This window comes from Myotis myotis, unplaced genomic scaffold, assembly GCF_014108235.1.
Source record: "Myotis myotis isolate mMyoMyo1 unplaced genomic scaffold, mMyoMyo1.p scaffold_m19_p_12, whole genome shotgun sequence".
Lineage (NCBI taxonomy): Eukaryota > Metazoa > Chordata > Mammalia > Chiroptera > Vespertilionidae > Myotis > Myotis myotis.
This window is the reverse complement of record NW_023416316.1, coordinates 40,436,706-40,580,884: the sequence shown is the minus strand read 5'-3', so window position 1 is coordinate 40,580,884 and position 144,179 is coordinate 40,436,706. Positions and strand designations below refer to the sequence as shown.

The 144,179-nt window shown below is 41.1% G+C and overlaps 1 protein-coding gene across 12 annotated transcripts; it reads right to left on the bottom strand.

Moving 5' to 3' along the window:
- Positions 1-61,870: 61,870 nt before the first annotated feature.
- On the bottom strand, positions 61,871-134,903 carry CEMIP2 (cell migration inducing hyaluronidase 2). Of its 12 annotated transcripts, none has more exons than XM_036330850.1 (26): positions 134,804-134,881; positions 129,712-129,761; positions 127,803-127,905; positions 117,525-117,867; positions 114,548-114,688; positions 113,406-113,967; positions 109,062-109,231; positions 105,290-105,478; positions 103,402-103,571; positions 102,127-102,339; positions 101,590-101,795; positions 101,381-101,450; positions 96,528-96,656; positions 94,015-94,103; positions 88,383-88,514; positions 87,079-87,114; positions 86,216-86,371; positions 83,867-84,044; positions 82,251-82,466; positions 78,482-78,690; positions 74,664-74,846; positions 72,184-72,403; positions 70,548-70,646; positions 67,382-67,536; positions 64,277-64,380; positions 61,871-63,944 (listed from the first exon to the last, which is right to left on the bottom strand). In XM_036330850.1, the coding sequence occupies exons 4-26, from the start codon at positions 117,853-117,855 to the stop codon at positions 63,748-63,750; spliced, it is 4,155 nt and encodes a 1,384-aa protein (XP_036186743.1). In that variant the 5' UTR covers positions 117,856-117,867; positions 127,803-127,905; positions 129,712-129,761; positions 134,804-134,881; the 3' UTR covers positions 61,871-63,747. The 12 variants fall into 12 exon arrangements, 11 of the variants coding, with proteins under 11 accessions (XP_036186743.1, XP_036186744.1, XP_036186741.1 ...); XM_036330851.1 differs by lacking the exon at positions 134,804-134,881 and adding an exon at positions 133,730-134,250 and having other exon boundaries at positions 127,803-127,961; XM_036330848.1 differs by lacking the exon at positions 134,804-134,881 and adding an exon at positions 133,730-134,250.
- Between the last annotated feature and the right edge of the window lie 9,276 nt (positions 134,904-144,179).

The window sequence follows — 144,179 nt, the reverse complement described above, 5'->3', positions numbered from 1 at the left end:
CATGTGGCCTTCTACATCCTCAAAGCCACCATAAGGAATCTCCCTTGCATTGAACCCCTCTCACACATCCAATCTCTTCAGGGAAAGCCCAGTCCCTTCAAGGACTCACCAAGTAGGTTGAGTTTTCCCAGGATAATTTCCCTTTCTTAAAGTTAACTGTGCCATCCTATCTAATAAAAGAGAAACATGGTAATTGGTGTACGACCGCTACCCTTCCCATTGGCTAATCAGGGCAATATGCAAATTAACTGCCAGCCAAGATGGCGGCCGGCAGCCAGGCAGCTGGAAGAGAACATGAGGCTCGCTTGCTTCAGTGACAGAGGACTCCAACGTTCCCCGCCTGCCACTGCAGGCCTCTGAGCTGCAACTCTAAGCAACTATGTAACAAATAGAGAAGCTAAACAAAACCCCAGAAACCTGCTTTAGTCCGCCAGTAGGATAGCAACATTGTAAGCAAAGGCCAGAAACCTACTTTCAGCAGTGGAGGCCTAAGAGCTGGAGCCAAGCCTCAGAGCTAAAGCTGGCCCAGAATTTAAAAAAAAGAAAAGAAGGAGCAGTTGGGAGCTTCAGTCACCCCCAGCCTGAAAACAGCCCTCAGCCCCTCACCCAGACTGGCCAGGCACCCCAGTGGGGACCCCCACCCTGAAGGGTGTGTGACCAGCTGCAAACAGCCATCATCCCCTCACCCAGGCTGGCCAGGCACCCCAGTGGGGGCCCCCACCCTGATCCAGGACACCCTTCAGGGCAAACCAGCTGGCACCCACCCGTGCACCAGGCCTCTACCCTATATAGTAAAAGGGTAATATGCCTCCCAGCACCAGGATCAGCAGAGCCGCGAGGCCTCCCGGCACTGGGATCAGCATGACAGGGGACAGTGCCCAAACCCCTGATCGCCCTGCAGCTCTGTGTGTGACAGGGGGCGAGGCCACAACCTCCCTATCCACCCTGCTCTGTTCGTGACAGGGGAAGGCGTCCCTACCCCCTGATCAGCCCTGCTCTGTGCCTGATAGGGGGGAGCTCCCCAACCCCCTGATCGGCCCTGAAGCTTTGTGTGTGACAGGGTGCGGCGCCCCAAGCCCCCCTCCCCCATGGGCCCTGCTCTGTGTGTGACGGGGTAGAGCCATAACCTCCCCATCGGCCCTGCCCTGAGTGTGACAGTGGCAGCGCCCCAACCCCCTGATCGGCCCTGTTCTGTGTATGATACAGGGTGGCAGGCCCCAACCCCCTGATTGGCCCTGCTCTGTGCGTGACAGGGTACAGAGCCCCAACCCCCTGATGGGCCCTGCTCTGTGAGTGACAGGGGGAAGTGCCCCAACCCCCTGATTGGCCCTGCTCTGTGCATGACACAGGGTGGCGCCGCAACCTCCCCATTGACCCTGCCTTGAGTGTGACAGGGGACAGTGCCCCAACCCCCCAATCGGCCCTACCCTGAGCGTGACTGAGGGTGGCATCACAACTTCCCGATCCGCCCTGCTCTGTGCATGACAGGGGGCGGTGCCCCAACTCCCCAATCGGCCCTGCTCTGAGCTCGACCAGGGGCTGCACCTAAGGATTGGGCCTGCCCTCTGCCACCCGGGAGCAGGCCTAAGCCAGCAGGTCGTTATCTCCCGAGGGGTCCCAGACTGTGAGAGGGCACAGGCCAGGCTGAGGGACCCCCCTCCCCCCCGAGTGCACAAATTTTTGTGCACCGGGCCTCTAGTATAACATAATTGTGGAGTAATATTTCACCATAGTTAAAGGTTTTGCCCACTCTCAAGAAGAGATTATACAAGAGTGAGTCACTAGGGGGTCAGCTTAGACTCCTGCTTACCCCACCTCCTTTCCCCAAAAGTTGCAAGGCCCAAACACCTCACCAGACTCATCCAGACAGTCTCATTGAGATTCCTCAGTATCAACCAATGTCTTTGATATATTTATGTGTATTCTTACTCATGGAACAATACTTATTAAAGGTCTATTGTGAGCCTGGTACTGTGTCAAGTGTTAGAGATCCATGATGAACAGGAGACATGACTCTTACTCTTGTCTACTGGGGAAAAATTAGTAAAATAATCATAAAATGTAAAGTTGTATTTTTGCCAAATGCAAAGAATGTGAGGCTTATGGTGCTTTGAGATCCTATAAAGGGAGGATTTAGCCCCCTCTGGATCAAAGAACAGGGGCAGAGATTGCTGGCTGCCTACCAAAATCCACTCTCAATTTCTGTTATGGAAGAGGGCACAGGGCTGCCCAATTGCATGGCATTTCCTAGCTTCTTTTGCCTTTAGGCATAGTCATGTGACAAAGTTCTCTAATAAGTAGAAGTCAATGGTGCCACTTTCAGGCTTGGTCCATTAAACTCATTGTCATACCTGAGAGTGACAACGGCACGGACCAGAGCAACCATGAGAATGGCAGAGCCACAGTCAGCCTAAGTCCTTGAAGGCCTGCATGAAAAGAATCCACTCCCACCACCTAACCACCACCACTGTCACCACCTGTATCAGCCTGGACTGCTATGTGAGAAGGAAAGAAACTTCTTTTTTAGCCACTACTTTTAGGTCTATTGTTTCAGTAGTTCAGTTTTCCCTGAGTGATACAGGACTACTTGCTGGCAGGCAAAACATAACACTTTCTTATCTTACGCTTATATAATGTGTCTCTGAAAGGCTTTCACATCTAGTAGATTTAATTCTCTGAATAAGGCTGTGAGACAAGTAATAGGACATCTATGACTATACCCACCTGCCAGATGAGGTTTAGAAGAATCCAGTGACTCAGAGATATTTCCATAGCTCATTAGGCATTTCTGGGATCTCTGTCACTGACTCACCATTTAGACTGAGACACATCACCCCTTCTTTTATTTATAGGATATAGTTACTCCTGTCTAGCCAAGAAGAAGAAGTTCTATGGGGCTGGTCTATGAAATCCTCTCCCAGAAAGACAACACAAATGTGATATCCAGTTATATATGGCAATTCCCTCTTAATTACTCACTCTTCAATATCTTGAAACAGATTGATATGATATGATATGATATGATATGATATGATATACTATTATTGGTCTTAGCACTCTTAATTTTTAACATGAGGTAGTCTCATCCTTGGTCTCATTTTCAGTGGGATCATTTTGACTTCATTTACTCATCTGTGTGCTATCAGAAAAGGCACCTTTTCAAACTCTCATTTATTAGTGTGTTCACCAAAATTTCAACCAGTGGAGGCATGGCTCCTGCCCTCAAAATTACGGTCTAACAGGAAAGAAGATAAGAAACCGGAGAATGTGCAATTTTATATAATTATAAGTAGTCACTGATGCAAAGGAGCCAAGCAATAAAGATGAGAACCGAAGCACTCTTTTCATCTCTTCTTACCTCTACCTGCATAAACAATGCAGTCTACTGGGCAAGCCAGGGTTAGGATCACTCACAAATGCATAATTTTCAAGTTGCTAAGATAGGCTATTTTTTGGCCTCTGGACAGCTTAAGTAGTTTTGCTTTGCCATTAGGAAGTGTGGAGCTACATTTGGTACTTATCTATAGTAAATGGCTGAAATAAATTTTCTAATTCAGGTATCTTCTTATTCCTTCTAAATTGTTTTTGCTTAATTTTCTTTTTTGGTAGGAGAAGACAGAAGGAAGAATGAAAAGGATGGGAGGGAAGGAGGGAGGGAGGGAGGGAAGGAGAGGGAACACTGTTATAAGTGAGAGCCTTGTTCTTTTGTATACATCATTCTGATTATCCCTCCTCAGGCCCTGACTATGTGACCAAATGTGATGTGGGCACTGAACCACCCTGGGAGATACTTCTGCTCGAGGTCAAGGACACCCTAAAAACACCATAATTTGAGAAGACAATGCCCTCCCCTGAAAGTCAAAGCAGAAACAGTGGTCCTGCTACCACAGTCCTGCTTCGCAAAGCATGTTCTGTGTCTCCAAACAAATTAGCAGAAGAGTTGGTAGGACCTGAGGTTGGGTTATTTAAATGCCAGGGTGAGAAGGGAAATGATTTTGCACAGAAAAAGAGAACATTTATTAAGTGCTTATTTTATATACTAAGTGCTTTAATGAGCATTCTCTCACTATATCCTCACAACTTAACTGTCCCATAGCCTTCTCAGAGCATCCCCCTGCTTGGCCTAGGCTAGGGTCTCATATCTCACTCTCCCATGAACCTCCAGGCATCTCTAAACCCAAAAGGCAGAGCTTAACCCCTCATACAGTTAGCCTGGTCATTTTACATGTACCAGCTCTTACCTTTAACTAATCAAAAGCTTATCAGAAATCAAACTGAAATTTTTGACAGATCATAGGCTCAGAACCATATGGCAATGAGAATAAAACCATAGGGTTACTTGGTCTCTGTTTCAATCCTCTGCTCATGCAATTTCCCTCCTTTTTAAGCCTAGAAGATATAGTTCTGAGATCCCTGTCTCCTTACACAACAGTGAGACACACTGCCACAGAGCTGAAACCCTGGGGGAACTCAGACCCAAAGCATACGAATAGAACATATGGCTTCCATGAAGCAGAGTGGCACAGTGACATCTGTCTTTGCAAACTTAAGAGGCCATAATCTGCTCTAGTTGCTGCAGAACGGCCCGTCTGTCTTGGCATTTGCCACCCTCTGCTCATAAAGGGGCCTTTCAGCTGGGTTTAGGTATGGAAACCAGACAGCTACTCAAGCAAAACTAAAAAGCACATTCAGCTACTGGGCTGAGTACCCATAACATTTAGCTATTTTGTTGATTAATACACAGTCATTTCTTTATTAGTCACAGAAACATAAGTGCCTCCAGACGGAATCATCACAATTTGTAGACAGTGATTGGAGGCAATGTTCCTTTCTTGCCTGGAAAGAAATCTTCAAGGATAGAGCTGGGGAAAGCATAGGTCTGCAGCAGAGTTATATGCTCAACTCCACCACCACCACCACCATCACTGACGCTACTACCATCTCCCTCACCCCCCACTAAGGCCTGTTTCAGATGCTTTCAGGTGCTCCCATAGCTATGGCCCATTGTAGCATCTTCACTCTGTTGCAACTCCGTTTTTACCTGCCTGTATCCCCACTGACATGAAAACCACGTTAATAATGTTGACCATCGTATTCCTAACACCGCGCGTAGAATCTGATATATAGCAGGCACACAGTGAGTATTTAAAGGACAAATAAATTGCTCCCTCAGATCAGATTTCTTCTTTCCCTTTGCATACTTTCCCCAGTCTTGGCATGTGCTTCCTGGCCTCAGACTTTACGATCCCCAGATGGTTCCTCACAACAGGAATTTTTCTCAAGATCCACATTTGGTTCATGCATATGAAAACTAATCCATGGATAATGTACACACCGTTGAATGGGTTGGTTCGTCACAGCCGAGGTGGAAGGACGATGCCTCTTTCCTGAGACCATAAATAGACAGTAGTATTTTAGAGTCCGCTAACATCTTTATTCCTCCAAGGGTTTCTTTGTTTTGTTTTGTTTTTGCTTAAATCCTGCTACTAAGCTCTTTCTCCTCTTATTTTCTCTAAGTGTCTTAAAATTATTATAAATGTAGCTACTGCTCATTGTTAAGATGGGGAGGGCGGGGTGTACAAAAGTAAAAATGAGAAATAACAAAACCTCTTGTGGTATCAGCGTGCACACGGACATTATCAACACATTTCCATCTGACTTCTCCCCCTGTTCTTCTTTCACAGCAGAGTTATAGGATGTAACACTTGCCCCTTGAACGTTCTATTTTTTTCCTAAAATTCTGTCATCTTCATCTCTCTTTTCTCGTTTTATATATGGTCCCTGGTTGATCTACTTACTTCCAAGGCTTCAGGTACCCTATACGTTATTTAAATGCTCTTGGAGTTGCATTAAATTGCCATTTTCTCCTTCTTCCCTTAAGGCAGGGGTGGGGAACCTTTTTTCTGCCAAAGGACATTTGGATATTTATAACATAACTAGAGGCCCAGTGCACAAATTCGTGCATGGGTGAGGTCCCTCGGAGTGGCCTGTGGGGATTGGGTGGAAACCGGCAGTCCAACGCCACATGCAGCTCCTGCCTGCTGCTCCCGCTCATCCTGGCCCCACTGTGCCAGCTGTGGACTCTCGCCCAGTCAGTCCTGACCTGGAGAGCCTCGTGCACGCCACAGCAGTGCTCACCAGTCATCCTGAGGGTGGTAGAGGGTGCGGGGGAGGAGGAGGGTTGGGATGCGACTGGCCTTCTGGGCAGGTGATGGGATACCTTGCCGGCCTGGGATCTGGATCTGTCCCACTGATGTTGGGACCAGTTGTCAGGAGCCACCTGGCGGCTGCTTTTATGTCGTTTCTTCCTCGCTGAGCATCTAGGGAGGAGAAGTGACCATGGTGCCCAAGGCCAACTTCCAGGAGGCCGGTGGCACTGTCGGGATCATTCTGGCAGCACCAGTTCATCAGTGCCTGGCCCAGTCTCTGGAGATCGTACCTGCAGGACTACTGAGGGAGCGAGTGTGGCAGCCACTGGGCTGGTGGGCCACCGGGAAGGGTGGGTCAGCTGAGCGGCACTCCCACTGTGGAAGCGCACTGCCCACCAGGGGGCAGCTCCTACATTGTGCGTCTGCCCCCAGTGGTCAGTGCACGCCATAGTGACAGGTCGACCGGTCATTCCGTTGTTTGGTGGTTCAGTTGCTTAGGCTTTTATATAGAGAGATTTGTGGGTCATACAAAATTATCAATTTAAAAATTAGCCTGCTATGTTTGGTCAAACATTTAATTAACTCACCCCTAATGCCTTGGCAGGGCCAGACCAAACGATTTTGCGGGCCCTATATAGCTGGATGTTCCCCACCCTGCCTTATGGCCTAGCGAGTGAAGCATGCACACAGAAGTCACAGGCCAAGTAAAACATGCTGTTTATTAATGGCATTAGTGGAGCAGAACGCTAGTAAAAGCTGGAATGGGAAACACAGCTCAGGCTCAAGGTCACAGGGAGACCTTCTACTTCCCAGCCTTGAGCCCTGGGACACAGCTATGCCTGGAATGAGTAATGGATGACCCCAAATTCATTTATACCAGTGGTCGGCAAACTCATTAGTCAACAGAGCCAAATATCAACAGTACAACGATTGAAATTTCTTTTGAGAGCCAAATTTTTTAAACTTAAACTATATAGGTACGTACATTGTTATTAACTTAATTAGAGTACTCTTAAACTGGCCTTTGCTAAAAACGTCCTCAATCTGATTGAGGTACATTCACTGAGGTCGACCCCTTCCAACTCTCCCATCCACACTCGTCTTGTATACTTGTTTCGTCTATCTCCTTTCGTTCATCCTCTCTATATGTCCAAACCATCTCAACATACCTTTCTCAATCCTCGACACTATATCTTCTTTCACTCCACAACATCCCCTAAAATTAACTTAATAAACTTTACTTAAAGTTTTAAGTCAACTTCGCACTGTATGTGTGCCCCCGCACGTGGTATTTTGTGGAAGAGCCACACTCAAGGGGCCAAAGAGTCTCATGTGGCTCGCGAGCCGCGGTTTCCCAACCACTGACTTAATACAACTACCCACATGGACAAAACCCAGAGGCCAGCTTCGCCAGCCCCAACACGGAGACAGAAACAGAGATAACACAGAAACAGACAACACAGAGAAACAGAAAGGCAAGCTACAGAAAGAGCAAGCTTAACTCCAAAGCTTCACTCTGAGCTGGCCTGGCTGTGTAGTCCCTACCTGAGCCCTGAGGAGGACAGAGCAAAGAAAGGAAGTACCTTCTCCTACTTCACACAAGGGGACAGTCCTTGACAGTTCCAGGGGTGGGCAAACTTTTTGACTCAAGGGTCACAATGGGTTCTTAAACTGGACCGGAGGGCAGGAACAAAAGCATGGATGGAGTGTTTGTGTGAACTAATATAAATTCAAAGTAAACATCATTACATAAAAGGGTACAGTCTTTTTTTGTTTTTAGTTTTATTCATTTCAAATGGGCGGATGCGGCCCGCGGGCCATAGTTTGCCCACGGCTGGTTAAACCCATTCAGAAAGTGGATGAAAGAAGAGGGCATGTCCGTAATACCACTCACCTTAATACAGTGGCTCTGCCCACAGTAGAATGCGACCCATTAATTTCAAGTTCTGAGCTATTGATGAACCTTTTCTCTTTAACATTAACAAGGAGTAAATGAGGGGATGTGAGAAATTAGTGTAGCGATCTACATTAAAGTTACAGGGAAGAGATAATATCACTCCCTAAGATGTACCTGGCACATAGTAGGTACTCCATAGATATCTGTTGACTAAATAAATAAATGACTCCTGGATCTGTTTCTCTAGTCCAGATACCTGTCATAAACTCCAAATCTCCATATGTCTTGTCCTTTTTCCCCTGCCTTCTTTTCTGTAGCCCATTTTAATAAATGGAGCCATTATCAACACCATATCACACTTTTTTTTAAATTTACCAACCAGTTCTCATCTTAGCAAGAGGCTGGATAATTCATCTATAGAACATCTTATAGTTCACTGGTTTGATTTTGTTAGAAGTGGCTCACACATATGTAACATGACAAAGAATTTAAAAAAAAAACAATTAGGTATGGCATTAAACAGTAATTGAATGGAAAGAGAACAGGTATGAAACCAAAGTTTGATAATAAAAATAAATTAACACATAAAATGTATAAGAAGGGTAGAAATAAATGCTGCCCCTCTAAGTGGCTGCTGTGAGGGGGGTCATAGCCTTCATGCATTTCTTCCTGGTAGTTAGAGAAGGACCTCAGAACGTTCATCTACTGGCTCATGGCAATACTCCCCTTCACTTTATTTTAACTAAAATATTTTATTTTATCTTAACCAAAATATTCCATCCATCTACATTCTGTAAATTAATAAATTTTACTCTATAAACTACCCCTGGCATTCTCCCTACTTTTTTTTATTATGTAGCCTGCATAAGGATATTAAAGTAAGTATTTTCAAGACTGGGGGTTTTTCTGAGGAAAGCATTTGTAATCGTTTCTTTTTATCTTATGCATTTATTCAAATTAAAATATCTACAGACAGCCGAAACCAGTTTGGCTCAATGGATAGAGCGTCGGCCTGCGGACTGAAGGGTCCCGGGTTCGATTCCGGTCAGGGGCATGTACCTTGGTTGCGGGCACATCCCCAGTGGGAGATGTGCAGGAGGCGGCTGATCGATGTTTCTCTCCCATCGATGTTTCTAACTCTCTATCTCTCTCTCCTTTCCTCTCTGTAAAAAATCAATAAAATATATTAAAAAAAATATCTACAGACAGAATCATCTCTGGAATATAAAATACTTGAAATTTTTATATTATGTGGAGCCAGAGATCTGACCTCGTCATGAATGTACCACTTCTCAACTGGGTGGCCATGAGTAAATAAATCATGTTTTCTGACCTGCAAGTTTTTCTTTTGTAAAATGGATGTAATGATAATACCCTACCCCATAAGATTTTGATAAAATTTTACTGAAATTATACATGTTATGAGACAAACACAGTTCCTAGCGCATTCAATAAATGTTATTTCTGAAGAACATATGAGTGAATAATTTTATAGCTTTCAATGAGGAAGCCCCTTCCATACATGCTGCAAAGCCAGAAACCATAAATAAAAATGTTAATATACTTACAAAGTTTTTAAATAACAAATAGATTTCAATCAAGGATAAAAGGCAACAATTGGAGGAAAATAGTTGCTATATATGTCCCAGGAAAAGGGAAAATATGCAGAGTGCATCAAGTTCTTATAAATCAGCACAAAGCAAAAAGAAAAATGGGTAAAGGATATGAATAAGCAATTCCAAAATATAGGACCAGTAAGTATATGAATAGATGTTCAGTCTGACTAGTAATCAAAGAAATGCAAAGAAAACAATAGATTGACTATAATGAAAAAGGTGGGTAAAATCCAACATTTCTAAGTGTGTAGGCTGCTCTCATCCATGTCTGCCAAGTATGTTCATTGACTGAATCTTTTTAAAGGGCTCTGTAGTGATATGTATCAAATTTTTAAATATATACCCCTGTTATCTATAATAATAAAAGCATAATATGCTAATTAGACTGGACATCCTTCCAGACATCCTTCCAGGTGACCTTCCAGATGAAGCCAGGACTGTGAGGGAAGCCCAGGTCCCGGGTGCCAGAGGGAAGCCGGTGCCGGCATCCAGGGGAAGGAAGGCCTACTCTTGTGCGAATTTTGTGCATCGGGCCTCTAGTTTGTTATATTTCTTTTTTTGGATATTCTATGTAAGTATTAGTTCCACAATCAGACAAAAAATAAATAAATAAAGCTATTTTCATTTTTTTAAATTAAAATAGCTTCTTCCCCTCTTCTCAGGGTTGAGATGAGAAAGAAATTACATTCTTTTTCAAATAAGGTCTCAGCTTCACAAGGAGTGGTCATAGCAGTAATGACTACTAACTAACATCTGTGGAACACCTCATGAATTGCAAAGTACTGTCACCTTAATTCTCACAACTGCTAGACGTGAACAGGGCTGGAACTATGAATGTTCCATTATGAATGACTAGGAGCCTCGAGACTCTTTTTACCCCCAACTGGCATCAGACATTGCCCCATAGATTGTGAAAGTGAAAAGGAGGCCAAAATTCAGGAACTTGGACTGCCTTCCCCTAGAGGGCACTCAACAGTCAGTAAATTAGTACTTGCATAGCAACTACTGGCTCTTTGGCCTATGGTTCTTTTGCCCACTGCAATATATTACATAAAAGGAACTGCTTGTCATCTGTTAAATGTTAAAGAGAATCTCTCCTCATTGCCAGTTTGTGAAATCAGTCTTTTTCTTCAAGCTTCTTATCAGATCAGACCATGGGACATGAGGATTGCCCCTTACCCCATAAGACCCAAAATTTACATTATCCATGACCCCATCAGAAATTGTCCTGGACAAAACTACAATTGGCTGAACTGCCCTGTAGTGATTTCAAAGCCCAAGTTCAGGAAACCTACCTCCTCACCCAACCCTCCCCCACCCCATCACTGTTGCCAGGCCACCTTCCTATATTAGGTTCCAAATAAGCTTCTCCTCTTTCCCTCTCACAATATTTTTTCAAGAAGGAATCTGAGAAAAAAACCTGCATGGCTTCTGAAACGCAGTTATATCATAGTATAAACCAGTGATGGCGAACCTATGACACCTCTGACACGTGAACTCATTTTTTTGGTTGATTTTTCTTTGTTAAATGGAATTTAAATATCCTATCTAATACAAGAGAAACATGGTAATTAGCATACGTCCGCTACCCTTCCCATTGGCTAATCAGGGCGATATGCAAATTAACTGCCAGCCAAGATGGCAGCCGGCAGCCAGGCAGCTTGAAACTAACATGAGGCTTGCTTGCTTCAGTGACAGAGGACTCCAAAGTTCCCCGCCTGCCTTGCCGGCCTCTGAGCTGGCAGTTTGAAACATAGTTACAAATATAGAAGCTAAACAAAACTCCAGAAACCTGCTTTCAGTGAGCCGGGATCTCAGAGCTGGAGTTGATACAATGTTTCGATTATAGAACACAAACAAACCAGATACCTGCTTTCAGCAGCAGAGGCCTCAGAGCTGGAGTCAGAGCTAAAGCTGGCCAGGAATAAAAAAAAAGAAAAAAGGGAGCAGTTGGGAGCTTCGGTCACCCGCCAGCCTGAAAACAGCCCTCAGCCCCTCACCCAGACTTGCCAGGCACCCCAGTGGGGACCCCCACCCTAAAGGGTGTGTGACCAGCTGCAAACAGCAATCATCCCCTCACCCAGGCTAGCCAGGCACCCAGTGGGAACTCCCACCCTGATCCAGAACACCCTTCAGGGCAAACCAGCCGGCCCCCACCCGTGCACCAGGCAGGCCTCTCTCCTATATAGTGAAAGGGTAATATGCCTCCCAGCACCAGGATCAGCGGAGCCGCGAGGCCTCCCAGCACCAGGATCAGCGGAGCCTCGAGGCCTCCTGGCACCGGGATCAGCGCGACAGGGGGCAGCACCCAAACCCCCTGATCGCTCTGCAGCTCTGTGCGTGACAGGGGCCAGGGCCACAACCTCCCTATCTGCCCTGCTCTGTTCATGACAGGGGAAGGCGCCCCAACCCCCTGATCATCCCTGCTCTGTGCCTGATAGGGGGGAGCTCCCCAACCCCCTGATTGCCCTGCAGCTCTGTGTATGACAGGGTGCGGCGCCCCAACCCCCTGATCGTCCCTGCTCTGTGTGTGACAGGGTGCGGCGCCCCAACCTCCCCCCGACCACCACGGGCCCTGCTCCGTGTGTGACGGGGTAGAGCCATAACCTCCCCATCGGCCCTGCCCTGAGTGTGACAGTGGCAGCGCCCCAACCCCCTGATCCGCCCTGCGCTGTGTGTGACAGGGGGCAGTGCCCCAACTCCCCTATCGGCCCTACTCTGTGAGTGACAGGGGGGAGCTCCCCAACCCCATGATCCGCCCTGCTCTGTGCATGACACAGGGTGGCGCCGCAACCTCCCCATCAACCCTGCCTTGAGTGTGACAGGGGGAGGTGCCCCAACCCCCTAATCGGCCCTACCCTGAGTGTGACTGAGGGTGGCATCACAACCTCCTGATCCGCCCTGCTCTGTGCATGACAAGGGGCAGCGCCCCAACTCCCCAATCGGCCCTGCTCTGAGCCCGACCAGGGGCTGCACCTAGGAATTAGGCCTGCCCTCTGCCACCCGGGAGCAGGCCTAAGCCAGCAGGTCGTTATCTCCTGGGGGTCCCAGACTGCGAGAGGGCACAGGCCGGGCTGAGGGACCCCCCTGCCCCCCGAGTGCACAAATTTTTGTGCACCGGGCCTCTAGTATAAAATAAATATCAAAAACATAAATCTTTGTTTTACTATGGTTGCAAATACAAAAAATTTCTATATGTGACACGGTACCATAGTTAAGTTAGGGTTTTTCAAAATGCGGACACACCGAGCTCAAAAGGTTCGCCATCACTGGATAAATGATGCAAACAGCAAAGACATTTCATAAACATAGGACCAAAAATATAAGGTAAAATAATGAGGTTATTATAAGTAGGATTTCAGAGTATTCAAATATTGGCAAAATATATGAGACAGGTGGCTGTTTCTGACATCACATTAATGATGGTGCCATGTAATATCTGTCCAGAACTGGGCCTATCTTTAGCCAGATATAGGGATCTAAATAAACTATTTGTCCTGAAAGTTAGGGAATTTTCCTGAAATACATTCTAATCTTCTTTGAGACCTTAAACCTCACTAGCAATTATTTGACTGTTAATAGCTGATATGAGCACTAAGTTTACTTAGGATGTTATGGAAATCCTTAAGAGACTTAGAATTTCTTTTCAAAGGCTTAGAAAATAATATACCAAAAGATAGAGGTAGCAGCTTTTTGGCCTGAAATAAATCATAGCAACTACTATGAACTCTATTACAAAAGAGTTCTATTAGTAAAATATTTTACTTCCTATATTAACAGAAGTAGATCAGGTAAACTATACTGGGATAGCATGGAGTCAATAAGAATGGCAACGCAGATTTTTATTTGAGAACACAGAAAGCTGTCCATAATACATTAGAAGATTACAAGAAAGTCTGAATACTACTTCAATGCCCCATATTTTTAGTGTATGTCACAGGATTTTATATTTGAGGTGGGGGGATTATACCAATGTCTTTTTATTCTTAGTAATCCATAGTTCCAAATCATCCTACGGCTTCAACATCAACATTTCTGTTAGATGACCTCGGAGAGGTTCTGCCTTAGCATAGAGACACCCCTCCCACATCCTGAGGCTGCCTCTTCCAGGATACAAGTATCCCCCCTTATCAACAGGGAAATTAGTGGGTGTCTGAAACCACCGATGGTACCAAACCCTATATACACTATGTACTTTCCTATACCTATGCTAAAGTTTAATTTATAAATTAAGAGAATAACAACAACTAACAATAAAATACAACAATCATAATGATATATACTGTAATAATAGTTATATGGATGTGGTCTCTCTCTAAATATCGTATTGCACTGTACTCACCCTTCCTGTGATTATATAAGATGATAAAACACCTACCTGATAATACGTGCTTGTAGTTTGAGGAGCAACAGCAAAACTGGCACAAATTTCTTTGTCCTACACAATTTCATGTATAAAATGCTCATTCTTACCATAGATATTAGCAACCTCAGCTTATGGTGTGTGTTTTTTTCTTATTAAGTTGAGAACTTTCACCTTTTCACTGACAGTCTCTCTGAATCGCCAGCATTACTACTTGCACTTTGGGCCATTATTAAATAAAATAAGGGTTACTTGAACACAAGCTCTGCCAGACCATGACATTTGATCTGATCATCAAGATGACAGCTACCACGTGACTAACAGGAAGGAAGTATATACGGCTTGAGAAACTGGAAAAAGGGATCATTAACATCCTGGGCATAATGGAAAAGAGTTCATCAAGCTACTCAAAATGGCAGGGAATTTAAAACATGAATGATTGCCCTAGCTGGGTAGCTCAGTTGGTTGGAGTGTCGTCCCATACACCAAAAGGTTACAGGTTCAATTCCCAGTCAAGGCACATACCTAGGTTGCAGGTTCAATTCCTGGTTGGGACATGCGTGGGAGGAAACCATTAATGTTTCTCTCTCACATTGGTGTTTCTCATTCTCTCTCTCTCTCTCTCTCTCTCTCTCTCTCTCTCTCTCTCATCAACAAAAGCATTTCCTTGGCTGAGGATATAAACAAAACTGATGAATTATTTATTTCTGGAATTTTTCATTTAAAATTTTCCAACCACAGTTGACTGTGGAAAACTAAAACCTCAGAGAGAGAAGTCATAGATAAGGGGGACTACTATAGTGGTTAAAGAAAGAATAAGGGAAATAAGGTAGAGGATGCAGATTGGGCAGTCACTCTCTCTTGGGGCTGACGACTCAGAAATGAGAAGGTGGGGAGTCCATTTGTTGCAGTGGTTAAAGAGAATATCTACAGCAGAGGGACTCTGCCCTACTTTCTTTAAGTAACTTTGAATTCCCACTCAGTTATTCTCTGTACTTAATAGGCATCACAAAGGAAGTAAACACACTGTTGGAAAATAAAAAAAAAGATATATGGGCCTCATTATATCTCCATACCACACGGGCAAAAATAAACATACAGTTGTCTGTGAGATGGGGGCGTGGTATCGCTTGCCCAGCAGAGATGAGAGAAGTAGGAGCTAGATAAATACTGTGGAATGTGGCTTAGAGCAGGTATTCTGGCAGCAAATCTTTCTCCCTTGAAGCAAGCACAGGTTCCATCTTAATTCAATGCCTGATCTCTTTTTGCCACCAGAAAGGGAATCATTTCTCCAAACTGAACAATAGACCATCTGCTGGTTTTAATTACTCAGTAAAATTGCTCTGTTAAGTAGAAAGAATATGTTCAGTGACCAACACAAAGAAGAATATTCCCTAAGGAGATTCTGATTAGGATTCTCTAAAAGCACAGAGCCAGAGAGAAGTTCTAGAAAAACAAAACGAAAAAAAATAATAAGAGACAAAAAAATAAAAAACAAAAATAGAAAAGAGAAGTTCTAGAAAAAGCAGGCTGTGATTAGCAAGTAAAAAGAAAATAAAAGGGGACAATCTCATGTTTTGAGTTTTAAAATCGTGTGCCATTTAACACAATATTATGTTGCCAAAATCCATGAGGCTATGAAAATCACGACCTGCAATCATTAAAAGTAGAGCGTATGTCTTCTCCATTCCCAACAAATTTAAGACAGATGACTTGACTAGCCTCATCCCAGCCAACTTAGAGAGGGGTTTTTCCCCCCTCGCATTATTCATAGAGTATGATTTTCTAAGAACTAAAACCTTTACAAATGTAATTGACTCTTCCAACCAGATGGAGTTGCCAATTGGTTCTGAGCCGAAGACCATGTTCAGGGAGTTTTGTAAACTTTGTGCGGTGCCAAATATGGAATTCTGGTCTCTAAACTTTCACAATGGAAAGACAAAGGGCCTATTGTTGTTTCAGTTAAAGCAATTGTTCAATGGAACCCAAGGATGATGACTAGATTGAAACACTTCGGTTCTGACTTGTTGTGTATGACACAGACCACGGTGCTACATGGGAAACAACAAACAGCTTCCAAGGCATTCTGCCTGCTGAGCAAATGGAACAAAGTTATTTAACCATAAGGATGGGAATCAATTCTGATTAAATTAAAGACCTAATATGATATCATATTTGATTCACTCCTGCTGAAGTTTGGCTAAATATTAGCATCCAATACCATTAAGTGTTTTGAAATCTTCTAATTAATGTGCTCTGTGACTGTATCCCCCCCACCTTTTTTTTTTAGAAAAGCCAAAAGGGCTTAGTCACCTGTTTTGGAGAGGAACAAAAGCTGGAACACTAAAATGGAAAATACTTCAAATAGCATTACAGGGCTGTTGAAGCCAAGCTTAGCCTTCTATGCTTTGTCCAAGTGAATATTAAAAGCAGTCTGAATGGGAGGCAATTTCAAACAGGAAGTATTAATTGAAAACCATGTAGCAATGTAGTACTAACTGGGAATTGAGATTTAGCCCCTGACCTTGGGAATCCACGATTCATTTATTCAAATACATGTATTAAGTGTATTTAGCATTTACCATATGACAAGAGAGCCAGGATCCCTGCCTTCACAGAATACACAGAATGGTGGAAGTGATGGGTAATTAAACAAGCAATTACAGCGCATTAGAGGAAGACTGGGATGGTCCAGCAGCACAACTGAGCACCTAACATGCTCTTGGAAAGTCAGGAAAGGCTTTCTAGAGGAGGCTGAAGCCTGACCGATGAGTAGACTTTTCAAAATAAAACAGAGGAATGTTCCAAGTTTTAGGAAGATTATGTTCGTGAGGGTAGGTGTTTGTTATTATTCATTTACCAATTCCACAAATATTTACTGAATGCACACTGTGTTTCAGGTATATAGCAAAAGGGAGTCCCTTAATTTTACTTGATTAGTAATAATAGCAGTAGTTGCAAAATAACATTATCTAATAAGTTATAAAGTGCGTGGTTATTAATTTCCTCTTTCACTCAACCAACACTGGACGGAATGCCTAAGAAGACAGATGACATTCTTTAAGTTGTTGACATGAAAGGAAGTCAAATTATATCAGTTCACCTGGATAGATCATTATTTATCAGTACTTCAACCTTTTGTGCTATGGAAAACATGCTGATTTGTAAAAAACATAGGAAGTTTTGCCAGGGATTCATGATTTCACTTACTCTATTCATATATGAATACTAATACTGCAAAATAATATTAATAATGTATTGTGGGATATACATAAATATATATTATTAAAATATATGGAAATAGTAACATAAATGGGAATAAAAACAGTAATGTGGTAGTAAATATTTAATAAGTTCTCCTCGGACTTCTAGTTTCTGTGGTATATATACCCCTAACATAGCCAATTTCAAACTACCAATGTTTCTACAATTGGCTTGCAAAATTCCTGAAAATTTATTAATTTATCAGGAGCTGGTATGAGCCAGCTTCAGCACACCACTTGGTGGAAGTTATGGAATGTAAACTACTAAGTTTCTCACATTGTTCTGGATATATTAAAAGTCATAACTTATATTGGGCTTTAATAAATGATGATGTGTATTGATATTTCTAGGTAACTATTAAAAGAAGTGTAGGGTAATATATTAATAACAAGTAAGTAGAGGAAAATGGAATAATAAGAAATATTTAATTAACCAAAGAGAATGCAGGAAAGTTAGGAAAAAATGTAGACTAGGTGGCACAAATAAAAAAAACTAATAAGAAGATTGTAGAACTAAATCAAGATATATCAGTAATTATATTAAGTATAAATGGACTATATGCCCCAATTAAATGTCAAACTTTTCAGACTGGTTATAATCCAAAACCTAAATATATGTTATTTACAACAAACACATTTCAAATATAAAGATATAGAATAAATAAAAGTAACAATATAGAATTAATTATTCAGTAGAAAAAAGTAAAATGATGGCATTTTGTATCTTATACATATATCAGATCATCATGTGGTACACTTTAAACTTACACAATGTTATATGTCAATTATATCTCAATAAAGCTGGGGGGAAGAACACATCTTAAAAAAAGTAAAATGATGGAAAAATATAAATCATACAAATATCAATCAATAAGAGTTCATAACTATACTAATATTACACAAAATAAACTTTAAGGCAGGAAGTTTCTAGAGATAAAGCTGAATATTTTGTAATAATAATGGGTCAATCAACAAGAAAATACAAAATTTTTAATTTTGTATTTAACAAAAGAAATTGATCAAATTAACGGGAGCAATAGACAAATCCATAAATATGTTATAGTTGGAAATTTCAACATTCATTTCTCAGTAATAAATCGAACAAGAAGATAGCCGATAAGGATTATAGAAGATTTTAGTACCACTGTTTACCAACTTGTTCTAATTAACACTTATAAAATCCTCAGCAGACAACTACAGAATACTTTCTCTTTTCAAGTGTATATGGAACACACACAAAAAGGACTATATGCTGAACCATACGACCAGTTTCAACAAAACATTAAATGACTGATGTCATACAGAGAACAATCTCTGGCCACAGTTGAATTAAACATTAAATCAACATCCAAAGTTAGCAAGAAAACTCTAAGTGTTTAGAAATTAAACAATATATTTCTAAATAACCTATGGGTCAGAGAGGAAATCACAATGGAAATTAGATACATTTTAACTGAATAATAAAAATATAACACACCAAAACTTGTGATTTGCTGCTAAAACAGTTCATATAGAGAATTATAACAACTTAAGTGCATATATTAGAAAAGAAGGCTAAAAATCAATGACCTAAAAATACATCTCTAGAAGTTAGAAAAAAGAAGAGCAAATTACACCAAAGAGAAAGGAATTAAGAAAATGACAAAGTTACAAAAAATAATGAAGAGGATAATAAATTATTCAGCAGAAAAAAAATTAACAAAGCTAAAATAAGCTTAAACTACAAATTTTTAAAAAGGTTTTTAGTTAAAGATTCAATTTTTAAAATAGACATAGGACTATAAGAAATCTGAATAGTCCTATGTCTATTTTAAAAATTGAACCTTTAACTAAAAACCTTTTAAAAAAATCTGTAGTTTAAGCTGGTTTCATTAGTGACCCTACACATATTTAAGGAATAAATAATATTGTTTAATATTCTTTATTTCCAGAGAATAAAAATAAAAGAATTCTTCTACCTCATTTGATAAAGCCAGTATAATTTCATCCCAAAATCTGACAAGTATGTTATAAGAAAGAAAATTATAGGCTAAAGTTTCTTATAAAGAGATCCACATCATTTTAAAATTTCAGAAAATCAAGTCCATAATACATAAAGCTTAATCAAATAGTGTTTATTTCAGGAATGCGGAGATGATTCAACATTCAAAAATCAGTGCAAGAAATTATATTAACAAGGGGAAAATCATTAAAATCTCAATACAAAATATCATTTAATAACATTAAAAAGTCATTTATGATTTAAAACAAAAAGCTGTTAGCAAAATGGAAGCTTCCTTAAGCTTATAAAAAGTATTGACAGCCTGGCCAGCGTGGCTCAGTGGTTGAGAGTCAACCTGTAAACCAGGAGATCACAGTTCCATTCCTGGTCAGTGCACATGCCTGGGTTGCAGACTCGATCCCCAGTGTAGGGCATGCAGGAGGCAGCCAATCAATGATTCTCTCTCATCATCGATGTTTCTATCTCTCTCTCCCTCTCCCTTCCTCTCTGAAATCAATAAAAAAATATTTTTAAAGGTATTGACATAAAAGCTACAGAGCAAACATTTAAAGGATCAGTCTAAAATGTCAATATCTGAATACTAGGAGTCCTAGGAGAAGAGTAGGATGTAAAAAGGAAGAAATTATCAAAGAAATAATAAATGTGCAGTCAACAAAGAGAAACTACTTTAAAAATTCCAAACAGATAGTTCTCTTCTGTCCACTGATTGGAAGAAAAATTGACCTTGAAGAAAAGACTATATGAAATCTCCTAGCTCATATCTGCAGGGAGCAGGGAGTCTAGAACAGAAACTTAAAAGAAATGTCATTTGCAATAAATAAAATTTCCATTTCACATTAATCCTTGATCTCCAAGGAAATGGAAGCAAACACCTCAGCTTTCAGATATTAAAGTGAGTTTTTGCAGCCATGCCCACCTACTTACCCCTTTTTATAAGAACCCCCATTAGGAACAGAACAAAGTCTTCAATCACTGACACAATAAAACCATAACCACACATTATCTCAGGAGGCACTCCTTAACCATAAATGACGAGGTTAGTAATATGAAGAAAAAAACACACTTTATGAAGCCGACAAAAATACAGAGAAATTATCACAAAAGTAAAATATATTAACTTCCCCTGCCTAACACACACACACACACACACACACACACACACACACACACCACTCATATTAAGAGATGGATGTGTTTGGCCTGAACAGTATTTTTATGAAATTTTATGATTTTCTCTTGATAGCATTGGGTTTTTCTTGAAACATTTGGAAATCTAGCAATATTTGCCTGCATTTTTACAAGGCAACAATTGTCTGGTGGTGAGAAGCAGCTGCCTCTTTAAAACATTCACTTCCTAATTTGCCACAGCTGCAACCCCTCCCTGCTGTCTGACACAGGCTCACAGTAGGACTTGGCTGGCACCTCTGGGCATATGCCTGTGACCTATGTCCTATATCAATGCTAACGAAAATGTAGGCCACAGACCAGCAGAATCTGTATGGAATAAATGCAAATTCTCAGGCCTCCTACAGACCACTGAATCAGAACCTCTGAGGGTAGGGCCCAGGAATATGGGTCATATGCACGTTTATGTCCCATATGAAAGCCTATGTTAACAATTCTTTGTGGAATTTACTATTAGGAAAAGCTGTTTCCCATGAAGAATTAGTATATTGTTTTTACCAAAATACTGGAGACCTTTCCTAGGGTAACTGTGTGGTCCATGCATCTGTGTTCTATTCCCCTTTACAACTGCCCCCTTGGTTTTTATCTCCTATTGAAATTAATATGAAACAAGTGCATCAATAGACAAACAATGGTTTTGAAGTCTGAGTGCCTTGGTTTAAATCTTTGCTCTTCCACGTGTTGGCTGTGTGACCATAGACAAGTCACTTAATGATTCTGAGCTTTCCTAATCTTTTATATAACCACTGGCTATAAAATTTGTACTTCATAAGATAGGAATGTTGTGAAGGTTAAATCAGAGAATTCGTGGAAAACAAAGAGCATGCTGCCAGCAAATAGAAAGGACCATCAGTTAGGGATTCATTTCAGCTGCATACAACAGAAACTCTACTTCAGGAATTACCAAATAAGAAGTTATTATTTCTCAAAACTCTTCATATCCAAGGCAGAACTGCACAGTGTCATTGGTTGGCCCAACTTACTTCCTTCTCTCTGCTCTGTCAGTCTCATGAGTGGCCTTCTTCTCATGGTCTCCTTGTGTCCTAAAAGGGGAACTCCATCCTCATCTCAACTTTCCAATCAAAAAGGACAAGGAAGAGACAAGAAGAAAGAGGAGGTAGCACTGTTAGGAATGGAATTTTTTCCAGAAATCATACACAGACTTCTGCTGTCTTTTCCTTTGTCAGAACAGCATCACATAACCCCTTGTAGCTGCAAGGATGCTAGTGTTTTGTTTTTATAATCGTGGCACATTAGAGCTTTCTTAGGAAAATGAGAAAAGAGATATTATACAACCAGCATAATCTGTCATATAAAGATTCAATATATGCTAATTATTTTATTTATAAACAAACAAAACTAAGAGATCAGTTAAAGATACCTGAAAAAAGTTTATATATTTTTACTATTTTACACATTTATATATAAATTTTTTGTCCTAAAGCTCGCTGGTTCAATGTTTCCTGCAATCTTACATTGTTCAGGATGCTTATAAAATCAGTAGCAATATTAATAACCACTGGCTATATCCAGGTACTAAAATATTTTTATATATTATTACATTTAATCCTCGCAATATTCCTATAGACAGCTATTAATAATTATACCCATTATACTGATGTGGAAAGTTATATTTCAAAGACATAATAACTTGCCCAAACTTACATACATAGTAAGTTGAATAGTTAGAATTTGGATTGAAGTATGACCCACTGCAAAAACCTGTTGTAAAATTCCTCTGAAAAACCATTGCTTTCTTTTTCAAAAAGAACACATTTACTATTTCTTAACAAAGTAAGCCGGACCATCTTTACTGCCTTAGCAGTTTTTTGCCTAAATATTTCTCTCTCAGGCAGAATACATTTCTCATTAAAGAACATTTCTCATTTCTCCTCAGTGTCTGAACAAGGTTCCTGAGTGGATGTTCTTTTCTCTACAAAAAAAAAAATTTAAAATAAATAAAGTCTGTCAGGCATCAAAACATCCAGTTTCCCCTTAGCTCTTGCTCCTATCCAAAGGCACACTGCTCTTATTAAAGAGTTCTCAGAGATGCACTTTAATAGTATTGTTGTAGAAATATTGTAGATCTGTTTTCAACACTCAGGCCTAAGAATGTGAGAAAATGCATGTGGGAGAGTGAGAGTCCCTGTAGTTTATTACTTGAGGAGACAAATTGCTTTTTCATAGATGAAAGATGACCAGAAAAAAGCATTCATTGCTAAACACAGTTCATTGTTTGGATGGTAAAAAGGAAGTGGCATGCCATTGGAAAAATAAAATCCAGGAGGACCACAGAGGGAGACAGTGGGCTATAATCTGTCAACCTCCTCCTGGTGAAAGCAACAACAGAGCCCTGAACTATGCAGCTAGATCTTGGAGGACTGAGGAATGTGCACAGGCTGAACTCAAATGGGAAGTAATGCCTGAACAAGAAAAAACAGCAGGGGTTTCAACCTAGTTTTTCTCCCCCATGACTAGTTTTCCCTAAAGCATCCTTACGAAGAATGGCTTATCCTTTCAGTCAGGAAATGAGGCATCCAGTTCCAATAACAGTTCTAATGGGCAGCTCATTAAAATAGAAGGATGATATTTGCTTGGTCTCCCATAGACTGGAGTTAGAATAATGGGTTGTTTCTCAACAGAGACCCAATTAATATCTATGGACTATATTCCTAAAACGGTGGGTCTATTTGAATATTAAAACTAGATAACAAGCCCTAACTGGTTTAGCTTGGTGGATAGAGCATTGACCTGTGGACTGAAGGGTCCCAGGTTCGATTCCGGTCAAGGGCATGTACCTTGGTTGCCAGCACCTCCCCAGTGGGAGATGTGTAGGAGGCAGTTGATCAATGATGTTTCTCTCCCATCGATGTTTCTAACTCTCTATCTTTCTCCCTTCCTCTCTGTAAAAAAAATCAATAAAATATATTTTTAAAACAAATTTTTTAAAAACTAGATAACAAAAGACCAGACTGCCAAACCTCTGTATTTATTAGTATGTCCTCAAAATTATATTTCTCATTAGACTCCATGGAAGTTACAATAAATACTACAGATTGGTTCAATCAACAAGTTCGGACTCTTTGTAGTATCTGCCTTCATATACTAAAAAGTCAGTGTCTACCTTACCCATATTCTCTTGTAGAAATATCCTTTAGAGCAGTGGTTCTCAACCTTCCTAATGCTGCGACCCTTTATTAGCACCACGCTCTAACCAACTGAGCTAACCGGCCGCCCTTCGCCGCGACCCTTTAATACAGTTCCTCATGTTGTGGTGACCCCCAACCATAAAATTATTTTCGTTGCTACTTCATAACTGTAATTTTGCTACTGTTATGAATCGTAATATAAATATCTGATATGCAGGATGTATTTTCATTGTTACAAATTGAACATAATTAAAGCATAGTGATTAATCACAAAAACAATATGTAATTATATCTGTGTTTTCCGATGGTCTTAGGCGAGCCCTGTGAAAGGGTCGTTCGACCCCCAAAGGGGTCACGACCCACAGGTTGAGAACCGCTGCTTTAGAGAGTTGTAATGCGTAACCAAACAATGGGCAGTGGCAGCCACAAAGATAGATCAGAGCTTCTGGCGAGGAGAAGAGTCGTTTGGATCTCCTGGGGCAAGTGTGACTGAGGTTCAACGCTCAGCCCACTGATATCACAGATGCCAGGTAGCATGCAGCAGCAACAGGAACGTTTCCATTAAAAAACATGTCTAAGTGGTTCAGAGTTTCTCTCCACTATGTTGTTCCTGATTGTATAATATCCAAACTCAGTTCCCTGGCCATCCCAGAATTATGGAATGCTACTTAATGCTCTGAAATTAATCACTTTTGTTTAGACTACCTAGAGTAGATTCTGTGGTCTGCAACTAAAAATACTGGCTCACATAGAAATTTGCACCAGAAACACTTGCCAAAAATGAGCCCTTTAAAAAATGGAAATTTAATGTTGGTTACTGGATTAGTCTGTTCAGACTGCCATAATAAAATAACAAAGGCTGGGTGTTTAAACAACAGAAATTTATTTTCTCATCATTATAGAAGGTTCAAAATCTAGGTGCCTGCCCATTTGGTTCCTTGAAGAGGGTCCTTTTCATGACTTACATATGGTTTCCTTCTCACTGTCCCCACATGGCATAAAAAAAAGAAACAGTGAGAGAGAGGGAGGGAGGAAGAAAGGGAGGGAGAGAAAGAGAGAGAGAGAGAGAGAGAGAGAGAGAGAGAGAGAGAGAGGAGAGAGAACTGGTCTCTCCTTCTTATAAGGACAGCTAATCCCATCATAGGGGCACCATGCTCATGACCTCATCTAAACCTAATTATGTCCCAAAAGACTCCACCTCCAAATACATTCATGTTGGGTTAGTGTTTCAACATACATTTAGTCCATAATACCTATCTCTTCTGATTAGGTGTGAAGTTGGTCAGTGCTGGTTAGTATTTTTTTTAAATATATTTTATTGATTCTTTACAGAGAGGAAGGGAGAGGGATAGAGAGTTAGAAACATCAGTGAGAGAGAAACATCGATCAGCTGCCTCCTGCACACCCCCAACTGAGGATGTTCCTGCAACCAAGGTACATGCCCTTGACTGGAATCGAACCTGGGACCTTTCAGTCCTCAGGCCAATGCTCTATCTACTGAGCCAAACCACAGTGCTGGTTAGTATTACAGGTTGGGGAACCAGTTGGCTAATGGGTTTCTATGGAATTCAATGTCAAATTGTCACTGTGATCACCTTGAATGAAAGAGCTACTAGAGGGCTTTGGTTGGACAAAGTTACCACTATGAAAAGCTATTTTGAAGAACATGAGGCATACAATGGTAATGGTGGAAGTGGGCTAGATATTTATAACTGTGCTGCAGAGTTTTAATAAAGAAATGACATTCTTCGGTTTTTTAATTATTGGGCAAAGGCACAGTCAGAGAACTGCAACTTATAGTGGACACTAGAGGTCAAGCGCACAAAATTCTGCATCAGGGGAATTCTGCATCAGTTCCTCAGCTGGCCTGTGCCCTCTTGCAATCCCGACCCCTCAGGTAGGGTCCCTAGGCCTGGCCAGCAATCAGGGCCTATCAGGGCTTTCCTTTCCCAGCTGCCGGCAGCTGGCCCCGTCCCCACCACTGCCACTGCTTGCCATCTGTGCAGTGCTGTCCCCCCTCCCCCACCACCGGTCACCTCCCTCTGTGGGCGACTGTCATGGGGTGCGATCACTTGGCTGACCTGGGCCGCCCTCTGTGGGACGATAGCTGGCATGCCCCACACTCCCATCACAGCATCACTGGCTGGTGAACTGGGCTTCCCTCTATGGGGCGATCATGGATTCCCTCTCCCTCCCCGCCTTCGATGGCCCTGCCAGCCCGTGGCCTGGGCCTCCCTCTGTGGAGTGATGGTGGGGCGATGGCAGGGCCCCCCCCCGACCAATCACATCGCACCCACCTTGGCTGTCATGGCGCCAGTGCGTGTCATAGCTTGGTCATCTGGAAGGTGGTCCAGATGGTTGTTCTGCTGTCCGATCTTTCAGTCGATTTGCATATTACACTTTTATTATTATAGATTATTATAATCAATAGTGATCCTAAAGGATAGCAGGAGGAAAATCTCTAGGGAAGAAATGACTGGAGACTCAAATCTACAATAATTCACAGAAGGCAGTAGCTAGTGCTTTCTCTGGATGGTCATTGACTTGGATTTATGACAAGGTATCAGGAAAGAAGTATATGTATAATCTTTCAGAATGAACCTACTATGAATACATTTGTAAACCAATAGTCATCTAAAGACCCCTCCTGATTGTGTTTAACAATAATCATGTAGACAAGAAGGGCATCTTACCCAGATAGTTCTCAATAGGTTCATCTATCAAGTAAAAACAGTGGCAGAAATGGAGGTGATGCACTCATATAATGGCAACAAGGTTCATTTGGCTAATAGCATTAATGATTGCACAAACTTCCAACCACAGAAACCAACTGCCAGCATCACACCTCTGAGAGATCAGCCAGCACCCGATGGAGTGGAGAAAGTAATTTGTCTTCTCTGGAACAGACATTTATCTTGGACATGAATGTGCCTTCCCTGCCAGCCATGATTATGCCAACATCACAAGCCTTGAACTCTCTATTAAAGTAGATCACAAAACATTGCTTCTGACTAATCAATTCAATCTTATAGCGAAAGAACTAAAGCAATGGGTACCATTCACAGGAGTCACTGATTTTATGATGTTCTCAACTACAGTTGACTTTATTGAAAGTGAAATTAACCAACTGAAGAATCATAACATTAGCTGGGAATTTGGGTTGCTCTTCTAAAGTTTGTTCTAAACAACTGAATAATATATGGCATTGTTTCTCTCATATCCAACATATATGGGCCCAGAACTGTGTTTGCTTGCTTGGGCTGCCATCATGAAGTACCACAGACTTCATGGCTTAAAAAAACAAAAAATTATTTTCTCACAGTTCTGGAGGCTAAAAGTCTGAGATCCTGGTGTCAGCAAGGTTGGTTCCTTCTGAGGGCCATGAGAAGAGGATCTGTTCTAGGCTTCTCTCATTGGCTTGTAGATGGACATCTTTCCCTCTGTCTTCATATTGGGTTTTTTTTCTATATGTGTCTGTGTCCAACTTTCCTCTTTTTAGGTCCCACCTTAATGGCTTCCTTTTAACTTGATTTCCTCTGTAAATATCCTATTTCCAAATATGGCCATGTTCTGAGGTACCAAGGGTTAAGACTTGAACATATACATTTTTGAGGGGGACACAAGTCAGCTTATAACAAGACCAATTTATAAGGCAGGAAGAACACCTTTAGCTGACAAAATAATAAATCCATTGATCTAAAACAATGATTTTCAACTGGTGAGCCACAAAAATTTTAAAACACACAATACTGACTATTTAGTCAGGGACACTGGCCTCTTTTCCTTTCAAGTGTCGAATTAAAAAAAAAAGATGACAACCACCAACATAACAGTAGCCATCCAGTGTGAATGAATCAAAATTATACCTATTTTTTATCAGATATATTTTTTTGGTGTGCTGCAGAATTTTGGTAATTAGTTTATGTGTGCCATGAGATGAAAAAGGTTGAAAATTGCTTATCTAAAAGGTAAGAATGCCACCTAGTCATTTTGAGCTCCTCAATCCCTGAAAGTGTTAAGGGAATACTTCATTGGTTGAAGCTACAGATCCTAATAATCAAAAGGAAAGAAAGGTTGCTGCTCCATAATGTAAGCAGAGAAGCACATGTCTAGAAGCCAGTAACTTCTCTGAATTTTCTCCCATGTTCAATGGTATTAGTCAATGGACAACAATAGCAACCATGTAAAGATAAGACCACCAGGCTCAGATCTGCAGAAATAAACCTGGGGTTATCCTGCCATGGGTATTACAACTTCACTGATGGTACAAGAAACAGAATGGAGAGTGAGGAAAGGAAATTGCTAATGTGTTGTAGAAATGATGACCATAGTATATACTCATATTTTCTTCCTTGCTCAAATAGATTAATATTTTCTAAAAATATTTTTCTTTTCCCCTATTATTTCATATATGGTGTATTTGTGGTGATTATCTTAACAATTTAGTTATGGGTTCTCAAGACAGGATTATAATTATCTATAATAGGGGACAGCAAACTTTTTCTATAAAGGGTCTAATAGTAAATATTTTAGGCTTTGCAAGTCATACTGTGCGTGCAGCAATTACTCAACTCTGCCATTGGAGCACAAAATCATCCATAGACAATATACACACACACACAAAATGAGCATGGCTGGGTTCCAATAAAACTTTATTTACAAAAAGAATATTAGTGGATGACTGGATTTAACTTGAAAGCTATTGTTTGCCAAATCCTAAACTAAAGGGTAAGTGTGCATCAGGATATTTAGAGTAACTAGTGAGGCTTTGATTCTCCCCTCTGAGGAGATGGTACGCAATAGTTGCATTTTGTTTTATGGGAAAAGATTTTTGTTGCCATTGTCATTTTGATGTTTGACTATAGGTCTTTGTGGACCCAGCTATAGAGGTGAACTGCGGAAGGAATAAACTTGCTTACTCAATTCCTAATCCCCAACCCTTTCTACCATGCTTTTCGGTACAAGAGAGAGTGAAAGCCAACACTTCATTTCTAAGAATCCCCTTCAGCTGGGGCTTTTCATGTGACCTGAGTGCCACCAAGAAAAGACATTCATTCAACACCTGAGAGCCGGAAAGAGTAAAGGAAGTACAGCACCGGAAGGAGATCAGGTATTCAGAGAAGCAAGGTCTGACTCCCTTAGCGCTGGCATGGTGAAGTTTTTCAAATGAAGAAACTGAAAAGTGGAAGTTAACATTATTTATGCTTTTCTGCACCCTGCTTTCCGATTCAGCTTCTCATGGAAATGCTCTCCAGTTGACTGGGATTGCTCTAATTCGTCATTTTTAAATAACTACGTAGAATTCCATGATCCGCATGTATTGTGCAATTTACTCAGCCCTGCTCCTCTGGATAGGAAATGTTTTTTCCCTGTGGGCCACTAGAGAGCACCCTTGGAGCAGAGTCAGGGTCAGCAGGGTCTAGTTCGGGGTGAAGATTTCAAGACATCTTTGTTATTAAATTTGCCTCTTCATCTTCGCTGTCCTGATCAAGGTTTTGTTGACCCTCAGCTAATGGAGAAAACGCAGAATTCTCTAGCTTTCTTAAGCATAATCTTACCATTCCAGCCCCTGTGGGATGATAGCAGACTCGCCACAATTCACATTCCAGAAGGAAAAGGCTCTGCAGAAATATTGTCATTGGCATAACCAACAAGAACAGCCACTCTCACTGCTGTCACTGTGATCACTGCAACGATGGACAACTAAGTCTAAGTGATCAGGCTAAGACCTTGACATGTGTTATCTCACTCTATAGTCACCACAATCCTATAAGTAAGCACGACTATTATCCCACTGTACAGATCAAGTGTGTGGTACAGAGATAACGCACACACAGATTCAGGCCCTTCAGCGATCCCAGGGATTTTCCCCTTGTCCGTGTATTAAGTCTGTCACTGGGTGGCCCCTCCCGGATCTCTATCTTCAACTCCTGGCACCACCTGTCTCCATCCAAATCCAATCCAAATTCCCTGCAGTTTACCAAAGACCGCAGAGTTCCTATCACCGGGTATTTGCTATAGGTGCTTTCCATACAGCCTTCCTCCACTTCTCAGGAGCCTTACCCTGACCCCAATCAACCTTTTATCTGCAAGACAAACTCCTCCTTCTTCAAGGAGTCAGGTTGCATTTTGCCCTGACTGTGGAACTTCCCCGAGTAAACTTAAATACTCTTTATATATCAAAATAATGGAAGAAGCTACTTACCTAATTTCCCTATTCAAAAGACAGTTCTAAAGTCAAGTCTTAATGTTTATTGTATCCCTGTACCTGGCACAGTGCTTTGGCACATAGCAGGTGTTATATATACATATACACATTATACATATACATATACATATACATATGCATATACATATGTTCATAAATAAGTAAATGATTGAATGAATAAACTGTAGGGCTCTCTCAAAAAATTAGAGTTGAACCCAATTCTTAGCAGCATAAAGTAAATAATAGAAGCCAACAGACTTGGGTAACTTCCTTTCAGAGAGGATTTCTGTGACCAAGCCCATCAGTAGCCAATCAAGAGCCCCTGGTTTTTGTTCTGCAGCTGCCCCCGCAGTGCTAACTTTGCCTGTGGATCTGGACAGTTAAAATGGAAGAAAGAGAGAGTGTGTTGGGCTATTCATATCTGCCTAGGGTCTGCTGTCGGTTGCTGCTGAGAGGTAAGGTGAAATTTTTATTAGAGCCAAAGTACTTCAGGCTCCAGAAGTACAAAGCCATTGTGGAGGGGGAAAAGAGAAAGAAAATTCACCTTTCATCAGAAAAAAATTATGGTAAAAGTGGATTTTACTTTTCTCTGTAAGAAAATATGAAAAAACCTGTTTGGCTTGCTTGGTCTTACTTATTATTTCCTCCTGCAAAAGGCTTATCAGTCCTCTTTGGAAAAGAAATGAAGGCCCAGCAACATGAAAGTCGCTAGGGCCACAATTAGCAATGTTCTTTTTCATGCGGTGTTTTCTTTTCTGTAAACTCCCAATGCTACTAATGAGAACGGCCAGTTATTACATCTATTAACCAAGGGCAGTACTCTTTGCTGCCCAATTATACAACATTTTCTGGCAGTTCATTCTAATGAGAAACTGGGTTATTGCAAGACTCTCTGCCCAGGAATACAGTTGAGAACTTACAGTTTAAGTTGAATTTGCAGCCACAAATGCATATATTCAGGGGCACTGTGAGAAGATCTCGGGAGATTTTTTTTCCCTCTCTACTTTTGTGCATGTTTCAAGTCTAATCAATTAGAAATACATGTATTTTTTTCTCCTCGTGCCCCCAAAGTTTAAGTGCATTTTCAAGATGACAGAATCAGAGATTTGGATGGGATCTCTACCTGTTACCTGCCCCACACAAGACAGGAATCTACCTAACTAATCCCTGAAAGCAAACCACCCACCCTTTTCTCAGAAATATCTCGAAGGGACATCATACGCCAGCGCATCCTGCTATCTCTTGGCACAATTTGCTTCCTTGAGGCTTAAACACCATTGTCTTCATTTCCTGTACCGCTCAGGCAGGAGTTCAGCTTTTCCATTGCTTTCATTTCCTCCGCTGCCCAAGTAGGAGCTTAGTTTTTTCCATTGTCTCCAGAGTCACTGAGGGCTTTTAGACTGTGAAGAGATCTGTCTGTAGACAGTTCCCGGCATGCTTTGTGCTCTTTTGTGCCTCCGTGTCTTTGCACATCCTGTGCTCTCTGCCTGGGAATCTTCTCTTTACCTATGATTCACCCTCTCCCACATTAGGAATTCCTGTTGAATCTCCAGCACCGAGTGCTTTGGGAAGAGCCTCCTCATCTCCACGTCCTGTCACTTCTCAACCTAGCATATTTATTGCTAGTGTCTCGGTGCTACCAACAGGCATTCGAAACTGTGCTATTGAAAATGCAGTCCTTAGACCAACAACAGCATCAGTTGGGAAATTATTCAAACTGAGCATTCATGTATCTGGGAGTGGGGCCTGGGAATCCGGGTCTTAACAAGCTTGCTTAATTTTAAGAAGCACTATTCTACAATAATTTAATTTCAGATAATCTTTGGCAACTGTGGATTTAACAATTCTCTTGAAAAAGAGAAGGTTCATGACTTGGAGTTATCATTTATGAGCAAAATTGGAGCAGATTCCTGTGAAGGTCATTTACTAAAGAAGAATATATAACAGACTCTACAGCTCACGGAAATTGCTACTCTCCACTCTTGATTACAGATATATTTTGAGGGAGGAATTACATGGCAAATTTGGAAAGCCACAGATACCTTTCTGGAGAATACCAAGGGTCAACATTTTTGCCCTTTTAACATTACCTTGAAATTATTCCTTTGCATGTTGGTCTCATATTAGCCATAAAGTCTAGATCCATCTCTTTCATTTAGGAATGGATGAGCACAGGCCCTGACACATACTGAGCATTTAAGCTATATGGAGGTGGGCAAAGGGGGTGGGGAGGATGGCACATCTGTAATAGTGTCAACAATAAAAATAAAGTTTAAAAAATAAGACTAAACATTAGTCTTGTTTTCTTTTTTACAAGATAAAAAAAGATATTAACTGAAACAATGAATGAATGAATGAATGAATGTCCATACAGAGCATTTCTTTCTGAAAGCTTACTGCCTATTTTAGATAGTACAGCCACCAAATTTAGCTGAGGTTTGGTCTCTGCAAATAGTTTCGGCTTATTCTGCTGTTTTTCAAACTGTGGTCCCTAGACAGACCAACTGCATTAGCATTATCTGGAATGTATATTCTGTACAGATTCCTAGACCCATCAAAATGTTGTATTTGAATCTCCAGTGTGTGATATCCAAAATTCCAGGTGATTTTTATGCAGACAAAGTTAGAGAACTTTGTGGTTTATGTGGTCACCCCAATTTGCAGCACTCTAAAATTGGTCATTAACCATAGACTAGGGGGAGGGGAAATCCCTAACCAGGAAGCTCATTATTTAAATTCAGTGTAGGAGGAGTCTTGATGAGGTAGGAAAGAAAGAAAGAAGCCCATGGAGAAATGTCATGCAAAGATCCAGAGAGTCCCATGAGCCGCACTGCATGTTTGGATTGAAGTCCATACCTTCGGCAATAGTTGCCTTGGGAAGTGGGAAAGAGTTTGAGTTTCTTTTGCTGAAGCCACCCCTTATGTAAGAAACCCACGGAGTATACTCCCAGGAATTCAAATCAACGAAAGGAAAACAAAAAGAGAAAGCAGGGGGATTGTTTTTTTAAAAAAGGAAAAGAGCCAAACATAGAGTAATATATTCTTCCCAAACTTCTTCTCTCAAAAGAGAGATACAAAGGCCCAGCAGATACCAATTGACAGAGTCCCTGGAGATGGGTCCTGCTCCACAATTTGAGACAATACCTAAAATATGAATACCCTGAGGAAAAAAACACATTGGCTTAAATTCAAAATACAATATGGGAACATAGTGGCAAGACTGTGTACGGTAGTTTTTTTAAATCTTTCTAAGTCACCCCATAAAGACAGAGCCAAACCAAAAGGCCACAGACAATAACTATAACATTAGAAAGTTATTCTCATGAACCTCAGAATAGCAGTAAGTGGGGACAAGTCACCAAGACCCATGTAGCATCAGCATCTATACGGGAAGAAGCCAAGGAAAGAAAGGGGTCATCCAACAGATCTGAGAACAAGATAACTCCAAAATTGCCAACATATATTGACCGGCAAAAAGAAATGGGCAGCCTATTTGAGGACTGCAACTGAATTTGAAGGGTTATTTGCAAGTGATTACAATGGCAGGGCACCAAGGTTTTAAAAGGCTGGATTAATCTGGGATTTACAAACTGTGGAAACTAATTTGCCCAAGTGCTCTCCCAGGACAAAGCTCCACACCGAGGAGAAACTGCTGGGAATAGAGCCTAAATGGAACAAGAGAAGGGGAAAAAGAGAAGGTCCAAAGAAAGTGGGGATGGAGAACAAAACCAGGAGATCTCTAAAACCATACTTTTGAACAAAAACAATAAAACAGAAAGGCAAAATTCCACAGCAATGGAGCTAGAAAAATTTTTTAAAGCCACAGAAACCATTTTCTGAAACAAAAACGAAAAGAAAGACAAATCTGTACAGCAATCTGATCCATCCCTTTCTTTTTAAAGTTTAAAAAAAGTAATCTCATGTAAAAATGGGTAACAAAAGAATCATAGTTGAATTCTATACAACATTTTTACAAGAAAATAGAAAGTTAGGCACAGGACATTTTTATAGATAATGAAAGCACTCCAGAAAAATGGCCAAAGAACAGATAAAAACTAATATTTTGCAAATGAACTAATGGAAATTTTTAAATGATAAATTATATGAAAGAACAACATAAATCAGAATTAGAAAAACTCAGAAGTGAGGTGAAAGGACTAAGGACAAAATAATAAATTTTTTTCAATTATTTCAAAATATGAAAATCCGAATCACATCACAAAAGAAGATATCCAAATGGCCAATAATACTGTGAACAAATGCCCAGTGTCACTAGTAATCAGAAATTCATATTTAAACCACAACAAGATATTAAACACCCATTAGAATGGCTAAAATTGAAAAGACTGATAACACCAAGTGCTTGCAAGGATGTGGAACTACCACAATTCTTATACACTGCTGGTGGAAATATAAAATTGTACAGCTGTTTTAGAAACTGTCAGCTTTTAATACAGGTAAAAATACATCTGTGCTACTAGCCAACATTTTGGTTCCTAGATATTTCCCAAGACCAATAAATACATATGTCCTGACAAAGATTTATAAACAAATATTCATCACAGCTATAATTCATAATAGCCAAAAGTCTAAAATCAACACAAATGTCCAACAACCAAAGAAATAATAAAATGTGGTATTTACATAAACTACTGATATACAATATAATGGATATTATATTGGTATTTGGGATATAGTGGGTACTGTATCAGATACTTTTTTATGAATCTCAAAAAACATTATATTGACTGAAAGAAGTCAGACACAAGAGTACATACTGTTATAATTCCATTGATTTGAAATTCAAGAACAGGCAAAAACAATCTATGGCAATAAAAGTCAGAATAATGACTACCTATTTTTAGAAGTGCGGGTTTTTACTGGAAAGAAGCATGAGGGAACTTTCTGGAATGATGGAAATGTTCGATATCTTGATCTGTTTGATAGTTACACAGATATATCCATATGTGAGCCAGGAGACCACAAGACCACTTCCAAATTCAATGAGAAGGACACACAGAACTCAGCATATGGTCATACTATAATTTATTGCATTAAAAACAATGCAAAGTAAAATCAGCAAAGAGAAAAAGCACATGGGGCAAAGTTTAGAGTAACCAGGAGCAAGCTTCCAAGAGACAAGTCCCAGTGAAGTCACATAAGACAATTCCTGCAGCAACAAATTGTGACATGTGTGAAGTGTTGTCTCCCAGAAAAACCCATTAGAGACCCAGTGCCAGGACTTTTATTGGCAGCAGTCACATAGGGAGCTTCTGCCCAGCATGTATGAAATTTCAGACTCTCAGAAGGAAAGCATGTGTTTAGCATAAATCACAGTGTCTTCATAAACACATAATGAGCCATTCTTCCCAGAAAAACAACACAAACCTTCCTGAAATTCAAGTTTCTAGATGCCAGCAAAGGGCCAACCTTACAAGTAGGTTTTTTTAAAAGACAGTAATAAAGCCTAGTGTGTTAATTCTTCTCTGTAAAATATGTTAAAAAACAAAACAAAACAAAAAAACAATAACTTCGCCAAGTGAGCATTTAAGATTTTGCTGTTTAGCATGAATGGACCAAGAGAGCATTATGCTAAATGAAATAAGCCAGGCAGAGCAAGATAATAAGTACCATATGATTTCACTCATATGTGGAATCTAATGAACAAAACAAACTAACAAACAAAATTAAAACAGACTCATAGATACAGAGAAGAGACTGACAGCTGTCAGAGGGGAGGGGTTGGAGAGCTGGGTGTAAAAGGTGAATGAATTAAGCAAAAAACAAAAAATTAATAGACACAGAAAACAGCATGGTGATTACCAGAGGGGAAGCGGGGCTGGGGGGGCGGGGGGCGGCGGGCAATGTGTGGGGATAAATGGTGATGGAAGGAGACTTGACTTGGGGTGGTGAACACACAATACCATATACATATGATCTGTTATAGAATTGTACCTGAAACCTATATAATTTTATTAACCAATGTCACCTCAATACATTCAATAAAAAAAAACATAAAGCAAACAATAAATAAAAAATATTTTATTGCATGTAAATTATATATCCATTTTTGAAATTTAAAAATATAGATAATATGAGTGACAGGTCCACAGATTCTCTTCTGTGAGCAGGTTGTCCTGAGTCATCAAACAAGAAAACCATAATGAGTTTGGAGGCCTATAAACAGGGCAAAGTGAAGGGGCTCTACCTCCCCCAATTTGCTAAGGATCAACACTCTGAGGAGCCTAATGGAATATGACATAATATGAAGAACATGGACTTTGGCATTAGGCCAAACTGGCTTTAAAATCTGGCTCCATCTTTTGCTAGCTGGGCGAGAACAGTCAAGAGGTTTCCTTTATCTGAGCTTCAGTCTCTTCACCAGCAAGATGAGGATATACTATCTACAACTGAAAAGTTGTAAGGATTAAATGAAATAACATATGCAGTGGACTCACAATAAATATCAAGTTCATTACTAAAGGAGCAAGAACTCTAGCAGAAAAGACAAATATACATATGAAAAATCATAAGACAGGGAGAGAACTTAGTAAGTGCCATGAGGCTTGTTCAAAGGTTGGACTTGTAGGAGGCCAGACGGAGGGGTTCTTGGTGGCCAGAACAGAATTTGATGAAAGAAGTAGCATTTGAGGTGGTGATTGAATGTTTCATAGGATTTTGAGATTCAGAGATGAAGAGGGGGCGTATTTTAGGACCAGGGAAGGGTATATGCAAATTAGCAAGCTGGATTTGTGTTGGGCTTTTGCCGGCCCAAATTTCGCTGAGAGTACTAGCAGTTATTGATCTATATGATTTGCCATATCAGGCCTTTATGGGCATCAAACATAAAGTCATGTGAATGGAGTGACACAGCGGACTCTTCCAGTCTGGATCGAAGGCAGATGCCATTTTTGCCTTTTGACATACAGCAATATGAAGCATGGCATGATCTCAACCAGCAACACTATTGAATCCACAGGGCAAAGTGGTGGCTTCTGGAGAAACGTCAAATACATGCACAGTCTTGCCTTTGCATGTTAGTCTGGTCAGACTCTGCCTCTTTTTCCCCCCATTTATTAAATAGATATTTATTGAGTGGGTAGTCTGTGCCAGGCATTGTGCTACACCCCGAGGATGAAATATATGAGCTCACAGACTCATCAGAAAGTCTACATGTAAATGCATGGATTACACAGAGAACAGTAGGGGCTTTAGGGCCGAGAACAACGAAGGACTTCCGCATCACACAGGACAGGGTGCATCTGGTTTCTACTTTGACGTATGCTCACTACTGATTGTTAAACTGAAGGACGGCTGTGATAAGCTAGCTACTTCCCAAAACTGGTCAAATGAAAAAACACTGGGCTCTCGGTAAGGTCGGAGTGCCCTCTACTGAAATAGGAAGCTGGAATTCGAAGACAAATTAGAAAGACAAGTACCATATGATTTCACTCATATGTGGAATCTAGTGAACAAAATAAAATAACAAACAAAATAGAAGCAGGCTCATAGATATAAAACAGACAGAATAGCTGTCAGAGGGGAGAGGGCTTGCAGGGCTGGATGAAAAAGGTGAAGGGAGTCAGCAAAATAAATAAATAAATAAATAAATAAACAAACAAACAAACAAATAAAACAACTCATAGACACAGACAGCAGTATGGTGATTACCAGAGGGAAAGAGGAGTGGGAGGAGGTAGCTGAGGGTAAAGGGGGAATAAATGGTGATGGAAGGAGACTTGATTTGGGATGGTGAACACACAATACAATATACAGATAATGTATTATAAAATTGTACACCTGAAACCTATATAATTTTATTAACCAATGCCACCCCAGTAAGTTTAATTAAAAAAAGAAGGAACTGCCGGAACCGGTTTGGCTCAGTGGATGGAGCATCGGCCTGCGGACTGAAGGGTCCCAGGTTCGATTCCGGTCAAGGGCATGTACCTGGGTTACGGGCACATCCCCAGTAGGAGACGTGCAGGAGGCAGCTGATCAATGTTTCTCTCTCATCAATGTTTCTAACTCTCTATCACTCTCCCTTCCTCTCTGTAAAAAATCAATAAAGTATATTAAAAAAAAAAAAAAACACACAAGGAAGTAACAGCGATCAGACTATCAATCCCCAGAGGGAAAGTAGGGGAGGGCGGGGGTAAGGGGAAGAGATCAACCAAAGGACTTGTATGCATGCATATAAGCCAAACCAATGGGCATGGACAACAGGGGGATGAGAACATGAGTGGGGGGGGGGGGGGAAGGGGGTTGGGGGTTAATGGGGATGAGGACACATTTGTAATACCTTAACCAATAAAGAAATTTGTAAAAAAAAGAAAAAAAGAAACAATGACTGACAGTGGCTCAAGTGATGTTACTCATCATGATCAAAATCAAATATGATGACACAGGAAACATAAAACATGTAAAGACATTACTCTGCTCCCATTAACCCTGATATCATGGTCTTGATTTCAGCAACAAATGGTCAGTCACATTAGTTTGATGTTGCTAATTTGGATTTTATTGGTTTTGTGGTTATGTTTGTATTAGAAGATGTGTTTGGGTATTATGGTTGGTTTATAGAGCTGTGACAGGACTTCATGCTTAATTTTAGGTTTATAACTATTTCAGTAACAATAAAATAAAAATAATTTAAGTAAAAAAAAAAAGAATGAAGCAATTCTGTTTATCCAAATAAAAACACACTCTACATCCTTTTATTTGTAGACATTAATAAAGACTCTTCTTTTCCTAATAATACTCGATTTTTAGGAGCCTTGTTGAATTCTTATGTTCATTGGCAGGCAATAGGAGCACCAAAGAACATCAATCAAATAGATATGAACATCCTAACGGCAAAAGAGATTTAGGCTACCAAGAATATAAAAGCTTACCAGGTTGACTGGTGGGCCATCAAAATCCAAGGTGTATTATTAGCCTGGACCTTTTCATACGATGACAATAACATTGGAGTCCCAACTTCTAACAATCTACCATGTATTTTTATTCTCCTCAACCCAACGTGGATAAAAAAAAAATCTTTACATGGATAAAAAAGAAGTTCAGCCAAGAAAGATATAGAGGAAACTTTACTTATTAAATTTAAAAAGCCAATCTGAGAAGGCTACATACTGTATGATTCCAACTGTATGTCATTTTTAAAAAGGTAAAAGCACAGAGACAGTAAAAGGCCAGTGGTCGCCAGGGGTTGAATAGAACTCAGAGAATTTTTAGGCCAGTGAAGCTACTCTACATGATACTATAATGGTGGGTACATGTCATTATACATTTTTCCAAGCCCATAGAACGTACACTACCAGGATCTGACCCTAATGTACATTGTGGACGTTGTGTGATAACAGTCTGTCAATGTAGATGCATCGATTGTTAACAAATGTACCAGGGGGTGTTGATAGTCAGAGAGGAGGTTGCCTGGTGCGGGGGCAGGGAATATATATGGGAACTCTGTACATTCTGCTCAATTTTGTAGTGAGCCTAATACTGGTCTCAAAAATAAAGTGTATTTAATAAGGAAAAAGTTAATTCAAGCTAAATTTATCATAAGGGCAGGTCTCAGAAGACAAAAGCTCATTAAAAGGTCATTTGTCCTAACATCTACAAAGGCTATAGCTAGGAAGAGAAGATGTGTGGGTGATGGGCCATGTGATAGTGTGAGCTTCAAAGGAAGCCACCTTATTTCTTTCCTCTTTTCTAATCTCCCTACCAACCAGCAACCCTTAGAGACAGTGACCATCATTACATGTGGTTTAAATTCTGATTAGTAGAAATGGAAGCATTCACTCCAAAGTAGCAACGATTATAGTCTTAACTCTTATTTTTAATATACATCCTGAACTGTGGAACTCAAAAGGACATTCAGACTAAAGTATGACACCAAAAGGAGAAGTGACTTACTTAAGGACCCGCCTCCAATGTCCTGGGAGCACCTGACCTGGGAGCGCCTGGCCCCGATGATTGGCAACGTGCTAAGGACATGATGTTTATCTCCACGAAATACAAGACAGAAGCAATTGTGTGGCTTGTAAAAGTGGAAGATCTACAATAAGTGACTCTTCAGCAAATGTGTTACCTTATAGCAGACATCAAGGCTGCTAAATGTCAATAACTTTCCTTTGGGTTGAATTATTTGATCTGAAGCTCTTCCACCCTAAATTAGCTTCCCAAAATGAATCCCCTCTTTTGAAACAGTGTGATAAAGAAGTCTTCAAAAACTGTCCCAGGAGGAACAATAGTCATTTACTTAACTGGCATTTAGAGTAACATAATTAATACTTTTAGAAAATTTTCTAGCCTCTTTAATTATGGAGTGAAGCTAAATATTTGATCACTCCTGCACAATTAACCTGCTAGTACACATGAAAGGTAAGGGGGAGGTCTCTCTGGACAGGTGCTGAATAACATCCCCCGCCACCACAAGTTGGGACATCTGGTAGAGATTTTTAGCAATGAACATCTGGGATTTAATTTGGTTCATGTAGTAGATACTCCTTTCATTAAAAAAAAAAATCTATCTTCTTTATTCAAAGTAATTTGCAGTCTGTCATAATCTACCCCTCACTCAGCCCCTTGGAAAAAAATATTCACAATGCCTACTGTGAAGACCCTTGGAATTTCTTGGCTTTGCAAAATGGTAACTTAATGCCATTCAAGCAAGGTTATTTCCGTTTCTTCTTTCTCTGTTCAATCCATTGATGAGCTCGGGCTTTATAATTAAAGTAACCTCTCTGGGTACTTCAGCTTACTTAGTCAATGCTGTCATCTATCCCATGGCTTGTGGATTTAACAGTATGTGTGAAGGGGTAGTATGAGGTCAGGAAGAAGAGGCAGAAGGAAGTTCACTTGTGTTCATTTTCCTGTGGAAATGGGTTTTTGTGACTGTTCTTTTCAGAGTTCAGTAGATTGCTTGTTCCCACTGCAAATAGCTGCTATCAATAAACACTCTTAGGCTCATTTGTGAGACCCAACCATCATTTCCTAGAGATAAAGATGGCTTAGATTTCAGCACAATGTAAAAAATATTCCAAGACATTTCTTGAATGGAGAGTCAGCATATTTAAAGAAAACCCAACAGACAGACCTTAGATAAGATGGCTTTTGCTCTTATATATTTTGCCATCCTCAAATTCAGGTTCCACGGACCTCCAGAGATCAAGAAGAAGCCATTAGATAATGTCAGCCCCTTTTTCAGGGTCAAGGGTGGCATGTTGCCCCTCAAAATGTAAGGCTAGAAGCTGACATTTAGATCCTGAGTGCCTTTCCCAATCCTTTCTAAACTTGGCCTATGGGCAGTTTCTTGTGCAATGTAAGCCAAGAAGTACTTCTCAGAATGATTTCCTCTTCCATTAAATCAGATCTTAAAAGGAAACGTTGACTCCTACTCCTCCCTCAATTACTCATATTCAGCATTTCCTACCATCACTAACACCCGTCTCATTAAATTAAGTGTCCTCAAACAGTTACAACTGTCACAAAAAAGTGTTCCTTTCTTTCATCTATTTCTCCTCATAGCAAGTTTTCCCTTTGGATCTAATATATCCTATTCAGTCTTCTGAATACTTACTATTTTTCTAATAAGTAAAATGTGAATTTATTGCCTGTGAAAACCATGTTTGGTCCAGAAAACCACATCCCTGTTGTTGAGACCTTTTTTGAAATGGGAAAGTTACATGTGGGAAATATACAACAAGAAAACAGTTGAAGTGGGTTTCTCTGCGTCAGCGCCAGATGATCTTCCAGTAGTCTTTAGCTTTAAGATGAAATGAAACCTAAAGTTGGTTCAGCAAAGGAGAACTTGTGGTGACTTTGTGTGTGTCTATAAATTAGATTGGGGACATATGTTTTTTAAGGAAAAGAAGCTTGACACGGTTAAAACTTGTGACACAACAAAGGAAGGAAATTGATCTGAGTGTCTATCTGTCATGTGCCATTTGCTGTGATCGTCTCATCCAACCCTGATCTCTGGTGTCCCTGTTTATATTGGAGCCATTTCCTGCATGATAGTATGTTCCTGTTGGACGCGCCATGCCTGGGAAAAGGCAGTATCGTTTACCCCACCCGGCAGACACAGCTGTAGGACGTCATCAGAACCCGTTCTGTTTCCGTTGCTGGGTGTTGGCCATTCTGCAGGATTTGCATCTTTCTCTATTTACTTCCTGCTCAGTTAAGGGAAAACTATGGAAATGTCCAAGGGCTTGGTTTCAAGATGAATGGACAAAGTTCAGAAATGAAAGACAAGAAGGAAGTGGAAATATATTTCAAGGTCCAAGATCAGAATTTGAAACCTATAGAATGTATCTGTTCCTGCTACTCAGAGTGTGATCCATGAACCAGTGGCCCTGGAACCACAGGGTTGCTTATGGCAAATGCAAAACCTCAGACGCCACTCAGGACCTACTAAATCTGCATTTCAACAAGATACTCAGTGAATTTGTGTGCACTTTAGAGGTTGAGATATGTTGACTAGTTCAACCCTTCTATGTACAGATAAAGAAACTGATCTCAAGTAAGTAGCTGGTGCCAACCCACAAAGCTATGTACTTCAAAGCCATATGAATGCTCTAGTCAGTCTACTTTCACTGTGTATGAGAGGAAGACCTACACCTCAAATGCCTCAGGAACACTTCTTCACGCTCGTCATCACCTTTCAACTCACAGGCCAAACCAGTTTCTTCTTAACCATCAGAGTGTCCTCACTTCTCTCCTCACCCACCTTGGTTCCATGACAATTCTCCTGCAAATTCCTCAACCACCCATTTTCTCCACACCTGCATCCGAAGAGCTGACCAAGGCTGGAGAAAAATCACTCAACTGAATAAATTGCATCACTTTACATTTATAATCAGTAACCTCCACTGAGCCATTGACAGTGCCCATTAATCTTACTATTTTTCTTTAGTAGAAACTTTTCCATTTTATACCTTTGCCAATTTCCTCAAATTTCCCACACCCATGCTCAACTAATGACTTGTCCCCAACTTCAGTGAGGTAATAAAAGTAATGAGCTATCAAACCCCTTTCCACTCCTGATTCTAAATAAACACACCCTTCTTCACCTACCCGTGCCCATCTTCTCTCCCCTCCCCTTTTACAATAGATAAATCACCCCCTTCTAACAAAGGATAGTTCATAATGGGCTCAGTGAGACTCATTCACTCTCATCTTCTCTAGAAAAGACCTTACTGTATAGCGCCATAGATCATCTTTCTTCTTTAAACATGCGACATACACACATCCTTGCACCTGAACCATTTAATCTGTATTCCAATATATTCTAGCACTTCCCTTCTTAAACAAGAAGCAAGCTAACAAAGTTTTAGATGAAACCCCGCTAGTCTGATCCCTATATCAAGTCTCTCCTTCACAGTTAGCTTCTTGGGAGAGTGTGTTCTCTACACATGCAGTCTTTACTTTTTCATCACCCATTTACTATTTTCCAGAATGACTTCATTAATGCATAATCTTTTTTTTAAATTTAGGTAATAGGAAAAGGATGAAAGAAAGCACAAAAAAAAATAAATACAAAATTACCAGAACTCCCACAACCCAAAAATAATCATCTCTTTTCTCTTTGCAACATTTCTTTTCTATTAATAGATACCAACAAGAGAATGGATAGGTAGGAGAAAAAAATGTAAAATGGGATGATATTCTGTATGCTATCTTTTTAAAATAAGATTTAATTGTTCTTGAAGTTAACAGAAGAAACATTTAGAAAATGAAGTTAAAAGACTCCTTACTTTGAACAATTTCCTTCATATGCTTAGTTTTATGTTATATTATTATTTTAACTTTGTCAAGATATTTAATACTTAAATCCTGTTTTGTAATTTTAATCCTCCTAGTATTGAGCCCTAGTTCTCTATTTAAATCTATCTCATCCTGAACCCCAATAATTTTTATTGTAGGTTTTCTATGCTTGAGTATACTCAATAAATATATTTGGGGCATCTATGCACTGGGGAGATGAGAGTGAAAAACAGAGGTAAGATCCTTTCACTCAAGGAACTTACATTCTAATGGGGGAGAGAGAAAATATACCAAACAAAACAAGAACCTGTTCAAATTTTGTATAAGGGCTAGGTACATCAGGATACATAGTAAATAAATGGGGGAAAGGTTATTTTAGCCAAGAAAGATCTCTCTTTAGATGTGACATGCGCATTGAGTCCTGAATGATTCAAAAGAATCAATCAAGAAAAAGGTCTCAAAGGGAAAACATTCTACAAGGAAGGAACAAAAAATGCCCAAGACAAAAATAAGTGTGACTTGTCTGAGTACCAGAAAGAAGGCCAATGTAGCTAGAGCTTAGTAGGAGAGGCGAATTCGTGACTGAAGAGGTCGTCAGGAGTCTCCAGGTTGATGGAGACTCAGATACAGTGCCCCCTGCAAGTTCTGTGCAGGGAGGGCTCAACAAAGGAACAATGGCCTCTGTCAGCACTTTTGACTGAGAGAAAGCTGCTCCTCCAACCCTCATCCTGAAGCCAGACAATTCAGTTTCTCCCCCTAATGTCCCTGCTGCCTTTCCAGCTACTGCCCCAGCACTGGAGCTCAGAGGGAGGCAGTCCAAGTAAGTCCATGTGTGGGCCCTTGAAAAGGAGTGCCAGCAACTCCAGCCACCCTCTGCCTCACTCAGCCACAATCCTCACTGGTTTCTACAACCAGAAGTTATGGGAACTTCTCTCAACCCTGGGCTGGGGGCCTGGTATGGGGATAGGCCTGCTCACTCCTCAAGGGGAAAATTTCATAGCTGAGATATTCCTCCCAATTTTTATCCACCCCAAAGGGGTGTGGGATCAACCCCTCTGTGTCTTCACCCCTTCTACCAGTCTCCATGTGACTTCCTCTTTATATCCTTGGATATAAGACTTCTCTTCAGCTAGATTCCAGGCAGTTCTGAATGACGGTTGTTCTGCAGTTTGGTTTTAATTTTGATGTGATTGTGGGAGGATGCGAGTACCACATTGATCTATGCTGCCATCTTGACTGGAAGCCCAAGGAATGTGTTTTGAAGTAAATCTAAGCTGGGGACAGAAGGAGTGAGGATAGATAGCTTGATGATAATGCAAAGTGGTCAGATTAATGGACTGGGATCCCAGTGAAGTGGAAGAGTGATAGGGTGCGAACATGAGAGTGAGCCAGAGCACCAATGGTGGTGACACTCTTTGTTCTAAGTGCTTCCAACTCTTGCATTTTTTCCTCTTTGTTCACTATGATTATCTTCAGGGGTTTTTTTCTGTGTAAATAATTTGATGTTCAGCTGTGTGTACTCTTTGTTGTTGCTGCTAATTTACGTAAAAGTTTTATAATGACGTTGTTTTGGTTCTTAATTTGTTCCCTTGGCCTTAAAGTTGCCTTATGCATTTCATGCTGTTGTTTACAATTCCATCCTTGCATTCTTATTTTTATGTTCCTGTTCTTAATAAGGAATTCCTGCTCATAATTATTTTATGACCCAAAGCATCCATGGAAATGTGGACTGAACTACTCATCTATGTTTTGCCCAGTATTTCCTTCTTTCTTCCCTCCTTCATCCTCAACTTTTCTGCCTTCCTTCCTTCTTCCCTCCCTCCCTCCCTCCCTCCCTTCCTTCCTTCCTTCCTTTCTCTTCTATCCTTAATCTATCTAGCACCACGCCTTTTTCCCCCCTTACACAAGCTTAAGGTGGACAAGTCTAACAAAACTTCTTTTTGCTCTGATAAAATACAAGTCAGTGTTCACTGACACCCTTTGCAGCTCCTGTGAGACTGCAGCTCTGTAAACTGACTCTCAGCAGCTGGAGGGAGGGGAGCCCTGATGTGTCGGGCTTGCACATTTCTGTGGTACACATACTTACACCGCACCATTGCCAACTACTAAGATTTTAGAAACCAGCTTGAAAAGTCCTGAATATTTAACAATGGGCTCTTGTGAGCAGTATCGAGATAGCAAAAGATAAGCCTTTCAGCCTATGACCATGCAGGTTTCTGCTCTGGAACCCACACTCCAGTCCTTATTTTTGGAGTGGCCTTGAAAAAGTTATTTAACTTCTCGTAGTCTCCCTATTTTCATCTTTATAAGACACCTAATGCCATCTAACCGATGAAAATTTGTGAAGGTTAAATCAGATAATGATTAGTCGGTAAAATCTTCCTAATTCATGAAGAACACACACAGGGGGCGCCTATTGTGAGCTGAGCTCTGAACCAGAGACTTGGAGGGGCCTCAAAATACTGCAGCCAGGTTTCTGCGCTCGGCCGCTGTGTCACTCAGTTTTGAGGCTGCATTTCCTTCTCTTGAGGCCTCTTTCTCATACCCACACACATTCACTTTAAGCCGTCTGAATGTCCATGGTGACAACTCAGCCTCCTGCTGTCGTCCTGACTTCCTTGGGGACTTCTGACAAGTTATTCTGGCTCTCAGCCCTACCACTTCCTCATTTGGAAGAGGAAGCTTATAATCAGCACTCAAACCCACAGACCTCACAGGGAAACTGTGAGGGAGGTGGGATTAAGTAAAAATATTTACCTTCCTCCATAGCCTCTAGTCCTTAGATGTGACTTTGGGAAACTCTCCTTAAAGACTTGCAAATGGAGACATCTGCAAAAGGCAATAATGAGAACACAATGGAAATGTGTCTTGGCTGGGGTGGACCCTGCCTGTGCATTACCTGGAGAGCCAAGTTCTGCTTCCCAAGGAAAATCCCCCTTATGTGAAGGCAGAAAACACTAGGTTTGGAACCAGCTGATGTAAGTTATACAAAGGCCTCGGTTTTCTCATCAGTAACCTGTACACAATAATCATGCCTACTTCATAGTGAGCGTACATAGATACTTCTTAATTACACATACTTCTTCATTGAGATCTCATGTGTAAAGTACTGAGTATAGTGCCTGGTACATAGAATATTCTCATAAATGTTAGCTAAAATTATTATTGAGTCTATCTGCTTATTAATTAAGAACATCTTTTTGGTCTTTGAGAAGTCTCACCTAAGACTTTCTTGAAACAGTGCCCTTAAGTCAAACTCACAAACAGTGACTTATTTCACTGTTTTGTTACTTCTTAATTTATTCAAAAGATCTTTTGTGATTCTCTATGCCAGTTTGCCTGATAGGAATGTTTTGTGGGTGTTTTTTCTTTACATGTCGGTTTCGATGGCTTTTAAAACCTTATTCAAGATTCATTTGTTCAGCATGTATTTGCCTTTTGTGAGAAATTGTTTATCTTTTTCTATTCCCTTTCTTTCTTTATTTTTATGACGTGGGCTGAGAAGAAACCAGTGCCAGTGCGATGCCGTGGGGAGAGTTCTCAGGGCAGGCTAGATCCACTTGTTCACTCCGCACACATCTGCTGAACACATGATGTGGGCCGATGTGCCAGGCACTGTTCTAGGACCTGAGGTCCCAGGAAACAAAAACACAGCCCTGGCCTCAAGGACCTCAGAGAATAAGTAGAAGATATAGACAGGTCAACTGAGAGTATTAGTTACAAAAGCACAGAGTGACTAACAGCTTATTTCTTAAGTAAAAAACAATTCTCTATTACAAATATTTTACCAAATGTACTTTCTGAAAACAAACAGACATTGTCTCAAATTTGCAAATCAATAGTCTTTGGACAATAGCTATTAAACAAACTTTTGCATATTATAGGAAAGTTCTTTGTTCTTAAGTAAATAGACTTGCATAGAGACAATTTTATGATAACAAAATCCAAACAAAGCATAGATTAATTTAAAAATTGTGGTTCCTGGAATGTAAATATTCTCCTATCTTCTGTGTTATCTTTCTAATCTAAACAAAGAATAATGGCTATCCCAGTGTTTTGGATTCTCAAAAGAACTTATGCCAATAACTTCACTGAAGTGTCTTATTTAACACGGAATCATGTGGTTTACAGTTTCAACTATACTTTTCACTGAGGTGGATTCAAAATTTAGTGTTAGTTATTTAGTGTTAATAATGTTGCGCATTATAGAATATTAAAGGATTTATAAGTAGAATCTAAATCCACATAGCATCAACGTATTTTTTTTCTTTGCAGTATTCCATTTTATGAAGATGCCACATATTTATCCACTCTCTAGTGAAAGAATTAGGTTATTTCCAGTTTTTCATGATCACAAGCAATGCTGCAAGAACATACATGTACACACCTGCATTTGCACATGCAAGAGTCTCTGTAGGTTCCTCACAAGCAGAACTGTCGGGTGGCAGAGAATGTGCCTCTTTACTTTTACATGACATAAGGATCAGCTCCTTGCCAGATATTGTCAAATTGTTGCCGAAGGAGTTATATCAGCGCATCCTCTCACCACCTGTGTGTGAGACATCTTTCTAGTTTCTCCACATCCTCACTCACAATTAGAATTGTCAGACTTTTAAGGTTTCACCAATCTGTTGGGTATGAATCCACGTCTCAATTTGCATTTCCCTGGTTACTGCTGAGACTAAACATTTTTCATATGCTTACTGGCCATGCCAGTTTCTCATTTTGTGAATTTGCCTAATTTTATCCTTTGCAAATTTTCTGAAGGTTTTGTCTGTTCTTTAAAGGTTGGTAAGGTTTTTAATATATTCTAGTTACAAATTTTTTTTAGTTTTATGTGTTGCAAAAACTATCTTTCAGTCTGTGGGGATTTAGTTCTACCATCTTAATTTGTGTGTACCCTTCTCCTCCTCCTCCTCATTCTCTTGCTTTCTTCTTTCTTGCCTTCTATTGTACTAGTACTTATTATTATATACATTTCCTTTTTCCTCGGTGGTTTTAAAGCTATACATAGTGTCTATTATTTTAATGGTCACCCTAAATTTTTAACCTAGAAAGTTAGCTACAACATTTTTCCTTTTTTGAAAATATATTTTATTAATATCAGAGAAGAAGGGGGAGAGAAAGAAACATCAATGATAAGAGAGAATCATTGATCGGCTGCCTCCTGCATGCCCCCCATTGGGGATCATGCCTGCAACCCGGTCATGTGCCCTTGACCAGAATTGAACCTGGGTCCCTTTAGTCTGTAGGCTGACCCTCTATCCACTGAGCAAACTGGCTAGGGCGACAACATTTTTCTTATACAGTCTGGAGCAGTGATTCTCAAAATATGGACCTGGGCCACCAGCAGCAGCAGCAGCAGCAGCAGCAACAGCAGCCACTTGATAGTGTTAAAAATGTACACTTTCAGGTTCCACCACAGACCTAATGTCTACATGTGCATTTATTTCTATTTATCCTTTTCATTATTCTCTGCGCTCTGTAAAATGTGAGGATTTATGAATCTCTGTAACTCTGAACAGTCCTCAGTCACTCTCTTTGGATATTCATGTTCTCTTTCTATACTGCTTTATATTTACAGAAGCATATAGGGAGAAGGTAGAGAAGTTTGGGGGTAGAGTAGAGGGTGGCAAAAGTTCTCTGTAAAAGGCCAGATAAGTAAACATTTGGGGTTTTGCAGGTCAAATGGGCTCTGTCCCAACTACTCACCTTTGCTGTAGTAGCCAAAAAAGAAACCATAGTCAACACTGGGTGTAGCTGTGTCCCAACAAAACGTTACTTAGGAAAAGAAGCCTGTGGGCTACAGGTTGCCAACCCCTGCTGTGGAGGCTAATGATTATGCTTTGCCACAAAACATTCTTTCTTTCAAAAAATACTAATTGAGTGCCTGCTAAGTGTGTTCTGACTCTGCAAATAGTGTGGGATGCATGAATAGGTAAATAAATGTTGGGGGATGGCAGGGGGGGGGGGCAGGGGGAGGAGAAGAGGGGAGAAGACCATAGTGTTTAGGGAATAGACACTCTACAAGGTTTTGGAATCTTCACAGTCTACATTTACATAGTCTTTCACTTGACATTTTTTTTGAAATCGGTATCTTTACCATCACCATTGCATAGCGGAGGCCACTGAGACTAGAGCTTCCCTTGGTGGCCACGCAGAGACGGCAGCTAGGAATGGCAGACGCCTGGGCCCACACTCAGTATGCATTTCTAAGTCACTATACTTCCCGTGTCAACTGGACATTGTCCCCAAATTACCGTGAGCCCTACAAATACTGAACCACAATAAAAAAAATAAAACAGGAAAAATTAATTAATTAGCTTTTGCTGGGGCAATGGAAATAAATCCAACCCTGGATTGGAAACAAATCCAATTGCATAACCACTTCTCTGAGTCAGAATAAAACAAAAGGCAAAGCCGGCCCATGTCAGAGGACGCATATGGCAACTTCAAGGAGCCTCTGTTTCCAGCCCCCGGACAAAGCTGCCCAGGCAGGTGCCCCTGTGCTCTCAAGAGCGGTTGTGACATGGTCTAGGATGGGAGAGACTCTTGAGTTGTTCAAACAAGCTGATTGCATCTTTTTCAACATCCAACTCTATAGGCTTCTCGCTGAACTCAAAACCTGGCCAGCAGCACGGAAAGTTCAAGGCCCCCTCTGTTTTGTTCAACGCTTTCTTTTGAAATCGCCACGGAAAAGCGTTATTTATCTCTGGTGAGCCAGCAAAACTTTCCAAACAAAAGATTCACAGCTTGGGATTTTTCCAGGTTCTGTTGATTCCTGTAAATCAAGTTAACCCCAGACACATTTGGGCTTTGTCCATATCACCCGCAGCCTCCACCTCCACGCCCATTTCCCATGGCCGTTGTTTACGGGGCAGCATTCAGCTGCGGCCCCAGTTACAGTGTCCTTCCCGAGGAAAGGGCACCCCAAGAAGGCTAACGCATTTAGCATCTGACGGCGGCAGAAGCAGGGAGGAGGAAGCAATTTCCACTGAAAGGGGAGACTGATGCCCACGATTACTTTCTGCAGCTCTGTCCTGCTACCCTTTCCAAGGGTAACCTTTTTTGAATAAGCACTAGGAGTTAGCCTGTTTCTGGCCAAAGACACCATTGAAATCCCCCTTTAATACAGTTCCTCATGTTGTGGTGACCCCCAATTTCATTGTTACAAATTGAACATAATTAAAGCATAGTGATTAATCACAAAAATATGTAATTATATATGTGTTTTCCAATGGTCTTAGGCGACCCCTGTGAAAGGGTCGCTTGACCCCCAAAGGGGTCGCAACCCACAGGTTGAGAACCACTGCCTTAGTACAATATACCACCAAGTTGCTGATGTGAAACAATTAGCATTGTGGCCAGGCACAGGGCTCCCATTTTTAAAAGTGCTTGTTCCTTGGAATTCCTTAGGCTTGGCCGCCCTGCTGACCACAGACCAGGCCACTGGAATGTTGCACAGAGCAAATGCTGCTCTCTGCCTAAGCCCCTTTTTTCTCTTTCTAGAATTCCGATGGAAATGTTCCTATGGAACAGATTCAAGAGTCAGGGTGAACAAAGAGCTTCCTTTGGAACAACTGTCTTCCACTCCCCCTACACTCAGCCACACCCGATGAAAGCCAGGTTCTCAGATTGCACGAGCAAACATGGGGCCTCATGAGGGCTTATAGGAGCTGGAAAGTGTGGGGGGCCATTCTTCAATGGGTTCAAAAGTCTGATCTACATACAAACAAATTCCTGGGATTCCCCATCAGCTGGCATCATTCAGTGCAACCAGTCCCCAAACAAAAGTCCTCCTACTTCATCTGCCAGCGGGGATTATCACCACGCACAAATGTCTGCAGATTTAACTCAGCCGAGAGCTTCAGAGAGTGTGAAACCCGGCATTTGTTCTTTCTGCAGAACAAACAACCCTTTCGACCCCATAAGGGACAAAAACAAAGCAAAGCAAAATCAAACCACAAGAGACAGGTGTGACTGGCCGAAGGCAGAATATAGAGACGGGAGTCCTGTGTGCTCTCGGGAATGTATAATAGCCGGTGAAGAACACCTGGCCCACATTTAGAACCACGCCTTCTGTTAAACTGAACAAGGAGGCCGTGAAACCGATGGGGCCCTCATTCTGTGGCGGCCTGCATAAGCAACCTAATAGCTAAACTTATACCGTATGTGCCTCAAAGTTACAAAATCAAAGCACTAAGGTCAACTCATCCTAAGCAGCCACCGGGGCTTCAAGCTGTAGCCAATCCATACTGTCCTGATTCAGGTTCTGCCTCCTGTCTATCGATCCCCTAGTGAACGTCTGCCCGTTTGGCGCTGTCTGGCTTGAATAGACTTTTGCTCAAATGAACTCTTAACGTTTGTAATATGCCTCGGTTACCTGTTAGCAGCTCTGATGTCAGAAGAAGAAACTGATGGAGACCCCTTCCCCCTCCCCTGAGGGTGTCCAGGAGCAACAAGCCAGGAGGCCACGGTCCGTACCTGTAGAGCCACTGCAGCTCGCTGCTTTCTCGCTGCCCCTGGTGGTGGTGGGCAAGTCCCTGCCCCGCCCTAGCTCCACAGTTTTTGCATCATGAGCATTTCTTTCTCCAGGCTGGGTCTCAAACTGCCTAGAGTAGGACTGGGTCTAGGGACAGACCAAGCCGACTGAGACGCTGGGTCCATGGTGGAAGTGGGTCCAATTTAAATTGAACTGGCTCCACTGTGAGACCCCAGGTGAATAATATTACATAGGCAGGATAATCTTACCAAAGATCATCTTGAATTAGAGTGGCCACAGTGGGGAACGTTTAAGCTAGGCAGCTTGTCCATTTACAAGGTGCTCTAGAAGAAAAAGGAGTCTCAGCCAAGCACTCGCCATCCAGGGGAGAGAGAAAACGACTTCTCCTCTAGTTTCTGGTGACGAGGAAGGCGCCTTCTGGGACTCCCACTTTCTCCAGAGCCTGCAGGCAGGGTCCTGGGAACACGAGAACAAGCTGGAGCTGTTTCCTCACTGTCTTTCTTAGTGGTACATAGAACCTAATAGCATGTAAAATAGTGGTGAGCCTTGCAATCAGTGGGATCTTAGAGCTGATGAAATATCTCTTCTTCATCATGACTGAGGACCAAGTAAACCTTGAGAAGAGTCTGAGGTAATGTACTTCTGTTTATATGTCTTTAACGGATATATCTCACCTACAGATTAAAATTTACATTCCTTAGGGTGGTATTCCAGACTTTCTATAGTAATCTCAATTTGATTTTCAGTTTCATTTCTCCCTCCTTCATTACCACATATGCTCCTGCTACACTACGTTTGCCTGCTCCAAATCCCTGCCCTGCCAGGCTCTCACTGGCCTCAGGGAATGTGTTCACACTGTTCCCTTTACCTGGAGCAACCTTTGTCTTTTTTCATTTTCCAAGTGTTTTTCTCAAAGGTCCCCTCCTCTTTGAAGCCATCTCCTTAAGTAAAATTAATCCCTCCATCTGTGACCTTATTTATTTATTTATTTATTTATTTATTTATTTTTGTAGATCTCATTCCTTCACTGATTTAATTATTCAAGAAGCAAATCATGTGCCAGGCACAATGCTGCAGTAAAGAGCATAGCCCACGTCCTCGAATGCCTATGTGCACTGGGGGAGAAAGAAGTAACAGGCAATTTACAATACAGAAATACACCTGCCACTGTGGGAGCAGTATGAGGGGCTATGGGAGCCCCTGGCACAGTGGCAGTTTCCCAGAGGATATGACAGTTAAACTGGGGAAGGTGGGGGGAAGGCATGTATTCACCAAGAAAAGGAGTGGGGGGTGGGGGGGAAATAGCCAGGTAGAGAGAAAAGCATGTGTGAAGCCCACAGATGAGAGAGCATGTGGTAAGTCTGGAGAACTGAAAATCTGTCTTAAGAAATACAGGGGAAATATGTGTCATCCATTGTAAAACAATGAAGGACTGAAATCTAGATCTTAAATCGGAGAACAAGAGTGCCTGTTTCCTACTTTCACAATCATCAGGGTAACTGATTCCTTAATTTGGCCTCCTTCATCTATCAATTTCTGAAGGGATATTCCTCTTTGTCTCTTAATGCTACTTCCTGTCATTGCCTGTTGTCCCCTTTCCCAATGCATTTTCTTGCTTAATATTCTATTAGTATTCTATGGATAATATTCCATCAACAGTCAATATTAATATTGTTATATCAACTTAAGGGGTTAGTATATAAATTTCTCTCCTTTTCCTGGCATTTTTAATCATTCCATATTATTTTGTTAAGGTATATCTATAAGTAACTTACAATTATGTTTTATAAATTGATGAATAATTGACCAATAAGACTAGTTAACACCCATCACCAAACATACTTACAAAAATTTTTCTTGTCACAAGAACTTTTAAGATCTACTCTTATATGTTTTATTTTTTAATCCAGACTGAGAGATTTTTGTATCCAATATTTAAAAAGTGAGTGTGGCTCTGGCCAGTGTCGCTCAGTTGGTTGAATGTCATCCAGTGCACTGTAAGGTCACCAGTTGGATTCCTGGTCCAGCACATGCCCAGGTTGCAGGCACAATTAAGGTTGTAGTGATGATTCAATACATCACACTGGTTTCCTTTATGCTTCATATTAATCATTTGTCTGTTATAAGCAGATAAAATAAAGGACCAAAAAAAATTAAATCAAATGTTATCTCAATCAAATATGTAGCAGGAATATAGGAATTAAATTTATAATTCAGAAGTTGACTATCCAAAATATCTAATAATTATACTTGTCAATAATTTTTGAACCCAATTATTTTAAATATTAAATTAAAAATTTATAACTGAAATCAATAAATTAACTAATTTCAAGGAATTGGAAACAAGAGCCAGAAAATACAGGGTGGAGCAAAAGTAGGTTTACAGTTTTGAGTACTCAAAAAATGCAGTCTCTTCTTGTACTATTATTTATTAATTATTGTATGGTTTTCCATAGGAACAACTGTAAACCGACTTTTGCCCCACCCTGCATAGATCATCAATAAAATCACTCCTTCACACACACACACACACGCGCATTAATTGTGTTTGTAATTGACCTTCTTCCTCTGGATAACACTGCACAGGAAGCCCCTAATCCTTGTGATTCCTAATCTTGTTTATATATCATCTATCCACTCGGATCCTTACTTAGCCTGGCTGGCATATGTTTTCAATATAAAGCTGCAAGAAAGGAAAGCTATAATTACCAAATCTCTTCCTTTCGGCTATTAAAAAAGGTGATTTACAGAAATGCAAGACACTACAAACAAAGGGGATTCTCCAGAGCACAGCTTCAGGAAGACGTTGGAATAAGTGTGCTTTCTTGTGGCCAAGACCCTGGGTCTGGAATCCAAATGGATTGTATGTTTCAGAGCCAAGTAGGGTTTTTTATCCAGTCTCGGTGTTCAGGAGGAAAATTGCAGTTTTATCTATAGCCTTTCTGAGGATGATCAGGAGGGACTCCATTCAAATACAAGTGCTCGCATCCTATGGTACTGACTCAATTACCCAGTGACTGCTTATCCGTTTGGTGGGTTTTCCAAATCTGTAACTTCCTCTATGGATGGCATCAGCCTCATGTAGGTGGAGTATGCCAGAGGGCAAATTGCTTTAAAAACAAACCAACCAGTCCTAGCCAGTTTGGCTCAGTGGATAGAGCGTCGGCCTGCAGACTGAAGGGTCCTGGTTTCAATTCTGGTCAAGGGCATGTACCTCGGTTGCGGGCTCAATCTCCAGTGGGGAGCATGCAGGAGGCAGCTGATCAATGTTTCTTTCTCATCAATGTTTCTAACTCTCTATCCCTCTCCCTTCCTCTCTGTAAAAATCAATAAAATATATCTAAATAAAGAAAAATAAGAACAACAACCAAATTAGTTAAGTAAAACTTCCAGGAGCACATTACTTTTAACATTATAGACCAGTGGTCCTCAACCTTCCTAAAGCCGCGACCCTTTAATACAGTTCCTCATGTTGTGGTGACCCCCAACCATAAAATTATTTTCGTTGCTACTTCATAACTGTAATTTTGCTACTGTTATGAATCGTAATGTAGATATCTGATATGCAGGATGTATTTTCATTGTTACAAATTGAACATAATTAAAGCATAGTAATTAATCACAAAAACAATATGTAATTATATGTGTTTTCTGATGGTCTTAGGCACCCCTGTGAAAGGGTCGTTCAGCCCCCAAATGGGTCGCGATCCACAGGTTGGGAACCGCTGTTATAGACACTGTGGGCAGATATTAAAATAGCATTGTTGCCTAAGAGGGAATTTGTTTCAGACACAAGGACCAACCTGATTTTGAATGAGTTTAGCAACAACTAAGGATCCTGAAGGCAGTGATGGGGAGTGAAAGGTACAGAGAGGTCTGAGAATGTGGTCTTCCCCAGTGAAATAAGGCTGTAGCAGTGGACCCTGGGCAGTAAAGAGGGATGGAGGCGTGAGTAGGAAGAAATGGGGTGCAGAAACCTGGGTAGGCTTGCTGCCCAAGACGCTCCTTTTCCAAGTGCTCAGCTTCAGCTTGTCATATAAATCAGCTCGGAACCATTGCAGCATGTTAACATTTCCCTATTTGGTAGGAAAGAGTGAAAATGTACTAAGAGAGAGATCATTACTAATGAGATGTTTTCATTCTGTGTTGGTTTACGGTAAAAGCGATTGGAAGACACAAACCATTAGCTGAACTGAGGTTTCTCCTCATGAGAAAGAAGAGCAGGAAACCGCACACACCAGCGGCAGAAGAGGGTGCAGCAACATTTCCATTCTAGAGTGGTCTTTCCACATTTCACAGCTCCAGTCCATACACAGCTGGTCTACTGAGGGCATAAAAGCAAACTTCATGGGGATGCACAAACCAGTTCACTAAAACTAGGGCTGCCTGGCCTGAGGGCCTGCTGTCTAGATCAGTGATGGTGAACCTTTTGAGCTCGGCATGTCAGCATTTTGAAAAACCCTAACTTAACTCTGGTGCCGTGTCACATATAGAAATTTTTTGATATTTGCAACCATAGTAAAACAAAGACTTATATTTTTGATATTTATTTTATATACAGTGGGGCCTTGACTTATGAGTGTCCCAACTAACAAGTTTTTCGAGATACGAGCCGTCTCTCGGCCGATTTTTTGCTTTGAGTTGCGAGCTAAAATTCGGGTTACGAGCCAGCTTCAGATACCCCACAGCTAGTTGGCGCAGCGAATGTCACAGTGAACGCCACAACATCAGCCCAGCATCACGTGTCTCACTCATTCACTTTAATGATTTGACATACGAGTAATTTGAGTTACGAGCTCTGTCACAGAACGAATTAAACTCGTAAGTCAAGGCCCCACTGTATTTAAATGCCATTTAACAAAGAAAAATCAACCAAAAAGATGAGTGTCATAGGTTTGCCATCACTGGTCTAGATACACACTGAGTAAGGGAAGTGCATAAAAGTAGGGCAAGGGCTTTCATAGGGTGTTCTCAGCGGTTCCTAAATCTGGCATTATCTCAGAAGTTTGTTTTGAAAAATGCATATTTCCTAATCCTTAGCCCTTGAAAAACTACTAAATTAGAATTCATAGATGTCTGGAAATCTGATACATTTTTTTTAGACAAACCACCTGTGTATTGTTGATGACAAGCTGTGTCTGTGAACCATGGCTATCCTATATAATAAAAGGCTAATATGCAAATCGATTGAACGGCGAAACAACCAGTTGCTATGATGCGCACTGACCCCAGGGGCAGGTGCTCAACACAGGAGCTGTCCCCTGGTGGTCAGTGCGCTCCCACAGGGAAAGTGCTGCTCAGCCAGAAGCCAGGCTCACGGCTGGCGAGCCCAGCGGTGGTGGTGGCAGCCTCTCCCACCTCCGCAGCAGCACTAAGGATGTCTGACAGCCGGGGAGTGGGCCTAAGCCATCAGTCAGACATCCCCCAAGGGCTCCCAGACTGTGAGAGGGTGCAGGCTGGGCTGAGGGACCAACCCCCCCCCCCCAGTGCACAAATTTTATGCACTGGGCCTCTAGTTCTCATATAATCCCCTTTGTAACTTTATAAAGTATTAGCAGCTCCATTTTATTGATGAGAAAGCTGAGGATCAGCAGGAGGAAACCGCTCAAAGCAACACCACTGGTAAAGAGCCTTAGCTGGCATCAAACCAAGTTTGGTGACCAAAGCATCCACCATACATAACCCAGAGCAACAGACTGTAACAGGCACTTACCACACCATCTCAAGTCCAGTAACTACTCACATGCACATTTTGGAAATAGGCAACAAGTTTTGGTGTGGTCTCTCCTCTGTCAGACTCCTGTCTACATGGGGAGCTCATGATGCTCCTGGCCTCCTGAGATTTGTAAATCCTAGTCTCCCCCATCAGAAACCTATCTGACCTCAGCCTTCCTCCTTCAAGAACTGGGTATTGTCTGGCCGGCGTGGCTCAGTGGTTGAGTGTTGACCCATGAACCAAGAGGTCACGGATTCCCAGTCAAGGCGCATGCTGGGGTTGTGGGCTCAATCCCCCCTAAGGGGTGTGCAGGAGGCAGCCGGTCAATGATTCTCTCTCATCTTTGATGTTTCTATCTCTCCCTCTTCCTTCCTCTATGAAATCAATAAAAGGATATTCAAAAAAATGGGTGTTTATGACCCATATAAGCTGGTGGGAGAAAGTAAACTTGTTATGCCTTCCCAGATAGTGTCCCACCCTCTTTCTTGGCAAAGACCAATTTTATTATCCCCCAAGACCAGTGGTTGGCAAACCGCGGCTCACGAGCCACATGCGGCTCTTTGGCCCCTTGAGTGTAGCTCTTCCACAAAATACCACATGCAGGCGTGCACGTACAGTGCGATTGAAACTTCATGGCCCATGTGCAGAAGTTGGTTTTCAGAAAGGAGATAGAAGAAACAAGTATACAAGACGTGTGTGGATGGGAGAGTTGGAAGAGGTCGACCTCGGTGAACGTACCTCAATCAGATGGAGGACGTTTTTAGCAAAGGCCAGCTTAGGAATACCCTAATTAAGTTAATAACAATGTACCTACCTATATAGGTTAAGTTTAAAAAATGTGGCTCTCAAAAGAAATTTCAATCGTTGTACTGTTGATATTTGGCTCTGTTGACTAATGAGTTTGCCGACCACTGCCCAAGACCAACCAACAACCTCCCACCACTGCCATGAAATTCATGTACTCAAAGACTTTTGCTTCTAAAGCAAACTGCTTGCATGAAATAAATCATCCTACCTTAAAAAAAGATCTGTAATTACCAATCAGTGCTTTGATATATGGAAAATAATTAAAGTGGACACAAGTCCGTTCAAACGCAAAGAAACTTGTTTTTGTTAGTCTGCACAGCCCGATTGGGGCTATATGTACATTCCCCTTTAAACTCCTTAAAATATTAAAACGAACTTGCAGAAAACAAAGGATGGCTGGGATTTTATTGTAGGGATAACTGTAACTAATGGAATCATTCTAACAGTGACAATTTCACACTCAATGGAGAGAGGACTTTACTACGGGCTCCAAGCCTTTGCCCCATCAACAGCCACATACTGTGCTGTGCACCAGACCTGCCCTGCATTAGTCACAAAGAGTTCTGGGGAAGATGGTGTAGAATGGAGCCATCGGGGTTAAAAACCCAACATTCAGATTTACTCAGGTGCACTCTCTATTTACAGAAAAGAGGGAAAGAAATAACGGAGGCTCCCCTCTATGGGGTTCTCAAAATTTGGTGTTCCTGAGACCCACGTAAGGAGCTCGTTATAAAATCATATTGCCAGCGTCAGCTCCCAGAGATGCCAATTCTCCAGGATTTGGGATTCTGCATTTTCAATAAACACCTCAGGAGATTCTGATGCAAGTTTTTTTCCTAAACTTTCTATTTAAAAAACTCTCAAACCTTAGGAAAGTCCCAAGAGCAGTACAATGAACACCAGTATATCCTTCAGGGAGATCAAGGGTCAGCCAACTTTTTCAGTAACGGAACACATAGGAAATATTTTTGGCCTTGCAGGCCATACTTATAGTCTCTGTGGCAACGGCTCAAATCTGCCATTAAATATGTAAGTCGGTCAACATGTGAGCAAATGAGGGTGGCTCCCTTCCAATGCGACTTCATTCATGGACATAATTTTCACATCATAAATTACTCCTCTTTTGACTTTTTCCAACATGTTGTAGTTAAAGATGTAAAAACTGTTCTTAGTTCAGAATTGGTACAAAACCAGTCAGGGGGACAGGTCTGGCCCACATGCGTAAGTTTGGCAAACCCTGAGAGTCAAGTGTTGTCATCAGGTCTGAACCTTCCTGAGGATGAACCTTAAATTTGTTAGTGTTTTTCATAGCCAGAGTAGTCACACTGTCCATCTGAGGAATAAAAAAAAAAAAAAAGCAAATCTATGAAGTTGTTTTCTGACCTCTTTGTTGTATTTTCAGATATAACATTGTTATTGATTGCTTTGGCTGATGTTTTTGGATGCCCTGTGGGGCATCGTTCCTCATTTATAAATCTCCACAGTTTGGTCATTCTCTAATTTTATCACATTAAAAAAGTGTGGGTGCCCTTCCGCACAACCCCAGGGCCTAATTAGCATCCTTTTTTCAGCTTCTCTCTCCTACTGAAGATAAATTAGGGTAAAAAACCTCTACCTTCCCATGGACTCCAGAGATCCAGCAAGATGTGAGCATCGTGTTATTTGTGAACAAGGGACTTGGGGTGCCTGTCCTTGATTTTTTCTTCTCCCTGACCTTACGTTGAAAATTTGTTCCAGCCCAGCGTGTTGGCTCACATTTCTAGCAGCCTGGGCTATTACCAAGTAAGACTAACAGTAATGATGCAAATCTGTTACCCAATTATCCCCACTCAGTCTTCACCTCTAGGGGAATTTTTCCTTATTAAACATGGCTCCGTAAGTATCTGAAACCCAAACAAGGATTCTGGAGGATAAACTCCCAACTCTGCATCTTGAAAACTACAAACATTGTCTCAATGGAATCTAAGTACTTAACTACTTAGGATCAACCAGGGGGGAGAAAGAACACTTGCATTAACTAAGAGCATTCCTGCTTACTGAACAGCCTTTCAACTGGACTTATCCAAACATTACCTCATCTCTTAAGGAATAAACACCTAGTTATCTGAAACATTCAAGCCTCTATCCATCACCTCCTTGCCCACCCCTCCTCAAACAATCTAATCCATTTAATGGCTGGAGGATGTGTTCTCTCCTGATGGGGCCGGAGAACAGAAGAGTCAGAAATAACCCCTCCCCTCCCCTCCCTGTCTAAACATCAGCTTAGTGGTTGCTTTGGAGTCATCTTCTATGAGACTGTGTCTGCCTTTCATCTTCTCACAAGCACTCTTCCAGCCTCTGCCAGTAACAAGCAGCGCGCTGGTTCCGGTGGTGGGGCAGGAACCTCACAGCAAAGATGTAAAACCTGAGTCACTGACTTATGAGGAGGCCCTGTGTTTCCCATCAGCAGGCTGATGGGTGCATGGCCACATTTCTGGAGCTCAACCAATTGCCTCACCTGATGGAAAATGCTTATGAATTTATAAATTACCTTTGAATATACTTTCTCAGTAGAAATAAAACAGATTGCTTAGCTCCCAATGGCCTAAATGTGTATATAACTTTAGATGACCAATTTAACCATTTGAGATAATTAAGGACTAAAAACTGCATTGAAAAGTTCTATTAAAAGAAGGTCAAGGGGGTGGGGGGGAAGGAGACAAATGTACTACTCGTTGTAAGCAATAATTAAAAGTTAAAAAAAAAGAAGAGAACAGTAAAATGCTTTGTTTAGGACGATGAGTTCTGTAACATAGGAATTGCAAATAAAAATAATAGATAAATGGAATTTTGTTTTGTCACAAAAAAATTGCAGACTGGAGTTAAACAGTGGGCCTATTATATTAGTGCAGTGGCTCCTAAACCTGGCTGCATGCTAGAATCACCCCGGGAGCTTTAAAAATATTCCAATGTCCAGGCTGCACCCCACACCGATCAAATCTAAATGTAGGGGTTGGGGAGGGGGTGAGACCCTGGGCTCCATATTTTTCAAAGCCCCCAAGTGATTCTAATGTGCAGCCAAGGTTGAGGACCTCTGCATTGGAGAATAACCCCTACCCTTCTGAAGCTTAGCCTTGCAATATCTACTTAGTGGACAGTTTCCCCTTTCTCATTTCTGCCAGTAACTTCTTTACAGCTGAAATATGGAATTTAAAAATGATAGATTGGTTGACTGGTTGCTAGATACACCACACACACAAAAGAAATACATGCACACATATTTTTATTTATTTAACTTAGGGCTGATAATTAGCATATAAATCAGAAAAAAACTGAGTGCCTTAGAACTATATTACATATTCTCTCCAAATCTTTAAAGAGCCAAACTCTAAAAAACACACACACAAAAATATTTACGTCATAAAACACACAGACACACACACACACACACACACACACACACACACACACACACTCAAACTAATCCCCTTCAGGAACCATGATCCAATAATACACTTAATAGGTAAGATCTCATTCATCACTGTACAAAACAAACAAAACAAACAAATCCCCCCCTACACTTTGATTAAGACGTGTGCCCTCAGGAAGAGCACTTACAGTTAGAAAGGTTTATCGGTAGCACTTTGAGGTAGCATGTGTCATAAAGTAACAGAAGTCACAGAGCTGCTCTGCAGTCTCTCCTGGACACAAGGGATGGGCCATCAGCCGAGGCTCTTGGAAGAGGAACGTGAGTTTGTCTGTACTCATGGCCAAAGTCAGCCTGCACACACTTCCTACTATCTCGCTGTGGCCATTCCTCCACTACGCATCATGCATTGTGGGATTAGGAGAAGGTAAAGGCATTCTGATGCTTCTTTACTCTTGGTGTGGTGGTGTCCCGGGCCAGGAGCCCATCTCCTTTTGCCTCATGCAATCCTCATGGGCAGGAGATGCATGCAGCCAGGGGAAGGCAAAGAGGGCGCCGTGGCACCTTCTTAAAATCGGCTCTAACAATTTAATTAAGATGACTGACGATGACGACGTTCATTTCAGAATGTCCCCTCTGTGATCTGACCCTTAAAAGGCTCTCCCCTTTTTCTGCCCCCTGAGTACAATATTTTGGGGTATCATTAAGCTTTCTGCCGTTTTCTTGGCAGGATGGTGAGCAGAAAAGCTTTAAAAAAAATCTACACACAAAAACAACAAAAAAAAACCTGGGTGCAGGAGCAACTCTAAGAACAGACTTCCTTTGTGCAAGTTGAAATGACTTGAGTTTACAGTTCAGGAAAACAGCCTGCTTCTTCTTTTTCAAAAAAAAAAAAGAGTAAGTAAATATTCAGCTCAGGTCTGCATTTTAAACACAAATATACAGTCCAAACAGTTAAAGGATTAAAGCTAAAAAATGGTCCCAACAGACCTTGGTGTAGGTCAAAGTTTTGCCCAATGGTCACAGATTAAAGGGATGTCTAATCCCTAAAAGCCCTTTGTCCCAATGCACTACTTCCTGTTGGAAAGGAGAACCCTTAGAAGGAATTGATATACAAATGAATAAAAATAGCACATGTCCAGGCAAAAAATGGGCATGAGCTGGGCCTGAGTTGCCACTTAAAATTCTATCGTTCAGGATCATACAAAATCCTCAAAGGCTGCCCAGAACCAGGGCCCAAGGCATCACTAAACATGCCAGCCACCCAAGTCAGCTGCTGACCCAAAGTCAATGACACACTGAGCATTAGACTTCAAGTATCCAAGGTGCTACAAGAGCCGGTCCTCTCAGGGACTCAGGCTGATTCTCAGAAGCCCTCACCGCACCCCACCCCACCCCACCCCACGACATCCCATAGTACGGAAGGAGAAGCACTGCTTGTGGTCACTACAAAACACAGGGGTGGAAGGTGAGGAGTAAGAGAACTGCTCTCTAAATATACCAGCCTAACAGATACAAATAAATTCTTAACATTTTGTACAACTACAAGGTGCATGAGCTGGTATTCAAGCAATCACTTTAAACTCTTTCTTTTCTCCCCTCTCTGTATCAAACAGGAAAATGGTTCCGTTGGGTTAACAGTGTCATTTTAAAATGCCATAAATTAAATAAGTTAGTTCACATTTTTTCCCCCAGCACTTAAGTTACAGTTAGTCTCTAATGTGCTTTTGAAGTTTGCTTTAACAGCTCCAGGTCTCTCCTGCGGACAGCGCCGATTCTGGGACAACCATATTCCTCCAGCTGCAAAGGTATGAATTGTTCCAGCAGCCCAAGGCCCTGTCCAGCAGGACTGGTAAATAGCTTAGTCCATGATGGTTTAGAGTTTCCGCTGAATCCCAAAAATATGGTGCTCCCTAAAAAACAAAACAAAACAGAAAAGTTCAATTTGTACAACTCCTAGTTCCAGGCAAGATAATGTCGGAGGTGAGCAAAACAAAGGCGGCTAGAAAACAAAACAACTACACCTCCTTACACAGCAAATGAACTCTTACCACCCACCTCGTGTCCCAAATAACAAACCACATCCCAACACACTTCCTCCAACACAGTCTCCTCATTTAGAAAGCATCTTCGTGATACATGAGCAAAATAAGCTCCTGAAAACAGTCTGGTAGCTGCTTTTCACCATAAAAATGTGACTGTTGCTGGCCTCCTAGGAACTTTGTAGAAGAATACAAACACAAACCTTTGTTAGAAAGATGAGCTGGTTTGGCTAATCCCAGAGGTATTAATGAATCTGAAATGTTCAACTGCTTTATTTCTCCTCTTGTGCTCAACAGAACAACAGACCTGTATGTAAAAGTTAGGAAAATCAGAACAAATCTCAATAATTTCACATGTATTTGCTGGGTTCCGTTATGAAGTATATACAGTAGAGCAGTGATTCCCAACCTTTTCACCTCATGGCACACATAAACTAATGACTGAAATTCTGTGAAACACCAAAAAATATATCTTTTGCTGATCTGACCCAAAAAAAAAAGGTATAATTTTGATCATTCACACAGGACGGCTATTGTTCTGTTGGCTGTTGTCGTTTTTGCATTGGACAGGTCATGTCCCTGACTCAACAGTCAGGTGAAACACGCTTTAAAAATTCTTTCGGCACCCCGGTTGAAAATCGGTGCAGTAGAGAATAGAAATACTAGAGAAAAGCAGAACTCAAAACAAAACCAAACAGAAAGAACCCAGGTGTTTTTTTCATTCCTGCTATTACAAATTCCCTGCCTCACCTAGCACCTATGTTGCTATTACAAGAGGTCTCTAAATGTAGGGAAAACAAGTTATTTTAGGTCAGCTGACCTAGTGGATGCTTGGGACACAGACCTTTTATGGAATAAACTATTGTAACAGGGGAAGTTAGTTTTGTTTGTTTCAGATGCTCTTTTTATCTATTTATTAAGTAAATAAATGAACACCAATTCTAAAAAGAAACAAAATAACATCTGTTCCCCATGGTTTGGTTTAAACTTTTGTCTCTATTATGCAGTATATCAACACAAATATTCAAATGTGTTTGTGGATTCTCTCTTCTCCTGACCTCTCCTCTGCCAACACCACACCAGCTTAATCACTATGACTTCATGGTTTATTTTAATATCAAATAAGCCCCTTGTATTAACATAATTTGTTTAAAATTTGTATTTTATTACTCTCCCACATTGATTCTTCCAGATGAACCGCACTGTCATATGTGAAATTCAATGGAAAAGTGACCAGCTGGGACACTAATGGAAATATGTTAAATCTCTAATTTAGTTAGAATGAATCCATACAGTATTAACTTTTCCATCTAGAAAAAGGGAATGTTCCTCTTCCTATTCAACTCTTCTGTATCATTTAGTAAAGCATTTATTTTCTTAATGTGGGTCTTGACATTTCTTATTAAGATTCTTAAGTTTTACATTGGTGTGGGGTTTTGTGAAAGCCTTTCTAACAGCAGTAGTGACTAAACCCAGAATCAGACCAGGGCTCTGACCATAGCAACCCTGAGGCCTGACCTTCTTCAATGGTCATAGTGACTCAGGCTGGTCCCATGATATCACCTACAGGTCCCCTCACCCACTTGCACCCCATACATACCCAGTGTCTCTAGAAGTCACTGCCAGTTGCACCGTAACTTCCTAACATTTTGTTAAGATACAACATACACACAGAATAGTATTCCTAAGTGTGCAGCACATTCAACTTTTGCAAACTACACATACTTGTGTAACCAGCAGATCAAGAAACAGCACTACAAGTAGCTCAAAAGCCTTCCTAAGAACAACCTAGTGACATTTTAATGAGTTGGCTGTAACTCATAAATCTGTAGGGTGACTTACAGGACCTACTACTTTGTCCTAAGTATTTGTGGTGAGATTTATGTACTAGATTGTTTTAGGTGGAATAAGTGCATGTCTTTTCAACGTTAGGAAAAATCTTTAAATCCATAAAGAAAACCAAGGCCTTGGAAAAGAATTGCCTACAAGTGTCTTAAACCAGATAGAGCTATACAGACACATTGCAAATGACACTCAAATAATCCAGTGACTTATGGGACTTACTGAGATCTGGTTCTGTGATGTGTGAAGAGCATACGTGATTAGATCAACTGAGGATGAGCCTAAGGTTGGATGGGCCTTTAATCCCTGGGAAGCGAATGTTCTCCCCTTTAGTGGCTTCACTAAACGAAGGCTCGTGAGTAAATCAGCGTCTGCAGAGGAGCCAAGGGAGCAGGGAGGAGCCTGAACTCATCTCCCGGCCGCCAGGCAGCGTCTGACAAAAACTCAGAAAGAGAAAGGTTTCTCTCCTGTGCACCTTTCTTCAGAAATTAAACGAAAAGAAACTAGGGCTCTTAAAAGAGAGACCACATACTCATCTACTTAAAAATCAAAGTGCTCTTTTCTAGTCACTTCCAAGTGATGAGTTCATCAGCCACAGTCATAGTACGTTGCTGCCTGAGGTTCCATCAGAGGCACAGAGCAAAACTGTCTATAAAAATTGTTTTAAGCCCTGGCCAGGTGCTCAGTGATTAGAGCACTGGCCCTTGGACACAAGGGTCGAGGGTTTGTTTCCTGGTCAAGGGCACCTACCTTGGTTGCAGGTTCGATCCCTGGCCCCAGTTGGGGTGCGTAGGGGAGGCAACCAATCAATGTGTCCTTCTCACATCAATGCCTCTCTTTTTCTCTCTGTCTCCTCCCTCCCTTCCACCCTGTCTAAAAATCAATAGAAAAAATATCCCCGGGTGAGGATTAAAAAAAAAATGTTTTAAAGTGATAATGACTTTTCTGAATGAGTCGGATGCAATATAGATAAATTTATTACTAAAACATAGAGAGTAATGGTCTGAATATTGAGCTTTTCTCCTTATAAGAAAGGCTTTTCTCCTTCCCACCGTCTGCAAACTCTTCTAACATCCAAGTTCCCATTATATTTTGTTTTTTATTTCAGAGCAGAAGGAAGAAGAAGAGAGAGATAGAAACATCAATGATGAGAGATCTTCCCACTGGGGATTGAGCCTGCCACCCAGGCATGTGCCCTGACCAGGAATCGAGCCGTGACCTCCTGGGTCAACGCTCAACCACTGAGCCACCCAAGGCGGGCTAAGTCCCGCTATGGAGAAGCCGAGGTTTACAATGACAAGCAGCTCAGACCACACAGGCATCCGTCTGAGATGAAAAAGGAATAAAAACCTTTCAAGAGTCCCAAATGCCCACAGTTATAAGGGCAGGTAAACAAACCAAAGCTCAGGGTGAAGCAGGTGTCACCGCGCATGTGGCTGTCCCACTGTGGAGCAAGTCTCACCTACCTTGGAGGGATGCCTGTTTTTAAATACTCTCCCATGAGGCTGACATCAGCAAGAGAGAAAAACTTTTTTTCCATCAACCGGAAGGGGACGCTGCAGGCATCCACGATGAGGAGAAAGACACCCGCACTTCGGAAGGCAAAGTCGGTGCCGTTGACCTGAGGATACAGAAACATCGTCTGCTGTCGTCACCATTTCAATATCTCTGGAAGGACTCCTCTCTCCAGCCCATCCCTCTGTCTTCTAAACCCGCAAATCAAATTACACCAGGATTCAGAAGGTAGGTGCCATTTACTCTTTCTCTGCTGATATTGGAAATGGTGCTGTGTGCTCACTGACTTTGCCTTGACTGGACTTTACAGACTGAATAAGAGGCTCTGAGCACAGCGTGGCAGCCCGCACTCGGCTGAGCAGGGGGACTCTCTCTTCAGGTTCAAGGTCTTCATTCTTTTTTTTTTTTTTAATATATATTTATTGATTTCAGAGAGGAAGGGAGAGGGAGAGAGAGATAAAAACATCAACGATGAGGGAAAATCATTGATCAACTGCCTCCTACATACCCCCTACTGGGGATCAAGCCTGCAACCTGGGCATGTGTCCTGATCGGGCATGGGCCAACACCTTCATTCTTACACACATACTCTCCCATTGGGGTCACAGCTTTCTAACTCAGCAATCAGGTGGCAGCCTCTATACTGCAGCCCAGCTCACTTACTGTCACACTGATTCAGAAAAAAATCTACACTCCGCCCCCCCGCACCCACCACCCCACCCCCGCCCACCGCAATGGAGTTCAGGTTTAGAACATCAGAGGAGCTAGATTGCCTCATCTCCATCGTTTCATCTCCTTTGAAATCAAAGTGGAAATATGGTAATTTTACCAGTTTTTAAGCCACAAGTATATTACTATACTGTATAATTTCCAGTCATCCCCTTTAAATGAATGGTTTGATACCTTTTCCAAAAAAAAAAAAAAAAAAAAAATGAACAAACTCTAAACACATCCAAAGTCATTCATTCCTCAGCCAGAAAGGAATAAAAAGATGTAGACTGAAAAATGATTCAATACTGAATTAAGCACACTGTTTCTGTTTAAAATTTATAAAATTATAAACTATGCTAAAAACTAATAAAGGAGAAATACAGTCACCACTATCCTTTATCCTCGATGGGAGAAATTACATTTAAATTTCATTTCTAATCACTATTGATCTGCCAGAAAGCAAAATGGCCTTTTAGCTGTGTTTAAATTTATCTAATCCAGAGGATGGTTCTGGAAATGCTTGAGGTAAATTAAGTACCACTTTAGATTTGGAAAGACTGGAAGTGATTCTCTTATTTTTAAAAATCTGACATGGACAACAGTGTGGTGATTGTGTGTGTGTGGTGGGAGGGGGAGGGGTGGAGGTAGCAGAGGGCATGGAGGGTATAAATGGTGATGGAAAATTTTAAATTAAATTTTAAAAAATGCAATAAGAGGCATTTATTTATTTCATAAAAATAAAAATCTGAATACTTAAAATTGAAATACATTTTGGGGAAAAATATAAAATGATCTTCAACACACTCAAACTGTCCCTCCCCCAAAACCTAATGCTTAAAGGAAATATAACATTTTCCATAAAAAAACAAATAAAGCAATGCCATGTCCTAGCAAAGGCTCTTCAGGAAACACATGTGGAAAGTACTACTGGTAAATATGACAAAAAATATGACATGTCCTGTGACTTTTCTAGGGTCCCAGGCACCTAATGTGTGCAGCAATAGAGTGAAACAGTGTCTTCAGAGCCTGTGGCATAGCCTGTATGAGGTTTTTTGGGAAAAACAATATATTCTTTAATTATCTGGTGAGTGTATAGCACAGGGAATATAGTCAATAATATATTGTTCAGTGACATGATTACTAGATATATCGTAGTGATCACATCATAAGGTATATAAATGTAGAATCACTATGCTGTATACCTGAAACTAACATAATGTTGTACGTCAACTATACTGTAATTTCAAAATTTTTATCTAGTGATCTAGTATTGCACCCAGCTCTTGCTTCCTTTATACAACTGAGTCCCTCCAGACACCAAGCTGGAACTCGAGCGCTTAAACATCTTACTCAACTGAAACTTTATTGCCTGTTGATTAAAAAATACTCCCCATTTCACCCTCCCCTTCGGTGGGAATATTCTTAACTCCGCGTTGTCAAAAAGTCAAATTTATGTTCTGGAGACGGAGAGTAGTGATGGTTGCACAATATGAATATATTTCATACCACTGAACTGCACACTTAACAAAGATGAAGATGGTGAATTTTATGTTACATGTATATATTAACACAATGAAAACCTGAGAACAAAATAAAGAGTAAGGTTGAATTTTTTCCACATTTATGTGGATTTGTGAATGTGTTGTCCACCACTTTAAAAAAAAAAAAAACAGAGCTCCTAAAAAGACCACGTGAGACCAGGCCCAGGCCCTGGCTGGAAATAGCTGGATGGCTAGATATCTGCTCCCCAAAGAGCTCTTTATATGGTGGCACTCAAGTCAGCCGGAATTTGGACAGGCCACCTGCCAAGAGCTGGTTAGCACTGGCTGGCCTGGCTCTTTGCCCAAATTCTAATGCTGACACTGAGGCTCAGGCCTGTGCTCCTATTACCCCACTTAGGAAAGACGACCGACACTTTGCAACTTCACTTTCCTCATCGGAAAACTGGGAGCCAGGGAACCTCAAACTAAAAGGCCGAGGAAAAATTTTAAAACTCATTGCTCACATTTTAAACAAGCAACTTGAAAGTTCCTTTTACGTTTCAAAAACCAAGGTTAATCACCGTTTTTCTACATTTTGACTGCCTGTGGCAATTATTTTTTAACCCAAGATGCCTTTTCGCTTATAAAAATGAAATCCGGGTCGCCTGTAACACTATTAATGAATGAAGAGTAATGTGAACAGTTTAACATTTACCTAAAAGTTATCGATAAACAAAGTTTTTAAAAATATATTTACCTAGAAACATAAATGTTTAAGAGATATTTATAACTCTATTGTATGGCTTGCCACCAATAATCAAAATGTGGTCACAAACAAGTGACTGTTGCCAAAAATAATTGATGTCACCGGGGTGAAACATAAAAGTGAGGAGCTGAAGTAGTGGACACGCCAGATGGTACTTACAGAGATGACAGACGGGTCTCCGCGCTGAGTCTCCACTTTACTGGGTGACTGGAATTGCACGGGGAGGTAGCTTTTATGAGGATCACTAGTAAACACCACCTAAACAGGGAAAAAGTGCCATATTTTGTCAACTGCATCTGCCTCCAAAAGGATGCCTCAAAACAAACTCAATTATAACAAATTAGTTGTTTAGCTTTAAATGATTTTTATTGATTTTTAGAGAGAGAGAAAGGGAGGAGAGAAATATCGATGTGAGTGACAGTATCAATCAGCTGCCTCCTGTACACCCCGGGAATCGAGCCCACAACCCGGGCACATGCCCTGAGTGGAAATCCAACCAACAACCTTTTGGGGTAGGGATGACACTCAAGCAACTGAGCCCACACCAGCCAGGGCAAACTAGTGTTTTCCTGAACTTTTATACCTTATTTCATAACCGAGAATTCTACCTTTTGATACATGCTTAATATGAGAAGATTTTGTTCCTCATTTTCTGGAACAACAACCGTTTCAAATAATTGTGATCTTGTTAATAAAGTCAATTCTACAAATGACTAAATAAAAGTATTTTGTATGTACATCTTTGTAAACATTTTATGCAAACACAGTCACAAGTCTGTTTAAAGATCCTTTTCAGACCAGTATTCTGAACTGGGACTTAGTCACCCCTGGACTGAGGAGAGTACAGATGAGAAGTTTGAAAACCTTTAGTGGCCTTGTGCATTATCAGGTCTAAGCGCAGTATGTATTTCTGTGGCAATTCTTGCTTTTAAAAACATTCTCTAGCCCAGTGAAATGTGGACACACATCAGAATCCCCTGCTGGGCTTGTTAACGCCCAGACGGCCAGGTCCTGCTCCCAGAATTTCTGGTTGAGCAGGGCTGGAATTGGGCTCAGGAATTCCAATTTCTCACAAGTCCCCTGGTGCTGCTGTTGCTGCTGGTTAGGGGTCCACACTTTGAGAATCATTTCCCTTAACCCATATTCGTTTATATAAAGATTAAGTATTAATGCTACACCTCTTTTGTACTTGGAATTGATCTGACTTCCTTTGGAAGGAACACTGTGCCTGATTTTTGGGTTTCCTTCCATTGCAATGCTTTTTCAAGATCCAAAAGAAGAACAGCTAATTACAAATATTTCAGGAGAAGTATTTCATTTCTAACTAACTAAAGCCAGCTTATCCTTTTAATTACAGGCAAATAAATAGCATCTGCTTCAAAATGAAGTGGGGGGGGGGTGGAGAGAGGAGCTCTCCACCTTCAAAAAAGAAAACAATTTCCAGGAGTTGCATTTTCAGAAGAGAAATTTCACACTGCCAATAAAACAAAGTATTTTCTACATCACTGACATGTAAACCCAGAAACAACAGTGCAGCAGAATCACATCTGAGAAAGAGAAGATGACAGCCAGTAAATCCAGTCACCCAGGGTAAACTGCCGTATCAGAGAAGGAAAGTATCTTTATTATAATTTGGACAAGGTTGCTTCTTATGAGCATCACATTCTATACTGGGCCAAAGTTCAGGAGAAACCATGCAACACTGACAAATTGGCAATGTAGATGTTTCCCCCCAAAATGCGCCTACTGCAAGGAACCTTCCGACCTTGTTTCAGGCCACAGCCCACTCGTTTACCTGGCGGGTCCCGCAGCCTTGACAGGGTTTCGTGAGCATGGCCGGCATCCGCTTGAGGGCTGACGGCTTCCTGTAATACTGGGGATATGCTTTGGCCATGCAGTTACTGGTCTCTTTTGAGTCTGTTGCCGCCTGGATCCTGACTCTTTCGCATCCCTGAGATGAACAGTAACTGTGGCCATCCCTGCGGCCTTGGGCTTTGAGATACAAGAACAGCAACCTGTACAAAACAGAACGCAACCCACTGGGTGTTAGACTGCCTCTCGAAAACTTACACAAACTCCTCAAATGAACTCATGGCCGAAAGGTATATTCCTCTAATAAGGTAAATAGTCCCTAAAAGAAATCTACATTATGAAACTAATAAAGTTGTTTCTCTTTCCTTTCTATCCTCCTAGGCCCCTAAGTCAAATTCAATACTCCTTCAGAAAATATTTTGATAGCCTGATTCCATCGTTGTAGAAGATATGAAAGTTGATTTCTGGTTTGAATTAAGTTCAACAGGTGATTTGGGAGGATGGAATTTGGCTTGGCTCAAGGATCCCTTGGAAAACTTTATACTTGCATTGAGTTTAGAATTTGGTAAATCAGCATGGTTTTTTTTCTTTTTCTTTTTTTTTGGTTTATAAATCATTTTGGTTTATGGCACAAAATTTGAACAAGAACAGCAACTGTGTTTCGTTTGGCTTAAAATCAATTCAAAAAGCAATGGTTTCAAATCAATTCCTGCGACGTTTACTAAGAGCAGATGGGCCTGAGGTCCTTCTGTCTGTACTTTGGCCAAAATCAAATGAAATGAGCAGTCCACCGACTCTGAATTATCCTCCTACTGCCAAGATGAATGGAAAAGTAAGTTCTAGGCAGCAGTCCAACATCTGTCAGCAAACCTAGTCCTTCTAAAGCAAAGGAAGTCAATGTTCTAAAGGTTTGATCAAATGTAATCAATTACTGGAATCAAAAATTCTCATTTTAATATGAGGTCAAGTAGCAATTATGAGGTAAAAATCAGCCATTGTCCCAACATCCAGTAATTTTAGCCTATATATGTAAGGAATGATACAAGCCTGGTTAGCCTGGACCTTTTGACAATTAAAATCATCAAAATAAATGTAATTAAAAAAAATTAAAACCCTAAAGGCCGAGGGATTCTAGGCCCAGATGATGACACATTTCCCACCTTTTTACACATGTAATCATTAATGTGTGATCACCAGAATGTCCTTACAAATTCGGTTGTTCTGTTCATTTTTGTGAAAAGTCAACTGGAAATGTGGAAGTTCTGTCATGTAGAGAGTAAAAGTCCAAGCAGGTTAAGTCTAATTAGAAACTGAAAATCAAAGATAACTATGATAAAAAAATAAAAAATAAAAAAGATTTAAGCTGACCACACTGACTGCTGGAGGGCAAACAAGTTGCATCTCATTCAAAGGCTAACAAGGTACTTGCCTGAACCCCCCACCTTGTTCCCCCAAATCAAACTTGCCACCCTCACCCCAGTTTGAACCTTTGTCTTCCCCCAAACATGCCATGCTACGTTCTTCCATGCCTCCATGCATCCATCCACACTGTCCTTCACCCATCTCTTTGTCCATCTCCTCCTGCTCATTCAGGAGTCTGTCCCAGAGTCACGCTCTTGGGATGTCACTGGTTACCTTAGGCTGAACTTCTGGGTCACCTCAAAGGGCACACTGACTATCCCACCACAGGGCTTTTAGCACTTAAATTCTTCACTCTCCAATGACCTGCTTTACATGTCCATATCTTCAATGGACTGTGCATTCACAGGAGAAATGCATCTTATTTACATTAGTGTCTTTACTCAGGTGCCTAGACAATGGCATAGGAGGAATATCAGCTTAAGGAATGGCTAAGGAGCATGCTAGTTGCTGGAAGAGTACAGGAGATCGAGCCTACCATCACCCAAAGGCTGAGAGACTGTAACTGGATAAGAGCAGACAAAGCCAACAGGACCCCAGGTGAACAGGATTAGAATTAAAAAGTGGAAAGATGCAGCCTAGAGAAAGTTGAAAGCAAACACGCCACGGTTATACAGTGATTTTTAAAAACTCAAGGTCAACTTGAGAGAGAGAGAGCTTTAAGGAAAAGAAAAACGAGCTTTCACTGAAATATGAACTATATCATATGCAAATAATCATCTTAAAGAGTTGTTATAGGAAAGAAATTAGTTTAAGTTTCTATTGGGCCTACTGGTTCTTTATCGACAAGGATAATTTCTCTTTCTAAATTGCCTTAATAGGTATACGACAAACATCTTCACTCAGTTCCTACAGCCAACTATAATTATGAGTCATTCTAGTTCTCTAAGCCTCTAATAGCGATGAGCAGAGAATTACCCACATCAGCTGCTTGTCTAAAGAGCCATCACATCACAGTCTATTCTTAGTTAGGCTGAAGAACCAGTAATTTCTCCATTAAAGAAAAACAGCAATAATTCTCATTTGCTGGACGCACTGAATTACCCCGTGCCGGAGTCAAAATAGAATTTCCTCTCAGACTGCTTCCTCTGCAATTCTTCCAGTGAGTTCACAGGCTCATAATCTTCCATTTTGGATAACGAGCCATTATGCCGCTGTAAAAAGCCAAAAGTAATCTGAAAAATTGTGTTTGATGGATAGCAGAGGCCAACTCGAATCCAGTCATTCCTACCAAGAAAAGAACATTAAAACATGAATTCACATTTGAGCCAATATACTTGGGGCATTACAGCATACACTAGTATAAACACTAGCCATGATTTTCTCCTCCTGAAATGTTTGCTGTGCACTGAGCCACTAACGATAGAAGTCCTGAGCCCTGACATGCTAATAAATCATCCACCTTTAAATGTTTCCCCAGTTTCTCTTATCAATATTTTCACAACAATCGCATGGCTTATAGAAACGTCTTGGTTTCAACAGGACTTCTAGGAATGTGAATAGAAGTTGGATAAGGTAGACTTTGACACTGTGAGTGGATAATAAAATTAAGTGAGATGGCTGGACATGTAGTAAGGTGGATGAAACACCACTAGCCTGACAGTAGAAGTACACACTAGTAAAATCTTTCCAAAGAATTTTTTGTCCATAAATACATTTTTATCTTTTATTACTACATTAGGTAGGATAAGTACTTAGTGATAAAATTTCTAAATATAAAAGTATGTCTATTTCTTTTCTTTTTTTAATCCTCACCCGAGGATACGTTTTTATTGACTTTAGAGAGAGAGGAAGAGAGAGGGAGAGCGAAAAAACAATCAGCTGCCTCCCACATGCATCCCAACCAGGGACTGAACCACATGCATGTGCCCTGACTGGAAATCAAACCCACAACCCTTCAGCTCACAGGATAATGTTCCAACCAACTGATCCACATCAGCCAGGGCAAAAGTATGTATATTTTTAAACCTTTGATGTATACGACCAATTTGCCACCATGTTTTTTTCTTAGTTAAAAATCCTTAGACATAAAATTAATATTGTTTATCATTTGCTTTTGGGGGGGGGGGGCATTTTCTAATTGTGGTAAAATATGCACCATATAAAATTTTCCATTTTAGCTATTTTTAAAAATATATATTTTATTGATTTTTTACAGAGAGGAAGGGAGAGGGATAGAGAGTTAGAAACATCGATCAGCGGCCTCCTGCACACTCCCTACTGGGGATGTGCCCGCAACCAAGGTACATGCCCTTGACTGGAATCGAACCTGGGACCCTTGAGTCCGCAGGCTGACGCTCTATCCACTGAGCCAAACCGGTCAGGGCCATTTTAGCTATTTTTAACTCTACAGTTCAGAGGCATTAAGTATATTCAAAAGTTGTGCAACCATCACCACTACCCATTTCCAGAACTTTTCAATCATTTAAAAGAATTTTTAAACAATAAGTAACAGGGCCTTAAAATTGTTCACAAAAGTTTCACCCACTAAAACCACTAAAGAATAATTAGAAATGCAGACCAAAATGCATTAAAGCAACATGTTCTCTGTGGTATATCTATAATAGTAAAGGGGGAGTGGGCAAGAGAAAAACAGTCTAAATATCTATGGGGAAAGGGAGTAGTTAAATAAATTTTGATTATCTCTATATGCTCAGAAAATACTTGAGGGCAGAGAGAGAACACTATAAATGTTTATAATGCCTCACCCTGTTTAAGAAAATTATAGGTTATTTCAATTTTCTTTATGTTTTTCTGTATTTTCCATATTTTGTTTAATGAATAAGTCCAGCTTTTATAACCTTTAAAGTGACAAAATCTATGACCTCTCTATAATTATACTAAATTTGGAAAATAAGATTGTCCATCTCTTCCTCTTGCCCATGATGTAATTTTTGCAAACTTTCAGCTAATTAAACAAGGAAAGTCTGACTGGACTCCAAGCCCATGTGGATTTTTGTAACTTCTGGGTTCAGTCTTTTTTTCACTTTATAATGTTTTTACTTGGTATTTATTTAAAAGTTACGCATGACACTGACCAGAACCCTACATAGCATTTGACTATAGTATCTCGCCTAAAATTCACAACCTGCCAGATACAAGTTTTTTCTATTTCTTGTAAGTCCTCTCCAACCTCATTTGTTTCTTTGACTGTCTGCAGCTCACTGATGGGAGTGATAACACCAGACTGGCTTTCAAAAACCTCACCCTGGACACAATGTGGACTAAGGATTGGAGGTGGGGAGACCCAGCAGGACCCAGACAAGAGATGATAATGGCCTAAACTCAACCACAAACAGTGGAGGTAGAAAAAAGTGGAGCGCTATCAACAGCATTACAGACAGAACTGACAGGGTTTGGTCACTGCTGAGATGAAGAAATAAGGGAAAAGGAAGAGATAAGGATGAGTCCTTGGTTGACTCAATAGGTAGAGGTGCAACTCTCCAGCAAGGCATAGAGAAGCAGCAACAAATGTCACAGGAAAACAGTACGGGTTCCGTGTGGGACTTGTGCCAGAAACTTCACAGCTCAGAATAAGAGCATCCACCAGGTTCTCCAGTCCTTGGAAGTGACCTACTTAGAACTGCATGTTCTATGTCCACCTCTTCGTTTCAGTTGTGTGTTTTAAGAGTGTTCAGAAAAGTTAGCACTTTATGACCAGTCAGGTGAATAAGCCATGTCAGTTTTCCAGGTATATATCTGAACAGTTTCATGGAGTCCCATTGGTTAACCACCACACATGTCTAGACTGATTTCACTCTGCCCTTCTAGGCCCATCACTCCTTCCTGGTTTCATCTCCTGTCACGCCCTACACTCCCAGGGCACTGCATCCATCAGTCCCCAAACAGAGATAGCCCTTCCCCAATCTGTTGCTTGTGTAACAAGACAGATCATTTAGTATCGCTCTCTCAGCACAGCCTGGCCCAGCTCCTCAAGGCTAGAATTAGGTGCCCTATTATTTGCCCACTAAAAAACAGTATCAGTTTATTGATTTTCTTGAGGTTTTTTTTCTACCTGTATACTGCGAGCCCCTGGAGGGCAAGTACTTTTCTCCCTCACCATTTTCTGGTAAACAGTAAATGCTTGAATAAATTAATGTACAAATAGAGCCTTTGACTGTAAATAGTATTATTAGGACAGACAACTGGGAAACCAAGAAGTGACAGAAATCAGGCAGGAGTGGCAAATGCCTGGCATTCATGCCACTACTCTTCCACCTTTTACCCATAGCAGACATTACTGATCAACCACACCTCTCTCTTCTGTCAAATCTAACCTTGGCCTCAAAAACCTTTTTCTTTCCTAGGTAACCCAGTGCTCAGTTGAAACAACACATAGACCTTAAAGTATTCAGCAGACAATATGAGAACCTATTGTTAAATGGCTTTCAGCACACAATACCCTGTCTGCAGAGAAACAGAAATGCTTTCAAAATGAAAGGGTTCACCCTAGCCAGTTTGGCTCAGTGGATAGCGCGTTGGCTTGTGGACTAAAGGGTCCCAGGTTCGATTCCGGCCAAGGGCACATGCCCGGATTGCGGGCTCGATCCCTCCCAGGAGGGGATGTGCAGGAGGCAGCCAATCAATGATTCTCTCTCATCTTTGATGTTTCTATCTCTCTAGCTCTCTCCTTTCCTCTCTGAAATCAATAAAAAAAAACTTTAAAAAAAGAAAAAAAAATGAAAGGATTCAATTTGTGTAATCTCCTGATTCCATCCACCTAAAATATACAGCCTCCCCACAAGAGAAATGTAGTACAACATATCGGCATCCTTACTTGCTACAAAGGTGGTGTGTTACTATTTTTCTCCACTAGATTCCTACTTGCTGAGCTATGTGAAGTAACAGTAATGGGAACATACTTGTTGAAATTTATGAGGTATAGAAATACAGTCTTCGGCGCTGGCCCGTTCCAGTGGATGGTGTAGCCCTTCTCCAGCATGATCACCGGCTGGTACTGGGGAAAGGCTGCCTTCTGGTTGATGCCCCGAAGCACCATCGGGTAGGATGGGTACTCATCTCGTGTGATGGTCATTGTCAGATTCTGAGTGCTCCATGTCTGCACATAGACCTTCAAAAAATAAATTAAGAATCATGGGGAAGAGCATGAACACTTAGAGAGCCAAACAAACATTTCCAGCACAAAGCCAAGTGTCTCTAGTTTCGAGAGAGAGATTCTGTGATCTATGCCAGACTAAATGAGGGGTAGCCAACTTCATCTTAAGCCACACATACAATGAAGTTTGCTTAAACTGAAATGGCAAAAACAGACCATGTGTTCTGCTAGCCAAGACCGTCATCATCTCTTCCACCACAACAGGCCAGCTTATTCATCAGAATATAAAACCTTTGTGGCTTATGCAGCCTGTCCAAAAAAATCCCTCAATCTGAAGAATGCACATATAAGAAATTAGTCAATTAATGTGAAAATGGATACTCTCTACTCAAATCTGAGAGACTTTCCTCGAACGCAAGAGAGGGAAAATGTAAATACCTTAGAGTTTGGGCTTGCAATTTTCCATGACCTACATCAGCCCAAGAAGTCATTTTTCACCCCTTCAAAGGAAAAAGGGTTATAAAGCACTCTGCAAAAACTGGAAAAACATCTTAAACCGAGACAAATTTGAAAGTCCTGAATTTGTTCCAGTGGCATGAGCTCCTTGCCAAAACAAAGCCTTCCCTCAAAACAAATCTCCGAACAATTTCCTAAAACAAATGAGAATTGCTCTGGCCAGTGTGGCTCAGTTGATTGGGCATTGTCCTGTACACCAAGAGGTTGCCTGCTTAATCCCGGGTCAGGGCACAGGTCCGGGTTTTGGTGTCGATTCCTGGTAGGGGGCGTGCAGGAAGCAGCCGATAGATGTTCCACTTTCACATGACATCTCTCTCTCTCTCTCTCTCTCTCTCTCTCTCTCTCTCTCTCTCTCTCTCTCCCCCCTCTCTCTCCCTCTCCCTTACTCTCACTCTTAAAAAAAAGAAACAAAAAACCCCCCAAAAAACAAATAAACGAGTATCCTATAACAGATTTCCCCATAAGTATTAGAACATCTGCAGAATATTGTATTTAATCCACAATACTGCTCTCTGTTTTTCTCTTTTGGTCATTTCTACAGTTTTGTCCATAACTGATTCCTCAATTATAAATCTTTTGAAGCAGAAAATCTTCTAAACTCTCATTCATGTTTGACTACTTCAGTATAGTCCTCTTATCTACTAAAACCACTTAAAGGTTTAAATTATATATAACTAAAATGTTTATATTATATAGAATTAAATATAGTTTACATAGAATAGGTAGCAAAGAGCAGATATTCAATTAATATAAATTTACAAATAGCTAAATAAAGTTTGTTCTGCCTTGAGGTCCAGTTGCTTCTGTCTTTTGCCTATAAACACAGAGTATTATCCATCAGCTCAGTAACAACAAATGGCTGCAGATCTGAGCTCCCAGCCCCAATTCCAAATTCTCAGGAGAAAATTTCTAACCTGTAGTCCCATCATCCCAGAGCCTCCTGGGAAGTATTAGATGACTTGTTTCTTTCTTCATCTTCAAATAAAATAGAATTACTACCCTGATTTGTAAGATAGAAGAATCAGGTTCAAGTCTCAACTACATCATAAACCAAAGAGTTTATAGACCCATTTATAGTAATTTTAAAATACAAAGTTTTCATTAGTGAGCACACCCCATTTTCAGACAGACTCACAAATGCAACCTTACATATACATGGCTTGCAAGAAATTTAACACTGAAGCTACAAAAGGACTAAAATCTTTTTGTTTTTGTGTTATTTTAATTCTAGAATTTCTATCACTTCCTGGGTATTGATGACTCAACTTAATTTTAGGGGATGATTATGATTAAAATAAATGGGAATAAGAAAGCCCACAACAATGAAGCTAATATTATATTAAAATAAACCAGAAAAATCTCTCTAGTCTTTATCCTTCTTAAATCCTTTGTCTTAGCTATAGATAAAAATCTTTGTAAAGTGTTTGTTTTTTAACTTAAGAACATAGCATTCTTCAGCAGTCATGATTCAAAATCAGAAGAGCAATGAAGAATTCTGCTCCAAGCAGCTCCCACTCTAGGTTTCAGTGGCAGGAACCACAGTAGCCTCAGAAGTTGAAATGCAGGAACCCATGAGCACACCCTTGACAGGCAGAGTAGCCAGAGCTCGGGAAGGGCCCTCACCACTGGCTGGTCCTTCCCCGAGAAGAGCCCTCCCTATAAATACGAGCATTTAGCAGCAAACCAACCAGGCAGGCTTCTTTCCTGCTTTGGGACTATCAGAGCCCAATGCCCCCTGGAAGGTCCCTCGCTCTTCCCTAATTCTCCTGTATATGCTCTTAATTCCCCTTCTCCTTTATCTTTTATCTCCCTCGACTGTCTAGTGTTAAATCTTACCACTTAATTATATAAAATATGGAAATAAAACTGCTTCCTTCAAAATTCTGGGCAACTGACACCCCCATCTGCAACCTCTCTATCTACCCAAATATCACTATTAAAATAATTGTTGCAACTTAGAGCTCTGCTCCTCAAATAATACTAATTGCAGCAAACACTATACCATGTGCGAAGCCATGGGCTAAATGCTTTACGTATATCCGTGCATTCTGTCTTCTCACCAGCCTCGTATGAGAGGAACCAGCATTATCCTCATTGTGCCCAGGAACAGAGTGGTTATTAACTTGCTCAACTCATATTTAAGGAAAAATGAAGCCAGGATTCAAATCCAGGCAGTCTGGCTCAAGTATCTGTGCTCTGAACGTACTACCTCCCAAATTAATCCATCCTCTTCTACTGGGCACCCAGTTAATAAATGCACACTAGCTTAATGTTCCCAAAGAAGTGTTTCACGGTCTATATCATCCCTTTCATATTTTCATAAACATTATGTCGTAATATAATTCAAAGAATTTCCTTGAATGTCTCCTTGTCCACTCATTTCCAATTCCTAGCTCTGTCTCTGGAAACATCTCACTTTCCATGCAATACTGATATTCTTGCCCCACAAGTCGGATTCCCATATTTAGTAGAGATAATAACCCTGAAAGGAAATAAAGCTCCCTCTCTGGGGCAGAGCAGTAGCATGGCAAAAAGCCTGGCCTAAGACTCGGGAAAGATAGGTTCTCACCCCAGCTACATCCCACCCATATTTAACCAAGGGCAAATCCCCTCACCCCTCTTGGACTCATATTTCCACGTTGGTTTGAGGGGGGGGGGGGGGCCTTGAAATAAAATTCTATTAGCCCATGGTTCCTACTGAATTTTTTTCTTTCACTTTTTTAAAAAATGTATTTTTATTGATTTCAGAGAGGAAGGGAGAGGAAGAGAGAGATAGAAGCATATGATGAGAGAGAATCATTGATCCTGACTCCTGCACGCCCCTTCTGGGAACCGAGCCGGCAACCTGGGCATGTGCCCTGACTGGGAATTGAACGATGACCTCCAGGTTCACAGGTTGATGCTCAACCACTGAGCAATACCAGCTGGCTCTTTTGCTGTTTTTTTCTAAAGAAAATCATGCTTTGGAGAGTGTCAATCACGCTGAAGAGCACTCCTCACAGAAGCGGTGATGTCAGGAGCTGGCAAGGACGCAGGCATCCTAACGCATCCTGGCCTACCTGGGCGTAGCTCCCACTGCAGATCACCGCGTTCCATTTGGTAACGTTCACACAGCTAGGATGGCGGATCAGGTAGTTGTCAATTCTTCCCACGTAAGCGTCCTTGTATCCTGTCACAGAGCCATCAGTGTCGTGGAATATGGAGTTCTTGTCACCATCCAGCTCACAATCTTCAAACCAGGGGCCAGGCTTTCCAAAGAAGACATTCAGAGAGACCTGAGGGCAGTGAAAAACAAGGAATTCACCAAATGAGGACTCCTGCCGTCTTAGTCAGCACCCCCTGCAAGGATCCTCCTGCATATCCATTCCATCTGCTTGGAGATTAAAACAGCCCTGACAGTTCATAGTTGTCAATCAAGGCACCCAGTCAATCAAAGATGTCCATTAGTTATGACATGCCTAGGGGGAACATTTTTCCAAAGCCTTGTGGAGGTCAAGCAGCAAATGTGAAATTTCATCTTTGGTGGTTTCCCTTTCTTCCAGTTAAAACTATTACCTGCTCTCCAGACAAAACTAATCTGCAATAAGAAAAATTAGAACTGTGGGAAAGGGAATTAAGCAGTCATACACATTTGTTAAAAATTATAAACTTTAGGGGATGGAAAGAGATTAACCAAAGAACTTATATGCATATATACATTGCCCGTGAACACAGACAATAGAGTGGTAAGGGCCTGGGCTGGGGCAGGAAGCAGGTGGTGGGAGCAAAGCGGGGAGAGGGGGCGAGAAGGAATATCTGTAATACTGTCAGCAATAAATAATTTTTTTTTTAAATTATCAATGTTACATTTACAATCTGTTCATTTTTCTGTATGTAAATTATATCTTAATTAAATAAAAATCTATTATAAACTCTAACTTCAACTAGTTAATCATTTTCTTTTTCAAGTGATTTAGTTACTTGTTCATATGTCTTCTACTTCCCAGTTAAAACACAGTCTAAGTATTTCCTTAGTGTGAATAATAAAGTATTTAGAACAGGGTCTGCTATGTCATAAGCATTTAATAAATGTCAGCTATTAAAATTCCATGAAGTGTCTTTCCCAGTAGCTTCCATGGTCTTACAGGAGTTCTACACGGAGTCTAGCAGAGAATGACATTCAATATTTCCCAACAACAGGCACAGGGGAGAGGAGCCAAGCACAGGTCACCCTCTGCCAGAGGCTAGGAAAGCCTGTCAATAAAACAACTTGTTTCACACCACCCAGTATTCCTCTTCTTCTCCTGAAGTTCCCCAGAGTAGACCTAGACAAGTACAATTCCAGGCAGATCGCAAACCTCTTCTTGGATCATTACACTGAATTTCCCCAAACCTTGTCCTCTTGTTCTTAAGAGATGCTACAATCCCTGCCACCAATTTAGGTTATTTTCCTTTCCAAGGTATCACTTGAATGTTAAAAAATACCCCAGGTCACCTGGGACTTCTATTCTCACCTTGAACTCAACGGGACAGAAAGAATAATAAATTTTAAGACTTTCTTTTGCATATATTCCCCCCCCTCCCCAGTCATAAAGACTTGGTACGAATCCTTTGTTTCTGTCTTTGTCTTTGGGGATGTGCTACCCCTCCTCCTCCCATCGCAGTAACTATATAGGAACCAAAAGGACATACTTACATGTGGACCAAACTTCACAAGGGAGAGGTTATTTCTGGGGGTTATCTGCCAGGGATTCTTCATGAGGAAGCCAATAGCACTGGTATACCTATCTGGAGTTGGCACATATTTTTTGAAAGTGCACCTGGTGAGATGAATGGGCCCATCGTAAATCTGAAAGCCTCTAATTGGGAATGTCCTGTTGGAAAACAAGAGTTTGTTTAATGCACATGGACCCGTCCCCTTAGCAGCACTTCACTGACATACTTGTTTTATAAAGACAGGTGACTATTCTGTACACACAAAACACAATTCCAGAATACCGTGGTAACCAAGACAAGATGCCTGATCAAATGAAATGAACACTGTAGTGGGAAAGGCAAAAAGGAAAACAAAGGATAATTACAGATAAGTGCTGTGGAGACAACACATAGTAATACATTCGGTTGGGTGGGAGAGAAGCTATCTTAGAGGGAATGGAGGCTGCTCTGAAGAGGCGACTTTTGCTTCCTTGAGTCCACCAGTTAAGACCTTTTATCTGGTAACTTACATATTTTAGTTTTGGTTCCAAAATCTCTAATGTGAGAACAAAAATGAATCTGTGCTTAAACAGAGAGAACCTCCTCTCAAGCCTCTAAATGACAGTAATAAGGTGAAATGATATGCTTAAAAGTATGAAAGTATAATTCCTAAAGGCTTTTGATGTCAAAAAGGCTAGCTAGATTGAGAAATTGGTTTTATTCATTGTCCTCCTTTCTGTTCAAACACAGACTCCTTAATCATATATTATTAACCATAATTAATGTACAAAACCCATAACATTCTGTATCCCTTAGTTTTCTCCACTTTTAAATTCTCTGATGGCACTGCAGCAACGAATTAGATTACAACTTGGCAGTGTTTTACAGTATATGCTAGCAACAAAATCAAAGGGCCTTACTAACGTCTATGCATCTGCATGTGTCTCTAAGGATATGTCCCAAAATGGTTCTCTTCCCTAAAAAAGGTTGTGCACACACAGTAAAATAAAAACTGGATCCATTGACCAATGAGGAATCTGTTCTGGAGAATCTTCCTTAGCAAGGAAGCAACAAGCATTTTGAAAGAAAACTGGAGGCCAATGTAAAATAAAAAGAATGAAATTGACTTGGCTGCCATCATACTGCAGCCCATACCCCAACCAATACGGCTCTTCTTTTATCTACACTTAAAAGAGGCAGCTATAGCCTAAATGTGAAGAGCACAGCACTGAAGCCCAAGTCACAGGGCTGAAATCCCACCTCAGCTGCTTTTCTTAAGTTATTTATAAAGCGGGATGGTAACAACACCTATCCCATTGGGCTCTGTGAGGATTAAGTGAATAATAAAGTACCCAGAAGGGGGCCTGATACATCATAAGCATTTAATAAATGTTAGCTATTAAAATTCCATGAAGTTCCTTTCCTAGCAGCTTCCGTAGTCTCACTCACAGGAGTTCTGCACAGAGCGTGGCATTAACTGACGTGTTTCTCCAACAGCAAGCACACGGAGAGAGGGGCCGAGCACAGGTCACCCCTGCTGGTAAAGCCCTTCCACCAGCCCCCACTCCCCCCATGCCCCTGACCCACCCAGCCCAATGTCCACACAGAATGTGTAACGAAGGGAATGGAGGCCTCCCGAAGTCTGACCCTAGTTTTTCTCCAGCTCATTTTCTCACCAGTAAGATGAGGACAACTATAAACTGTGTCTCAGAACGGAGGATGGATTAATTAGTTAATAGTTCCCTAAAAGCCCTGAAGAATCTTTCTAGTGCTGAGTGCTTTTTTAATGACTCAGATTATTCTGACAGAAAGCATGCCAAAAGTCTACCCCCGCCTCCCCTTCGACATCTGAAACACTTAATGATGCAGCCGTGGTGAGGCTTGGAGTCAGCTTTGGCATCTATCAACCCTTATTTCCTAGGACTCTTTTCAATAGGTAATTTCCTTTTTCCAGTGGCTATTTCTAAAAACCAACATCACAATTTGAGGGAAAACTGACCTAATGTCATAGTTTACAGTTTGGCAACTTTCTGTGGCTCAAGAAAGTAAGGGGGGAAAAAATCACCAGCTTATATAAAGCCTTAACTAAGAAATGAAAAAAAAAAAAAGATAGGTTTCTTCATCATAAAATTATTAATGAAATCCAGAATTATTATTAATGCTCCAGAATTTTAGAGTATAATACACAAGTACTAAATGATAACAATAACAGTTATAATAATAATAAAATAAGGTGGGAAAAATATCAGAGTGGGAACCAATCATGTGGAATTATTACAGAAACTTCCATAAGGATTAGGTTTTCACTTATTATTTCAATTTAACTCTCCACTGCCAAAGCAATACTTACCTATTCCTGGGTAATGTCCGAGACTTCTGGTCTATTCCTCCCATGCCTACATACTTGTTCTGACCACCCTGAAAGCCGTAATTCCTGCTTTCTCCAACAAAGAGAGATTCAGATACCTCCTGGCTAGAACCTTCATCACTTGGAAAGCTTCCATCACTGTTAAAATGAAAATAACCGTCAACCACACAGTCCTAGAAAATGTATACTGACCCTCAAATAAAGGCAAGGTATAACTCAAATAGCTAAAAATTCATACTGAGTCACCAGAAAGTACCTCTAAACTGTGAACATACCTCTTATAAATTGATACAAATTAATTGTATTGTAAAGGAGTGGTTTTCAAATTAGGTTGAAATAAGTGAAATTTAATTTAGCAGCAACAACTGATTATTTTATTCTTAAGCAACAGTACTGTGAACAGAGAGAATAAACTTGCCCTGAATGCAACAATTAGAATCTAATGTTTAAGATTTAAGATGGCAGTGAGAGTAACTGACCTGGAGAATAATATTTAACACAAAAAGTCCAGTTCCTAAAGACCACTGAGAAATTTGACCAACTTCGAAGGAAGAAAATATTTAATGTGCTCCCAACTTTTACTCCCTTCCTTTTTATTCCCATAATTGTTACGATCTTTAATCTAATGCTCAAGTGGTTTTCTTCCAAGCAAAAGACCGTAAGTCTACCCTTCTGTGGAGTTCCAGCATTAAAAATGCATTTTTGTTATCCAAAAAAATTAAGTAAGTTTTAAAAATCAAGGGTTACTTTACCTACAGCTTTAAAATAATCAGAAGTAATAAGTAAATGAATAAATAAATAATAAATAAAATAATCAGAGCAGTATTTTTAAAGTAATTACAAACCTGGCAAAGGTTAATCCTATTCCATTATCTGCAAATCTGTAAGAAAAAAAGAGATGACATAAGACTTTAACTTACCACATCATGTAAGAAGAGATTCCAATGTTTACTCTTCAAGACCACAAAAATAAGTTTCACTTCCCAATAACTAAAAGCACAGACTCCACAGTGAAGGCACCTGGTTCAAATCTCAGCTTTGCCAATGACTAACTGTGTGACCTTGGGCATGTTACTCAACTGGACTCTCCCTCAGTTTTCTCAACTATATCTTAAAATAATAAGTTAGCAACCTGCCTCATAGGACACTTAAGAGAATTACACATACTAACTAATTTCAACCATTTAGGTATAGGGATAGGAAACCTTTTTTCTCCCAAGGGCCATTTGGATATTTATAACATCGTTCATGGGCCATACAAAATTATCAACTTAAAAATGAGCCTGCTATACTTGGTCAAACATTTAATTAACTCACCCCTAATGCGTTGGCAGGGCCAAACCAAATGACTTCATGAGCCATCCCCCACCCCTGATAGAACAATGGCTGGCACATAGCAAGGAGCATATAAGTGTTAGCTGGAACTTGTTATTTTTATAATTTTACTTTTAAAAACAATTAGATCATGGTAGTCTCTTCTAAACTTTTCAACATTAATACTCAAGCTATTTCTACAGATTTAATATAATATCATTTTTTTGCACGAAAAAAGGCAAGATGATAAAATGCCAAGAAGCTAATGTCACTGCCAGCCAGAAAACAATGTTTTTCTAGACTCTAGAACACCAAATCTTAGCTCAATATACATCAGACTTCCAAAATTATACAGATGGAAAAAAACGAGATGCTTACTGCCTCAAGTCATGTTAAGACATAAGTCAACACACTTACTACGGTGAAATTTACAACTTTTGTTTTGAATGGCAGTAAGAGAGCATCAAAAAAACCTGGAGTGTCCAAGAGGAAGGGGAAAAAAATCCAGCTGGTTTCAAAATCTTTATTTAGCTCTCTGACATAGACCCTGTTTGTTACATAAAGTTAAATTCCCGGTTTCTGTTCAATCTCATCAGAAAACGTTCATGTCACCAGACAAGTTCAGGTCCAATAAAAGCAGCCGAATGAGACGATTCCAAACATTTGCAGTCTGTTAATGCTAGCAAACTTTCTCGGAGCTTGTCCTGTCTATTAGTAACAATAATATGAATCCACAAACTATCACTGTATTTTCAGTCTGCTGGGTTTTTCAAAATAGCCTTAAAAAATAAATACACCAGTGCCACCAGATAATAACTTTGTAGAGAATACCCACGCTGAATTCTGGACGACAATGTCTCCCCCTCGGACCCAGGCTCCATGGTCATTATTTTTAAAAGCAATGAGCCTGTCAATTAAAGCAGCAACACGTGGCTTTTCAGGGTCACCATCCTGATGAGGCCGAAACCTTGGGATTGAAAAAAAAGGACTTTTTAAAAAAGTAGTGAAAAGATAATGGCTATCAACTATTTACAAATGCACACTTAAGTGTCAAAAAGGTTTAAATTTGACCAAAACCAAAGAAGTAAAAAACAAACAAACAAAAAAAAAACCCAAAAATCTCTTAAGATACAACTTAAATACTTGTATATTAAATATTGGGAAAAATAATTACATTTATTTATATAAGTTTATGTAAATAAGAATTGGCTTCATATCTTCTTACTTTTTTAAATCAACATATTATGGACTGGCTATTGCAGACCATTGTAAACACTAACAAACCTCAGACCAGGAAAACTGGCAAGTTTCATGAATTCTTAAGATCTGTAATACTAATATAATTACTGAATAAATTATTCATATATTTTAACACACATATATTTGAACTGAAAACTATTATTTTAGTTGTATGTTGGTGATATGTCTTAGATATAAAGATAAAACTGGGTTTACTATCTTAATAAGGCCTAAATTTAAAATACATTGTATTTAATTGACTTATTAATTATAAAAACTAAATTGTACCTTTGCTTTTTCTCCCTTCTAAAATACCTATCAGGACCTTAATGAAAAGGTCAAAAAAAATGGTGTCAAAACTATCCTATATAATAAAAGCCTAATATGCTAAGTGTCCAGTCGTCCAGTCATCTGTTCAACCAATCAAAGCATAATATACTAATGATATGCTAAGGATGCTCAACCGCTCACTATGACCTGCATTGACCACCAAGGGGCAGATGCTCCGACCAGTAGGTTAGCTTGCTGCTGGGGTCTGGCCTATCGGGACTGAGCGAGATGGGCCAGACATGCCCTGGAGCCTTCCCGCGGTCCCTCCCCGGCTGGCCAACCTCCTGTGTCCCTCCCAGGCCCCAATCGTGCACTGGTGGGGTCCCTCGGCCTGGCCTGCACCCTCTCACAATCTGGGACCCCTCAGGGGATGTTGGAGAGCCAGTTTCAGCCCAATCCCGCAGGCCCGGCCAAGAGACCCCACTGGTACACAAATTCATGCATCGGGCCTCTAGTCCTCCATAACAACTCAAATAAATAACACCATAAGGCCACCTATTTTTTAGAAAATCATTTCTAAGTTTTACAAAGCTGCAAGGAGAGGGGTGGGAGGGCAGACAGCAGAGCACTAAACAACTTTTCAAAACCAATTTAGCAAGTTGAGCTTTTCATACAATCAAGAATCATCATTTGTACAAACGCTACTACCAGTTGCTGGCACACAGTAGGTGCTCACTAAATGTGTATGATGGGAGAAGAGCTATGCACAGAGAAGAGCAAGTACAAAGGCCCTTAGGCACGAGTGAGCTTGGCATGCTTAGGGAACTATCACTTTGGCTAGAGAGTAAGAAGCAAAGTAGGAGAGGACATAAAGGTGGGCACGCACCAGGCAAGGATGCAGTTCTTTATTCTAAATGCAACTGGAAAAGCTGAGAGTAGAATGGTGGTTGCCAGAGACTGGGTAAGGAGGAAATAGGGAGGAGATGGTCAAAGGGTACAAAGTTTTAATTATGCAAAATAAATAAACTCTAGAGATTTACCAAACAGAATAGTGCTTATAGCTAAAAATACTATATTGTATCCCATAAAATTTGCTAAGAAAGTATACTAGCATCTTATGATAAGTATTGTGGTTAGAAAAAATATTTTTAAATTAAAGAAATAATAATAACAGCCCTCGTTGGTTTGGCTCAATGGCTAGAGTGTTGGCCTGAGGTCTGAAAGGTTCCTGTCAAGGGCACATGCCCGGGTTGCAGGCTCGACCCCCAGCAGGAGGCGTGCAGGAGACAGCTGATCCATGATTCTCTCTCATCACTGATGTTTCTATCTCTCTCCCTCTCCCTTCCTCTCTGAAATCAACAAAAATATATTTTTTAAAAAAAAGGAAGTAATAATAATAAAGGAGTTAGGAAGAAATTTGGGGAGATAATAGAGAGGTTTATGGCCTTGATGGTGGTCATGATTTCATGGGAGTGTACTTATACCCAAACTCAGCAAGTTACATACATTAAATATGCACAACTTTGTCCTGTTAACCACACCTCAATAAAGTGAATGGATAGAAACATATATAGGTAGATGTGATGAAAAGTGTCATCAGAAACATGGAATCAGGAAGGTGATATGACCAGATTTCTTTCTTTTTTTTTAACTGGTCACTAGCTGCTACTTGGTGCAAGGATTGTAGAGAATGGACTATAGAAAGACCAGTCTGGAAAGCATTATATCCACCCTTAGATTGTGTATATGACCCCTTACACTAAACAACTCTAATCTAAGGGGTAAAATATCTGATTCGGAGCCATCACCCACTCTTCTGGCATTGTAGTTGCTGCCAAACAGCTTTGTAGTCATTATATAATGTCAAGCAGATGGGAAAATTCTGGAAAGAAAACTACGCAATGTTCTAAAAAGAAAGCCAAAGAAAAAAAGTACCAATAAAACATCTGATTCTCTGCTGTAGCCATCTCATTTTTTCTGAAATTCCTATCTATATAAATCAATTGTTGACCATTTCCTTGGAAACCCTTTCTTTTCATCCTCTACACAACTTGGTGTGCAAAAAAGTCAACGTTCCCAATTTCTCATCATCCTCATTTATGAACTTTCAGCACCCTTCTCAACCTTCTCCCTTAACTGTCCTCTGCTTTAAATGTACTTGTTGGCTCTCATGCTATTTCACTTTTCGATGAAATTTCCCAATCTCAAAACCGAGAATTTTCTTGAGTTAAAATTTCCCATCTTTGGATTCCTGTAATTTCACATTTTGAAAACATACGGAAAGGCTCATCTGATTAACTATTGAGTCAACTTCCCCTGTGATGAACAGACAGAATATTTTCTGGATTCCATGGGCCCAACGTCTAATTCACTGGCTGGCCTATTACTCACTTGTATTAGAGTTTTATCATTTTTACTCATGTCTGGACTTCATGAATGCATTTGGACATATTCTTTACATTAGCTTAACCAAAATTAAATGTATACACCAGTTGCCAAATGCCTTGTTACACTCTTTCATAATCAATTCTTTTCAATAACAACTTTCAAATGGAGTCTAATTCCTTACCAAGATGTATGCAAACCAATAGACACAGACAACAGTGTGGTAATAGCCAGAGGGAAGTGGGGACAGGGGCTGGGTGGAGGTGGGCAAAGGGACGGGGAGGAATGGGGACATCTGTAATAGTGTCAACAATAAAGGAAAAAAATGTATGCATTTAAAAACTGGTAAGAGAACTAATAGACAACAGAGGAAAAAGTACCATTATCATAATATCATATACACATACCCTATAAAAAACTTCTTGGACTATTAAGAATAGATTGTTTTATTGTCAAGTCGAATTAAAATATCAATGGATTCTAAAATATATTTCCACATCCATCCATTCATCCCCATACACACATTTTTTAAGGCAGGGAAGGGAGTCAATTTTGTTGTGTTTAGGATTTTTCTATTAATACTAACTTAGCAATGAACACATACCCGTTATAATAAACTCTTTCAAACTAAAAAAGTAGCAGTGACCACCTAGCAAAGATTTCTTTGTTTTTGTCAAATAATATTCCCTTCTTTTTTAAATATATTTTTATTTATTTCAGAGAGGGAGAGAGAGATAGAAACATTGATCGGCTGCCTCCTATACACCCCCTACTGGGGATTAAGCCCACAACCCAGGCCTGTGCTCTGATCAGGAATCAAACCTTGACCTCCTGGTTCATAGGTCAACACTCAACCACTGAGTCACACCAGCCAAGCAATATTCCCTTCTTGCTTCATAATTTGTCATCATCTCTTTGCTCCTTTTTCTTTTTTTAATATATGTTTATTGATTTCAGAGAGGAAGGGAGAGGGAGAGAAAGACAGTAACATCTATGATGAGAGGGAATCATTGATCGGCTGCTTCCTGCACACCCCACACTGGGGATCGAGCCTACAACCCAGGCATGTGCCCCAACTGGGAATCGAACCGGGAATCAAACAGTGACCTCCCAGTTCACAGGTGGACAGTCAACCACCAGCTACACCAGCAGGGCTCCTTTTTCATCTTTAGTTTATTTCTTCTCGTTTTCACTTTCACATCTTGTTCAGCTATAAGGTATCAATCAATCAGTACCTTATGTTTAATTTAATAATGCCCTCAGTTTTGCAGCTTCTCAAATGCTGTCTAATCATTGCTTTAAAATATGTCAGGCTCAACCTGACCTTTAAGAAATCCTGATGAGTAATTTTTCTAAGTATACTTTCCCCAGGCTTCTCCCGACCTCACTCATGCCTTACCACTGTGTCACAAGCATCCTGCCTCACACCTAAATTGCCTCATTGACCTCCGCCTCCCCTCTGACCTACAGTGTGGCTTCTAATAATAAGCCTGATGCCCTTTTGCTTAAATGTCTAGCAACAGACCCTAGCACCCTTTCAACATCTTAAGTTGGTCAATCACCTTGAAGTATAAAAAATAACATCGACACAGTTCCTACTGAATATGACTTTATGTTGCCATCTTTTCCAGAAAGATGGAAAGGGTATTTTTTATTTTTATGTTGACACTATTACAGATGTCCCTCCTTCTCCCCCCACATGGTCCACCTCCACCCACCCCTGACACCCCTCCCCTGGCCTTCACCACTCTGCCATGTGTGTCCAGGGGCTATGCATACATGTTCTTTGGCTACTCTCTTCCCTTTCTTTTATCCAGTCCCCTCTCACTCTCCCCTCTCACCTGTCGGTCTGCTCCATGTATCCATGCCTCTGGTTCTATTTTATTCATCAGTTTATTTTGCTCATTCAATTCCACATATAAATGAGATCATATGGTATTTGTCTTTCTCTGACAGGCTTATTTTGCTTAGCATAATAATCTCCAGGTCAGAAAACCGTATTTCTATTGGAGACATTTTATTTATTTTGGCTCTCATATACAGCACGTAAAAGAACTTGGTTGAAAGGCTGATCCATATCCCAACCACGTTCTGTGGTTATAAAGGAGAATAACATAGAGCCCAGCTATGAGGTGAATCTGAGACTACAAATGACTAAACCAGAACTAGCTTGATCATCACGTTTAAGATCTTCCCCTTTGAAACAGATTCAATCAATGTTCCATTTTGACCACTGACCATAAATTCTGTATGCCTTGATTTTCAGGGATTACACTAAAATATTTAAGCTTAACTTGTATTTCAATGAATCATGTTCTACTTTAGGCCACATTTGGACCCTTTTTCAACATCTCTCTCTTTTTCTTGCTCTTTCTGCAACTCTAAGGGGATAACATTAAAAAGCCCTGCCACAGGACTTAGGACAACAGAATAAATATTTTTCCAAAACCCTCCTACAAATCTTGAGAGCTTCATTTTCAATGTGTTACTGGAGAAAAGAACACAATAGCTTAACTCAGAAAGTTTTGCTTTGGCAAAATAAGCTTGAGTGTGATTTACAGTGACCACTCTACCTTGCGTTGTTATCCAAACAGAGGTATTCCCGGGGGTCAGCAGCACTAGCAATGGTTGTTTTGACACCTTTGTCAATAAATAAGCCAGCCTGGAAAATATAATAATAGACCGAAATAAATATAAATCCCAAGTTATAGCTATGTATATAATGATTCATAAAAATAAGGTTTAGATTACTGCATCAATGACAAAAAAGAGCAGGAAGGAATAAACAGCAAAGCACAGGTTATCATGAAAACAGCTACTTTCATGGATATTTTAATAATTGAACTCATTCGGTCATTTGCAAATATTTATGTAGTGCCTACCTTGTGGCAGGCACCAAGCATTATATTACACATTAACTACAAAACTACCGACACAAACTAGCAGCAAGACATGCAGTTAAGAACAATTACAACCCAATATGAGAAGCACATGATAACGGAAATGTTTGGCAGCACATAAGAAAGGAAGTGGCGTCCTACAGCTGAACTTGAAGGATGGGGAGGAATTAACCATGCCAAAGGATAGGTTGGGGATGAAGAGCAGGGAGTGGGTGGGAAGCAGCTAAAGAACCCAGAGGAAAGTATCCAAGGGAGTAGTTTATACAAAAAGTCTGATGATGAGAGAGGGCATAGAACATCCGAGAGCAACAACAACAACAAAATCTTAGATGGGCTGACAGGAAATGTATGGAGGGAGGAAAGGTAAGGAAGAAGGAGAAAGACACAAATGCCAGATGATGCAGAGTTGATACACCAAAGAGTCAAGACAATGGGACTTTTAATAAAAGCAATATAATCAACTGCATTTTAAGAAAGAATACCCCAACTGCAAGATGGGTAAGATTGGAAAGAGCCAGAAAGGAGGTAAGAGATAAGGTAGAAGACGATGGCAGTACTCCAGTGACCCACAAGAGAAACAAAGATGACCTAGACTCGCAATAGTAACAGGGAACAATGGATAGAGTGAAAATTCTTTATGATGTAGTATTGACACCATTTAGTAATGAATAAAATGTCTAAGAGGGAGGGGGAGGGATTAATTAAGGTTCATGTGTTTTTAGTCTGGGCAGTTAGGTGGCTAGTGGTTTCATTCACAGAAACACGAATGGGAATGGGTCTGCTGATAAAAGTAAGGACTTTAGTTTTGAACACATTTTATTTATGTGTCCCTGAAACACCCAAATCATACTCAGTAGGCAGTCACACAGATGTGACTGACCTGGACTAGATTTGGGATAGTCAGTCCCAAATTTAACAAATTAAAACCTAATCATACACTCATTATTTAGATCTAATTATTTAGACCTAATTAACAAACTAGAAAACTATATGGCCTCATGATACATGATGTTAAAAAATTAATTGGAATGAGGTGTTTTTTTATACCACCTATAATCAGAAAATTTTCGCAGACTTCCACCTTGAAATGCTACTTTCACCAAAAATTATCGTTCATCGAGTCAGCTCACAAAAATCATAATTCCGTGTAAAGTTTTTTCCCTCTCTCAAGTCTTCATCAAGTGATTCTAAGCTCTTCAAATTATAACACACTCAGGTTTTCAAAGGGACCTCTGTGGGTGGGAAGAGAGCAACCAATGAACTGTGTGTGTGTGTGTGTGTGTGTGTGTGTGTGTGCGTGTGTGCATAACCCATGGACACAGACAATAGGGTGGTGAAGGCCTAGGGTGGAGGGTAGGAGTGGGCTAGAAGAGGTCAAGAGGGAAAAAAGGGAACATATGTAATACTTCCAACAATACAGATTAAAAAAAAAAAAGGATCCTCTGAGTACCATAACAGGAAAGTATCCACTGAACTGTGATGTGGGCCGCATTAGGATAAAGAATCTGGGCACCATATCATACAACGAAAATATCAAAGTGCCTGTGAGCACCAAATGAGCCAGATGTACTTATCAGCTGGTGATGAGGGATGAGTGCCAAATACCATGGAAACTGGAGCTCCTAAATGGCCTTTACTTGACCTGTATCATTTTAAATTAGGTCAAACATTCTTCAACAGTACTTCACTATTTACATAATTTGTATTAAATACCCACAGGACACTTCATCAGCACTGAGAGAGAAAATATGTTTTTTAATCCTTAGAAGCACATTATCTAAGCAGCAGTTGCCAACCTTTCAGACCACCGGTTGGCGACCGCTGAATGTGTGCATCCCTAGACACATATAATGACATTAAAGCCTGGAAAGAAGGAGGGAGGAGGAGGACGAGGACTCGTGAATCAAGTCCATTATTATAACTTCCGACTGCATGAGCATGTGTGTGTTAGCATATATTCCTGTGAGTTATTCAGACTGCATATGCATGTATATGTTAGGGTATATTCCTGTGTGTATAAACAGAAAACTGTATAGACAGCCTTCATATGCAAGAGCTAGGAGTCTGCTTTTGAATCTCTGATGACAAGGTCTATCTAAAAACGGACATTTCTCAGTTGTAACCACAGTAGTCTGTCCTTTACCCTGGAAATCATATGTACTAACTGTTAAAACTCGGGAACCTACCTTAAAGCTTGAATGGACCCTGTTGTTATAAAACACACCCAACGGAGTAAGTTCTGGTTTCGTTAACAGCTGCAATCCACTGGACTCCCCAGTAGGTTCCTTGTGAAATAAATACCATATTCCAGCATCCTATAATTAAAAAGGTAAGATCATTAAACGCTCCTTTTATAAAGCCACTCTGTGAAAATCCTCATAAACTAAGCACTTCACAGGCAAGTTTAATCTTTTTTAACACTAACGATTCATTGTTTCAGGTTAGGAATTGACTATAAAAAAGGTGTACACTCACTCACCTAGCACCTTCAAAGCAGTGCTATCATGCTTTGAGAAAAAAAGCAAATTTAATTTTGCTTGCAGGTCTGGACAAAAGATAGAAATAATTGGCTGACAGCAAAATTTCTTTTCAAAATAAGTTTCCCACTATTATCTACTTTAAAAAGTTGTGCAGAATTAGAAGCGAACAAGCTTTCCTTCCTTCCATGTGACCAGGACAGCACAGCCTTTTAGAAATACGGGTTTTTCTGTTTACCTTCAAACCTGATCAATAGCTGAGTCATACCTATTAACAACTATCCGCCAACATGCAGGCTCACTGGCTTCTTTCAAACAACTCCAATGTCCTTCCTGCCCTGAGGCAAATTTTTGCCAAGAAAAAAAAACCCACACCACACGCATGAATCAGGATGCTGTCTCAGCCTGGACCCTGTCCATTCAATTTCAGCATTACTGACCTTACCGGGAGCAGAACAGTTTGAAATATTCTGACACTCAAAATGAAATATAAAAACTGAAATGAAAAGTTCCTAATTCCTGTGACAATCGAAAACCAGCCCAATGTGAAAGACATCTTCATATGATGGAACTTCGATTAAACAGGTTGTGGAAATTTAAACTTACAGCCCAAAAAGTATGGCACTGATTCAAATATAGCAAACATTTTAGTGCCCACTATATGCCAGGTGTACAATAAGACTATTCACAAAGAATTCACAGTTTAATGGGAAATACAGACGGAACTAAAATATATGTAATAAGTTCTATATTAGCTGTAATAAAAAGTCCTTTGGGAACATAGAGGAGAGATTAATTGTGAAAAGCCTACGTACCTATGCACCAAAATGAATGCAATAGTTAACATTTTCCCCCAAGTTTACAGGTGGGTCCTAAAGCAAACTGTTCTACCCTAGCCGGGTGGCTGAGTTGATTGGAGCATTGTCCCGTATACCAAACGTTGCGGGTTCAATCCCTGGGCAGGTGCATGCACAGGAGATAGAAGAGGCAATCGATCCATCAATGTTTCTCTCTCTCTCTCTCTCTCTCTCTCTCTCTCTCTCTCTCTCTCTCTCTCTCTCTCTCCCCTCCTTCCTAAACCACACACATATCCTCAGGTGAGGATTTTTTAAAAAAGGAAGAACTGTTTTTGGAAAATGTATTTACCACCTCTACTCCTTGGGGCACAAAACAGACACTGAAGAAGACATGCAGGTTTGTCTTCTTCAGACCAAAGCCCTAGAAACTGAGGGCACAGCAAACCCTCTAGGGTACAATGGCGTTTGGGGGTTGGAGGTGGAGGAAAGAACAAGGAGGTAGTAGCTGTTTCCTGTTCAACACTGTGGTGTCAAAACAGGTAAAGGGAGCTTTGTAAAAGGCAGTGGAAAGGTACAGGTAGAAAGGGTTTGATTGACTTTAGGAGGAAAACCCTTGCCAAGACATGAGCTTCGCTGGAACAGATTTTCTAGAGGGAAAAGAAAGAACTCCCAAAATGAAAAGGAAGAAGAACAAACCTACGTGAAATGGGCCTTTGTTACTTTCTCAACATAAGCCTCAGTGAAGGTTTCTGGCAACCTCACCGGACACCTTTCATAGACTATCGGCAATGTTTTAATCTTCAACCCACAACTTCTGAAAACAGCTGGAAGGAATCTCTGCTCTGGCTATTCATTTGTAAAGATCCTGGGGTGAGACTGCTTATCAACAGATTGGTCATCTTTACCCAAAATCTCATCTTCCAATGAGAAACTTTCCACACAAACTCCATGTGGGACTTGACAAATATTTGATAAAAAATGAATGAATGAAAGCCTGAAATGAGTAAATGTCCAGGCCTCTGGCCTGTCAAATAAGAATTTTATGTTTTATGTTTTTAGGGAAAATCACTGATGTGAATTCTACCATCACATAAAGATGCCTGTATTCTATTCATCTCAAAGAAATACTCCCTGAAAAGCAATGCTAGGCATTTCTTTCCTTTTAAAATCTTAATAGCCAATAAATATATGAATATTTAGATACTGCTGTAAAACCCAGTTTTTTTGTACTATAGGTTTCGGCACAGCTATAATTGTAATAGTATAATGTCCTAAAGATTCATTTTTATATTAGAAGTTAGCAGTTTTAATTCAGACTCAATTATAAATGTAAATTTCTCCAACCTTCCCCAGGAGACATTTCTGCCATCCAAAAATAGTTCATTTGTTCTTTTAAGTTATTCTTAAGTTTGTGAAACAATTCAAGGCACACAGTTCATTTAAGGCACACAGCTGAGTTTAGCTGCTTTACCAAGGAGGTGAAATCCCCAAGTGCATACAATTAACAAAAAGATGAGCCCCTTGACCAGAGAGACCACTGCCAGCCTTCTAAAGAATAATCCTTTCCCATGGAGAAAAGCTAAAGCTTTCTTTCTGCATCAACACTAAAAACTGAAGTCATCAGGGCCACACCTAACTTAAATATAACCCAGAACGACTATGTATCACATACTAAAATTATACTCCGGAGATGACATGATAACCCTGGGGATTAGCCGACTGCTTCTTCTCCATTTGGCATCTGTCTTACTCAGAGATACTAACTGGCATAACTGATTTCTTTTTTTCCTTGACAAGATCATTTTATTGGGAGAGTTGCAAAACTCTTTATTTAATTTTTATTATGGCCATGTCTTTTTTTCACTTAACATTGACATATCGTTTCTGTCTATTATTCATTTGGTGGGCACCAGTTAAACAAGGTGAAAACCCAAAAATGGTAAGTTGAGCTAAATTTACATGACATGACTTGATAAAATTCATGATGTAGAAATTATCGAGCATTTCCAACTAACTTCAATTTTTTTATTACAAATATTCCAGTGAAATATAAAGTCTCTTTTAAATGCTTGATTGCTTCACTGATAAAAAATAAAATGAAGTCTGGCCAGTTTGGCTAAATGGTTGAGCGTCAACCCATGAACTAGGAAGTCACAGTTCACTTCCTGGTTGGGGCACATGCCTGGGTTGTGGGCTTGATCCCCAGTGTGGTGTGCAGCAGGCAGATGACCAATGGTTCTTGTCATCAATGATGTTTCTCTCTCTCTCTCTCTCTCTCTCTCTCTCTCTCTCTCTCTCTCTCTCTCTTTCCCCCTCTCCCTTCCTCTCTGAAATCAATAAAAATATTTTTTAAAAAATATGTACTTTATTATGTATACTTTTAATTATTTAAGACTAGTAGCTATTGTGGGGGAGGAACAAACTTTTCTCTACCCTCAAGGTAAACATGAGACAGATTAGCAAGAAAAAATAACCAAATTTAATACATACGTATAGGAACCTGCATACAGGAGTGAGTCAAAGACCCCACATGGAGGGGAGGCTCAAGGATGTTAAAGGAACTGAGGAATATAAGGCATCCTGAGCTAGTAGGGATGAGCTGAGATGATGTAGGGGCTTCAACGGCTCATTGCAGGATGATACAAGCTGGCATAATTGATTTAGAAGAAATGGAAGAAGCATCTCCGTCACATCTGCTCTCAACTAGACAAGTAGTACCAGGAACCAATAAGACGCAGGAGAGAGACTGCCACACATGGAGTTATATCCATAACGTCACATCCATATATAAGAATTTTGTAGTGATTCCCAGGGCCCAGAAAAGGGACCAAGTTTCCAGAGCCCTGAAGACAAGGGGTAACACCCCAAAATATGGACTCATTTTCCACTCCACCTTCACTGGCCGAGCAGCTGCCAAGAACAAAGGCCGCATCTCCCGATACCTGGCAAACAAATGCAGTATTGCCTCGCGAATTGATTGCTTCTCTGAGGTACCCACAAGTGTATTTGGGGAGAAGCTTCGAGAACAAGTGGAGGAGCGGCTATCCTTCTATGAGACTGGCGTGATTCCACGAAAGAATCTGGAGGTCATGAAGGAGGCAATGGTACAGGCAGAGGAAGCGGCCGCCGAGATTACTAGAAAGCTGGAGAAACAGGAGAAGAAACGCTTGAAGAAGGAAAAGAAACGGCTGGCTGCGATTGCCCTTGCATCTCCAGAAAACAGCAGCAGTACACCAGAGGAGTGTGAGGAGACAAATGAAAAACCCAAAAAGAAGAAAAAGCAAAAGCTCCAGGAGACTCCTCAGGAGAATGGAACAGAAGACCCACCCGTTTCTTTACCCAAACCCAAGAAAAGGAAATCTTTTTCCAAGGAGGAGTTTGTTAATAACGATCTTGAGACAGCTAACAATGGAAATCTTCCCAAGAGGAAGAAATCTTTAACCAAACAGGAACCAGTTAGTGAACCTGAAGAGGCAACAAACAGGAGTGTTCCCAAGAAAAAGAGGAAACTCTCTTTGAAGGAGGAACCTCTCAGCAGTGGACCTGAAGAGGCTGTTAGTAACAAGAGCTCCAAGAAAAAGAAAAAGCTCCAAAAGCTAGCCCAGGAAGATTAGAATGGACAGTACCCTGGTGGGGTATAACCACCAAGTTACCTACCCCCTATGTCCCAATAAAAGAAAATTCACAAAAAAAAAAAAAAAAAAAAAAAAAAAGAATTTTGTAAATATGAACAGAAAAACCTGAAAGCACTTAGGTCTTATTTACCTGTGAGCCTGCAGCTGCGTTATTAATCAGATTGTTGTTGGGATGAGCAATCCAGAAAGTTGAAACAGCCCTGCAAGGCATTTTTTAAGGTGATTTAAATATCCATCATGAAATACTCTGCCCACTAAAAACTTCCCCCAAAGCTTCTTCCCCAACAGCCAAAGACCTTGACCATCACACATGAGTTCTTCTCTCTGCCAGTTACTCACATACAGTCAGTGGCAGGCACAGGGATGTAATTGCCAAACACTTTTTGTCGCATTGTGGTGCACATGGAGTTATTCCTGTCAGTGGGAAGGAGGGTGCCCGGCTTGGTGAGGAGTCCCAGATTGTGGAACAAAATATTTCTCTGTTCAACTCCATCTTCCAAGAAGAAACAATGACCCAGTGTGTCAAACCCAATGGTGTCCTTTATCTGCAGAAACATAAGTGCATAATGTCATGGGTTGCAAGATTGATTGTGGTTTAAGTAGCAAGTGCTATTCAGTGTAGCCTGCTGGGTACAAATGCAGAAAAGAACTTTTCATCTTATCTGAAGGGGCAAAGTCAAATGTCAGGTTTTATTGATCTCTTAAGGGAATAATTTGGGTAGCTAAAAAGGGAGGCCTCCTTCACACAGAAAAACAGGATTCTCCGTAAAAGCAAGATAGAGTAAGGCATGTGGTGCAGAGCTCACTTCCATAAAATTGAGAAGTCATGAGATTTAAGGAGAGGTACTACTTCAATAATATGCACCCCCTGCTCACCAGCAAGCCATCTGTCCCATGCACAGTGATGCACCGGGAGAAGCTGTGATGAATAGAGAGTCCGTCCACAGATGTTCTGTGTCTGTAACCTCCCCTGTGATCCACGTCCCCACACAGGTGAAAATGAACGGGGTACCGTCCCAGCTGCTGCTGCTGGCCCATGTGTTTCAATTCCACATAAGAAAGATGGACTGAAGTAAAATTCTTCCTTATCTGGAAGACACAGTAACCAAAATCAGATGATACATGTCATTACAGGAAAGTAGCAAAATATATTGTTTCATAGGAAATGTCGGAAGGAGATTACATACATATTAAAACATTTACTGTCTTTCGCACACTATTTTACCGGGTCCCCAGTTAATAACTTCGCAAATGCTCCTCCTCTGCATAAGTGATTGCTTTACTAGTAAAGGGCTATGGACTAATAGCATCTTATATTAACAATAAAAGGAAATGTAACCAGGAAAGCTGCAGAAATGATTTCTGTATGTGGTTTGATTTGTTCAAATATTTTGGTCAGTTCCAGTCTCATCTTGTTATTTTATTTCCATAACTTCCACAATAGTTTGAAAGAGATATTTCTAAATTGGCCCTCAATATTTTTGTTGGCATATAATATTGTTTACTTCCGTTCTTTTAAAAAATTCCTGTGATCCACAATTAAGGCATTCGATATTTTTAAACACTGGATTTTCAATCATACTACTGAAAACAAAGAAATAACATTGACCAACATTTCAGAAATTGGTGTAACAGAAATGCTGCTATTAGGTGTAGCCCACTTACTGCACAAACACTGATTTTAAAACACAGGTAGCCAAAATGCAGCCCAGAAGTCCAATAATTAGGATATAGAGCAATTTTACCACATAGAAAGCGCTCAATACTTTTACAGAAAATCTCCATATAAAAAATAGCTTTTCAGAAACATAGTTTGTATGTGTATATTGCTTAATCATGTTTTATAAAAAACCAATTGATCCTTTCATACCAAGATTTATTTTTTGCCTCTGTATAATTCATTCTTCCCAATGTATTGATTTAATTCTTCATAAGGCAATTCTTAGACAGCTTAACCTCAGGTCCAGGTCAACTACATGAAGATATAAACTTTCTTTTAATTATCTAAAATCTGCTCTTTGTCATTCAATAGAGAAATAAAATATGATTTCTTCTTAATATCCTTATAGATCTCATTCCAAAACTTGAAAGTTTTTTCAAATATATTTAGCAACCAAAGTTTCAAAGAATGCATCAAATCCTTCTGCCTACCGTGACATGTCCCCCAAAGGTATCATAATCAAAGAACTGGCACTGGTTTTCACCATAGCACGAATCTTCCATTTCTCCTTGGATTACAACATTCCGGGTGAGAATTCCAACCTCAGCTCTCATGTCTACACCATCTATGATCTCACCCATGTGCAGGAACTGCGGGGTTTCTGGTTGATGTGGGCAAGGGAAAAATAATATTAGAACAAAGAAAACATGGAACTTATGTCAAAAAGACAGTCGCGTTATTCTGTAACCCCAAGACATTATCAAACATTACTGTCCACTTCCATCCAAGTTTAGAACCACAGAATTCCAGGAAGTAAGGGTATTAGTGATTATCTGGTTGAATCACCCACCCAATTTGACCAACTGTCAAATCCACACACAGAGCTTGCTCCTCCCTGAAGTAGCTCAATCCTCCCTTAATCTGGAAACAATAATCTGGAATCTACTGAAGAATCCAGATTCTCTCTCCCTATCCATATGCTTTTGTCCCCCACCCCCCCACCCCCCACCCTCCCCCCACCCCCCCGTGAGGACACATGAAAAACCAAATGTATGGTGAGTCCAGAAAAACTAATGGTTTTATTGATGTTGATAACAGGGTGTGAGTTGTTTTTGTTTCTACTTCAAAGCTGAAGTAGTCTGCATTTGCACATTAATAGCACAAAAACTACCATCTTTTCTTTCCTAGTCTTCCTATTTTAATATTATGCATTCTTTTAAGTTCCCACTTTGACTGGAAATTTAGAAACTCTTTAATAATGAGCTCCTCTCTGATGTTTTTATTATATAAACTCAAGGGAGAAAATAAAAGTAAATCGAGGAGTTGAGATCATGGAGATTCATTATCATGTAGACTTGTTAACAGCAGTGGGAATTTCCAAACAAAATCAATGCCAGATGGTATCGTAGTTTGCTGCGTTTTTCTGTTTTCTGCTTATGCCCTGTGTTATCAAGAAGGAAAAGTACAACACTGAAACACAGAGGAAAAGTGCCAAGCGAGCCAATCATCCTGCTTTATTTTAAAGCAAAAAAGTTTCCCTTAAACTCCAAAGCTCTAAACCACTCACTGAGTGAGTACTTATCAAACAGTTACTGTAAGCTCTTGAGTACAGAAGCAAGGAAAGCAATATAACGAGTGACATACACAATGAAGTCCATAACTGAGGCAATGCATGAAGAAGCTTTGCCCATTCTTTCTAAACAGTTTACAGTGACAATCTCATTGGGCACTGCTCTCCCTCAAAAGATGTACAAGTGAAGATTCTGATAGGAAATGTAGTCTTCTTAAAATACCTTTTTGGTTCCATTTTAAATATTAATAAGATCTACTTTTTGCAAAGGAAGTAGGCACTCAAAAACCACAGATTTTTTTTAATTTTATTAAGAAGATAAATTTCCATTAAAAATGAATCTAGTCGAATGGCTGGGTTTACTATTTCTTGACAGTTTAAAAAGAAGTTGGGAAGGACCTTAGAAAGCAATCGATCCACCATGTCTTCATCTTTTTTTTTTTTTTAATATATTTTATTGATTTTTTACAGAGAGGAAGGGAGAGAGATAGAGAGTTAGAAACATCGATGAGAGAGAAACATCGATCAGCTGCCTCCTGCACATCTCCTACTTATGCCCGCAACCCAGGTACATGCCCTTGACCGGAATCGAACCTGGGACCTTTCAGTCCGCAGGCCGACGCTCTATCCACTGAGCCAAACCGGTTTCGGCATGTCTTCATCTTTTATTAAACAATGGAACAGGCATGAAACATGGTGATGGTGGTGATGATGGTGATTGGGGGGGGGGGGGGGGGGACATATAACTCCAGGAATCAAATCCCAAGAAAAGGGTGTTTCCCAAAAAAGCATTCTGCGCAGCCGGATACCTTTGACTTTGACCTGGAAACGGCTGCACTCGGGACAGGGGAGCAGCGTGAACTCCTCGGCCTGGTACATGGAGTAGTCTGTGCTTGCAACCACGATCTGGTCTCCGGGTTTCCAGCTACTAACGTCATCAAGCAGGTGAAGCTTCACGCCATCCACGACTTCCACCCGGAAACCTGAAAGAGAAACACCTAAACCAGAAAGAAAGAAAGCGATGCATTAGCGGAAGTTTTTTTTCTCCTAATGTGGACCCTCTCACTGATGAACAAATCGACAGTCACAATAAACACAAGTCAGCACATTTTTACTAATGGTCACCATGTGGAAGTCATTCTGTAGATATTAATGAGTGAAAGATGCAAACACAGATCCCTGCCATGAGGAGAGAGCCCATCCACCCCTGACCAGAATGTAACATGCTGATCGGGTGCTCCTTTAAGACAGTGACTCTAACGCAGCGGTCGCCAACCTTTCGGACCTCACGGACCACCAGTGGTCCAGACCACCGGTTGGCGACTGCTGCTCTAAAGGACCATGATGGGAGTGAAAAAACACCTCTACTACGTCAGGGGAATCAAAAGGATGGAAATTCAGACATGGCACGAGGAATAATCCAGTTCTCCTTATAGTCTTGAGCCATCGATCCTGATAAAACCTAATCTGAGCAAGTCTCAGATTCTGTTCCTTTAGACTGGGATCTACTCTGCTTTGCAGTGTCTACCAAGCACCAAAAAATAGATACCTTAGAAATGTAAAGTGCATTTTTAATATGTTTATTGAGTCCAGATACTAAAGCCCATCATGGAATGTTGCCCAAATAATAACTGACAATAACAACAGCTAAGATGTTGGGGACTTCACAAACATAACCTTTCGTGAAAGCAGCTATGAGAGACGGGCACTGTTATATGTATGAGATGAAGAAACCAAAGGTCAGGGAGTCTGAATAACAGCCAAAAAACGGTAGAGCCAATTTCTTAACCTCTATATGATTCTGCCTTCCCAAGAATCAAAATAGACAGGTAAAGAACAAAGGTAATAAAAAACTTCATGGCAGCAACAATCCTTACCCAAAATTCCATATTCTTACCCAAAAAAAATTATCTAAAAAAAGGCAACTAAATATTAACGTTTTTCATAAAAATTTCAGGTAAATTTCAATAATGCTTTTAAAAGATGACAAGGATGATTTTAAGCAAAAATGCTTTTAAGAAAACTAGATTATCCTGGCCAGTGTGGCTCAGTTGGTTTGAGCGTCGTCCTGTATACCAAAAGGCAACAGGTTTAATTCCCAGTCAGGGCACACACCCAACTTGTGGGGTTCGACCCCCCCCAGGGGGGGGGGGGCATGCACGGGAGGCATTGATTGATGTTTCTCTCTCACATCAATGTTTCTCTCTCTCTCTCTCTCTCCTTCTAAAAAAAAAAACCAAATCAATAAATTTTTTTAAAAACTAGGTAAATAAGTTTTGACTTAAATGATCATTAGAATTTGTTTCCGTGTTTCTGTTTTTGTTTTTGAACCCAGAAGGCGGGTGGGGAAGATCTATATTATTCCTCACTTTTTTTTCTGGCTTTAGGAGAAAAGCCTGTCTAAGATTATCTCCTATCAGCACTACGGAACTGGAGGCTGAAAGGAAGTAAGTGCCTCCCCCCTGCTTCCTGACGAGAACTGGCCCCTCTTCCAGAAAGCAGGAGTCATTGAGAACGTGGGACACAAACAACAACCTGCGACAGAAAGCTAGCGCGTACCCTCCTCCAGAAGTGAGCAGTCATCAGTAATGTGAAAATGAAAACAATATTTCCCACAGAGGAAGTGTTGACCAAGGTTTGTCAGTAATTATCTTCTGCCTGGAATCTTACTGGAAGCAGTTGTACTGAACTTTTCACACAAATTCCGACTAAGAAATGCTTCTCAGCCACCCATGCTTCTGCTTTTTCTTGGAGGCAGAAAACTGAGCTTGATTCCAGCTTCCTCGTCCATAATCATACCATCTCCTCACCCCAAACCCAGAAGGTTGCTTTGAGGCAATGAGTAAAAGCCCCTGTTTCATAACGCAAACTCTGTCTTAAAGCAAAAGGCTCTCTTTAATGACCATACAAAATACACCATTATAACCCAGGTCACGTTTGCATCATCATTAAAATAGGTAACACTGCCCTGGCTGGTGTGGCTCGGTTGGTGGGGTATTGTCCTGTGCACCAAAAGTTGCCAGTTCAATTGGCAGTCAGGGCACATGCCCAGATTTCAGGTTAGATCCCTGACCAGAGTGCGTGAAGGAGGCAGTCAACCGGTGTTTTTCTCTCGCATAGATGTTTCTCTCTCTCCCCATCTCCCTCCCCCTCTCTTTCTCTTCCTCTCTCTAAAACCAATTTAAAAAGCATTTAGAAAATGTTTAGGCATAAGGCCACCAAGGATGAAATATTTCATAGAAAAAAAATAGGTAACTTTTATTGAGTGCTGATTATACACGCTATGCTAAAGATAACGTCATATTCTTCACATTTGATACTCATAACAGCCCTATATGGCAGTCTCTATTATTATCCCCATTTTTCAGATGAGGACACTGAGGGTTAGAAAGTCACATGCCCACCACCACAGAGTACGTGCAAGGGCTGGGATATGAATCCGGGCATTCTGTCTCCAGAAAGTCATTTTAGTAAAAACGTTTGTTACGCTACTTCTAAAAACAGAGAATGAGCCCAGTCTAAACTAAGCCTTTCTGGATAATCAGGGGTATAATGAAACACCTCTTACTCACTCATTTCACATTCGTTTGGGTATAATATTTGGTTGGGGAAAAAAGGTGATGGGCAAGCACAGAGCTGCCAATGTATACCTAAAGCCAAAAATCTGGCAGCAACGTGGATAGTAAAAAAGTATATATACAGTGAACGTCACTAAGAGAAAAAAGTCAGAAGCACCCTGATTGTCAGTACTAGGTATTATTCAAATAAATTATAGCTCTTCTGAAAGACGGATTATCATTAAAAGTATATTGAAGAAAATATAAAGACATGAGGTACTTTTGCAGTATGTTATTTAAAGAGAGGAAAACAGGTTAAAACAAAATGAACACCAAGGGAGGGAACATACGTAAGATAAAAAATACTAGACTATTTGCACCAAAATAATTATCTCTGAATCATGTGGCTAAAGATTAGTTTTTACTTTTATAACATGTATTCAAAGGTAATTTTGCTGACATATGTACAGAAAGAGAAGACTCAAGGTACAAGATCATGCTCACTGTCACCGAGCATAAACTAAGACAGCTCACCATATCACATCCAGGAAACAAATCTATTTTCTTTTCTTTTTTAAATATATTTTATTAATTTTTTCAGAGAGGAAGGGAGAGGGATAGAGAGTTAGAAACATCGATGAGAGAGAAACACCGATCAGCTGCTTCCTGCACACTCCCTACTGGGTATGTGCCCGCAACCAAGGTACATGCCCTTGACTGGAATCGAACCCGGGACGCTTCAGTCCGCAGGCCGACGCTCTATCCACTGAGCCAAACCGGTTAGGGCAACGAATCTATTTTCACTAGTTAGCCACACTAAATCAGCTCGAGAACCACGCACAAAGCCCAGTGAGTGGTGCCCAATCCAGAACAGATCAAGTACAGTAGGGGAACTGTTGGTTTTACTCTCAACCAGTTGAGAAATCTAACTGGAATGTCATTTGAATACACTATCACTTTAAAAAATAAAATGTGTCACAATACTTACCCATGTCTTACAAAAGTATACACCATGCTTGCCTACCTTCAATCCATTCACTATAAGCTGTCACCGCAAACTTCTGACCATCCACAGTATAAAATTCTCTCTGGGCAAGAGCCTTTCCTCCACTACTATGATTTTCATAGTTTCTCACAGATTCATTGCAAGAAGTACTTCCACCGTTGATGACACCAACCAAAGCCCAAGCTTGCCTGGAAGGAACAAGAGCGCGTGCATTTGATTATTTGTCGCGGGACTGACCCAAATCCCTGGCACAGATGTTAGATCAGGTGTCGTCTGAGTCTCCTAGCTCATTCTTTCCAGTCCCTCCACCTTTTTCTCTACATGAGGTTGCAAGTCCAAATGCTGACTGTGAAGTAAATGGCGTCTCAGAAGGAAATGCACCTGAATTTTAAAACCTTGTTTGTCCAGCTCTGTAACAGGTGCAACACCGGTGACTGTGACTTGAATTAATGACTGACTTCCATCTTCAATACACACCCATTTCATTCACCACCCTTCTGGCCAAGAATCCATTTATTTGTCCTTCTTTTAAAACCTGCTCTTTTCGCCCTAGCCGGGTGCTCAGTGGGTAGAGCATTAGCCTGTGGGCGGAAGGGTCCCAGGTTTGATTTCAGTCAAGGACACATGCCCAGGTTGCAGGCTCGATCCCCAGTTAAGGAGAGTGCAGGAGGCAGCCAATGGATGATTCTCTCTCATCATTAATGTTTCTCTCTCTCCCTCTCTCTTCCTCTCTGAAATAAATAAATAAAAATAAATACATAAATAAATAAAACCTGCTCTTTTCGACTCTCCTCTCTGCAATGTTCTCCAGTCTAGCTGCATAATAGAATCACATGGGGAGCTTTCAGAACACATCTCTGCTCAGACCCAGCACAGACCCATGCAGTCAGCCTCTCTACAGATGGGGCCGACATTGGTAAATTGTCAAAGTTTCCCAGGTGATTTGAAAGTGCAGAACACACTGGAGAACCACTGAGTTACAGCGCTGGTCCTCTGGCATCAGCAGACCCCAAAATCACTTGGAAGGCTTGTTAAATCAGATTGCTCGGTACACCACCTGTTTGAAACAGAGCCTGAGAACTTGCATTTCTAACAAGTTCCCGGGTGACGCTGAGGCTTCTGGTCCAGAGACCACACTGAGAACCCATGAGCTGGAGGTCAGAGCACAGAGCAGTAGTTATCAACCCCGACTGCACATCTGTTGCCTGGGGTCCTAACCTCCGCAGGTCCTGAAGTAAGTGGCCAAGGGTGGGCCCTGGCCATCGGGAATATTTAAATCTCAGGCGTACAAGTAAGGCGGAGAACCACTGGGCTAAATGTTTCTTAGCTTTCTTAAAGCTGTGGAATTACTATCCAACAGACTGTACATCCTACGTGTCTATTTGTTAAAAGCAATGTGTTCTTGAAAACACCATTTTATTTCTGTGATATTGGGATAAGCTTACTCCCAGGGACTTGCTTAAGCTTGTTGCCAAAAATCAATCAAAAAAAAAAAAAAATACAGACTCAAAAATTTGCCTTAAGTCTCCTGGTTTAAAACATGAAAAGAAAAATGTCAACTTCCTTCTCTAGGAAAAACAAAATACACCAAATGTAATCTATGCCAGACAGATGGCCGGATAGTCACAGATAAAAGTTAACCGAAGTATGCCGACATCCTTATAAATTCCACACCCACCCCTGCCTGGATTTAGCTCCTCTTTGGCTGACAACGCTTTATAGCTCTATTTATATTCCTTGACACAGCAGAAAGAATCAAATGAAGGCTGTCTCAATGTATTATCTCCTGTGTGAGAGGGGAGGAGAGGAAAAATAGCAGAGGCTGCCTTTATTTACCAGGACTGCCTCAGCAACTATAAAACAATGTTGGATTCTATTGACACTATCTCCAAAACACTCCTACTTCCCGCCTCCACTTGAGGAAAATGTCAGTGCACCAGAACATTATCTTCAAAGGGGCATGTTTATGTACACTGGAGATAATGTCAGAGCAGGGAACACTGGCAAAGGATCACAACACTGATTCCTCCGCCAAATCAGCAGCTATATTTTAAAGGGAATTTAGAAACCAGTAGAGGGAATAAATAAATAAATAACGTCAAACAAAATATTCATGGCTAATGATCACACTGATCTAGAACAATAATGGCATGAAGAAACAAAGGGTGTAACCCCTGGCATTTCTGGATCAGGAAACAAAGGAGGGGGTCTAACTGAAAAAGTGCTCCTCTCCTAGGTCTAGGAGCTATACACATAGGTGCACATGTGCATCAAGAGGTGGGTAAAGACCATTCAGTGAAGCGCCTGTGGTAACAGAGGTCCAAACTGGAAAGCCACCCAGAGAGCCAGCCGTGAATACCTCGTGGCATAAACATACAACAGAAGATAAACAGCTGTGACAATGAGCCAGCATTACATGCAACAACACAGATGACCCTCAATAACAGAGTTGAGCAAAGCAGCCAGACACAAAGTATGATATATTACTTGCCCTCATTTACATGAAGTCCAAACACTTTAGTATTCTCCACAAAAGCAGGGCGGTTGGTTCCCTTTGGCGAGTGGAGGGAGTGATCAGTGAACTGGATGGGCCACTGGCAGTGTTCTATTTCTCGAACTGGGTGGTAGAGACCCAGATATCACATTGTGCCAAGTCATTACACTCTACATTCTTATTTTGAGCACTTTTCTGTATGTATATTATATTTAATAAAGCTTTTTAAAAACACTTCTGACTTTTTGCACGTTGTTCTCCCTGTCTGGAAAGACCTCCATTCCACCGCATAGACAGCACACTCCTAAACATCCTCGCCTTGGAGAGCCTCCACCGACTAACCCAGGCCAATTTTGGATTCCTTCTTCTACACTCCCATTGCAGCCTGTAGATGCAGCAAGTGTCTTACTGTTCGATCCTCACCTACTCAGGTCTCTGTCTACCCACTAGATCAGTGGTCGGCAAACTGTGGCTCGCGAGCCACATGCGGCTCTCTGGCCCCTTGAGTGTGGCCACGAAGTTTCAATTGCACTGGAAGTGCGCGCCCGCACGTGATATTTTGTGGAAGAGCCACACTTGAAGGGCCGCAGTTTGCCGACCACTGCACTAGATTAAACAAAGGCTCTGAGAGGGTGTCGTTTCATCAAAGATCTACGGGTACCCAGCTCTTAGCAACTTTTACATATTCCCTGGGTGAATAAAAAGCACTTTTAAAACATTACAGACCCCTTTTCTTTACTCACTTTGTCTTAACTTTCTCCAGAATTTCTGTAGATTGTATTTCATTCCAACAACCAGATTTCCAAGGAAAAAATAACTAGATCAACCAACCATCAACAAAATAACTAGATTGTTTTAATATGTGAATTTTGAAATCCTCTTACTTTTCACTGCAGATATTCCTTGACGTTACTAAGAAGAGTAAGCAGAATTGAAACTTCTGTTTTTTGAATGAAATGTTGAGCCAGCTCAGGGATGCGTTAGGAAATCACGGTCAACGAGAATATGGCACAAGAACCACAAATAGTACAAATGATCCCTACTCTCTGGATGAACCTCCTGGCCCTCCAGCTTATTCCTTCCTCACGTGTGTGCCAGGCCTCCCCGGCCCTGCGCCAAGCCAATCAGTAGATCCAAATGACCACCAAAGGTTCCAAAAGAGAAAACTGTGCATGTTCCACCCCACTCAGACTTTTAAGACAACTTTTACTTAGCACGAAACTGGGCCCTAACCTTTCAACTCCTAAGGTGCCTTAATTAGCCTGAGTCTAATAGGACACACTTCAGAAGATAATGAAAGAGAAGAGTAAATTGTCCTTACACTGCATGATTTTTTCTTTTTTTTTTTTAGTACCATATTGCTGATATATATATATATATATATATATATATATATATATATATATATTTTAAATTGGTTTCAGAGAGGAAAGGAGAGGGAGAGAGATAGAAACACGAATGATGAGAGAGAACCACTGATTGGCTGCCTCCTGCATGCCCCACACTAGCCCACAACCCAGGCATGTGCCCTGACCGGGAATCAAACCCTGACCTCTGGGTTCATAGGTTAACGCTCAATCACTGAGCCATGATGGGCAGGCCACATTTCTCTTATTTTCGCAAGCCTGATGCTACAGTGCACAAAGTGCTTCATAAGCCAAAGCCAAGAAGAGAGCATTTGTAACCAGTATCCTGTCCTCCAGGCCCATGTTTCAAAGCAAGAGGCAACCAGTCCTCCAGATGGCAGTGGCCATTCTGACCTGGAGTCAGGCCCTGGTGTGCTGTGTATCTGTCCACCCTTGCTCTCCTGTCACATAGATGTAGACTCTCACACGGACCTGGAGAAGAAAGCACAAAGGTATGCCCACCTGTAGCCCAGTCCTTGGATCAGCTTGCTTCCCAACCGGTCCTGGATCATTTGTATGGTTCCCTGTAAGAGGCTCTTGGCTGCTGAATCTCCAACAGCTATAGCAACAATCCGTCCCGGATCCTGGACCCTCAGAAATTCCTGAAGTCGCCTGCTCTCGTTGTGGTATTCGTGGGTGTCAAACCTCTCGCTTTCCAAAATCTTGGCTGTGTCTTGGTCAATGACCCTCACATTGAGGCCCCTGGAAAAGTTCTTCTCAAAGGCATAGGCGCCATAGGTCAGGCCTGAGGCGTGCAGAGTTCTCGCCAGCAACGTCCACGACGCCTTCTGTGCCCCGTGTAACTCCAGTGTCCCGCCGGCTTCCACACCAATAAATTTTTTGCCAAATGTTGGCATACTTTCACCTTCATCGGACTTGCCATACAAGGCAATTGTCGCTTTGGATGCATAGCGGCATTTTTCTGCTCCAATATGAAGCGCCCCACCATCCTTGATCAGGATGTAACGAGTCCTCAAAGTAATATTTCTGGATCCATCTTTATGGTCCCCAAATACAAGCAGCCCTGCAGAGAACAACACTGGTGTCAGCCCACTTTGGAAACATCTTTCTGACATACAGAGAAATAGATTTCACTTTTGGGTGTGTGTGTGTATGTGGGGCGGGGGGGGGGGGGGAGGACTCTTCCATAATTAAGTTGAGTTTAAAAAGAATACACTAAGTCTCATCAGAAATGAAGAGCTCATATCTCAGCACACTAAAAATGAATTTCACTCCACTCCCTTTAGAGGTAAATCTTTTCCAGAATAGTAGTATCGAAGGGCCTTCAAATCTGAATCTCATTTTTCCACGTGAACCCATGTTAATTTTCTCATCACTCTCCACAGCTGTAACAAAGATTTGGCTATGAGAATTCACCTTCTGGAGCTGTTTCGGTTTCTATAAATCAAGGGTGTTGACTTGAGTGATTTCTAAGGCCCTTCGAGCTCTTGAGTTCTATGGTTCTACCTCAGGAACTTTGCATGTCTCCGTGGTTAGAGTAACGCCACATCCTAAAGGCTACAAACAGTTTTCTATGGAAAGAACATCAAATGTGCCCCGTAGTAAACAGCAAGCTGTTCCCATAGACAGGAACCATTACTCACCTCCATCCTGAATGACTATAGAATTCACTGTGGCATCTGAGGTCAGACGGAACATATCTCCCTGCTTGATAACAACTTGCTTTGCAGAATCTTGTCCTGGATCCCAGTTCCTGAGACGAGGGTTTTGATCTGGGCAGTTCTCTGTAAGACAATGTAACATCAATATCCCATCAACCCAACAAAATGGAAGGATACCTTTAGCCAAATCCAAGCACTACCATCATGTATTGCAATCTGAAATTAATGGACACTGCTAAGCAATATGTATATTAGGTCTTCCCAAGTTCTTTCCTGTGCACAGTGAGTCATTAGTAGGTGATAATAGCACCTCTTCCACTCCCAAGGCAGTAGCTGAAAAGTATCCCTATCTTTAGAGTGTACCACCCTTTCCCAACAAAGCTGCAAGAGGCAAATGGCCAAAGGCATGACTTCTCATTTTCAGAGGGGAGAAAACCACAGATTAGAGAAGTCAAACCCAAGATTACTCAGCACGTTGAGTGATAGGAAAGTTCCCCTTTAAGAAATGAGGTTTACTTTACTTCCTGTAACCCTTTACTAAATGAGAACTTGCCTCTTGAATAGGTGATTATGAAAACATAAAAGTATTCTGTAATGCCGCAGGTATTTAATGCATGAGACCTTTATTTTCTGCTATAATTTGAAAGAATGGGCGGGGAGGACATCACACCAGTTTGGATTAACTAATGACTGTATTTATTGAGGATCCATTTGTCCACTCTATACTAGACACTGTAAAATTTATATGTAGACACACACACACACACACACACAGCAATGAGCCTACAGCCCTCCAAGCTATTATTTGTCCCACTAGTTAAGACCTTGACAATTATTTCATGGAATTAATTTTTCTCATAGCAGTTTCATAATCACTGATATTTAATTCTGGTAAATCAGTGATCATCACTACTATATCAAGAATAATCCTTAAACTTTCCTTCCCATGGAGGAAACAAGAAATTTCTTGAATGTGTTCTAACTTAATATTGAAGATCCCTTAAACTTTTCTTCTACCTCCCTCTCTTGCCATAAAACATCTAGCTGGAATTCTCCAAAATGTCATATCAGAAGCGAATGTATGTCCCATGTGACAACACTGTGCCCAGCTATGGAGAAGGAAATCCAGTCTTTTGATATCTAGAGGCTACTACAATAATTACATAATTCTCCTTAGTTGTTTATAATTATTCCCCAGGAGAGCACGCTTCATTGGAACCATCAACAAAAACTCCAGGCTGTTTCCTTCCAGTAACATTTATTTAATGAGAAAGTGTGTGGTCTGCAGAAAGCCCTGAAAAATAGCTTGGCCTGCCCTATCTTCCCGGCTACCCACTTGTTGAGCAGTGGGTGCATTATCAAACTTACGTAAGAGCAATAACCACCGTGAGCCTGACCCTGAAACACTTCAGCATACCAGATCTTTCCACTGATATTCTGCCAAAATATGAAACTAAAGAATGTTGATTCAAGGAACCACATCAGCAATTCACTGTTTGAAATGGAATATGAAAACATCAGTGAAAGCCACAGGTTTCGGCTGATTTTCCACTAACCTAGCATCCCTTTATTGCAAATCACTTGGAAAGAATAAGTCAACAGCAGTGAGCTTGGTTATTCTGCTGGAGAAAAGGGAAGGAAAGTCAATGCTATGTGCAATGAAAAGCAGCATTACAAGTTCATAATGTGGTCAGTCTAAGGGCGTGGTCAACAAAGCTGTTGATATGAACATCTCTTACTCAGGTCTACTTAGAAGTATTGACATACCTCTCCCCAGGACCTTAAAGTCTATAAACCTCTAAATCACCCATGGAAACTAAATAAAATAATATTTGTAAGTCTTTTAAATGGTAAAATGCTTCTCAAATGTTATATACATTTAAGGAGACATCTAATGTGACAAAAATATGTTGTAGACTAAAAAATGCAGATAACTATGGTGCCCAGTCCAGGCTGCTACGTCTGCTTCTTCTCTGATTTTCACACGGATGGATGGGATTCTGTTATGAAGCTGTTCTTTGTTGGTATAGTATTTAGGCTGACTGACAATGAACTTTTTCAAAATCACCCAAAATATTCATATATTACCAACTTGGAAAGCAAAGGCCTTTAAGAAATTAAAACCTCCCTACATGATCTTTAACTATGAAGTAATGAGTGATTTTTTAGACAAATATTTCAGGAATCACGCCTCCTAATGGATGTTTTCCTTTTAGAACAGACATTGTTCCTCAAAAATGTTTAAGGCTTCTCTTTTGGAATAGTCCCCCAGCCAGCTGCAAACCGCAGAACACAAACTTAATTATTTTCACATATATGTATGTATATTTTTAACTTTTACTTATTCATTTTAGAGAACAAGAGAGAGGAAGGAAGAGAAAGAGAGGGAAACATTGATTTGCTGTTCCACTTATTTATGTGTTCAATGGTTGATTCTTGTATGCGCCCTGATCAGGGATCAAACTCTCAACCTTGGCCCATCGAGATGATGCTCCAACCCATTGAGCTACCTGGCCAGGGCCTTCACTTATATTAAAAAAAAAAAAAAATCAAACGTAGTTTATCACTCCAGTTAGTGATCTTCATCACTAAAAACTTTTGGCAAATGAAAGGCCTATCTCCCACAAAGGATGAAATTCCCACAAGAACTCAGCAAAGACTCTTAAAATTAGCATTTCAAAAAGAAATACTCAAGAATGTCTTGAGCACTGGCACAAAGTGACAAAATGGGAAGGCAGAGCCATCCTTTAATTTTATCATTTCCAATGGATTCCTTTGACAACTGCTCTCATTCAGGTTACACCTTGTATTAACTAATTACATATTAGTTAGCTAGAGCCAACTTAAGATAACAGAGCATTTTAATCTTATTCCCCTGTTTTCTTCTTCTTTCTTCTTCTAGGATATGTTCTATAAGCACACGTGCACACACACACACACACACACACCACGCACTTACCGTCTGGAGCGTATTTTGAGGATATTCCTAAAATGACTGCAAGTGCAACAAAAAATGAGAAGCTAGTGATAGCAAAGCAAATGAAAGTATTTTTATGCCTCTTCTGCTTCTGGCTTCCTCCCTGGGCTTGCTGCTCTTCAGGTGAGAAAGCAAAGCTGGCCCGGGCTTCCTGTCTGATGGGGGGACATTTGGCTGAAGCTTGGCTCTTTGGAGGAGGAGGGGGACGCAGTGGGACAACCTTCCCTGGAACATAGCCGGACGAGCGATGGCCATTTCCATTCTGAGGTTGCAGGAAAGCAGGGGAGCGTCCCCTGGAATTAGTGGCATGCATGATACGCTGTCACTGCAAAAAGAAAGGGAAAAGGAATAAGAAATATGAGAATTAGAACGGCTTTTATTAAAAGTATATTTTATTGCAGTAAAATATACACATCATTAAACTTACCATTTATACCATTTTAAAGTATATAGTTCGGTTGCATCAAGGACATTCAGAATGTGCACAACCATCATAACCATCCATTTCCAGAACTCTGTCCAAACATACTCTATAGCCTTTAGGCAACAATTCCCCATTCCTACCTTCTCCCCGGGCCCTGGTAAACACTGGAATGACTGAAAACACCGAGTCCACTTACATCCCTGTGTGGCAGAAAAAGGGGTTCTATGAAAAGTACCCTTACAGGGTGACCTGATCATAAATTCCTAACCAGGCAGGTCGGGCATATAAACCTCTTTAAGCCATCCCTGTCCATTGTTTCTGTGCATCTAGGTTAACACCCCTTTGAAACAGCCCTTTTCAGACCCTTCAGGCAAAACCACCCTCAAGTGAGCACATAATCTTTAACTATCCTGTACTCTAATCCCTGCCTTTCGTCCTCCCACCTTCTTGTAATCTTCTTTAAATTCCCTGCATAAAAGCTGCTGCAAACTACTATAATAGGAAGCATTTTTAATATTTTTGTCTGTGGTGATCTTGCTTCCAGGTGTATCCTGTTTGGTTCAAATATATTTTTATAAAAATTCTCTACAGGTTTGGACATTCTTATGCCAACACCTACTATATGTGGACAATCACCTTCACAAATCACCTTCTAATATCACTGCTTCTCAATCTGGCTGCACATTATAACACCCCCTCATATCAATGTCCAACCACTGTTATCTCTTAAATGTGCCCCTCCCCGTGTTTCTAATGAGCATCTAGGTTGAGAGTGACTGTGCTATGGCAAATGTTCTCAATTTTCATTGTGTGCTTAAGAATCGCCAGGGAAGCTTGTTAAAAATGAAGATTCCTAGACTCTCCACCCCAGTGATTCTGGCTCAGTTGGTGCAAAGAGAGCCCTGGATTTTACATTTTTATAACAATACCCTGGTGACACAGAAGCAGGTGGTCATACTTTGAGTATCATTATTCTAAGTCCTTCAAACTGAACTTTGAAGTTCATGTCATGAGGGCCACATGGAGGCCCTTACAAGTTCCCAACAGACAAGCACTGGTGTTTAGTGTTCCATTTCCCCCACTATATTCACCTTATGGTGAAGCAATTTACGTATTTTTACTTGTATTACCTTTTTTTAAAAAAAATATAATTTTAGGAAGGGAGAGGAAAAGAGAGATAGAAACATCAATGATGAGAGAGGATCATTGATCAGCTGCCTCCTGCACGCCCCACACTGGAGATCAAGCCAGCAACCTGGGCATGTGCCTTGACTGGGAATCGAACTGTGACCTGCTGGTTCATAGGTGGACGCTCAACCACTGAGCCATGTTGGCTGGGCTACTTGTATTATCTCTTAACTAGACACTGTAAATTCATTTAGGAAGGAAGTCTAAAGTCTATATTATCTCTTTAAATCCTCAAATTTTGGTTTAAAGTAGTAGGCATTCAAATATTGTGGTTAATTAAGATATATATATATATATATATATATATATATATATGTGTGTGTGTGTGTGTGTGTATATATATATATATATATATATATATATATATATATATATAATGGTTAAGATTATTTAAAAAATAGCTAACGCTCATAGGGCACTTGCTGCCAGGTCTTGTTCCAAACACCTTCTGTGTATTAACTCATCTAATCTAATACATGTAATACAACAAATATATAGGTGGATGCCATTATCCCCATGTTACACACGAGAAACTGAGACCTAGAATGTTTATTAGCTAGTGTACAGGAGAACCAGGTCTCAAGCCCAAGTATTTTTACTCTGGAGTTCAGGCTCTGAAGAGTTAACACTAATGTGTCTTCCAAAGCAATTGAGAGGCAGTAATTTCAAAGAATCCAGTTTTATAAGGATGTAGCTAGAACTGTGCTGAAAGGGCATAGTACTATTTCAGAAATTCTTCACGCAAAAGTTCAATAGACTATACGTGTTTCTTTCCTATCTAAGAGACGCTGGCATGCAAAAGACAGTCCTTTTCATCTTTTATAGTCTTTATTTTAATACGTTTTTGAATGAAAGAGAACGTTTTAAATAAAACTTTACTGTTTCTTTGCTGAGAGAGAGAGAGAGAGAGAGAGAGAGAGAGAGAAGAAGGAGGAGGAGGAGGAGGAGGAGGAGGAGGAGGAGGAGGAGGAGGAGGAGGAGGAGGAGAAGGGGGGAGGGAGAGAGAAGAGGGAAGGAAAGAAAGAGGTGCTATGCCACATACTGTTCTTATTGCAATGGCTGTAGATAATTAAAACATGCTCAATGGCTTCAGAAACGTGACATTCAACCTCTTCCATTACTTCCCTTCCTCAACAACTAGAGTGTCTCAGAGTCACCTGACTTCATTCAATTCCCTTATAATTAATCCTCCTCCATTTCTGCCAAAACAATGAATAAGATCCTAGTCCTGAGGGTACCTCCAAATGGCTCTAAACTACAGTAAATCCATTAACACAAAATGTGGTCATTAGAGAAGCCACAAACAAGCGTTCCCAGGACCCAAATGACCTGGAAATGAATGGGGACAGAAAGGAAATCTAATCAGGAATTGCTGCTGATTTTACACCGGGCAAAGGGCATTCTCAGAGTCAGTGTGCCTGTCAAAAACACTCGGTGCGTGCGGCGTGATTTCTGAACAAAAGTAATTATTTATGAAGCTTAAGCTCCACGACAAAGGGAAAGCAATGGGATTTAAGGTGCTATTGAAGAAACGACTGCTTGTGCCAAGGAACAGAATGAACTAAAGGATGCATCCTGCTGGAACAAATGAGGATGAAAAAAGTCCCCTTTATGATGGTCTATTGACAAAGAAAAGACTAAACCAGAAATTCTAGAGGACCAGCCTCGCCAGGGTGGGAGGGAATCAGGGCTGTAATGTGCTCTAAAGCGAGTGGAAATCTTTTGTTTGAGGCTGCAATCATCTGATACTTCATTGTTTCAGGGTGAGAAAGGGTGCTACTTAAAAGGCTGGAGTGGCCTTTTGTGGGAGATAATGTGTCACCAGATGTACCCGAAATTCAATAAAAGGCAGAGAGGCAAAATGAAGCCACCTTCCTTCTGGGAATAATTTCTGTCTTCACACAAACAAAAGGGTATCTTACCATGAAAATTCAGATGGTGTCCACCCCCAAATTAAAATGGTCAAGAAATCAAAAATAATCACGGTTGTGTTTTCCCCATAACCCTTCTGGAAAACTATGTTTTCCTACACGTGTTCTAAACCCATTAGCTCTATTTTACTGAAAACCATAAAAATGCGTAAGCAGCAAAGTCATTCTTTTTCTAAGAATACATATCTTATTATCAAAAAAAAATCATACGTATGCTAATTTACTCAATTTATTATGATTTCTAAAGATATAAAATACACATACAGTGCTTTAGAATTTCACTTTACATTTATGAGTTTACAATAGGAATAGTATGAATCGATTACTTTAAAATATATTGATTGCTAGTTACAAATTTTAATTATTCATGGTGGGGGGGGGATGACATTTCCCTCATTCAATAAGCAACATGAGATTCTGTGGTCATTAGAGGATTGTGGTAGAAACTGGGGAGGATAAATAAAAGATTTACAGCATCCCCAAGAAGTGCAATTCCTAAATGCAATTTGAAATCACTTGATTGAAGGCAGAGTGAAACTGACCAAGGAAATACTGCGAAAACGGTGTGGTCGGGATCCCAGGCTTTCTCAACACGGACTGTCCAATCCATAAGGCTCTTAATACTTGCGGCACTTGCTTGAGTTTGAGAACAAAGCAAGAACCTAATAGAGGAAAGAGGATGAAGCGTTTCCTCTGGCTTTCAAGACTTCACGGAGAGTACTATTAGGTGTCATTTTAAAATTTTTGTTACAGGCCAATGTTTTTACTTAACACACTGTAAATGTGTTTACGTTGCCCGTCATTTCTAGTGGAAAGCAAATACCATATAGAAGGAACACGTCCATATTTAATGACATATTTTAGGAGCTATTACAGCCGGTGCTAAATCCCTAAACCCAATCCAAAATGGGAGATAACCCAAGTCATTCATATTGAATTTGGAAAGAAATTCCACACAGGTTTTAAAGCATAATTTTTGGTATTTAGATGTTCCTTGAAAGAGTTATCTTGTACTTATTTACCCTGGATGGTAAAAAGTGGTAGCCCAAAAGGCTTGGTAATACAGTAATTAATTAAAAAAAATTAAATCATGGAATTAAAACTTTTCACGGGGAATTTAGGCAAAAAATTAAAGTAGATAATGAAAGAACTAAGAGTATGAAAGCATCATACCAACTTACAAGGTATAAATGCAAATGCTGAAAAAGGGGAAGCATTCAAAACCTAGTACTTTTGTCTAATTCTCAGTTTCCCTCACAAAAAACACCTTAAAAACTTGCTGTCATTTTAAATAAAATTATTCTCTTGGATAAAGAGTGTATTACCTTAAATAGTAACTCGGGGTGAGAGGGACTTATACAGTTGGCAGGAGCATTCAATTAATTTATTTGGTAATACATTACAATAAATAATCACTGAAAGTATTTTTAAATTTCAAAAACAGTAAAGGAGATCATGATTGATTGGGCAGGGGTGAACTATAAAAAGGAAGTGATTTTAAGAAAATTGAGATATTCTCATTTAAAATTTTCAAACATGGTGCTATCTCATCCATGAAGCCTTCTCAGGATTTCACAAATTCCCTGCTTGTATTTCCCTGTCCTCTGTTTAAAACTTATTAGATCATCTTGCTTTCTGCCTTATGTTTCAATTATGCATGTACCTGTCAATCTCCTACATTGGACTGTAAGCTTCTTAAGAGCAGGAATGTCTCACTTATCTTAGTCTTCTCACAGGGCCTTACACACAGTAGGTACTCAATAAATGCTTGTTGACCTTAGATCTCTATCTCTCTTACACACACACACACACACACACACACACACACGCTCTCATTGGAATTTCCCATCTAATCCTTCTTCAACATTTCTTAGAGGCTCTAAGAAATGGGTCTAACCTCTCTATATCAGTTGCTCCGATTTGGGAAAAATTTACTACTTCAAGCAAAAAGTCAACAGATTAATTTTTACAAAATCCAATCCTAGTTTACAATCTAGTGGGTAAAAGGTATTAACAACCCCAGATAGGATTTCTAAAGATAAAGAGCAGCAAGCTATCAAGACAAGCTCAACCTTTCACAATATTTTGTAATAATTTAACACCATGAAATGCAGTAGGCACACAGGCAGAAGAAAGTGTTCCATTCCACTTTATCGTGATGCTGACATCCAATAAATGCTATCATCAAAGGGAAAGTCTGGAAAGTCTTCTCGATAAGAGATAGCAGCAGTAACTCAACACTAATAAAGGTGCTTTAAAGAGCTAAGTTTTCATGTTCTTTCTAACTGCTGAGCTGCTAAAATAGAAGACAAATTCACTTCCATGCATGCTTAGCACTTACACACAGTGGGCGAGGGCATCTGCCCTGTAGGCAATGATACGCTCCGTCCCCCAAATCATCCAGCTCCTCCAACCCAACACACAGAGGGTCCCCACTGCTCAGTGCTGTGCCATGCACACTGGCCCCACCATACTGAACACCTGACGAAAAGGCAATGATTTTGACAGTAACCTGTAGAATTACAGTTTGGATACTGTTTTAAGAATTATGTCCTCAAACAACAAGAAAGCCCACTGCATGGGAGAACATATTTGTCAATGATATTTCAGATAAGGGTTTAATCTCCAAAATTTACAGAGAATTCATACAACTTAACAAAAGGAAGATAAACAATCCAATCAAAAAATGGGCAAAGGACTTCAATAGACACTTTTCAAAAGAGGACATACAGAAGGCCAAGAGACATATAAAAACATGCTCAAAGTCACTAATCATCCTAGAGATGCAAATCAAAACGACAATGAGGTACCATCTCACACCTGTCAGAATGGCTGTCATCAACAAATCAACAAACAAGTGCTGGTGAGGATGTAGAGAAAAAGGAACACTTGTGCACTGCTGGTGGGAATGCAGACTGGTGCAGCCACTGTGGAAGACAGTATGGAGTTTCCTCAAAAAACTAAAAATGGAACTCCCATTTGACCCAGTGATCCCACTTCTAGGAATATAGAAGCCAGAAACACCAATCAGAAAGGATACATGCACCCCTATGTTCATAGCAGCACAATTCACCATAGCTAAGATTTGGAAACAGCCTAAGTGCCCATCAGCAGATGAGTGGATTAAAAAACTGTGGTACATCTACACAATGGAATACTACACTGCTATAAAAAAAAAAATTAGCCGAAACCGGTTTGGCTCAGTGGATAGAGCATCGGCTTGCGGACTGAAAGGTCCCAGGTTCGATTCCGGTCAAGGGCATGTACCTGGGCTGCGGGCACATCCCCAGTGGGGATGTGTAGGAGGCAGCTGATCGATGTTTCTCTCTCATCGATGTTTCTAACTCTCTATCTCTCTCCCTTCCTCTCTGTAAAAAATCAATAAAATATATTTTAAAAAAAAATTAAAAAAAGGAACTTTTTACCATTTGCAACAGCATGGATGGAACTGGAGAACATTATGCTAAGCGAAATAAGCCAGTCAGAGAAAGATAAATACCACATGATCTCACTCATATGTGGGATATAATGATCAACATAATTTGATGAACAAGAATAGATTCAGAGACAAATGGCGGGGGGGTAGAGGAGTTAGACAGCAACCAGAGGACTTGTATGCATGCATATTAGCATAACCAATGGACACAGACGCTGGGAAGGTGGGGGCTTGCCAGGGGTGGGAATAGCTGGGGGGGGTGAGGGGGTCAATCAGGGGAAAAGGAGATATATTTAAAACTTTAGACAATAAATAATTCAATTTTTTTAAAAGGGGGAAAAAAATAATAATGTCCTTGATCAAAGAAGAAGAAAAAAACTTGAGAGTATCAGCATCCTGACTATTATTACCAGCCTGGCTATTTTCATTCAAAAATATGTTCTCATAACAAGTGTAGGCAAGATTTAAAAAGAGCTTACATCAGTCAAATCATTGCCTGCACAGGAATTCAGCATAAATTGCAGGTCTAAACCTATAGCTATTTGTGAGAAAATAGACAGATGGGGGCTGGGGGGAGATTACGTTTACTTTCACTCGGAGATGTGCTTGGTTTTGTGTAAGCACAGTCCCAAATCTCTAGATAGGACAGTGCCTTCACACTGTTGCACAAGACACGTTCTCCATTATTACCACGCATTCGTATTTATCTTAGCCCTGTTGTCTTTTTCTTTCAACTCTTACAAATCAAGATGAGTCACTATCACCTGCAACTAACTATCTGGCATGTCCCCAAGAAATAAGACACTCCGCACAGTTAGTTTACTCACTTTGATCCTGGCTCACTGTGACTAAGCTGGTCATACCCAGGCCAGTGTTTAGAGCTAGAAGAGGAATGCACCAACCTTTCACGATAAGTCTCTCTCAATGAAGTGAAAGGATAAGGGACTGAGAAATTTTTAATTCCATTCCCCTGCCTTCTTTCTCCACTTGGGGAATTTAGACATTTTTGATAAATGATATTCCCCAAAATTAAGCTACTATTATATACAAACACCAATATACTCCAGACTTCTAGCTTGGTACCATGTATTGCTTACATTATCTCCTCCTTCAAAAGGAAATTTTCCGAATGTATACTAACTCTATTAGAATGTAATAGAGAGAGATCATGAGGAATATTTCAAACACAGAGTCCTAAAAACCCTACACTTACTAAAAAAATAAAAATAAAAATCGGGGGCCATTAAGCCTTTGAGCTGGAATAAGTATGTGAGTTGGAATAAGTATTATTTAAAATCAGAAGATATTAGTTTTCTCCTGCTTAGAAATTCACTTTTCAGTTAAGCTATATTGTACTCTTTGCTAGAAAACTATTGTCAAGATACAGTAAATCCCTGGAAAACAAAAATTAACTAAAAACACTAAGAGTTTGCTTATGTTGAAAACAACAAATGCTAATGGATCTGTATTTAAGGAATTCAGATTAGCAAATGAGTTAATCACAAAAGTAAATATATCCTCAGCAAATTATATTGAAATCTGTTAAAATATGGATACCTCAAAACAAAGTGTTTATTTATAATATCTAATGCCCAAAGTAAACCAAGCAAATACTTTCCTGTTTTTAAAGTTAAATACTTTAAGTGAACTTAAAGAAATATTTTTAATTCATTTATTTCTCATTTATCCAAGGTACATGAGGCAGATGTCTGATTTTTCTGCCACCAAATAACTCATTAATCCTGTCTCTTTTTTTCAGATCTGCTAAGTATATCCATGCAAAGTATGATCCTAAAGTCAAAATGGCTGATAGAGCAAAAAGGCAGGAGAACATTATCATGGGCAACAAAAGAGAAGCAGGAGGGGAAAATACAGATCGACAGACCAACAGGGTGACAATGTACACAGAGGATGACCATGTAGAATATCTAACATTCTTTGCCCATTCAAAAAAAAAAAAAATTAAATTAAAGTATGTAGGTGTCTGGGTAAAATAATTAAAGGATAAACAAACCTGGAGGAAGACTGTTTGTCAACTTGAAAAATTGGAGAAAGAAAAGGGTCCTGTTACCTACCTGTCTTTGTTTTTCACTTGGTTTACATTTTTCCCATGATTATTCCTCAGATTCCTTTTTCTCCCTAATTCTTTCCCTTGGAAAGCTGTTGTTTCCTCTTCTCCCTCCCAATGCTCCTTAGACCATCCCCCCATGGGCCTTGCCCCCCACTGGCGGGGAGGAACTGCTGACAGTGACGGATGGCTGTGCAGAGGCACACACAATGGCAGGCGCGGGCAAGCCAGCAGCCTTGCAGCTGGTCTTCCAAAGAAAGAACCCAAACCCAAGTCTGACCTGAAGGAGGCTGATTTAATTAAGGTCACAGCAAAGGGCAGAGCTGCCTGAGTGCTGAATTCTCTGCCAAGCGCCAGGGACAAAGCTTTAAAATACTTCTCAAGGAGAAAGATCCAAGACAAGTTATGTTGGTAGAATGTTAAAAGGTAAGGAGGCGGGGTGGGGGGGGGGGGAGGAGGACAGAGATGTGTCTGATAATTAGGTACAGACGTACCAAAAGTTCATGATCTACTGAGACACAAACATCAAAATGCAGTGACAATCGGAAACTTTAATGAGTATGTTCTGACATGCCTTCCAGACTAAGAAATATTCCAGATGAATAACGAGACGTGCAGACTGAAGGGATCCAGAGCTACTCAATCCAGGATCAAAGCAAAGTTTCTATTCGTGGCAGGGCCAGGATCAGAACTCGAGGGTACTATTTCTCATATCTACGACACACCGCCTATTTTAAATATAACATTAACCACCAACGGTAAAGTCTTGCCAAAGGGAGAACACATTCAGGCTTGAGCACCTCCTATGAGACAAGGACTCTGCTAGATGATGGGGAGGCCCTAATGGTGCAAAAAAAATGTGCATGATCTCTCCCTTCAAGGAGCTGGAAGGCCAGTGTTGATGGGGCAGGAGATGACCCAAGCAAATAATTGCTATGCATGTTGGGGCAAAGGCACTGGGCTAGTGAGTCTAGAGGTAATCACCAGCGTTTATTAAATCCCTACGAATGGAAGAGAGTTTCAAGTTTTAAGAGGCCTGGCAAACTTACCCAAATGTATATAATCAGACTGCTGCTGCTAATAGCTTCCTTACTTTGTGCGTGTGAACTGAAATCTACCACTGAACCCTGCCACTAAAATGACACCAGACTGTCCAGCGATGACCAATGTGGGGGAAAACAACAGCCTCATGAAGGCTGGCAGGCAGACTCACCTGCAAATGAGCTCCAGGCCAAAATACAAAACAGTCCGTCAGAGTCCCTGTCCTTCTAAGGCATGTGATTCTCACACGAAAGTGGTGGCTGGACTTTCCATGGCTGAACAGGAAGAGAATATGGTCAGCAGAACAGGAGAAGAGGGGCTGCGTGATGAGCTGAAATGCCACAAGCACAAACAGGGAGCAAGAAGTGCTTTAAGGTTAAAGCCACGCTCAGACATGGGAACGAGGCAGATGGAAAAAGTTACCCATCAGCTAACCATACATTGTGAAGCCAACCACATGGTAAGAACAGGGGTGTCTAAATCAGTGCAGGCACTTGGAAAAGCAGCAATGACATTAATCAGAAGAGGTCATTAACCAGGCTGAGAAGACGATTCTCATTCGACCTTTTCAGCTAGCCCTTCATACACACCCAACTTCCTACCAGATTCTGTCTGTGAGCATGCCACAGATGGCTGGGGAATGGCTATCATGAAACACCTATTAAGCAATTAAAGCATCCTGTCCAGTTTTGCTCAGTGATTAAGCATCAGCCTGCAGACCAAGGGGTCACGGGTTCGATTCCTGGTCAAGGGCACATTCCTCGGTTGCAGGTTCCCCAGCGCCGACTGGAGCATGTGCGGGAGGTAACCAATCGATGTATCTTTCTCACGTTGAGGTTCCTCTCTCTCTCTCTCTCTCTCCCCTCCCTTCCTCGCTCCCCCCACCTACTCCTTTCCTTCCACTCTCTCTAGAAATCAATGGAAAAAATATCCTCAGGTGAGGATTTTTTAAAAACACAATTAAAGCCACATCTTTTACATTAACGAAGTGCAGTATTTTTTAAATCCTCATAAAATTTATTTTTTATGGTGGTGGCACTGATGGTATTAAAAAACAATGTCCTGTGGTTGTGTTTTTTTAACCACAATAAGAAAACCAAACAATGACTCATTTTTCTCATTCCTTCTGAAACAGAAATCAGGCATTTATCTTCTGTGCTAAACTTAATCTTCACAATCCCTAAAAGGTTAATGATTCATTCCCAACCTCACTGAACATAAAGAAACTGGCTATTCACTCTTCAGGAGAGTGAGTCACTATTAGTAGAGTCCATTGTGACAACAGAAAGTCTATAGTCTCCAAGTACAACCCAATAATTAGGCAAGAGCCCCCAAATCAGTAGCAATTTCACTCTTTGGAGAAACTTGGTAATCGAACATAACCAGGACATCTCGTTTGTGGTGGATGTTCATATGTTTTAAGATACACATCAAACTCAGTCAACAAGGCCAATTTTTTTCTCAGTGGATCAATATGGGTTGTCTTAAATTGCAACCCTTTCAGAAAACAATGTTCCAATTGCAGCATTAAAGCCATTTATTAAAAACATATTAAAGCGAAGACCATCACAGCTCTCCGAGGCAAACTTTTCATAATATAAAATTCCATCAAGTGTTGCCCAATTTTTACTTCTTATCCAAACTAAGAGAGAGCCCCAATAAAATAAATGTAAAATGTTTATCCACTTGTTTTTATGTTTTAAAAACAAATGCCTTGTTAAAAAATCTGGTTAAAAGGCTAGTCTAATAATAACAATTTCGAAGCAGACTTGCCTATTAGATCAAAGAACTGATTCGTCGGGAGGCAGCAATTCTATGTTTTAAGTCTTTACATAGCTTCCGAGACTGTTTCACATTTTTTAAAGAGACGTTTTAATAAAGATCCTATGCCTCGTTCATCTTTGTATTGCTCACAGCAACCAGTACACTGCCTTGCACGTCTTAGGAATGCAATAAAATATTTGCTAAATATAGTTCGTGACAACCAACATTAAAGGCTTCCCAAAGCAAATATAAGGAAAAAAGAAAAGCACATGCAAACATACTGTTTATGCTTTTACACTATGATTCATAACACAAACCTGAATAAAAGTTCATGATCCACTGAGACACAGTTTCCGGGAACTTGTTTCTTTAAAAAAAAAAAAGTGCACTTCTACAATATTTGAAATGTCTTTACTATTTACAGAATATGCAAGTAAAGCTAACATTATTTTTACGCTTAGTTTCTTGTTTGACAGAAATGTATTACAAGTAACAACACCCCATTACATGCACCATATCATCTGTAAACTCTCCCAAACGAAAAAGAAGTTATAGTATCTGCCTTAAACTTGGGTGCAATGGGTTTCTAAGCTCAAATGCAAATTATTTCACCATTAAAATCACTAAACTGCTAACAAAACCTAACAGTAACAAGTTAGAGTATACTGGGGGGGGAGGGGAGGGGGTGCTGACTAGAAATAGGGACAAAGGGGTTCTTGTCCCTGCTCAGCCACTAATTTACTATGTGACCTTACCTAATTAGTGAGCCTCTCTGGGTCTCAACTTCCTCGTTTTAGTAGGACTTTTAGGGCCCTTTAAAACTACATGCTAAGATTCAGCATGTGTAGCACTGATCTGAAAACTGATTTACATTCATACTGCCCTCCCCACACCCCCCAAAAAAGTCACATTTCACATGACAGTTTTAAATGTCTGAGCATGGGTTTCTCTCACTGGCCATTTATTAAAATGTCAGATGAGCTTCAGTTCACGTCAAGGCAAGAATCAAGGCAAGTATACTAACGCAAGTAGTGCTGAAATATTCAAGTTTCACCGACAGCAGCTGCTGCTGAGAACAGCCTTTCTTTAACTGTGTAGTTGAAAATTATATCTCTTTACAAATAGAGAAAACTAGGGTGATTTTTAAAACTTATGTTTCAATTACAGTTGACATGCAATATCATATTGATTTCAGGTGTACAACACAGCGAGTAGATATTTACATACCTTATGAAGTGATCACCCCGGTAAGTCTACTACCCAGCTGGTAGGGGTGATTTTTATGGTCTCAACCATGCAAATGCATAGCTTTCTCTTCCTTTTATTCATTTACTTAGGATAGAGGAAAGCAGAAGGGCTAGCTTGCTTTGAGAGGCGGGGTGAAGACAGAACAGACCCAGACAAGACCCTCTCAATCGATGTACTATGCTAGACAGCCCATCCTTCCAATTAGTGCTCACAACCCAAACGCCATGAAAAGATCTCCAGTGTCTGGGATGCCTGAACAAGTGAGAAATGCCATGGAACAATAGCTAACCTCAAGTCTGAAGAATTGCACTATTCAGAACAAAACAGAAATCAGTGACTGAGATCCATTAGACTAAATTACAACTTTTTATACGTATAGCTTAAAAAAGAACATATATTGAAAGTACCTTTTAATACCAAAAGACACTAGCTTGCATACACAGCATATTAAATCTAAGTTAAACCTCGAAGAATTCCACCGAGTATTTTAAACTCATTTTACAGATGAAGAAGCAAAGTGTGAAGAATTAGGGGATTTGCCCAATAGCAAAGGGTTAGCAATTGTCAGAGCCTTGTTTTAAACTCAGTTCTGGTTTTAAGTCCTCCAATCTTTACATTTCAAAATGGTACTTTTGATAGAGTTTTCAGTCTCTACTATTTTGTCTGATTTAGGACATGTTATATCTCACTAACTTGCTATGCCCTCCCCCCAAAAACCTCTGGCCCTCCTTTGGGTTCTTACAGCATCCTGTGCATAAACACACGCTTACTGGGCCTTCTCATTGTTCATTTCCTTTTCTCCTTGGCTAGACTCATTTCTTCAACAGCAGAGACTGTCTTATCTTCCTTTGTAGATAAGCCACTATGGTCGCTCCCTGTGACCTCCCACGCTTCAACCACTCCATCTAACGCCCCCTCCCAAACAACAAGAACACTCCACAGAGCTGGTGGGCATTCAGTTTGCTTCCACAGGGCCTGACACACAATAGGTGATGAATAATTGTTAGTTAAATGGATGGTGGGTGAGAGGGTGGATGATGCACTATTCTATGTCACGGCACTTTACAAGGTACACATTTACATACAGCATCCCAGGTGAGTCTTACACTGTGAATTTCATAGTGATCATTTAAAAATCCTCTTTAGTGTGGTTCATCACATCATCATTCTCAATTTCAGAAACTTGCCCAGAGGTACACAGCTAGTAAGTAACAGCCTTTTCATTTCAGCCTGGCCCACAATTACTTTACCCCCTTCCTTCTGTCTTCTATTTCCAAAGCAGCTGTTAGAGAACAGGCTGGACTTGGTCAGTTGCAACAAGAAAGAGGTGTTGTCCCATTCTGGTTTCCAGTTGTGAAACCTGAAACTCCTGAAAATCTGTGGGTTACAGGCTAGATCAAGAAGGGAGAGTCACTCCATCAGTTGTCACAAAGGAAATCATGTAAGAAGTCACTGATTCCACTTCCTGTCCACACACACAGTGACCCCTCAGCTTGCTGCTCAGGCACAGGCTGTTCCAGTAGAGCAGGTGATGACTCAGAATTCACTTCTCACCTCAATTTTCTGAGGCTATAAACACACATACATCAGATAAAAAAAATTGGGTGGGGGGGGGGGCTTACTAACAAGCCATAAGATAGACTTCCTGGTTCCACTCCCACACACTCTGACCTATCCTTTTGTGCAGATTCACAGAAAGCAGAGGGGACTGATTTTCACATCAAGCCCCAAAAGGTGCTACCCAATGTTTGCCAAGCAGAGGAAGTGCTGCACTTTCTTCAGTTTGCCCAGAAATGCAAACTCGAAAGAGCCCTTTGAACAGCCAATCAAAGGCACCCAACCGGAGTGCGATGCCCAGAACTTGGAAAAGTGCAAGCTCCCTTCAAGGGTCAAGCAAACAGTAACAGCTCCTTTCTAGCCAACCAAAGAACCTTAGGGCTCAGTATCTTAAATGTGTGTGTTTCTAACACAGCCATTTCCAACAGGCATGCCTGGCTGCCCTAAGGATTCAGGCCTCCCTCAGCTCAGGTGAAACCTTCCTCTCTATCCCTTCCTCACACTCTCTTCACTTTGTTCTCTGGGAAAAGCTCAGGAAGACAACGTCCCCACAAGCTCAGCACGTGCAATGATCAAAATGCATTGTCACAATGAAGCAAGGAGAGTGAACACGGGCCGGTGAGTGGCTCCTATTCGGAATGAAAGTTCTTCAAGTTTTAGGCATTCTATTTCTTAAACCCTACTGCTCATGAAAGAGACATACAGCAAAGTCTGTTTTCCTAACCTCACGTGGAGAATTTAAGTGAAGGGTTTCTGCTCCACAGCGAGGTCTAGTGACACGCTTCAACCCCCAGCAGAGAGCATCCAGGGATGTCGGGGCCCTACGCTGTACTGCAAGGGATGCAGCAACCAGCATTAACTGCAGCATTTTGGGGTCCTCACGATTCCCCCTCATTTGCCAAGACCTCACAACTTGCCGTTCGAAAGCCAGGATTGGAGTCCTGCGCTGAGCTGCACGGATTTTAAAACCGCGCCTTACTTTCACTACCAGAAATCGAGGTGGGGGCGGGGGCCCACCAACCGCGGGGAATAGTAAAGAGACAAAGATCACCCCAAAGGCAGACGCGCGCGCCCTGAAGCCGAGACTCTGCAACACGCATTCCATCCACCTTTCACTGTGGGGTTTCCTGTGGGGTTTATTCCCCCGGCCCAGACCTCTCCAGAAAGTTTGAGGCTGTTCACGCAGACTTTCAAAGGTCCATTGTTTCCTTCCCCGTGAGACGTAATGAAAAGAGAGAGGCAGCGAACGAAATCACAGACCAAAGGTTCCCAAAGACCCTTTCTTACGGGGAGGATTTACTCCGGGGTATCTTGTTCCTCCCCATCCATAGAGGCGGAAAGGAGGCGCGCGGGGACAGTGAGGAAAGGGTGCTGGGGGAAGGGGGAGGGGGGTGTTTTCCATCTCAGCAGAAATGCCCACATGCCAAACCGCCGGGAGCAGGGAAGGTGCGGGGACCGCAGTCCGCGCTCTCACAGTGGCCCCCCGGGGGCAGCAAGGGAGGCGGGGCGGGGGACCCCCTCTCCTCTTACCTTTCCCTCCCCCGCTTAGCGTCGGCTAATTCAGGTGCCTACACGGAGATCCAAAGAGACGGGGCCGAGTTCTGGGCGTCCCCGGGTCCGGCTCTCCTCTCCATGGCCAGGGAGCCCCCGAGCCCCAGCGCCTTCCGCCGCCGCCGCCGCCGCGTTTGGGCAACTGGCAGCCACGGCCTCGGCGGAGGTGCAACTCTCCTCCCGGGAGTGACGCGCACTCCCGCCGCCGCCGCCGCCGCCGCCGCCTCCAGCCCCGAGCCGCGGGCAGGGGGCCTCGGCTCGCTCTCTCCCGGAGCAGGCGCTCGACTTTCCGGGAGGAAGAGGAGGAGAATCGCGGCCGGGGCGGCGCGGGCCGGAGCGTCCCCGCGACAATGGAGAGGAGGCGGCCGCCGGGGGCAGAGCGGGTTCCCGGGAGTCGCGCTTGTCCCTGGTCGGCGGGCGCCGCGGCTCGCTAGGGTCGCGCTCTGCCTCCGCCGGCCAGACAAGCGACCCGGCTCTCCAGGGCCCAGGGCTGCGGATTGGGCGGGCGGGCGGGCGGGCGGGCAGCGAGACGAGGGAGGTGGGGGGAGAGGAGGAGCCTGCGGCCGGAGGAGGCGGTGGCTGCGCAGGGCTCCTCCCGCCACACCGGCTCCGCGCGAGCCGGGGACGCGGGCACTTGGAGCCCGTCTCTGCGGCGCCGCGAACCGCTCCCCCGGGCACGGCCGCCGGGGAAGGCTCCCCAACCCGCGCCCCGGCTGCAGCTGCGAGCTCCTACCCGGCCGCGCCGCGCGCACCCGCCGGGCTGAATCTGACCCTACGCCCCCTTCACCTCTCGGCTGAGCCTGGCTCTGCACCCCATCACCTGCAGCCGCGCCTGGCTCTGCACCCCATCACCTGCAGCCGCGCCTGGCTCTGCACCCCATCACCTGCAGCCGCGCCTGGCTCTGCGTCCCCATCACCCCATGGCTGAGCTGGACACCGCACCTTCACCGCTCCCGGCTGAACCGAACTCTGCGCCCCATCATCCCCAAAGGGACTCCCACAATCCCCGCAAATGTTCTGTTCGTCCTGCCACCGCACCACTGCCGCCCCCACCTGGCCAATGACCGACGCTGGGTTCTTAGTCCTTTTCCGAAGACCCAGCCAGCTCTCGGGTCAGGACAGCCTTCTGGCAGCTCTGAATGGCCCCAGCTCCCCGTCCTAAAGGCAGAATAAATACACCTCCGGCTCCCCACGCCCCCTGCCCGCGCCTCTCTGGAATGGCTGCCGCTCGCAGGGGTGGCGCTGAAAGCCACTCCCCGGCCCACCCCAGTGTCTGAGTGCCCCTGTATGGCCGCCCCCACCCGGACTGGGGTAGCCCAGCCACCACCACCACGCCCCTCGCTGGAGCTGCTGTCACGGAGGAAAAGCCTTGGGCGCGGCCCGGGCTGGATGTCAGACCCACGAGGTTCCGAGCAAGTGACAGCAGCAGAATTGCCAAATCCGGACCATCGTCATTCCCTGTTTAATTCGGAATTGGAAGCTTTCCCGTTAGGGAACTCTCAGTGAGTACAGTCCAAAGAGGATTGTTCAGTTTTCTGTTCTGTGTTGTTGGTTTTTCTTTCTTTCTTTCTTTTACTAAAAACTCAGTCATGTAACCATGACACACCCAGCAGGCGGGAAGGAGAATTTCCTATTTCAAACATTTTGGTTCAGGACTTTGTAGGACTGAATGTTTCTAAATCTTAGCTGATGATAAGATTTCCCTGGGGCATTGGAAAATTTTGGATTCCCAGACCTCACACCTACTGAATCAGAGGGGCCTGGAATATGTAAGTTTGAGAAACAGAGCTAGAGAGCATTCTTGAATTAATTAAAGCCTTGCAAAATGGCAGTGCGGTTCAGTACTGAGACCTTTCGGTGGTTCTCAACCTTCCTAATGCGGCGACCCTTTAATACAGTTCCTCATGTTGTGGTGACCCCCACATAAAATTATTTTCGTTGCTACTTAATTACTGTAATTTTGCTATTGTTATGAATCGTAATGTAAATATCTGATATGCAGGATGTATTTTCACTGTTTGCGACCCACGGGTTGAGAACCGCTTTAAGTTAAAAGCTTAAAGAGACACCCAACTTTGGGAGCCACTGCCCCTTCTGGAAGAGGGAGGAAAGTTCTCAGAAAACAATACAGATGGGCCCTGGAGGTGTGGCTCAGTTGGTTGGAATGTCTTGAACATCAAAAGGTGGTGGGTTCCCGCCCTAGCTGGTTTGGCCCAATGGATAGAGCGTTGGCCTGCGGACTGAAGAGTCCCAGGTTTGATTCTGGCCAACGGCACATGCCTGGGTTGCAGGTTCAATCCCCCGTAGGGGACCTGCTGGAGGCAGCCAATCAATGATTCTCATCATTGATGTTTCTTTCTCTCTCCCCTTCTCTCTGAAATCAATAAAGAAATATATTTTTTTAAAAAAAAAAAAAGGTGGCGGGTTCCCAATCAAGGCACATACCTAGGTTGTGGACCTAGGATTAGATCCTGAGCAGAGGCAACCAATCCATGTTTCTCTCTCACATTGATGTTTTTCTCTCACTGTAGATGGTTTCCTGTGCTGCACTCTCAGGTCAGTCTGGGCGTCCCCTCAGCTCCGATGGCCGTGTCCTGTATACACATCTGCTACAACTGTTCCACAACTGTAAATAACTCTCTCCCTTTCCCTCTTCCTAAAATCAATAAACATATCATATGGTGGAGATTAAAAATAGTAATAATTTACTTTAAAAATAAGGCAGATGGTTTTGAATGACAAACTGGAAGGATTCTAGTGGTTCAGAGGTGAAATGTTTCAGACCAGACCTTATAAAGACAGGCCGGGAATGGTGTCACCGTGGATGGTGGCTGAAAAATAGCCCCCACAGATACCAGATCCTAATCCTAGAGCCTGGCAATATCCCCTTGTATGGAAACAGAGTCTGCAGATGGGATTTAATTAAGAATCTTCCTTTGGGGAGATTACCCTAGGTTATCAAAGTGGGCCCTAGCTGCAATCACACGTACCCTTATAAAAGGAAGGCAGAGAGGAGATGTGACACACACAGGTGAGAAGATAATGTGACCATGGAGGCAGAGATTGGGGTGATACCGCCCCAAGTCAAGGAATGCCAGCAGCCACCAGAAGCTGGAAGAGAGGCAAGGCAGGGTTCTCCCCTAGAGCCTCCAGAGGGGGAAAGGCCTGGTGACACCTTGATTTCAGCCTAGTGAAACGGAACCCGGACTTCTGGCATGAGAGAACGAATGCCTACTGTTTTAAGCCACCGAGTCTGTGGTGACATGTTACAGCAGCCACCGGAAACAAATACACCCTGTGGCCTGTGCAGTGCCAAATTTACAGAAAAAACAATGCCCATTTTATGAATCTTTATTAAGTGCCAGGCACTTTGCTTGGCTGTTATCTAATCCTCCCAATAATTATTATTCCAATTTTAGAGACGAGGACACCAGGACTGGAAAAGTTTAAGGAGCTGGCCTATTGGAAGAGCAAGAGCCTATTGGAATCAAGCCTGTCAATCCCTCAAACATTGAAAATAACAATTAAGCTCACATACATTATTTTAGTGAAAGTTTTTGGTTTTAAAGAGGTCTTACTTCCTTATTCTACATCTATTGCCAAAAACAAGGGAAATGGATGCATTAATGGGGAAGGGTGGCAAGGGATAGAGGGAAATCTCTGTACCTTCTGCTCAATTTTGTTGTGAACCTAAAACTGCTCTAAATAAATTAAATTAAACCAAAAAAAAAAAAAAAGCAGGTTAATCTTTTGTAGCCTACCTTTGATAATTTATAAACTCTTGTTCTTATATATTTATCAGGAACATGAAAAAAAAATCAAAGGAAATTAATGTGAAAGGAAGTTGCAGAGGAGGCAGAACAAAGTGAGTGGCCAGAGATCTCTCTGGTCAATGGCATTAATGTCGTCACCAATTGGGTTCCCAGGGAAGCAGGCCGTGAGATCCAGGGGCAGTATGTTCATTAAAGAATACTCAAGTGGTAGACACCTGTGGAAGCAGGATGGGACAGAGGGAGAAGTTGAGCTGCAGGGTGGGCCCTACAACAGGCTCACCCGACCCCCTGAAGACCCTGAAGCTAGCATGGCCCTTCAGAAGTATTGGGCTCACATGGTTAAACCTTCCTATGCCCTCCTGCATCAGTCACTGCGGAGTGGCATGACCTTGGGCAAGGGGACTCAGCTGCTGAAGTAGTCCCTCAGAGGGCCAGCTGCCAGCGGCACTCAGAGCTGGGCCGCATGCCCTCCCTTGAAGACAGATCTGGTCAACATGTCATCCATTTACACAACATGTGACACCCTCACCGTTGTGCTGTCCTCTCCGTTGGAGGGGAGCAGCCCCAGGATGAGTGGGATGCTCATACTTTGTTTTGTTTTGCTTTGTTTTCTAGTGGTGGCGGTACTCATTCTTGAAGCAGAACACACAGGCGCAGAGTTGACACCCTTCGGTCGGATTGCCTAGGTTAGAAGTAGGATCCATACCTCACTAGCTAGAGGACTTCAGACAAGATGCCTAGCCTCTCTCTGCTTCAGTTCCTTCATTTTAATATGGGAACAATGAGAGTAGTTAGCACATGGAGTCATTATGAGAATTAAATCTGGTAATTCGGTAAGGGGCTTAGCTACACAGCCCACAAGTGCTCAGCAACTTGTGTTATGGGTGCCTCTGGTCAACTCCACGATTGGCTAAATTGGAATCTTACTCTCGCAATCATATATTTTTTTCTTTTTGGTGGTGATAGGGAACCGGGGGCTCCAGGGATCCAGTTGGAGGGAAAGGCCATGAGAAACATGTAGTGAGCATCACCTCAAGGACTGAAACTTTTTCACAGTGGGAAACAGCAGCCTCGCTCCAAACATGTCTTATTCTTTCAAACTTCCCTGGCTCTATAGGTGCCTCCCTGTCCTCATCTCTCTAAAATGCAGTTCTCCCATCCTTCACCCTGGCTGGCCCAACCCTGTACCATACTTGCCAATGTCCTCTTCATCTCCTGAGAACTATATTAAATCTCACCCCCTCCATAAACACTTTAGGGCAGGGGTGGGCAAACTTTTTGACTCGAGGGCCACAATGGGTTCTTAAACTGGACCGGAGGGCCGGAACAAAAGCATGGATGGAGTGTTTGTGTGAACTAATATAAATTCAAAGTAAACATCATTACATAAAAGGGTACGGTCTTTTTTTTTTTTAGTTTTATTCATTTCAAACGGGCCGTAGTTTGCCCACGGCTGCTCTAGGGTCAGTCTGGGCCTCCCCTCAGCTCCAATGGTCCTGTATACACATCTGCCACAGCTGTTCCACATTGTGCTATGATTATTAAACAGATCTTACCCCGGACATTCCTGTCCTGCCCACTTCCTCACAACTGGTAGACTGGCCACCTGAAGATTCAAAGATTCACTCTGCACGGTGACACTCCATGCGGAGTAGATGACAAAGGAGTTCACAGAGCCCTCAGGAAAGTGGAAAGGAAAGAGTCTGCGCACCTCTGCGTTTAGCACTCAGTGCCTCTGCTTGCTTACATTTCCCAGCTCAAATCCTTTTAAGACAAAACCTCACTTGACTCTCACCCTCTCCTCCCCTTTGTTTTCTCTCAGGCTGTAGAATTTAGTAATTCCAACAAGCAGTGTTTCATTCCATGAGGGTCTGAACAGATTGCTTTTAAATCATGGTTTCCTGTTCATACTTGTTCCCTGTTAGACTTAGTGTGCGGGCATGGAAATGATTCTCCTGGTGACTAATGTTTCACTAGGAAGGTGTTGATATGCTGTTTGCCACCCTCACCTTTATTAAAAGACTTAGAAGAATTTCCCTCCCCCCATTGACCTGGTGCAGTAACATTACAGAATGTTAGTGTGACCTTTCTCTGCTCGGGCTCAGCTGAGTAGCTACAAAACCATCTCTTCTTTCTGTATGTCCTTCCATCCAACTAACTCATTTTCACACTTCATCAGCTTGTTGGGAAGACCACAAATTTCCAGTTAAACTTTCTGGAGACTTGCTTTAAAGTGTGATGTAAGCAATCCTACTACAGCTAAAACTCTGACACGGTCTTTTCAGAGGGAAAATATTATTTATTTATTTTAGGCCTCTAAGTTCTGTTAGGTAAGTAGGAATTAAACCTCCTTCGTTTTTTCTCATTCAAACACATGACCTGAAAAAGGTGATTCCTGATTCCATCCTGGTTCCCATCTGACATCTTCAAAACTTGCACAAATACCCTTAGTATTTGTTAAGTATCCTTAGTATTTTTCTATTGTAAGAGCCTAAACAGGCATCTTTACATAAGTGGTTTTGCTTTGCTGCTGCCACTCAGACCCAAGAACTGGAAGGGACATTTCCCCAATTGCCTCCTCTCACAGTTGAGGACACTGTCCTTGAGAAGGGAAATGAGTAGCCTGGGGTCACTGAACTAGAACAAAGTTGCTACTATTTTTATTAAGATTTGCTTTTACGATGCCTAAGGTATATGCAATATTGCCACCACTATCTTATGTTTGCTGTATGAGGACTACCTGATATATGTAAACTGAAGAAATACACTGAGAAATGTAACTTCTTTTCATCATGTTCACATATAGATGTGTACTGAACAATTTTAAAGAGTGAATTTGTATAAAAATTGAGAAAGCTGGGTATGTATATAGACTTTAATTTAAAATGATAGCAATATCCTGAAATCATCCATTATCTCCGAGGTTTTATCCCTTCCTTACTACTCCTCCCTTCTGGACAACCAGCAAAGAAGCATGAATCCACTTTACCTTGAAGGATTAAGGATCCTATGTGCTCTTCAAAGGAGAATAATTAGGAAGGAAATGCAAGAGTGGTACCTTATTTGCATAAATTCATAGCTGTCAAATTTCCCCAAAATATATTGTATAAAAACTTTCTGCATTTTCCATAGTTATTTTTAAAAACTAAAAAACAAGAAAAAATAATAATATATCCCTGCAACAAAATATCAGGGCAACAAAAGAAGTCTCCAGGGAACTTGAGATCACCATTGATTCAAAAATCCACAGTTAATTTCTCAGAAGTCATCAGCAGTCCATCTGAATTCCACAAATCCTTTTCTACATCTCTTGCCCCCCCCAAAAAGAACATGAAAGATCATCAAGATTACTTAAAATATTATAACTAACAAAAGTCATCACATATTTCCCAAGTTTCTAGAAGTACAATGGAAAAATGTTAAAAAATGACAAAAGTAGGAAAATCTGATTTTATGCTCCATTTGGATGTAAGAATTTTCCACACCTTTAAACTGAAGGGTGTTTTTTCTTCTTCTTCTTCAGAAAAAAAACACTGTCAAAATGTACAAGGTGCTTAAAAACCAAGGGAGGAATTTCAGCCCTCTCCATGGTCACATGGTCTTCTGTGAATGAGCTGAACACAGCTTAGAAAACTCTGAGCTCAGTTATTTATTCAACAAACACTTATTGTTGCCCTGCATGCCAAACACTGACAGATTCTGGAGGTGAATAGGACAGCACATGCCAATGTACTTCAGCAAGGATTCCTCTCTCTAATAGAAGGGAAGTGACAAGTGAACCAATTAGCAAGGGAAATGACAAGTAAACCAATTAGCAAGTGGTAATACAGATTGTGATAAATTCTGTAAAGGAGATAACAAAAATTAGGAATAATAGGAGGGGCAGAAGTTACACTGATGACCCTCAGTGAATCACATGTCTCAGTATTGGTGTTCTTGTGAGGTCTCTGCCCATATTCAATCAGGATTTGGCGGTATGACTTGCTTTGGCCAAGGCAACAATGGCAGTGATGTAAGCAGAGGCTTCCAAGTATTTGCACAGGTGGTTCTGGCCACTTGTCGGAGCTGGGGGGGGAAGGGGTGTTCCGGATAACGTCAGAGAATACAGGAGAAGTGATAGTTAAGCTAAGATCTAAAGGATGTTAATCCCAAGAACAGAAATTTGAGAAGAAAGATGGTGAAAAGGGAAGGGCCAGGGCAGGTTAAGTCCTGAGGACCAGGGAATCCAGGCTTGGAATACTGTGACCCAGCAGAGGCCAATGGCAAACGTTTTACATAATTTCTGCTTGAACTAGTCTTATCCAGATACCAAATAAATCAATAAGATAAAGTCACAAAGGTGACTTTCTGGACAGATTCCTCACTTTGCATAGAAATGTAGAAAAATTGCTTAGCTGAAAATAAGCCACAATTTTAGGAAGGCCAGTCAGCTCTCACTTCCATGTCCTTGGAAGCCCTGAGTTGCATGTAAAAAATCTGGTTACCCTGCTGGCAAACGACACGAAGAGAGTGTCATGCCCTCACTTTCTTCTCATACTAAGAGACCATGTCTGGGGAAAGAGGAAGGGATTCATTGTAGAGAGAGAGAAACCCCAGCCATCTCAGTCCCCCCGCTGAGTTCAGCCAGTGCCACCAAATAAATGCAGCCACATGAGTGACCACTGGCAAGAGTGGCAGAGGAACTGCCCAGCTAGGTCCAATCTGAATTTTAGAATCATGAGTAAATGAAATTGTTGTTATTTCAAGCCAATAAGACTGGGGTAGATGTTACACAGCAATAAAAAACCTCAATCCGTGGTTCTTGACTAGAGACAACGTTTTGCTCCGAGGGGATATTTGGCAATGTCTAGAAGCCACTGCAGTTGTCCTAGTGGGTATGGGTATTGCCGGCATCAGGCGTGCTGCTAAACATCCTGCAATGCACTGGACAAAAAAGTATCTGACCCAAAATGTTGCTAGTGCTCAGGTTGAGAAACTGACCTAAACAAAGGGTGTACATTCATGATTTTGACTTTCATAGAGGCTATGCGAATATATTTTACCAAGAGCAACATATGGGAATACCTATTTTCCTACGGTCTCACCAGCAGAACTTAAGATCGTAGACATAAACACAGATGAAGAGCTATGTACCTATCTTTGCCTTAGGGAAAAACATCATAACTTGAACATATATTTCTCTAATAATAATTGAGGATGAGTGTCTTTTCATGTATTTCTCTCCGAAGCTGTTGTTCTTATTCTCATTGATGTGTAAAAGCTCTGTATGTATTAAGGCAATTATCCCCTTGTTTGTGATTTGAGTTGAAACTGTGATTTCCCAGGTTAGCAGACTGATTTGGAGAAACAAATGACTAGAAACCAAATTACACCAAGAAAGCCACACTTAAGTGAAAAAATATGATTGTAAGTTGAATCAATCTAAGAAACTAACAAATGATGAAAACAGATATTTGCTGCCAAGAACCACACAACGAGGTATACAGAGAACCGGCACGTGTGAGTAGGGGCTGAATGGGATGGAAGCTGCAATCAGGGAAGAAGGAAGCCCCTTCTGAGGCCAGACTGTGAACCAGAGAGACTAAATTTCAAACTGAAGACAATTATTTAAAACAGTAGATGAGCCCTAGCCCGTTTGGCTCAGTGGATAGAGTGTAGGCCTGCGAACTGAAGGGTCCCAGGTTTGATTTCCGGTCAAGGGCACATGCCCAGGTTGTAGGTTCCATCCCCAGTAGGGGGCTTGCAGAAGGCAGCCGATCAATGATTCTCTCTCATCATTGATGTTTCTATCTCTCCCTCTCACTTCTGCTCTGAAATCAATAAAAATATATTTTAAAAAATAAAATAAAACAGGATCAAATCAGGCTCTAAGTTCAATCTCTAAGTTCCCCTTTACCTTCTACACATTTGACTCTTGTCCCTCTCTCATCTCTCCCAATATAAAAATGGCTACCAACCAGAGACACATAAGCAAGGGTTCTAGAGCCACACTGCTTCAGATCAAGTCCCAGCTCTACCACTTACTGGCTGTGTGACTTTGGACAAGTTACTTGAGCTCTCTGTGCCTCTGCTTCCTTATCTGTAAAATGGGAATAATCATAGTGCCCACCCCACAGAGTTACTATGACAGTGAGTTAAATGTGAAGCGTTTAGAAGAGTACCTGGTACACATTATGCATACAGTTCAAGATACTTAATGTTATTAACACGCACTGATACGTGTACCTATTTATTCTAGTTCACACAAGTAACACAATAACTCAATTTTTCAGTTACCGATTGGATATAATTATCCTTATTTCAAAGATAAGAAAACTGAGACTCAGAGAAAATAAATAAGACGCACTTTATCACCTTTAGGTCATCTGCCAATATTAACTAAAGTACTATCTTTACAAGGAAAACCTGGAAGGAAAATGTTAGTCGCACAGGCAACTAGAAAACCATCCTCAAGTATAAGAAGGTTATTGTGAGGACCAGGAGTTGACCTTGTTCTGTTTCTCCAGAGGACAAAAGTGATATCAATAGGAAGAAAATCAAGGATGCAGAATCTGGTTGTCTTATGAAGAACGTGATGTCTTTACCTTCCACTGCATCCCTCAGTGGAAAGTAAAGACAGGGGATTGTTTGGCAATAGCTCTCAGCTCCCAATAAAT

Coding starts and splice junctions, on each gene's coding strand:
- CEMIP2 (XM_036330854.1), bottom strand. CDS start 117,855: ATGCATGCCACTAATTCCAGGGGACGCTCCCCTGCTTTCCTGCAACCT. Junction 101,451..101,589: donor GTGCCTGCCACTGACTGTAT/GTGAGTAACTGG, acceptor AATGCCTTGCAG/GGCTGTTTCAACTTTCTGGA. Junction 96,657..101,380: donor ACGCAGCTGCAGGCTCACAG/GTAAATAAGACC, acceptor TTTTAATTATAG/GATGCTGGAATATGGTATTT.